This window comes from Phodopus roborovskii, unplaced genomic scaffold (genome assembly GCF_943737965.1).
Source record: "Phodopus roborovskii unplaced genomic scaffold, PHOROB, whole genome shotgun sequence".
In the NCBI taxonomy this organism is placed as follows: domain Eukaryota; kingdom Metazoa; phylum Chordata; class Mammalia; order Rodentia; family Cricetidae; genus Phodopus; species Phodopus roborovskii.
In genome coordinates, this window is record NW_026126558.1 from 17,435,935 (window position 1) to 17,538,111 (window position 102,177).

General features: G+C 44.7%; 4 protein-coding genes across 4 annotated transcripts in view; all 4 read left to right on the top strand.

Annotated features, from left to right (window-relative positions):
• The first annotated feature begins 4,068 nt into the window (after positions 1–4,068).
• Fa2h (fatty acid 2-hydroxylase) lies at positions 4,069–57,085 on the top strand. The gene is made up of 7 exons (XM_051201764.1): positions 4,069–4,494; positions 35,414–35,506; positions 46,062–46,204; positions 47,098–47,204; positions 53,271–53,443; positions 54,433–54,685; positions 55,712–57,085. The coding sequence occupies exons 1-7, from the start codon at positions 4,084–4,086 to the stop codon at positions 55,789–55,791; spliced, it is 1,260 nt and encodes a 419-aa protein (XP_051057721.1). The 5' UTR covers positions 4,069–4,083; the 3' UTR covers positions 55,792–57,085.
• A 3,167-nt stretch (positions 57,086–60,252) lies between these two features.
• On the top strand, positions 60,253–60,661 carry LOC127234684 (histone H2A.V). Its single transcript, XM_051201775.1, has one exon. It carries the CDS (start codon positions 60,271–60,273, stop codon positions 60,655–60,657), a length of 387 nt encoding a protein of 128 aa, XP_051057732.1. The 5' UTR covers positions 60,253–60,270; the 3' UTR covers positions 60,658–60,661.
• Positions 60,662–63,218: 2,557 nt separating this feature from the next.
• Mlkl (mixed lineage kinase domain like pseudokinase) lies at positions 63,219–86,000 on the top strand. The gene is made up of 11 exons (XM_051201763.1): positions 63,219–63,529; positions 68,037–68,469; positions 72,809–72,882; positions 74,885–75,065; positions 75,483–75,580; positions 77,591–77,726; positions 78,188–78,269; positions 82,522–82,673; positions 83,411–83,460; positions 83,744–83,884; positions 85,511–86,000. The coding sequence occupies exons 2-11, from the start codon at positions 68,039–68,041 to the stop codon at positions 85,564–85,566; spliced, it is 1,401 nt and encodes a 466-aa protein (XP_051057720.1). The 5' UTR covers positions 63,219–63,529; positions 68,037–68,038; the 3' UTR covers positions 85,567–86,000.
• Positions 86,001–93,472: 7,472 nt separating this feature from the next.
• Rfwd3 (ring finger and WD repeat domain 3) overlaps positions 93,473–102,177 on the top strand; it is a 27,152-nt gene continuing 18,447 nt past the window's right edge. Inside the window, exons 1-4 of the mRNA XM_051201757.1 lie at positions 93,473–93,533; positions 94,937–95,435; positions 99,401–99,579; positions 101,892–101,959. Of these exons, the coding sequence (XP_051057714.1) occupies positions 94,939–95,435; positions 99,401–99,579; positions 101,892–101,959 (744 nt within the window). The 5' untranslated portion in view covers positions 93,473–93,533; positions 94,937–94,938. The remainder of the gene's footprint in view (positions 93,534–94,936; positions 95,436–99,400; positions 99,580–101,891; positions 101,960–102,177) is intronic.

A 102,177-nucleotide genomic window follows, 5' to 3' on the forward strand; every position in this document is an offset into this window, starting at 1 on the left:
TGTGGAAAAATAAAGTAGAATTGTATTATAACACAAAGAATAAATTGAACACTGAATGTATAAGTATGTGAAGGAGAATATATAAATTTAATATATGTAAAAATACCACATAGTTTATGTAGATATTGAGCTATCAAGGTTCTGCTATCAAGGAGGTAGGGATTTTCATACAGTATAGTTACTTAGAAGCTAATTCATTATCTTGTAAATTTAACCATTGTATATCCTAGGACACAGTAACTTATAACTCTAAATAAATAACCTATAGAAATTTTTACACATATGTACAAGAATGCTTATAATAAAACAAAAAGAAAGAGCTAGGTATGGTGGCACACACCTTTAATCTCAGCACTCAGGAAGCAGAGGCCATCAGATTTCTGTGAGTTCCAGGTTAACCTAGTCTGCAATGCAAGTTCCAGATCAGTCAGGACTACACAGTGAGACCCTGAAATGAGAGAGAGGGGTGGGGGGGGGGGAATGTGCTTCCTATGCAGAGGCCAAGGAAAATGGATGTTCATACAGTGAAATAATGACACTGTGGTGAACTCAGCAACATGAATGAACCTCAATACACTATCAACTGAAATATACAACGCTACACAACAACACATAAACGTCATGTGCTTTTCACAGAACACAAAACCAATTTAATTCAAGCAATATATTTTGTAGGCACACACCGATCGTTAAAAGATAAAGAGGCTAGGGAGATGACACAGAAGGTAGAATGCTTGTCTTACAAGTTTGAATCTCTAGAATGTGTGCAAAGCTGGGCAACGTAACAGGTCTGACTCTGTAATCATAGTGTTTCTATGATGAGATTAGTGGCAAAGATTATTTTAATTAAAAATAAAAAATACAGGCCTGGAGAGATAGATGGCTGAGAAGTTAAGAGTGCTTGCTGCTCTTCTAGAGGACCTGAATTTGATTCTCAGCATCTCATTAGGTGGCTCACACCCCTGTAACTCATTACCATGGATCCAATGTTCTTTTCTGGCCATTGTGGGCACCCCTCATGCATACGCATATACTCACATGAATGCCTTCGAGCTCCCGTGGGCTCAAACACACACACACGTAAAACAAATTTATAAAATAAAAAATAAAAGGTGAAGGTACAATGGGAGTATAGCTTATTGGTAGAATGCTTACTTAGCATGTACTTTAGTTCAACCTCCAATACAGGAAAAAAACAGAAACACAACAGAACTCAGGGGTGGGGGCTAACAATTGGTAATCAGGAGGCAGAATGTAGATGGTTTGGAGTACAAAAGTAGGTTCAAGTTTCTGCCTTAGTTAATATGCTGTTTGTTTTTAAATTTACATATATTTTTGTTTGCATACAAGATATTTTTAGATACTACATAGTTTAAAATAACAAGGCCAGGAGTGGTGGCACACAACTTTGATCCCAGCACTTGTGAAGCAGAGACAGCTGGATACCTGTGAGTTTGAGGCTAGCCTGGTTTACATAATGAGTTCCTGGCCAGCCAGAATTATATAATGAGACCCTGTCTCAAAATAAATAAATACAATAAACTAGCTGTTAGCATGCCATACCCACTGTTCTTGTTCCTGGAGATTATTTCATCCATTAGACTTGAGTCTGCCTAATTCTATCTAATGGCTACATATTTTGCTACCATTCTTCCCTCACAATATATATGTGGGCTAGTTCTACTCTATAAATAATGTTGTAATTACTGCTATTATTTCTGCATCTTGACACAGTATATCTCCAAGATCACATTTGAGACATGAAATTACTATGGCAAAAAAAAAAAAAAAAAATGTGAGTGTTACAATTCTGAATGGGTGGCTAACTTGTTTGTTCAGCTTCAGACAATGAGTGTTTAAGGCAGTAGTGAGAAACAGTAACATAACGGGTTTTCCCACAGATGGGATCAGCAGACACACCTGAGGAGCCTATTCTTGGCTGCTTTTTCCATGCCAAGTATTTGAAACACAGTAGGTGTGAGAATGCGGTGAGGGTGACCATTTAGGTTTCATTGCCCAGGTCTGATGGCTAGCTGTGTTTTTAGCAGACCTATAGTCACCATGGAACTTTTACCTACCCCTGGAGGGTGAGACCAGCTAGCTTGGCCACATATGCTTCTATTGTTGTGGTAATAAGCAGAGGCAACCTAGAAAAATGTTTTCTGGAAGGGCGACAAAAGTCAGCTAGATGGGGCAACCTAAGAATCGGGAGTCTGATTACAAATCGAGATCCATAGCTGAGAAAGTAAAGGTGTGTGTGACTCTCATTGTTATTAACACTGTTCTGATATCACACCCAATCCATAGGCTTTGCCTCCAAGGCCCCCATTTTTCTTTATATAAAAGAGAATCCCTCCAGGATTCTCTCCCAGGGGTCAGTAGTAAGATGAGTGAGGGGCCAAAATTTAAGAGCCTACCAAAAAATTCAAGGTAACTTCAAATTTCAAGATAAATGTTTTAAAGAGTTTTAAAAATTATGTGTTGCTGCTGGGCAGTGATGATACACGCCTTTAATCCCACCCCCCCCCCATGCAGAGGCGGGTGGATCTCTGTGAGTTCCAGGCCAGCCTGGTCTACAAAGCTATACAGAGAAACCGTCTCAAAAAGAAATTTAAAAAATTATGTGTTGCAGGGTGGTGCACACCTTTGATCTTAGTACACAGGAGGCAGAGGCAGGCAGATCTACATGAATTTAAGGCCAACATGGTCTAAAAAACAAGCTCTAATACAGTGAGACCCTGTCTCAAAAACAAAACAAACAAACATCAGCCAAAATGTGTGTGTTCCCATGGAGGCCAGAGAGGGTACAGGATCCCTTGGTACTGGAGTTAGTTATAGGTGGTTTTGAGCTGTCTGACAGTGGTGCTGGGAACTGAACTCTGGTCCTTTGGAAGAGCAGTGGAAGGTCTTAGCCACTATCTTCTAGCCCCAGAATAAATTGTTTTACCTTCTTGAAAATATTACAAGCTTTATGTTCCAATCACCAGATGGTGTCTTACCCAGAAATTAAGAATAAAGTTATCAGTCAGAATAAACTCACAAAAGAGATGAAGTAGGCACAAACCCATCAATTACCAGGCAAGCCAGCAATCCACTTCTACCTCAAGAGATCTCCAAAGCCCCAGCCCTTCCCAAACAAGAGGAAAATAAGGAGGCTGGGAAGGGCACTGAATCAGCTACATCTTTATTACAAGATTTCAATGTGATAGAGATATGCTGATAGCTGGATAGATATATAATAAATTCACAAGTTAATAAAGTAAATAGTAATTCCTAAGGTAAGCACTTTAATAGTTTTTGACAATTCAGAACTAATATGAAATGTCCATAATGAACAAAGTAGAAAACATTTAAATAAAAAATACAAAATAGCTGTGCACCTTCCCAATCCTGTTCTACTAATTATGACTTTTAGTTCAATAAAAACGGATTTACAATGGTTGAGCTGTCTCAATGGTTAAGAGCACTGGACCAGCGTTCCCTTACCAGCACACACATGGCTGCTCCCAAGAGTAACTCCAGTTCCAGAGGATAGACACCCTCTTCTGGCCTCTATAGGCATTACATGCACACGGAGGATGTAAATGCACACACTCACACATAAAATAAATCCTTTTAAAAAGCCATCTGTTGACTCACCCAGATCAGCCAGTAAAGGTTTTTTTAATTTTTATTTTAAATTGTAGTAAAAATGTATATAATATAAACTTACAACACCTTAACAAAAATTATTCAAGCATTTAGACGTGCATTCACATGGTACAACGATATAAATTCTTTTAAATACTACGCTATTATATACTGTGGCTGAGTTTGGGGTAACTTTAAATTTTTTATTCCCCGGCCCTAGATTAGACCTCTGCCCTGTTGCATTTTGTCTTTGACGCCTCTTGAAATCTGCAGAGCATATTCCCCTTCAATCCGCTGGCATCCACCCACAGCCTGACACACCTGGTGGGCACGCCCTTTACCTGCCCGGGGCCACCTGGCGCCTGCGCTTCTCGCCCAGCGCTCCGGGCTCGGGTCCCTGCGGGCCAATGGGGAGGCGGCGCCGGGCACCAGCCGCGTCCCACCGAGTGGCCAATGAGAGCACGGCATGCAAATGAGCAGGTGCGGTGGCGGCCGGCCCGTTGCGGCGGCCCCGGCTCCCGAGATGTTAGAGTCGCGCTGGGCGGCCGCGGAGCAGACTGCTGGGCTCCGAGATCCGAGCTCCGCTCTCCCGCCATGGCCCCCGCTCCGCCCCCCGCCGCCTCCTTCTCGCCCGCCGAGGTCCAGCGGCGCCTGGCGGCCGGCGCCTGCTGGGTCCGCCGCGGGGCCAGCCTCTACGACCTCACCGGCTTCGTGCGGCACCATCCGGGGGGCGAGCAGCTGCTGCGGGCGCGGGCTGGCCAGGACATCAGTGCCGACCTGGATGGACCACCTCACAGACACTCGGACAACGCCCGCCGCTGGCTGGAGCAGTACTACGTGGGCGAACTGCGAGTGGACCCTCAGGTACCAGCCGGCCCGGGGCACACCCCGCTCCCTGCTTCCGACCCCTCCCCCAGCCCTCCGCTCCGGAGAGCCCAGATCACCTGCCCTCTTGGAGAACGCAAGGTGACAGCTGCTGCCCTCCCCTCCCTCTGCTTCCCTAGTTTCTCTCCAAGCAACAGGTCATTGCCCCCTTTCCTATCGCCAGGAGCCAGCCTTTCCTCTTTCCAGCGTTAGCCCCTGACCTGGCTGCAACCTCCTTCCAACATGTCCCTTCTGCAGCCCCTGTCCCTTGACAACTGGGATTCCCAGACAACTTGGATTGTTGTTTCTGCCCCAGCCCCCCCACACCCCCTTTCTTTCTTCTCTTCTTCTTCATCGGGCTTTCTTGTCTCCTTTCTAGTTTCAATAATAGGTTCCTAGGCTCACGTGTCCTCATTCCCCAGCCCACCACTCTCTTGCTTCAAGGAGGCACGGATGAATCTAAAGTTCTACTCAGCTAACCCCCCAGGGCTCTCTCTGGTGGGTGGGTGGAGGACCTGGACAGCATTCTGTAGATTATATCCTCAAGCCCCTGGTTTTATTTCTATCCTAAACAGTGTTGTGGGCGTGAAAAAGTGAAATAAAGTGCACAAGCCAGCTTGCTAAGGAAAAGAGTTTGATACTTCTAACCCAGGCTGTGCTAACCTGTGTACTGTTGTGTGGTGGCTTGGATTCTTACCTTCAACCCACCTCATTTTAGGATGTGAAAACAAGAGGTTCTGTGAGGTTCTATAAATGTCAAACAACTAGGAAGTACAAAAATCAAGTGTTTCTTACTCCAGAATCAAAGTTGTTTCCATCCCAAGCACCCAAGGGCTGGGAACATAGTCCCTATCTACAGAAAAAAGTCTTGGTAGACTCAGGTTGGAGCCAAGCAAATGCCTTGTTCCTTAATCTGGCATAGGACTGGTGACAAGTGATTGTCCCTTGCTGCTTACTCTTGCTTTCAAGTGTGGTTAGATCTTTGTGTGAAAGGACAGGTCATTCACTGTTCAGGACATTTCTCTTGCCATCTTATCTAATCTCTATCTTTTATTCAGTCACTTGGTTCGTCAGTGGGTTGATAACACTGTGCTAGACACCCCCAACAGACATTAAAACAAACATGGTTCCCATTTTCATGGAGCAAACATGCTAATGGTAAAAGGAGGGACCATACCACGCTCATGATAATTATTTAAATACATCTCATTAATATTTATAATAGTTACATTTTGAGTCTGGGTTGGAGAACAGGTTCAGTAAGAAGTACCTTAAGAAAGTGACATTTTACCAAGAGCTAACTGAAAGCTTAGCTAGACAAAGTGGTAGGAAGAACATTCCATACAGAGGGACGATATGTATGGGGGGGGGAAGAGTGTGACACAGTCAAGAGAGAGCAGTAGAATCAAGGTGACTAAGGGCTATCAGGCAAAGGAAAGAGATGGGAGCCGAAAGTCACTGGGGCTTGATCACATGTGCCTCAAAGGCTGTGGTCCAGAGCTTGACTTGGAGAGCCATGGAAAGCCAGGGAACTTAGTCTGGGAGTGGCATAGAAAGGCTTACATCTTTGGAAGAGTGTCCTGACTCCAGTGACAAGGAATGGAGGGAACGACAGAGGATGTAAGAAGACCAGCTCAACCACCATGACTAGAAGGGAAAGGAGATTTATCTGAGAGATTTCACAAAATGTCCAGAGTTGGCAATCAGGAAGCTGATGCTTAGTATTAGGTCTTGCTGAAGGAACAGAAAGCTTAGCCAAAAATACAAGAAAATTGAGTACAGAAATTGGCAAGGGGTTGGGATCAGAACACTAGAGACTGGCAGGTCTGTGATAGCTCATGGGTGGGCCCTGTATTGTAACTGTTCTTCAGACAGGAGCTGCAGGGTGTGGCCTCTACTCAGTGCAATTCTGAATGTCACTCCTTCCAGATGCCCTGGATGGCCAACCACCTGTTACCCCAAGAGCCCCAGAGTATGGTCTTGTTGCAAATACCCAGGTTTCTGGGCCCCAACCTGAGGATGTATAGAAAACTAAAATCTGACAGTCAACCTTCCAACCCAGATTTAATCAGCAGCCACATTCACCTTACATTCCAGTTTCCTGTTACTCTGTTGGCAGAGCTCAAATGTAAGGACTAGTACTAGGTTCCCCTTATTTTAGCTTATGTCTTTTTGTGGGTTTTGTTTGTTTGTTTCATTTTGTTTTGTGAGATATCTTGCTATTTTAGGTCAGGCTGTCCTTAGTTAGACTTGGTCCCTGTGCCTGGGTCTCACAAGTGATGGAGCTACTGGCATGCTTTACTATATCAAGCAAAGTTCTCTTTAAACTGAGGGAGAAAGGTAATCAGGGGTGGGGTGTCGATTCAGATGACTAGATAAATCCTTCTAACAACTTCCACCATGTTACCTTCTCCACTTCCCTCCTCTCCTGCTGCCTCAGGGGTGCTGATATCTCTGGAGGTAAGAGCCCCTTCCTGTTGTGTGAGGAGCAGAAAGGAACTGCTATGAACTAACTTTGTTGTCCCCTTCTCCTAGGAGCCCTTCATTAAGTACTCTATATCTTCTTCATGGAGAAGGCTCACCCCACTTATTTCCCCTGTTCCCCACTTTGCCACACCCCCCATGTATGCACGCACGAACGTGTGTGCGCGCGCACACACACACAAAGACACACACACAGAACAAGTCAGACTTGTTTGAGCTAACACACTGTGGGTAGGGGAGATGAGCTGCTCACCTTGAACAAGTGAAAGAGCCTTGGCTGGTGGGGGAAGCTGGCCCTCTCACTATCCCTGGCTGCCAGAGGCCAGTTGGATCAAGCTACCTAGCATAAGTATTGACAGCAGATGCTCTCTCATCTGCGGCCGTGAAGCCCAGTTTTTGAGTTGTGATGACCACTTCAGAAAATGAAGCCGGGCTGGTGAGATGGCTCAGTGGGTAAGGGTGCTTGCTGCCAAGAGTTGGATCCCTGGAATCCATAGAGTGGAGGGAGAGAACTGACTCCTACCAGCTGTCCTCTGACCTACTCCTGTGGACTCTGAACATGCACATGCAAACAATAAAATAAATAAGTAAATAATTTAAAGAGAGAAATCATCAAGGAAGGAATTTTGTGTTTAAACCTACTTCCAAGCCCATAAATGTTATGTTCCCTAGACTTTGGTCACTCATGAGTCACCATCACAGCTCTTTACAAACTGACATACCATTTGAGTTACAATATTTGATATTCATCTCTATATAGACTCATTTTTTATTTTAGCATTTACTGACCCTAAGTAATAAGACCAATGAAGTCACAGACTTTTTTTTTTGACACCATGCCTCAAATTCACAGAGATCTACTTTCCTCTGACTCCCAGTTCTGGGATTAAAGGTGTACTCTACTACATCCAGCCTTATATATACTTTAAAATAAATATGCATTTTTTGTGGGAGGGGAAACAGGTGTGATGTAGCCTAGACTAGCCTCAAATTCACTATGTAGCAGAGGGTGACCTTGAAGTTCGGATCTTCCTGCCTCTATCACCCGAGTGCTAAAATTAAAGGCATGTGCTACATGCTTGCTCAGTTTATGTGATGCTGGGGACCAACCTGGGCATGCTAGGCAAACAGTCCATCAGCTGAACTACATTCCCAGCCCCAAACTTAAAGAAGAAAAATTGTCTCTTGTATCTCTTAAAACCATCATGGGTACTGCTTAGACCACACTACAGGAAACACTGAAGTAAGGCTTCTTAAACCTGGGGTTCTGTGGGTCATCTGGAACTAGCGAAAGAGGTGAAATTGTATATGGGAAAATGTATGTGTTTCTGGTGAGAGTTCTAGTTTTCATCACAGCCCAACCCAGGTCCTCAAATCTGCCACCAAAAGGATAGTAACTGTCAGAAAGAGACTGTGTTTTTGTTATTGTTGTTGTTTGTTTGTTTTGCTTTCTCATGTTGTTGCACAGACTTGGACAGTCCTTGTTCAGGGGCCAGTGAGATATGAGCCATCTGCCTGAGAATACCCCAAGCAAGGTAAAGCTTAACTTTCCAGACTGTAGCGCTGAAGTAGCATAATGTCTGGGGGACTTGGAGACCCAGATCCTAACCACATAGGATGCATATCTGAGTGGCTAAGAAGCCCACAGCTTCTGCCACCTCTGGTTCTGCTAGGCTTTGTATTGTATGCTCAGGGCTTGAGTGATTAAATAGGAAGGGAATCTAAATGCAGGAAGCCTTAAGGTCCCCTCCCTTCTGAAAAGCCTTGGGATATCTCCAGCACAGCTCTACTTAGAGGTCTGAACTGAAGCCTTAGGGAGCTGGGAACCCACCTCCACTTGCATTGTGGGGTGGAGATGAGAAGTCAGTTAGCTGACTTCCATTGCCAAGGACTTCACACAAGGGCCTGCCTGGCCCATTAAAGAACATTGTCCTTTTCCAACCATTCTGGCCTGCTGTAACACCAGTAAGTCTTACATGGAGGATGAAACCAGGGCCAGCAAGCAGCACATCTGCAGACCTGGCCACCAATCCACACACAGATCCCCAGTGCTCCCTGTATCACTCCAGATTGACTTTGAGAACAAGAATTGAGCAAGAAAATCAGCAATAGGAAGGACTATTGGGGATCCCAGAAGCCATAAGAGATATCACCTCTGGAAATATTGCCAGGAAATACCCCAAATTGATGCCCAGATGGCACCTGTCCTTCTTTGTAATCTTGCTGTTTGATATGCTCCCCACCACCCTACACACATGTAGGTTTTTTTTACTTAGACAAATAACAGGTACTCCATCTCTCTAAAACCCACCTTACTACCTTTCTACAGATTCTTGTGAGCCTCTCTCCCCTAAAGCTGGCAGCTGGTTCTCACCTTGGCCTGGCAGCCGCCTTGTGATTGACCTCTGCTGTTGCTTCACTACTCTTTCTCCCCACTTGGATACCTGATCCTTTTGGCTTTCTGCCCAAATTCATTTTCTATTGCTACTGTAACAAAATGCCACAGGCAGAGATTTAAAGTGACACCAATGTATCTGCTTACCATTCTGGAGGTCAGAAGTCGGATGTGAGTAGGAAGGGCAACATTCTTTCTAGAGCTTCCATAGCTACCTTTTCTTGCTTGCTTGTTTGCTTTCTTCGTTTGTTTCTTCATTTGTTCCTTCCTTTCTTTCTTTTTGCTTTTTGCTTTTTCAAGACAGGGTTTCTCTGTGTAGCTTTGAAGCCAGGCTGGCCTCAAATTCACAGAGATTCACCTGCCTCTGCCTCTGGAGTGCTGTGATTAAAGGTGTGTGCCACCACTGCCTGGCTGTCTTGCCTTTTCAGTCTTCCCAGGGGAAGCCTGTGTCCCTTGAGTGACCACTAGCCAATGTCTCATTACTCTAGCCTCAGTTCCTAGCATCACATCTCTGCCTCTGACCTGTCTGTTTCAATCTGCCTATTATAAATGCTTTTAGGGTTATTTTGGGTACACCCAGATAATCCTGGATAATCTCTCCAATTCAAAATCCTTAACTTACGTCTGCAAAGTCCTTTTGACAAGTAAAGTAACATACAGGCTTCAGGTATTGGGACATGGACCCTGGGAAGAAAGTGCATCATTCTTCCTACAGTGCCACCTGTATCCCTGATTCCCACATCTTAGTCTCTCCGTTGTTGCATTCTCTTGCTTTTCATCTGCCAGAAGGAAGGAAATGGCTTAGGACAACCCAGGTCTTCAAAGCCAGTGTATTTCAGTGACTTTTCTTCTCCACTCCATAATGGAAGTGGAGGTAGGTTCCCAGCTCTCCATGGTTTCAGCTCAGCTGTGCTGTGCTGGAGCTGTTCCAGGACTTTACAACAGGGAGGGAACCTGTTGTGAAAACCCCTCTATTGCTATGACTCAGAGGAAGATGTAGGATCTTCCAGCACAGTCAATGAGCTCTTGTCTCCTCCCAGCCAGCAGCGCCTCCCAGAGGCAGCTCCTGTCCTAACCTCTGTCTCTACCAGATGCTTTTTTTTTTTTTTTTTTTTTTTTTTTTTAATAAAAGCTATCATGCTCTCTCTCTTCCTTCCTTCAGTATTCTCTTGGGTACTCAGTGTTCCCATCTCTAGCCACAGTTAATCTCTGTAGCTTGCCCTGACCTAGAGGATCTACAGGCAAGTTGAAGGGGAAAATGGTGACCAACTGACAAAAGAAAACTAGGACATATGACAGGTGACAAGCTGGTCCTCGGGAATCTCTTTAGTTTCCTTTCTAGTCAATCTCTCCTCTACTTTGTCCAGAGTCCCATCATGCTCATTATTGCAGTACTGTCCTGGGAAGGCCACCACAGTGTCCGACATTGTCTGTGACACTTCCAAATGAGAGCTTGGTTAGGTTGTGTCAGTCCTTATTAGATCCCCATGGCTCCATCTCAAAGGTTTTGTCTTGCATAGATTCTCTTATCTCTTTCTCTACAACATCCTTTTTCTTTCCGTCAAATCTTCGTAGCATTTTACCACACCCTATTTCATAGCCTTTACAACATATACTTCTCTCAAGGTATCATCACTGCCTACCTTATCTTGTCTTTTGTCTTGTCTATGAAACTACAAACTCTCTGAGGCTTGGACTTATGTGCCTCACCTGGGTTTCACTAGGACACCTTGGCACACTGGTTCTTGCCAACAGGAACTAAGAGATAATTTGAACAAGCCGATGAATGGGATGTTTGGAAAACCAGGCTGTGTGAATAATTTAAAAGATAATAATTCAAAAATTAAAATGTATGAAAAGTATCTCCTGTTTCTTTATTAGCTAAATGGGTTGTAGGAGTTGGTAGGGAGGGAAGAGGGTTGTAAGTCACTTATTTCTACCTTTGCCCTCCATTTGTTTCAGCCAGAATGACTGGAGCTTATTCCCCACCCAGACACTGCTGTTCACTTCTCCTCAGGCTTCTTGCAAGTGATAAGAGTGAAGTTGACCATAGGAAATAGGAATAGAGCCAATGTGCTACACATCTGTAATCCAGGTGCTTGGGAGACTAACACAGGGGGATGGAGAATTCAAGGCCAGCACTAGCTATATAGATTGAGCCCATCTCAAAGGAAAAACAACAACAATCATCAAGCATCTGGATGTAGTGGTATTCAGGAACATTGCCACAAGTTCAAGACAAGAAGAAGCAATTAGGATACCATCTTGCTCTTAGGGTGTAACTGGCTCCCTAGTGGCCTTTTTTTTTTTTTTTTTTCCCTCCGGAGACAGGGTTTCTCTGGCTTTGGAAGCTGTCCTGAAACTAGCTCTTGTAGACCAGGCTGGCCTCGAACTTACAGGGATCCACCTGCCTCTGCCTCCGGAGTGCTGGGACTAAAGGCATGAGCCACCAATGTCCGGCTTCACCAGTGGCTCTTAATGCCTGCATGACATGCATAGGCATGACATAGGTTGCTAGTTATCTAGGGCAAATTTCTCTAGAGCATGCAGTCTTTAGGCTCTGTGTGTGTGTGTGTGTGTGTGTGTGTGTGTGTGTGTGTGTGTGTGTGTTTCTGTGTGTTTGTCTCTCCCTCCCCTTTCTCAGATTTATTTGTATCTTATATGAATGTTTTGTCTGAATGTATGTATGTATGTACACCTACAGAGGTCAGGAGAAGGTGTCAAATGCCCTGGGATTGGATTTATAGACAGTTGTGAGCTGCCATGTGGATAGTAGGAATTGATTCCAAGTCTTCTGGGAAAGCAGCCACCTGGAGCCACCTCTCCAGCCCTCAGGTAGTGGCGCTCTGTCTTCTCTAGCTGCTGCCCATCCAAGGTGGCCAGACAACTCTATTACTCTCACTACTTATTCCTCTATACATTAAAAAAACACTCCATCAATAATAAAAGGGGGCGTGGACAACAATCCCAATGCTCAATGCACTTGAAAAGCTTATGGCTAAAAAATATGAAGCCTAGACCTAGTGTTTTATATTGAGAAGCATTTCCTCAATGCATAACTACAGGAATACTATTATTTCCTATTTTGATAATATATTTCATGATGTTTAAGTAGTAGTATCAGATAAGCCAATCTTGGATTTGCTTTGATATATTTGAACTATGGCCTTAACCCCCTGTTATGGGAAAGCTAGTAGCCAGAAATTAAATTGTTACAAATACACGTGGTTATGTAGAACCTGGCAATTGGCAACACATCTGGTTGATTATTGCCCAAGGAAATTGTCATAATTTCATCTTGCACATGAAGAGGAGGTAGGATTCTGTTGTTCATATCCTTCTCTGCATGGTAGTATTCCTTAGCATTGCTTAGTGTTGCATAATACTGGAAAGGAAATCATAGTTTTGGGGGAGATTTCTCTTTCTCTTTTTTTTCTTTTTTCTTTTTTCTTTTTTTTTTTTTTTTTTTTTTTTGGTTTTTGAGACAGGGTTTCTCTGTAGCTTTAGAGCCTATCCTGGAACTCACTCTGTAGACCAGGCTGGTCTCAAACTCATGGAGATCTGCCTGTCTCTGCCTCCCAAGTGCTGGGATTAAAGACATGTACCACCACCACTGTCTGACTGGGTAGATTTCTTTAGAAATCTGGTTTGAGCTTATGAATTCAAGTAATACAACCCTCCTGATTGTTCTCTGGTAGTCTTTACTCATATGTAATAATAAAAATATAGGGCTGGGATGTGGCTCAGTTTTTAGTCTACTTGCCTAGCATGTATAAGGGCCTAGGTTTGATTCCTAGCACCCCACAAACTGGGCCTGGTGGTACATGACTATAACCCCAGCCAGCACTGCAGCTGGGGAGTTAGAGGAAGGAGGACACAACACATACTTAGGGAATTTGAGGCTAGCTTCAAACATGAACTACATGAGACCCTGCCTCAAAAAGAAAGAAAGAAAGAAACAGGGAAGGAAGGGAGGGAGGAAAAAAGGAAGTCTATGCACTAGGTTATCATTTACTCATGAACATCAAACAAAAGACTCTTTTGGGGTACTTTGTTGTGTTTTTGGGGTCCCATGTACCTGAGCCTCTCCTTGAACTCCTTACCTCCTGCATTTGCCTCCCAAATGCTGACATTACAGGTGTACATTATCATACAAGGTTTCAGCATTACTGTTCTTTGAGACATAGTCTTGCCTTGTAGCCCAAAGTGAGCTGAGGCTCACAGCCTCCTGCTTCAGCCTCTTGAAGGCTAGAATTACAAGCATGTGTACCATACCTGATTATTAAATTATTGAAACTCATTACAATAAATGTGGCTTCTACAATCAATAATGCCCCAAGCCAGGGTGAATGCCATATCAGCCTGGCCTCTCAGATGCTCTCTTTTGACCCTGGCAAGCCCTTGGGAGTGCCAGGTTTAACCACCTTGATGACACAGGGTGCCGTTAAAAACAAACAAACAAAAAAGCCTCAGCTGGTTCCTGGTTCAAAATTGAAGAGACTTTGCGGTCAAGGATAAAAGGTCAGGGTGCCTTAAATGAAGACCAGTATTTCTCAGGCAGTAGGATGAGGGGATGGGAACTGGCTATCTCTTAGAAAAGGAAAAAGACTCTGGAACCAACATAGGCAATTTCTCAGAAATGCAATAGTAAGCAATGGATTATTATCCATTTCTAGACTCCATTCTGAGTGCTTCCCAGCAGGATTAGCTCTTGTGTCACTCTAACAAGCTTATGTGAGGACCGGGGGCCTCTCCTAATCCCTTGATGAACAAGTTAGTGTCTTGGGGTGGGTGGGGGGTGTCTCAGCTTTTAATTGACTCTCTTCCAATATTAATAGGACCTGGCTCAGGTCCTTATTTACACTTGAGTTGTGAGTTCTCTCATCTTTGGTGATGCAAGAAACGCCCTCTGTTTTGACACTGAGTTTTCAACCTCATTTTGTGACATCACATATAGTCCTGTGATAGCAATCTCCAACTATGAGAGATGGGACACTTTACCCTTGCCCTGGGAAAAGCTGGAGAAGGAGATGGATGGTCGGTGACTGAACAGGGTCTGTGATAGTGTTGATCATCAGTTTGTGAGCAGGGACTGTGATAGTGTTGATTGTCAGTTTGACAGGATCTGAACTCAGCCAGGGGTGAGCCTCTGAGAACACCTATGACCGACTGTTTAGATTAGGCTAGCTTCTGAACTTTACTATAATGGATTATCTTGATTAGACTGACTGAGATGAGGTGCTCCACCCTAAAGGAGAGCCATGCTGTTCTCTGGGCTTAGAGCCAAGGCTGCATAGAAAGAAGGAAGCTGCCTGACAATGGGATTTGATCAGACTCTAATCCTTACTGGGTACACTGAGGCCAGCTACTTCAACTCCTTCACCTTCCTGCTGTGATGGACCATACCCTCAAACTGAGCCAGAACAAAGCCTTCCCATCTTTACATTGCTTTTGTCTGGATATTTTAGCACAGCAATAGAAAGAGTAACTAATACAGAAGCTAAATTTCTATGTCTGGTAGTTAAGATGTTAAGATGGTTTTGCTGTACTTTGTGACTGATGTCTTTAGGAACTTAGATAGAACACCTGCATGGCAATAATTCTTACAACTATTGGTAAGGTGGCTTAGTTTTTTTTTTTTTTTAAAAGCAATTTGTATTTCAAAATATATTTATTATAGATGACTTTTACTTGAATTCCTTTTTAAGAGAGTGTGTGTGTGTGTCTGTGTGTGTATGTCTGTGTGTCTGTTTGTCTGTCCACACAGGTTGATATGCACAAAATGTTTACAGGAGACCTTAGGCCAGATGAGGGCTTCAGATCCCCTGAAACTAGAGTTACAGGTGATTGTGAGTCATGATGTGGGTCCTGGAAACTGAACCCTGGTCCTCTGCAGTGCTCTTAACCACTGAGTCATCTCCTCAGTCTCCCTCCCTCCCTCTTTTCCTCCCTCCCTCCCTTCCTGTCTTCTTTCTTCAAAACAGGGTTTCTCTGTGTAGTCCCAGCTATTCTAGAACCTGCTCTGTAGACCTTGAACTCAAGATCTGCCTGCCTCTGCCTCCCGAGTGCTGGGACTAAGGGTGTGCAACACCATGCCAAGCTCTAATTTCTGTTTGAACCCTTAAAGTAGGTAGAGTAGATTGTTTAGCTCAGAGAGCTTTCTGGATGGTATTCCCATTAACTCATTGGGGACAACTGTGCATGACAGTAAACTAATGGGGAACAGATGATTTTTTTTCTGGAGTAAGCTGGGGTGTTTTAGGGTCGCTCTTAACCTCCTACCTGGACTTCTCAGCTTTCAGAAGATGGTCGGTTATGTTTGCTTTCTGACCTCTACCTTGTGTGTTAGAGAGACCTCCAGCGCAGAGCAGGTGCACCTTCCCCTGACATATGCCCCACTCCTTTATGCTCTGTACTGACTAACCAGCAGGTCGGACACTCCAGTCTCCATAGGATGAGGGGTTGGAAGTCACACTGTAAGATGGAGTAATATGTTGGCTTAAAAGGTGCATCTGGAGTCCCAGGGACTTGAGGACCCTTGCTTGCTCCATCTCTACTCTGGATTCTGTGACTTAAATACTTTTAGTTTAACCAGGCTGGCAAAGTTTGGTCTTTTTATTCTTTTCCTTTCTTCTCTTCTTTCTGACATGGAGTGACATGTAGCCCAGGCTAACTTCAAAGTCACGTAGCTGATGCTCTAGTCTTGAGCTCTTGATCTTCCTGCCTCCATCCCCCAAGTACTAGAATTGCAAGCATCTATGACCACTCCTGGTGGTAGCACTTTCTTTTGGGCACTAAGGACTGTGAAACATCCCCAAACTATGGGAGATCTGAAATAATAATCATTTATGTCCCCCAGAATGCTAAGTCAGCGACTCTCAACCTGTGAGACATGATCCTTTCAGGGGTCACATATCAGATACCCTGCATATGAAGTATTTACATTATGATTCATAACAGTAGCAAAATTACAGTTTTGAAATAGCAATGAAATAATTTTATGGTTGGGGGGGTCACACCAACATGAGAGGCAGCATTTAAGGGCCGCAGCATTAGCAAGGTTGGGAACCAGTGTGCTAAGGGGCCTGATGTCCTGGCAGTGCATGCAGTCAGTGTTCTGGAAGGTCCCTGGTGTCTGGCCTAAGCTACAATAGAGGAGGACATCTGGGGGATTGGACTGTTCTGGCCTCTATTAAATGTGGAAGGAGGCCTCAGGGCTGCGGAGGGCTCCTCTCTGCTTTGTCACATGTCTCAGGTGGACTGTTCAGGGTCAGATGACTTTGCAGGGCCTGCCTCCTCTTCCTCCCAGATACTTACCATGGGGACCAAACATGCAGTCATCACCCGTTTCTGGAAGACCTGGAGGGAATGCTTGGGTAATGGCTTCTCCACTCCAGGACCTGAGAGCCATGGGGTAAAGTGGAGTGGTCTGGTCAGGATCCCACTGTTCTGCCATACTCTGAGCTGTGATCATGGCAGGCCGGTGTGGAGGGGATCAGAGAGTGCTCTCCTCCTCTGGGGTTACCTCTGGAATGCCAACAGAGGGAGTTCCCAAGCCTCTCCTGTCTTAGTTTCCCTTGTCTGTATGCTCTGGGCGACATCCCTTAAATCTGTGCTGATGACACACTGGAGCTCAAGCAGACTTAAGAGCAAAGCCATTAGCAGGAGGGGACAAGAGGAGATGGAACTTTTTGCTTCTTCCAACATGCCTGAACTCACCCCAGTGAGATATTCAATATGCATCTTCAGTTGGAGCTAATCCCAGTCAAGTGACCTGGGAGTCCCTCTCAGTTAGACTAGATCTGTTAGTATCAAGTGGTGGCTGGTTTGACCTGGGAAGAGGGGAAGAGACATGTGTCATGCATGTAGAACATGGAGTATATTATATGCCTTAGAGAGTAAAGACTGATGGAAACAAATCAGGTCTGGGAATGTGGCTCAGTCATAGAGTGCTTGCCTAGCATGCACAAGGCCCTAGGTTCTGTCCCCAGTACTGAGTAAATAAGGTGGCTCAGCACTCAGAAGCAGGGAAATTGGAAGTTCAAGTTCATCCTCAGTGACACAGTAAGTTTGAAGCCTGCCAGAGCTACATGAGATCTAGTTCATAACAAAAAGAAGGGGGGCGGGGGAGAAGGAAGAAGGGACTGTGGAGGGAGGGAGAGAGGAAAAGAGAGAAAAGAAAGTTCTGGCTTCCCCGTTCCACCTTTTCTGAATGCCTTTTCATGCCAGGATATAGATATAAAAGAGAACCTGTCAAGTACAGGGAATAGGTAAAACAAATACGAACTTACATTCAAAGGCAGGCAGCCTTAGAAATGGCAGCATTTGCTATGGCCTTGAGCCTTACATGTAGCCAATGCTTGTGAGCTTTGAGAAGGTTCCCCTGGATAGTCCTAGGTGCAGGATATTAGACCTTCTGAAATGAATGGGAAAGAGCATGGTCCCTGAATACAAGTCTATCATATCCCAAACCAAATGTGGGTTCACATTTCAATAGATAGTAATCAAAACCCACTAAAGACATTTCATTAAGTAGAAGGTTCTCAAAGGTTTAGAAGCATTCAGTTTGCTCAAAGGTGAGATAGTACCTATCTTTCTTTTTTCTTTTTCTTTCTTTCTCCCTTGTTTGTTTGTTTTCTGAGACAGGGTTTCTTTGTGTAGTTTTGGAGCCTGTCTTGGCACTCCCTCTGTAGACCAGGCTGGCCTCGAACTCACATAGAGCCACCTGCCCCTGCCTTCCTAGTGCTGGGATTAAAGGTGTGTGCCACCACTGCTTGGCGAGATCATACCTTTTAAAAATTAAAACTGCATACTATTTAATTTTTAATTCATTTTTTGTTTTATATGTTCGGGTGTTTTGTCTGTATGTATGCCTGGTACTCATAGAGGTCAGAAGAGAGCATCAGAGAGCCTGGGCTTAGAGTTATAGATAGTTGTGACCTTCCATGTGGGTGCTTAGAATTAAACCTGGGTCCTCTGGAAGAGAAGCCAGTGCTTTTAACCACTGAGTCAACTCTCCCTACACTTACTTCTTTATGCGTGCATACAAGCCTACATGTGTGTGTGCGTGCGCGCACATGAACCACCATATGTATATGGAGAACAACTGTGACAGTCAGTATTCTCCTTTCATTATTCAGATCCAGGGAAATAAACTCAGGTTTTCAGACTTGGTGGCAAGTGTGTCTACCTCCTAAGCCATCTCACCAGCCCTCAAACCTGTTTTTCTCCTCCTCCTCTTCCTCCTCTTTTATGGTTTTTCCTTGAGACAGAGTCTCTCTATATCTCCTCAAAATTGCATTTGTTTGTTTGCTTGCTCTTTGAGACAAGGTTTCTCTGTGTAGCCCTGGCTGTCCTGAACTAACTCTGTAGGCCAGGCTACTCTCAAACTCAGAAATCCTCCTGCCTCTGCTTTCTGAGTGCTGGCAATAAAGGTGTATGCTACCACTTCCTGGCTTAAATTTACTCTAAAAAATATTACAATAATTACATATTAATATACTTACAAGTCTTAAACAGTGGAAAGGAATATGCAGAAGAAATGAATGTCTCTTTTACCCTCAGCCTCTTATGTGGCCCCCTGAAACACTTTGGACATGTACATATGTGTAGTCTCCTCTATTCCTCACAACAAGGGTTCATGCAGTACACATGGCTCAGGAAGCTGCTGCATTCTTTACCTGGTGACGTGTTCTGTACCTTTTCCACATAGCAGTATGGGAACATTTATCTGTTTACTTCATCTTTAATAGCTGTTCCTGTTGATATTTTCCCCCAAAACAGGCATGCATGCACAATAGTTCTCAAATGCTTGTAAATAAATTTGTAGCATTAACATAATAATGTACATTTTGTATTTTGATAGATGTTGCCAAATTCCCATCATAAATGACTATACTAATTTTTCTTTCTTTTTTTTAACTACTTCTGGAATCATCTTATTGTTTTCCTTTTGAAACAGGCTCTCTCTCACTATGTAGCCCAGGCTGGCATCAAAATCATAAGAATTCTTGACAGGAGCTTGAAAGATGGCTCAGTCACTAAAGGCTAGGCTCACAACCAAAAATATGAGAAAAAAAAAGTTTATCAATTTGGTTCTCCTCAGAAAGAACTCTTCCTTTAAGATTTTACACATTTTTTAAAAAGTAGCACCTATTATTAAGCTATGCTTAATGGATTGTTATTGTTCTTGTTATTGTAAGAGTCAAATTTTTTAATTGTTCTTGTTATTGTAAGAGTCAAACTTTTTAATTGATCATCCCAATAGATTTATGTTTTAATATTTGCCCTACTGGATCTTAAAAGTTCATATTTATCACATACCAATAATTTACATATATGTTTAATACTACCTGGGAGCTCAATTTTGTACCAAGGAAATCAAAGTACTGGAAATATAGGGCAGTGGTAGACTGATTACAAAGGCCCTGGGTTTGACCCCCAGCACTTCAAAAAGTGAACAACAACAAAACACTTATCAGTGTGTGTTAGCACACACCCATAGCCCTAGCATTAGGAAGATTGAGACAGGAAGGCTGTGCTTTTCAGGACTAGCCCAGTCTAGATAGTAAGACTACATCTTTTAAAAAAAAGTAACCCATTTTATCTTCTTTCCATTCCTATGAAGCAGAAATGGGGTGGAACAGGGGGTTGGTGGGGAGCAGGGAGGGAGGGGAGTGAACTGGGATTGACATGTAAAACAAGCATATTTCTAATTTAAATTTAAAAAAACAAGACATTTCTCAGTGAAATGTCTTGTATTTAAAAAAAAAAAAAAAAGTGCTAACGTCTAGAAGCTGGAGCCCTAAGCCTAAGCCCTGTGATCAAAGAGCAAAATCAAGGAGGAAGCCAGTTTATGAAAACATAAGCAGACAGTGGACCCTAGCCTTCAAGTTCATGCTGGGGGTTGCAGAGTCCAGAGTGGGAGTTTGGCGAGGTCAGAAGTGGGGGTTGGGTAAGTATTTTTGGAATGGCCATGAAATTCTGGGGAATGCAGAAAAGGGGAGAGTTGAGGAAGGAAAATGTAGCAGCAGCTTTGCCCTTGAACTCAGCATCAGAGCAGGTCCCACGCACTGCCTGGCTCTGTGTCAGCAGCCTGGGGCTAGAGGCACTGCCTACAGGTCAGGATGTACATGTGGATGCCCAGAGGCTGAGAGAGCTGAGAAGCTGTTGCATTTAGTAGCTTATCTTTCAGATGTGCTTCTTGGGGGCATGAGAGGCAGCTCAGTGTTCAGGGTGCACCCAGCCCTTGCAGAGGAGGGTTTGAATTCCATACCCAGAACTCCCATTGAGTAGCTCACAGTTGCCTGTAACTCCAGATACCGGAGGATCTGACATCTCTGGCCTCCATGGGCACCTGCACTCATGTGCACATACACACATAATTTTAAAAAATAAAAAATAAATCTTAAAAATAATGGACTCCTGGTGTAAAGGAAATGGTCTGTATCTTGATTAGGGCATTGCCTTCACCCTTAAGGTCTGTGTATCAGAGCCAATATGATGGCTCAGCAAGTAAAAGCACTTGCCACACAAGCCTGACAATGGGAATTCCACACCAGAGAAGCATGCTAGAATACAGATGTGGTGGAGCATATCTACAGTCCCAGCATTCCTACATTGAGATGGGTAGCTTTGTGATTACAAGAATTAGATGTTGGTATGCACAAGCTTTAAATAAAAATTTTAAATAGTTTTTCCTCCCTCCTTCTCCTATGCCCTGCCAACTCCTTCTCAAATTCATGGCCACTTTTTCTTTTTTATTATTCACACATGTGCACACACATGAATAAATACAAGTACAGTCTACTGAGTCCCTTTAGTATTGCTTGTATTCATATTTTTAGGGCTGACCACTTGGTATTGGATAACTAGTTAGGGAACTCATCTCTGGGGAAGATTAAATCACCCTTTCTCTGCAGTTGGTTATTGCTTGTAGTCAGTTATCTAGAGATGGGGTCTATAAGATTCCTCCTATCTAAATTGCAATGCCAACCTGTACAGGGATTATTCAGGCACCATGTTGTTGAGATTTCATGAGTGAGGCTATATAAGTTTTTTAAAGAGCAAATAGAGAATTGGGAATGGAACTCGGTTAGTAGAGTGCTTGCCCAGCATGCTCAAAGCCCTGGGTTCAATCCCAGGCACCATTTAAATGAGTCAGAATCATGGTACTGCCCACCTGTAATCCACGTGCTTGGGGATGATGGGGAGGCAGGCTTTGCTAGAGCCATCACCAAACAAAGATACCAGAATATGAATGATGAGATCTGGTAGAAGAGATGAGATGCTGGTGATATGATTCAGCTGTGTTGCATGTTTTTTTTTCCCCAAATAGGGAAATGTTGGAAGAAATACGTAAGTGTTTGTGGCCTTAAAGGAGGAGTAGGGAAGTAAAATAAAACAGCACAGCCATGTTTGCATGCAGCAAAGGGTCATACTTTTGGTGATGTCGGGTTAGTTTCTTCCCCATATGTTTACATCACAAAGCACCACTCTAGGTGCCTGAAAACAACAGAAATGTATTCTCATAGTCCCTTGTGACCTCTGACATAAAGATATAAACAGGATTGGTTCCTTCTGGAGGCCCCACATGTAAAACCCAGCTTCTGCAAGGGCCACCATTTTGGCGATCTTGGCTTAAAAACCTAGCAATGATTGGCTCCATCTTCACAGGGTCTTTCTTGTGTGTTTTGTGTGTGTGTGTGTGTGTCCAAGTTTCACTGTTCTGATGAAGATGCCATTTGTACTGAAGTGAAGGCCCATCCAGAGTTAATGTGACCTCACATTAGTTGGCATTTCAAAGACCTAGCTTCCAAACAGTCCTATTAACAGGGTGAATATGAATTTGGGGGAATGGAACATGATTCCTCCAAGCTATAAAATATCACCTGAGTGCATAAACATGCATCTCAGGAATGCCTTAGGATGAGGAGAATATAAGAATTTTGCTTGATTCTATTCTCCAAACCTAAAAAGTCAGATTCTCTGGAGGCATGTGTTTGTAGCAGGTACCCCGTGTAACTCCAGAGCACCGCCTTTGTAACCACTGTCCTAGAAGGTCAAGGGTTGGAGCTGGAGAAAGGGCAAGTACTGGGCTTGACTGGGGCTGTGTCTCACTCAGGTTTATCAAAGATCCAGCAAAAAGAAGCTTGGCATAGGAAGTTAGTTAGCGAGTTACTCAAGTACCCCCACTTTTGTCCCCTGGGACAGAGCCTTGGACTGAAGCTCAAAGAAGGTGCCATCATCCTGACTCTGCATCTTAAAGGCTTGAGTCTGAACAAGTCACTTCACTTTGCAGAGCTGTGGTTTCCTTGCTCTCTGTCTCCCTTCATGGGACTGTGTGAGGCTGCAATGAGGTCTGGAAAACAGAATGTGTGGGTAAACTGTAGCCAAGATTCTGAGTCCCTGCTACTAAGAAGCAGGTAGATTTCTGCCAGGTGGAAGCCAGTAGATGGTATTAAAGCGAGTTTCTGAGTGCCAGAACTCCTGCTTGCTAGAGGAGCCAGAGAATTAGTGATACCCTGGTTGCACAAAGTCGCCCTTCCCCGTGGCGTGGCCAGGGTTGGTAGGGTTTTCTCTGACCTGCTCGTCTCATGTTGTCTGTACCTGGACATCAGACACTTGTCCTTGTCAGCTATGGAAGGCTCCAAAGGCAGGGCTGGCCAAGGCTTCCGCTGGTCCCAGGGACTCTAGGGTTGCCTTCTCCACTCTTTTTTTTTTTTCTTTAAAACCACGGACATTCTGGTGTTTGTTGCTCAGGATAAAAAGACCACTGTGGGGGCTGGAGAGATGGCTCAGAGGTTAAGAGTGCTTGGCTGCTTGCTCTTCCAGAGGTTCTGCGTTCAGTTCCCAGCAACCACATGGTGACTCAACCATCTGTAATGAGATCTGGTGCCCTCTTCTGGCCTGAAGGGGTACATGCATACAGAACACTGTATAAATAAATACATCTAAAAAAAGAAAGAAAAAGAAAAGACCACTGGGTTCTCTACCTAGCTATAGGAAGGGACAGATACAACAGTTTTCAGGTGGTGTGGTAAGTGCTCTAACAAAATAAAAATATTCTGCATACACAACAGAATAAGAATCCATAACATCTCTTCAACTAGGGGTGTGACAGAGTGGCAGCCCAAGCAGGTAGAGGTAGTCATAAAGGGCCTCTCTAAAGAGTCGATGTTTGGGGACAGGAAGGGCAAAGGGCCTGAGGTATGAACAAGAGGGACTGTCATGAGTAAGGGCAAGTGTGGAGGAGGGGGAAGTGGACTTCATTAGATAAACAGTTTGACCTATCATGTGATAGATTGAAGGGAGTTGGAGAGTTAGAGGCCATCAATGGTACCCGGGCCGGGAAGCCTGGACTGACCTAGCTATGACAATGCGGAGAGTATGGGATTGTCTTGGTCTCAGAACCACTAGAACTAACTGGTGACTTAAATATTGAAATGGAAAGATGGCAGAGGTTGGGGTGGTTCCAGTGGTTTTGACCTGAGTGAGTAGGCGGCTTTATCTATGGAGACAATACTGCGTTTGGGTGGGGCAGTTTATGTTCACTGGGGCCATACTAGGTTTAAGATGCCAATGAAGCTTTCCAAATAGTAATTGAACACATGAAATTGGAGCTTGCTCTCAGTATGGTAGCCACTAACCATACATGGCTATTTGTTGTCTAATTTATGTCAACTTAACACAAGCTAGAGTCATTTGGGAAGAGGGAATCTCAACTGAGAAAGTGCCTCCAAAAGATTTACCTGTAAGCAAGTTTGTAGGGCATTTTCTTAATTAGTAATTGATGTGGGAGTGCCAGCTCACTGTGGGCAGTGCCATTCCTGGAGTGGTGGTCCTGGGATAATAGGAAAGTAGGCTGATCAAGCCAACAGGGGTAAGTCAGTAAGCAGTCCCCCTCCATCTGCCTGTGCATCAACTCCTGCCTGCAGGTTCCTGCCCTGTTAGAGTGCCTGCCCTGACTCCCCTCAGTGAGGGACTGTGATGTGGAAGTGTAAGCTGAAATAAACCCGTTCCTCCCCAGGTTGTTTTGGTCATGGTGTTTTGTCATACCAATAAAAATCCTAAGACACTATTTGGAATAAAATTTAACAAGGTAACTCCTCTCAAGGTACGTTTTGTTTTGTTTTGGTTTTGATCTTCAGACATGATCTCACTATGTAGCCCTGGCTAGTTGGAAACTCACTCTGTAGACCAGGCTGGCCTCTTAACTCACAGAGCTACCTGCCCCTGGCTCCCAAGTGCTGGGATTAATGTGTGCTGTCCATATGCACATGTGAGTGGTGTCATCCACAGCACATGGCAACCTACCAGTGGCTACAACAGTCTGGTGAGTAGACAAACCCTGCCATGACTATGGAGAGGGTGGTCATGGCCCTCCTTTGGGGGTCCAATGGCTCATCAGTTGTCAGATGTGATCATCAAGGTACACAAAAGATTGGCCAGCCAGAAGCCAGAAGGATCTGGCTTCTGATTTGGACACAGGGAGACAGAGAGCAGCTTCTTAGAAGGAGAAGTAAGCAGGCCCTGCCCTCATTGCTATTAAAGTTTCCTGCTCTCTAGACAGTCAACTCCCAGGAGGTGGCTCCTGGGGAGCCCTTGAGGGAGTGCCTGTCAATACAAAGCCTTCCCAGCAAAGAAGGTTCTTTCTATGGCTCCAGAAGGCCCTGGCACCAGCATCTTTCTCCCTGGGGCCTGCCCCTTGCTCCCAGCCCTGGGCAGTGTGCTACCAGGTGTGCGGAGCCACCACCTCCTCTGTGCCTGCAGCGGGTGGAGGCAGCTGGACACAGGGCCAGGGGCGCCAGTCTCATTTCACAGAAAGGGTTTTCAAGCACAACCCAGGCTGAGGGATAAAAGGACATCTGTCCATCCCTTGGTGCCCAGCCCCGGCTTTCTCAAACAACATTCCTTTATGCAGTCCCCCCTCCCTCTGCAGCCCCCGCCTGTCATACACTGCCTCCTTTCAGATGGCCTGTATGCTGGATTTGTTTGTTTGCGCTGCAGCACGCAGGCTTTCTGTTGTTCTGCACTGTTCTCTCCCCGTGCACCCTCCAAGCACACCCTCTCTAGGGAAGGCAGGGCCAGGACTAGAGGAGTGCTGGGGGCTGAGACAGGGACCCTGGCTAGGGGTTTGGAGACATCCCAATGCATCCCTCCCAGAGCAGAATCCTCCCAGAGACTAATCATCTGAGAGACTTTGCATTGCTTACCTGATCCTCAGTTTCCCCCTCCATAGAACCTCCTGCCAGTCCCTCAGGGAGATGTATGTTGAGACCACTGAGATGCTGGCTCTCCTTGGAGATGTCATGGCTGTCCCAGGAGCTTTGCAGCAGGGGAGGAGGTAGGAGGTACAAAGAACAGGGTTAGTGTTAAAGAGAGCAGTGGTGTGTGACCACCCTCACCCCCAAGCACCCCCTGCCTGTGATGACAACACTTCTAAATGGAGAAAACTGGGGAGTGACTTCTCAGGCCTTAAAGAAAGGGGAGCAGGTTACTTCTGAGCCAGGAAGGGAAACAGTCAGATGTCTCTTCTAAGAGCTATGCATGAGTTACCACTGTGGGCCAGGGAGAAAGGCTGTGTTGATCAGGAGACTGCTTTCCAACATTTTAGCATAGGGTCACCTTTGCTGTCTCCTTCAGTGTGGCTTTATCTCCTAGTGAATTCCCTCTAACTCTGTGGCCTTGTCTGGATTCCAAGAGACACTGAGGAAGACTTTAATGACTTTCCACTAGATTCCATGACAAATTACTATATAGTAGGTGCTTTAGACAACAGGAATATATCATCTCAGAGTGCCAGAAGACTACTGCCAAGGTGCCAGAGGATTCTGGCTTTATCTCTGTTACTGTGATTAAACGCTCCAACCTAAGCAATTTGAGGAGAAAAGGTTTTATTTCATCTTCCAGGCATAGTCCATTATTGAGGGAACTCAGGGTGGGAACTCAAATAGGAATCCATGGAGAAATGCTACTTGCTGGCTCATGTTAGCTTTTTTGTTTGTTTGTTTTTTGGGACAGGGTTTCTCTGTGTAGCTTTGTAGACCAGGCTGGCCTCCAATTCACAGAAATCCATTTGCCTCTGCCTCCCAAATGCTGGGATTAAAGTCCTGCACCACCACAGCCTGGCCTAGTTGGCTTTTTTATACAGCCCAGGACTACCTACCTAGGGAATGATATTGCCTACTGTGGGCTAGGCCCTCCTGCACTAACCAACAAGACAGTCCCACACAGGCATGCCCACAGACCAGTATGACTTAGGCAGTCCCTCAGTTCAGGCTTTCCTCTCAGGTGATTCTAGGCTGTGTCAGAGATAACAATTAAAGCCGTTCCTTCTGAGTGTGGTTAGAGGCTGCATTCCAGGTATCACCACAGCTTCTGGTAGATCTCTGTCAGAATGGTTTTCCTTGTCTTCCTGACACATCTTCCCTGTCTGTGCCTTCATTTTCACATAGCATTTCTCCTTAGAGTACCCCTTGCTCTGAAGTTTCCCCCATTCTGGCACATACTCTAATTCCCCCCCCCCCATTTCCATCTTAATTCTGTATTTACAAATAAGATCCGATTCTGAAGTGCTGGGGGTTAGTGAGTGGGGAAGGGTGTTTCTCCGAGGAAGTGAGGCCCTGAAGGTGACATGCTTGGTGTATGGCCAGAGACAAGGGAAAGAACACACGTAAAAATGAACATTTACCACCACGTCACCCCCTGGCTTCTCTTGAAGTTGATCCTTGTCATTGTGTATTGGAGGGAGGAGGAAGTTCAGGGTCTCCCTTCATGTACCTTAAGACCTTGGCTCTTCAAGTGTCAGCCTATCACCCAACCCACCCAGGAGCTAGGTACAGGGTTCCCTGCAGGCTTGTTCCCTGTGGGTGCAGCCCAGCCCCCCCAATAGTCTTCATTCTGGGAATTTGGGGAAGAACAAAATCCTTATTCTTGCCTATTCCTGCCCCTCCTTCTCAATGAATAGGGTACCCACATTTAGCAGCTCGCCAAGAGTTTTCCAACAGCCACACCAAGGGCTGTGTGTATATTCATGTATGTCAGTTTGAACCACAAACTGAAAGTCCAGGGCTGGAGCTAGAATTCGGTAGAACGTTTTCCAAGCATGCATAAGAAGTGGGAGAGAGAAAAAAAATTCTAGAAGTTTCATATAAAAATCTAGTTTCCTGGATCATCTTAGAAATCACAGTGTGATGAAACTGGCCCCCATCTCCCATAACCTCCACCTATGTCAGAGCTGGCCCCTCATCACAGGACATGGTCCTCTGTTTCTCTGTAGTGTCTGCATTCACATTATTCTCCCTGAGCTCAAGATGATGTGACGTCAGGCATGAAGCAGTACCACCCTTACCGCCTGCCTTCCTTTTCTGTGCCATTGCTTATAGCAAAAGGTATCTCGTGCCTTTGTCTGAGAGCAATGTTTAATCTTCGGTATCAGCTTGAAGGGATTTAGACTCACCAAGGAAATACACTTCTGGGGGGAGGGGGTATTTCCAGAAAGTTTAACCCTGAATGTTGTTGTCACTGAATGAAAAGGAGGAAGTGAGCTGAGCTCCAGCATCCATCTCTGTCTGCTTCCTGACTGTGGGCACAGTGACCAGCTACCTCAGGTTCCTGCCACCAAACCTTCCCCACCACAAGGTACCACATCCTCACCCCAGGAGCCAAAGTAACCAGTTCCTTTCGTCTGGCATGTTAGCAAAGCACTGAGGAAAGACACTCATCCACTGAGTTGCTTCTTGGCAGCCCTGGTTAGAAGGAAAATCCATGCACACATGTCTCAGTTTGTGGAAGCAAAGGCTGTTTCTGCATTGAATTTGTCTCTGAGCAAAAGGAGTCTGGGCCATGAGCCACCCCCTCTCTAATTGGTACTGTCACCTACTTAGCTTCTGAAGACCGGAACAGGGAGTTAGGTTGCCTGGGACCTTCAGGGGCTGCCAGGGAACACCTGCCATGTGTGTATTTGGGTCTGGTAGGGCTGAACTTGATGTGAGGGAGCTGGCTTGGGACTGTGGCCACAAGAGCAAGTGGCACCCCACAACCAGCCATTGATTGGCACTGAGCTGGGAGAAGCTGTGCCACGTGCTGCCGGCCAGGGCCTCTCTTCCGTGTGGCTGCAGACTGTGGCTGGAAAGGTGTAACGAAGTCAGAATGCCTACCTCACTCTCCACAGAACACTGCCAGGCAGGCACAGCACTCTTAGCCAGGAAGGTACAGTGCCAGCCTATGCCACTGGCAGGTTGCATCTGTGGCTTCTTCTAGTTGTCATTCTCTTTCCAAGGAAGTGCAGCCTGTGCTCACCTATGAACCCTCCTCATGTCTTCACACCAAAACAGACCACTCGTCTGCCCGTACATGACTGGATCCTCTCATTGAGCAATTATTTGCGTGCTACTCTGGGGCCTGTGCCTCAGAATGAGCAAGGCCAGCAGGGCCCCCACCTTGAGGCGCTCCCATTCTAACTTGAGAGGCAATCAACATGCAAATAAGATAGAAAGAATGTGAGATGTTTCCAGTCCTGAGCACCTGTGGTCTTCCCACAGCAGAGAATTTGGGAGCAACCCAAATATACAGGACTGTCTCGTGTCCCCTAAGTGGATCCTATGAGAAAGTGGTCACTTGCCAGGTATGGTGGCAATGCCTGTAACCTCAGCAGCCGGGAGGCTGAGGCAGAAAGATGTGACTTCATAGCAAGATCCTGTCTCAGGGTCCTCTTCTCCTAAAAAAGAAAGCTGTCCCATGACATAGGTGGAAAGGACACCTGCTATTGTCACTCTCGTTACTACATATGTTAATCATTCTGTGAGAGCCACTAAGTGTAACTACAAAATTGTTCACCTTCCTCCCCAAATACTGAACGTTATCCAACCTGAAGGCATCAACCAGAACAGTTCTCTTGGCTTTGGGATTCTTTCTTGGTTTATGAAGGTTCCTTTGGCATCCTTCCAGGATCAAGGAAATCTTTTAAATGCATTGTGGAAGTTTCCAAAAATAAAAATGTTTAAAGACTTTAAAAGTTAGGGCTGTCCCCTACTTCCCTGGGGCGACCTTTGCACACTTCTGATTCATGGGTGGTGTTTGCGTGTGGAATGCAAGGGTGTGCCCAACCCGACTACAGAATAAACGCTGGCCTGGAAAACAAGAGCTACACGTGTGCTGTGTGTGACAGTGCTGCTGATGGGCCTCAGTCCCGGGAGCCCCTGCGACTGGGACCAGGGGACCCTCATCTATAGAGGGTCTTCTCTCCACATGCAGAGAATGTTTTCTAGACCTTCTGGGATCTCATAGCTAGTCTTGAGAAAATTACTCATGAAAGACATGCTGGGGGAACTTGTCCGATCCAAAATATTCCTCTGCAAGTGATATCAATGTGTGCCTGGCCCTTGCTCTCCTTGGAGTTCCTTCCTATGTTGGATGCCTATTAAGTCTTATGATACTGACTAGGGCCTCTGCCAGAGAACGGTATTGTCCCATAAGTCCACCCAGGAAGTACTTTGTTCATGAGGTCACTCCAGGAATTGTGCATGGCAATGCTGCCCAGTGGCTACCAGGCCTCCCTGAGATCTGATTAGGCTGGGGCAGCAGAAGAGAAAGACAGGAGGAGATCACACCTATCCCTCCCTCTTTGCCCCTCTTCTCCGTCGTGGTCAGTGTGCCCCCACGTCAGCCCTCACTCTGGGCTTGGTCCATGACTCGGAAGGAGCCACTGGCTACTCCACACTGGGATGGTAGCTGGTGAGTCACACTGTCTCCTGGCTGTTAGAAGGGGCGGGTCCCAGAGCAGCTGCCCCTTGCTTCTCTCGCTTAAAACAGAATTTTCCGGACTGAACAAAAAAGGTTTAACGGTTCAGTTTCCATTTGTAGCCATCATCTCTCTGTACAGCTGGACTTTCAATAATTTTCCAAGTAGAGCCTTAAAGTGGGTTCAAAGTGAACGCATGCTCTATTTCCTGTGATAGCTTCTGTCTAGAGCCCCGCAGCGACACATTTGAACAGCGGGAACAAGGATGAACAATGAATGCTCACGAAGTGAGGCTTTACGTTGGAATTTTCTTGCACTTATTTTTTAAAAAGAACCTTTTGTTTCCAGTGTTAATATAAAGTTGTCACCCGCCCCCTTTTTAAGAAGAACTGCTCTTTGTGCGGGGAAACCTGCATTTCCTATGTTTTTGCTTTTGAAGTGTTGCCGATAGTCATCTTTGAAAATACTTTTGTTTGTGGGGAAAACACTGGTATTTCATATGAATCTTAGCTCTGCTCAGACAATCTATGTCAATAGAGTTTTTATCATTGTAATCACCCTGTATGTGGACACTGCCTGCCCTGGCCAGCCTACAGCAGCACTCCAGCATCATGTGTTCAGGGCCATGGGGACACCACTTTCTCAAAGAGCTATCTCTATTCCTCACTGAACAACAGTGTCATGATACTCCACTTATTTGACATCTCCAAGAACATAAGCCCTTATCCATACCCAGAACCTGGTCCCTTCGTGTGGCAGGAAGTCTCAAGAGGCTTTGGCTATCTTGTAAAGAATGAGCCCCCTGAGGCCATGGGGGTATAACATTCAGTTTCTGCAAGAGTACAGCTAGAGAAACAGGAAGCAGCAACCCAAAGGTCCCTGATATAAGCCACTGAACAAATGATAATCACTCAAATATTGGAAAACAAGCAGAGGCAAGAAATGATGCCAAGAGAGAACTCAGATGGCAAGGGGAGAAGAGCGTGGTGGGGAAGAGAGGATGCTGGAGTCCCATTACTGGTTCTATTCCTCATTAGGCAGAAGGCTATAGGAATAATATTGCCTACTTCATGCAGCATTATTGCTAGGGAGGTTAAAGGGCCAAACATACAGTAAGCATTCATGGGATATTAACCAGTCTCCTAGACAGGGTGACATTTGAGAAGGATAATGTAAGGCATATTAGGAAATGGGAAGTCATCCTTTTGATTTGAGGGAGAATGGAGTTAACCCAAGGGCATTAACAGAAAAGGAGATTGGAATTATAATAGAAAGCATTATAGGAAGAGAAGCCACCAAAAAGATAAACTGTGGAGGACAATGCTTGCACTCATCTCAGGAGAGCAACGATGTGGAGGAGATCCTGAAGGGGAACAACTGGATGGAGGGCATGGCTATACTTACAGACCTCTGGCTCCGGGAGGGGAGGTGCTGGGGGGGGCATGGCTATACTTACAGACCTCTGGCTCCGGGAGGGGAGGTGCTGGGAGGCATGGCTATACTTACAGACCTCTGGCTCCGGAAGGGGAGGACCAAGGGTCCCTGTCCCCATTATCTATTCCTCAGCTGTCGTGTTTCCCACTACCTCCTGCTCCTTCTCTGGTCACCGCACTGCACTTCCCTGTCCTCACCACACAGCATGGCAGGTTCACACCTCCTTTGTATTTGTTACTTTTCTCTTTGCTGTGATAAAATATCGGACAAAAAAGCAACTCAAAAGAGGAAGAGATTATTTATGTTAAAAGTTTAAGGAGACATGGTTCATTATGCCAGGGAAGGCGTAGGTGGCAGTTAGAGGCAGCTCGTCATCTTGTGTTCGCCATCAGGAAGCAAAGAGAGATGACTACTCCCCGTCTGCTTTTCATCCAGCCTGGCATCCTAGCTCATAGTCCCATACCACCCGTATTCTGAGTGTGTTTTTCCCCTTTAACCAAACCCAGGTGTGTCCAACCTATAGCCTGTGGTCCAAATGTGTTCCAAGATATTTAGCCTAGAATGCTTTCTGATGATGACAAGATTGTGTTGCAATGTCAGAAAGTCAGACATCCTGCCTGGTAAGCTTTTCTGGAAACCCTCTAATAGACAGTCCCAGAGATGTGTTCCCATGATAAGACTAAATCCAGACAAGCTGACAGTGAAGATTAACCTATATAATCTCCTCACTATACACACCCTGCAACCCCACTAGACCATATACACTCGCTAACGCCATGCCAACAGCTGTCGCCAAGAAAAGCTTCAGGGTTCAATAAACTGAAGGAGTGAGCTGAAAGAGTGGTGGCCAAAAGACTTTCTGTTTGGTCAGAAATAAGGTTTGTGAGAAGGGGGTACATGTTCTGTTTGGTCCTGCATGTGGCCCACCACATATTCCTTGGGAGAGAAATACGGACTGGAAAGCATGCTTAGAGAACCTGTTGCATCACAGGAGGGACTGGGGGGAAAGCTGATGGATGGCATGAGGTGGGAACATCGGCTCTCTTCAGATGTTTATAGGCCTGTCAGGTGACAGAAGGAATTGTGCAGCCCCAGATGGGAGGAGCCAAGGGTGATTTCCAGGATCTGGAGGCAGCCAGCCAAATATAAGAGAACGTGTGCCAAAGACTGGAAGCATGCGTCGGAGTCAGATAGTGGAATGCTTTGTGCTTTCCTTCTGTTTGCAGGAGCGTCAGGTGGGCGCCCCAATCAGTTCTGTATATGATGCTCCGAACGTCTGAAGAGTGTGGCGTAGACGAAAACATTAAGTGACAATATGTGTGAAAACCCCTTCCCAGCTAAGACCATCTTTTGGTCTTGTTAAGTTACAAAGATGGCATTAGAGTGGATAGGGCTACAGTGCAGAGAAGGCGTAAAACACCCTGAGAAAGAGTTGTATTAGTCAGGGTTCTTCAGAGGAACACAACTTGTAGAATGCATCTCCCTCTCTCACGCATACATACAAATTATATATATATATATATATATATATATATATATATATATATATATTCCAGATTAAAAGTGGATCTCCCCACTTCAAAAGAGCTGAATTCAAGGTTTACCTTCCCACCTCAAAGATCCAGATTAGAAGTGGGTCTTCTCACTTCAACTGATTTAATTAGAGGGGAAAAAAAATTCCTCACAGGTGTGCCCATTCATTTGCTTTTTAGTTTATTCCAGATGTAGTCAAGTTGACAACCAAGAATAGCCATCACATGGAGTAACCAGAAAAAAGTAGACATCTTGATAGCACAGTGACTAAAGCCCTCAGGAATATTTTGAAATTAAAACAGAACTCTTAGGCCATGCATGGTAGCTCACACCTGTAATCCCAGTGCTTAGCAGACCGATGGAGGAGAGACACCAACAGTTTTAGGTCAGCCTGGGCTGCCATGGAAGTACCAGGCCAGCCAGAGTTAGAATGAGACCCTGAAGAAAGAAACAAAAAACTTGAAAGGGAAAAGAAAGATAATTGCTGATAGAGAAGGAAGAAAGCCACTTTTATGTGGGATATTTAAGGAGTTTCCATTTAGAATGTGCTATAAAATCCCTCCTCCTGATCCTCAAGAGAACATAAAATGCTTTGTTTAAAAAGATTAAAATAAAATAAGTTCAGCTAGGTGGCAGTGATACACACCTTTAATCCCAGCATTTGGGAAGCTGAGGCAGGTAGATCTCTGAGTTCAAGGCCAGCCTGGTCTACAGCGTGAGTTCCAGGACAGCTAGGGCTACACAGAGAGACCCTGTCTCAAAAAAATAAAATCATAAGGGGACAGAGAGATCAGTGGTTAAGACTGCACACTTCTCTATCAGAGGCCCTGGGTTTGGTTCCCAGAACCCACAGTAGACAGCTCATAACCGCCTGTAACTCCAGCCCCCGGGGATCTGATGCTCTCTCCTGGCCTCTACAGGCACTTCCCTCATGTGCACATACCCACACCCATACACATAATTAAAAAAAAAAACTTTTAAAAGTTCAGGTATGGAAGCTGTGTGTAATGGTACATAGCTATAATCCCAGCCTAAGAGAGGCTGAGATAGGAGGATGGTAAGTTTGAGAACAGCCTGCTCTACAAAACAAGACTCTGTGTCAAATATATATATATATATATACATACATACATACATATATGGTGTATGTATATATGATATATGTGTGTGGTATGTATATCATATATGTATACATGATACATATCTATAATCAGGTATTAGTCTGATAATCCAAAGATGCACAATGGTAGAAATACAAAAGCCCACTTCTAGATTTCTGGTTTGTCTAGGTTTTCCCTAGAAAATGCCAACATGGTCACCATCACTATCAAGTTCTCTTAGGCTTCTTTGAAAAGAAAAATGTAAGCATGGTATCAAACCCCAATGCTGCTGAGCACAGTGGTGCATCCCCGTAATTCCAGTCCTCGGGAGGCTGACACCGGGGATGGGGAGTTTGAGGTCAGTCTGGGCTGTGTGGTGAGTTAAAGGAAAATCTGGGCTACATACTCTGTCTGAGGAAAAGCAAAAAGAAACCCCAGCTGGCTGCTGAAAATTCCTAAACCTCTTGCTAACATCTGGCTACCCAGGGCCACTAGAATCGTGGTTGTTGGGGGACACAGGGACTTGGGAAGCTCCCACTGGCAAGGTCTGCCCCTGCCTTTCCTACAGGGAAGCGTGAGTTTTACTTCCGTATAAACCTGCTTTCTCTGGCCCCAACCCCACGTGACGTCAAAGCGAGCTGAAGCTGTGTGATTTTCCCAGTGCATTCCATTGCCTTCTGACTTTACCTCTTTGCTAGTTTAAATTAACCTTGGGCCCACTTGGGCACACCTCAGCTAGTTCTGTCCCACATGTGACCACTGACTGGCTGGGGTTGCTGGAGGACCAGTCTCCCTGGCTCCCAGCTGCCTTTCTTTCCTGTGATCACGTGGACCAGTCTGTGACCCACACAGTCTGGTGAGTTACCCAAGCAAGGAGAAAGGAAGGGAGGGCCATCGCTGGGAGTGGCACGGTGAGTCCCATCAGTGACTTGGGTCGCCTGATACTTGCTGAGCCTGGCAGCTATCCCTAGCCACTCTCATTTCCTTATGGTTTGCTTACTCTTTCAGATCCCTCTGCAGCTTTTGTTTTTGTTTTGTAAGGGAGAAGCACAAAGGATAATGACACCCACACCAGTGTCTCTAATTGCAAAAGTACTTGTTGTCCTTGACTGCCACCCACCCCAGCCCCACCCATGGGGTTTCCCCCATTCTTAGTTCTCTTGCTAGGGGCAATTAGGGCTCCATTCTCTCCCTTTACCCTATAAGTAATTTTGTGTCTTCTCTTCCCAGGACCCCACAGAGAATGGTGCTGTAGCCTCTGCAGACACTCAGAAGACAGACCCTGCTATGGAGCCACAATTCAAAGTGGTGGACTGGGACAAGGTAGCTGACATGGGACATTGGGGGTTATTGGGGTCTTAGGGGGTGGGGAGGTGTGTGAATCCATGATGTGTGTCCAGGGAAGATGGAGAAGAGACACAGGTACCCACAATGCTCAAGTGTGACCTGGGGCAGCAAACCTAGCTGTAGGCACTGGGGGCTGAGGAAGGCTTGCCTGCGGGAAGCTGGGGTAAATGGTGTGTGAGATCTCTGCAAGAAACCCACCCTACATAAGCTGGAATACAACAAGCCTCCCATCAGGAACCCTGCCATTAGGAAGGGAACAATGACAAGGTTGACATACCCACTCTGACCAGTGTACATGAAAAATCTGCTTCTGGCACCTATGACCACTCAGAAAAAGTCCCTTGTGGATAAAGAACCCACAAGTCCCCTGTGGCCAAGGCTATGTAGCAGATAGGGCTGAGGAAAGCTGGAGCTGAGCACAGAGTCTTACAGCCAACTTCTTTAGTCTAGAGACCATGCATCCTGTTGATGTAAGGTGAGCCCTGGAAGAGTGGACCAGTGTTGCCTAGAGCGTCTTGGGTGAGAACCAAGCTCGGGTGTTATTTCCCTCTGTTTAGGGCCACAGTACTGTTCCCACATTGTTATCTCTTGGAATACATGAGTGTGTCCTCTGCCTGCAATGGACACAAGAGGCATGGGAACAATAGGACAGCCATCCCTTTCTCCTCAAAGTAGTTATGACAACATGAAGAGATTCAGGAAGCATTCCAGGAAACACAGGGGACCAACCAGAGGACAAGGGACATGGATCAGAGGAGCTTCCCGGAGCTGGTTGTTGGTTAGACCCCAATGACCAGGACTCCCAAGGCTATGACCCCAGGACTTGGGGAGAATCTCTGTCTATGGGACTGCCTCTGGAGAGCTCCTAGCTCATGACAAAAACAAGTAGTGCATCCAGCTTGAAAAGTCAGGAGATTATTCCATGCCCCTGTCCCCTCTAGAGAGCCATGGGTCCAGCAGGAAAATAGGTCAGCAAGAGGAAAGCCTTTCATCAGCTTGTTATGACCTCCTTTCTGGCTCCATTCCTGGATGGGCCATCATTACTCACCATTAGCACAGGGCTTGGGCAATGAATGCCCAAGGTAGACAAGAGGGGAAGGATACTCGGTAACTCAGTAAAATAGCAGGCTTCTCTAGTAATTTGGGGCATTTGGGATTGCTCTGCATATGGCAGAACAAATGAGGAGCCTGCCACTTGAGTGAGTCAAGGCCTCCAGGAGCTACAGTCGAGACTTTGCCCTGGAACTGGAGGAGCTTTGATGAGGATGAGGGCAAGACCAGGAATAAGCCGGTGTGTCCTCACTCGGGGGCATGAGTAGCAGTGGCAGGTACTACAGGCACCAGTGAGATTGGCTTGGGCTTGAGTCTTGGGAAGAACATATTGTAAAGAGCTCACTGGAGCTTCATCAATGCGGCAGCCTACACAATATCTCAGGAACAAACAGCTATGCTTTATGACAAATTGGGGACCACACACACACACACACACACACACACACACACACACACACACACACACACCGGACACGCACACACACACCAGACACACACACACACACACACACACACACACACACACACACTCCTCCTTCTTCCTGTGTTCCTGAGCTGAGAGAGAGGGACTAAGAGTGTCTAAGGGTGTCCTCCAGATGCTGTCCCACCCCCATCAGCTCCCTAGGTAGGGTAAATAGTACTCTCTCCTTCCCTCTTCTCCTCTCTCTTCTCCTTCTCTGCTTTATCCTCCCCCTCCCGTCTCTTCTTTTCATATTCTCTCTTCTCTTCCCAAAAGAGCCCTTCTGCTCCCTCCTCCGCACCTGACCATGCCCCAGCTGTTTGGGTAGGAAGGGACTAGGAGAGCTACAGGCTGTTTCTAATCAAGTCAGGGTAGGTCGGTTTTGAGAAGCTGTGGAAAAATACCAACAAGGTGGTGGTGGCTTTGTCTCCCCTAGAGGGTCTTCGGGCCAGGAGTGAGTTTGCAAAGGTTAAGACACCTTAGCTTTGTACTCAAGGTGAGACCTCTAGGTGCTGCCAAGGACAGGATCCATGAGCTGCAGAGCCTAGCTTCCCTGGCCCTAGAAGCCAGGGAACCAAGTGGGTCAGGCTGGAAAGAGTGAGGAGAAACTAAGCTGATCATGCTGGGCTGGGGTAGAGGGATCTGAAGACAGCAGAAATGAACAAAAGTTGAGAAACTCTGGTGCCCCGCCCTATAAGAAGGTGAGGTCCATCTGACTTTCAGGCTCTGTGTGGAATTTTACCAGAATGGTCTAGATTACTCCCTTGAGCCTCTCTGCTGAGTGTATAAGAGGGGAGAAAAAAAAAACTAGATTGTAACTCCTCCCTCCCATGCTGAAATCTTTGTTTTCTAGAGCACAGCTGGCCTGCACAGTTGCCAGTCACCCTTGGCTTCTGGGCACACCTTCTCCCTTCAGCCTGCTTCATCTTTAGGCTACTGTGTTCTTTTCAGAGCCCTTCCTTGTTAGCCCTCTGTACCTGATCTGTTTCAGAGGGCAGAGGATGGATGCCAGGCTCCCAGGAAACAGTTAGAGCAGATGGGGCTTAAGGGGTTTGCTGAAGCTTCTCCCCCAAACACCCATAGACAACAAATGAACATCAACTTAGCACAGCCTTGACTTGTTTCTTTTTGTTGTTGTTTTCTTTATTTTTGAGACACACTCTCACTATGTAGCCCTGGCTGGCCTGGAACTTTCTGCATAGGCCATGCTAACCTCAAACTCAGAGATCCATCTGCCCCTGCTTCTGCCTCCCTGAGTACTGTGATCATATGTGTGTGCCATCGTACCTGACTAAATTACAGTTTACTATTGAATTTGTACTTGAGCTGTAATGAATGTAATGAAGAAATTCATGAATCATCCATGATCTAACTGGATCCTGTTAACAGTGTCAGGGGCCAGCCAAGCATGGTAGTGCACACCTTTGATCCCAGCACTTGAGAGGCAGAGGTGGGTGGATCTCTGTGAGTTCAAGGCCAGCCTGGTCTACAGAGTGAGTTCTAGGACAGCCAGGGCTATACAGAGAAACCCTGTCACCAAAACAAACAAACAGAAAAAATTGCCTGGCTGACCATACCTAATGAGCCCTTTTCTCTGTACTCCCATGTATCTTGAAATCTTTCCACCTCTCATCTGGCCCAAAGTGAGTCTCCCTGAGCCCTATGACTGGGAGAGGAGATGACAGAAAGGAAGGACGAAACCAGACAGGTTCTGGAGGTATCTCCAAAGTGGCGACATCTTCTTCATCCTGCCTCAAGTTAAACCAGATCCCAGTATAATCAGCTTTCTTCACCTTGGAGAGGCTGTTGGTGGGTGTAGTCTTTTCCATCAAGAGACAGGTAGAAAACCATCCAGCCAGGTGTGTCACCAATCAAAATGCATTGGTACAGCCAGGGAGATGGCTATGTCATTAACGTGCTTGCCATACAAGCATGAAGACCCAGGTTCAGTTCCCAGAACCTCCATATATATACCTGTAATCTTAGCACTGGACAGAGGTAAATAGGACAATCCCTGGGACTTGTTGGCCAGCCAGCCTAGCCAAATAGTGAGCTCCAAATTCAGTGAGAGACTGTCTCTAAATAAGTAAATAAAGTGAAGACACATAAAATCTACTTCTGGATTCCACATGTATGCACATAGGTGCATTTGTACTTACACACATGTACATGCAGAGACACATGCAAGCACACAGGGACATCTATATCTATACAGCAAATGTAGTGGTCGGTTCCCCCGAGTTCCTTCCCTGACCTCAAAACCACACACATAACCTGACTATTGGGAGCTCTGGGGGTCTGTGGAGCTGGCAACATGTTGATTTTGGTCAGATGAGCTTTACTCTTCAGAGGTTCTAACATAACATAAGTCAACAAGGACTTGAGTCAAAACAAAGGTACCCTGACAAACCCATACCCAGGGAATGAAAAAACTCCAGGCTGTGAGTTCCAGCTTGATTCGCCTCTGTTACTCTGCCCCTTCCCCAGACTTCATGTCCCCTGAGTGCAAAGATGCAGAGTACCAGAGAAGTCAGGTGACCCTGAGCTACCTCAGTGATCTTGAGTTTGTCCCACTTCCTCTGAGCAGGAGAGGTCTGCATCAATCCTGGCAGGACTCCAACCAGTTAGCTGGATGCTCCAGCTAACACTAGGCAGGGCTGCAGAATCCCCTTAGCTATGTGCTGGGGAATTCACAGCCACAGGACCCTGATTCCACGGACTGATGCTCTGGGTCTCCAGGCCTAACTCTAGCATCTGTTGCAGAGCAGCAAATCTTCAGTGTTCTCACCTGTGATATGAGGTTATCACAGTCCTCAGTCTCATGATTAAGGCTTATGAAGATAATTAGTATGGGACCGGAGCCCAGGATGGCTTATCATTAGGGTATAGAAAAGATAGCCAGAGGGCTCCTAGAGAGCTTTTTGTCCCTCACTGCTTACCTCCTGCCCTGCTCTACCTCCCTGGCTCAGAAAGCTGTCCTGGAGCAGATGCTCTAGGGTTCAGGTGGACATTTCTTTAAACAGTCGCTTGAGCTCATGGCCGTCAGAAACTACTGGCACTCAGCAGTTGCCACCTCCTGCTCTTGCTCCCCTGGGGAAAAGCAGATCTGAGCACTTGCTGCTGGCTTGAGGCAGCCCCAGAAGAGTGTCCTGTGCCACCTGGTTCCTGTGCTGCCCAAGAGGAAGGGGATCTAGGAAACAAGAAGGAGAGCAGAGGCAGCCCCTCCTTACACAGGCATCAGGCCCTCTGCCCACTCTCTGGGCAGCAGGCTGCCCTTTCCTCCTTCTGTATGCTGCTGCCAGCTGCATTCCTGGCATAGCCAGGAGCAGCCTCCCCCTCCTGGCTGGGCAGGGGCAGAGCTGTGTTGGGGGAAGGGCATGGGGTTCACAAGATGCTTGGCCTAGACATTCACTGATTTCTTCTGCATCCTGGGCCCAGCCTGTTGCTCAGGTCTATGAACCACCAATGAAGGCCCTGAGTCCAGCATCCTATCCACTCCAGAGTAGTTTCTGAGCATATTTTCCTCTTCATCCACACAGCCCTGCACTGAACACTGACCTTGCCTGTTCTGAGCATCAGGTCCCACAGGTTCCCAGATGCCTGGGAGCTGGAGGCACGATCTATGTCCTGTTTTCCTCTCCTTTCCCCCACCAACCTCATACAGTGGTGCGGGACCTTTACGTTGCCTTCCCCCTGTGCCCTGAGCTTTAGTCAGCACAGAGTGGGAGGACAGGACCAGGGACCAGCTCGGAGGAAGAAAGCTGCTTGCATGGGAGGGCCAAAGAAGTGTCTGCTTGGTAAAGAATGAACGAGCTCCTTTCTACCTCATTAGATCCCACCTAGGCATTCAGCCATCATCATCCCTTTCCAAAGTTGGCTTTCTGTACCTTCCATGTTGGAAATAATAGCAAGTGAGAAACTGTTCGTACCTAGTGAAGATGCTAACCAGGACTAGAAAAAAAGACAGTATGCATTAGCAGTGAAATCAGGCCTAGTGCCGGGTGAAGGTCCTAGCTCTTGAGAAATTGTTTTGAGGGTGCTACAAACTAGGGAAAGGAGCCTGACATGGTAGCACATGCCTGTAATTCTATCACTTGCTAAACAGAGGCAGGAGAATTATCTCAAGTTTGAGAACAGCCCAGTCTACATATTGAGATCCAGACCATCCAGAGATATATAGCATATTAAGACCCTGCCTCAGAATTCACCACCAGGAGCCCGTGAGATGGCTCAGCCACTAAAGGCATTTGCTGCCAAGCCTGACAACCTGAAATTAATTTCCAGGACACACATGGTGAAGGGAGAGAACGAACTCTAGAGACTGACCTCTGCTAGAATACTGTGACACCCTTCCATAAGAGCGCGTGTGCGCACGCGCGCGCGCGCGCGCGCACACACACACACACACACACACACACACACACACACACAAAGTTATTTATAAAAACACCAAACCAAACCAAAAACTTATGGGAGGAGATAAGGAGATTCCCACTCTAGAATCAACAAACCAACTCCAGCTTCTGGACTTCAATATATTTATTCCAAACACAGGGAGAAAGTCAATGTATGGACATCTCACTTTAATCCCCCCCCCCAGAATAGTAGGTCAGAGACCCTATGCTAAAATTATTGATGTTGGCCCTTGCTGATAAGAAGAATTTTTGCAGGGGTAGAGACAAGGCTTTTAGCTCCCAGAGTCAAGTGACTCTCCTTGGATATCAAGGAGGACTACCTCAGGAAGATACAGTGTGGGGTAAAAAAATAGGCAGATGCCAGGCAGTGAGTGGTGCTGCACATCTTTAATCCCAGCACTTGGGAGGCAGAGGCAGGAAGATTTCTGAGTTTGAGGCCAGCCTGGTCTACAGAGTGAGTTCCAGGACAACCAAGGCTACACACACACACACACACACACACACACAGAGTCTCAAAAACAAAAAGACAACAAAAAATCAGCAGATCACTGGCAGCCTTGGCACTGACTGTAAACAGCAGCCTACTATGTATAGAGAGCATCAGGGCCTGCTGGTCTACCTAGACAGTGGATGAAATCATGTGTACAGGTCAAATGGGCAACAGGACATCAAGGGAAGACCACATTGTTGAGGAGCTATGTTTTATAAACACCTTTTCAGCAATCTAGTCCCAGCCTTCCTTTTGTGTCTGCTATGTCCTTGTGGTTTGCCTACACATTGCTTCCTGTGTCTCCACTGAATTAAAGTTATAATACTATGTTACTTTCTTCTTGCTGTGCAAAATAAGGGCAAAACAGATCAACATAAAAATTTACCTAAACCTTTGCTAGGTAGAGAGAGGAGGCCCACCTGGCCACACATCTGAATAATAACTATAAGTGGTTTTCTTTTTATTGCATGTATTTATTGGGGGAATACATGAGCCACAGCATTTGTGTGGAGGTCAGAAGACAGCTTGCAGGAGTCAGTGGTCTCCTTCTACCATGTCAATCCCAGGGTTTGAACTCAGGTCATTAGTGCCTTAATCCATGGAGCCATCTCACTGACCTCAAATGATTGTTTTCTTAAAATATCCAAGTCCAAATTAAATGTACAAATGCAACTTAGGCATATGAATACCATGTGTAACAACATGGGAACAGGGAACACAGAAGATCCAGATGGTGATAAAAATAAAAGGTGCAAGTATCGTCCACAGAGCAACAACTAGAATGAAAAACTCAGAGACATCACTAAAAACCCGTGGAGGCGTTAATGTAAAATGTTTTAAAATACTTAATTCAGGAAGGATAAGACAGCTGATCAGGTAATGGCTCCTGCCAACAAAACTGGCAATCTAAGTTCACTGCCTGGGACTCCAATGGTGAAAGGAGAGAACTGTTTCCCAACTTGTCCTCTGACCTCCACACATCCTCTGTGGCATGCATTCGCCCACACGCATACATGTGCTGCATACAACATAAGTAAATAAAAGGTTTGAGATTTCCTAAAATTAAAATAGAAAATGTGGCAAATAAGAAAGGATAGAGGGGACAGTAAATGGCAAGAAAGAATAAACATAAACAAATTTGGGGTGGAGAGATGAGTCAGTGGGCAAGGTGCTTGCCACATAAAGATTAGAACCTAAGGACTTCAGAGCAAAAATTCCCCATAGTGGATGGGCAATTCAACAAGAAGATATGACAGGGAGACCTTGAGAGATTACCAGACTCAGTATCACATCTATAAATGACAACAATTATAGTACCCATTCAGTTGGGAATGTTGAGAAATGAGTGAATGGTTTAAGCCGTGTAGAGTTTTTACAGTCATGGTTGACATATTACATGTGCTCTGTGAGTGTTGAGATTGGGGCAAAGCTTCAAACTCCTATGTGACCTTGCATCGCCCCTTCTAGGGTGAGGCTGTACAGGCCGCTTCATGATAAGGTGTAAACATGGTGTACCAGAAGGTATAAAGTATGCCTCTGTGCATACTCGGAGACCCAGGACAGAGATGTGGAAGCCATGAGACTGCCTGCATCACTGGACCAAGGCATGAGGTCAAGGAAACTAGAGTCAGGAAGGGTGCGGCCACCAAGTGGGGTTTGGACCTCTTTCCCTGGTCACAAACTCAAGAATAATGACTGGTGGCCTTACCTGACTACTCCAGAACACCTACACCCGTTTCCCACAGTTATGAGGAAAACAGTAGAGAGGCTCCAGAGAGGCTGGGAACACATGGAGGCCAGTTCCTGGGAGAGCTGAGCCAGCTTTGGCAAAGAGGGTGTGAGGAATGAGCAGGTTTCTAGAATCATCGCAGGGTCTCTCTCCCAGGCTTTGCTCGTTCTTCCTCTCCTTCCCTTACCTGCCACTGCCACCCTTCCTCTGTAGTGGCTGCCTCTCTTTGTGAGGACTGATCCCTTGTATTGGAGACCCTCCCTCTGATTTTGGATTGTTGGACTACCAGCTTCACTTACAAGAAACCGAGCAACTAGGAGAGGTATAGATGCTTGCTCAGGGTCATACAACTGGTTAGCAGCAAGGACAGGGTTTCAGTATGGGCCCTGGCTTTAAGTTCACTGTAATTTACTGTTTGGAATCCAGATTGATCATATTCAATACACACTAAATCACCAGGGATCTTTGAGTGCTTCTTTTTGCCTACAGGTAAAGCCTCTGAACTCTGGTTCTGTATTCCTATGAGTAAAAACTTTGGGAACATTGTTTTTACTATATGTCCATGTTAATCTATAAATATTTTATATGTTGTACTCTTATAGTCTGTGAATCAGAATGAAGTCAGATATGATTTAAATCTCTGTGTGTGTGTGTGTGTGTGTGTGTGTATGTGTGTTTGTGTGTGACAGATACAAATGGGGTCTCTGAGGGCAAGAGAGATGGCTCACTACCCAGTCTTGTTTCTCTGCATTTACAATGGGCAGTTCATAGCCACGTGTAACTCCAGTTCCAGTGCCTTTTTCTGACCTCCATGGTCAGCAGGCATGTGCACTCGCGCATGCACGTGTGCACATACACACGCACATGCACACGAGAGCGTGCACACAAATGGATGCATATGCATGTGCACATATGTATATACATACAGACAAACACAAATACACATAAAAATAAAATAAATCTTTAAATTTAAAAAGTAAATGGGGTCCCTGACTTTTTCCCGGGGGTGAGCCTGCTAGTGCTGCTGAGGTTTGTGTAATGCCTGTCTAGGAACAGCTGGCCTGATAGATGAAATAGGATTCCTGGACCTGAACAGAGTGTCCTACTAAGCCCTCCACAGATTTCTTTCTGCAATCCGCAGAGCAGTGTCAAGAAACTGCTCTGTAACATGGGCCACACTTGTTTTCAACTCCACATCTATACCCACATCCCCTGTTGTTACCCTCCTCACCTAGACAAATCTTCTGTGTTGGTGAGCAAACCCAGAGCATGTTTAAAGTCTTGCTTACTTACCCTAGATCTGAGCATTTGTGACAGTCCTCTTGCCTCTGAATTGTGACATCCTTGAATCAGCACTACACCTTAATGCTTAGTATGCTTCATCCTGCTGAATACCTTCCACTGATATTGTTGTTATCTGCTTTGTAGCAGAGGGTAATGGGTTTCAGAAAGTTAAAATAATTTCTCCAAAGTCATGCAGTGGGTGGTAGAGTCAGGATTCAAACCCAGAACTGACTCCAGAGTCTCTACTCTGAGCACTAAGCTGTGTGAAACAGAAGTACTGTCTTACACACACACTGTTGTTGTTGCTTTCCAGCACCTAGCACACCTATATGTGTGCCCCACTTTGAAGTATTTTTGGTGAGGTTTTCTTTTTCTTTTCTTTTTGTTTTTTTGAGACAGGGTTTCTCTGTAGCTTTGGAGGCTGTCCTGGAGCTTACTCTGTAGACCAGGCTGGCCTCAAACTCACAGAGATCCACCTGCCTCTGTCTCCCGAGTGCTGGGATTAAAGGTGTGAGCCTCCACTGCCTGGCTTATGATGAAATGTTAAGCAAATGGTTGAGTGAATAGCTATTTGAATGAATGAATGGATGGATGGGTGAGTTAATTATCTAGGCCAACCTCAAGAAGAAAGTCTGCAGTGAAGGAAAAGGGACCTCCACTCATGTCAGCCCCTGGTGATGCTGAGTATATTGGTGCTTGTATGTATAGAGTCCAGCATGGACTCTTAGACATTGTCACCAGGTTTTGACCTCTCTAGCTCTCGGTTTGGCTGTACTCTGTGCTGTCTAGGCAACTCCAGACTCAACCAACTAACAGCTCCAGTGGGAAGAACAGGTATTTGGTGGTTCTTGGTCCAAGCAAGCTTGGGCAGTGGGCCTGACTTGGACCCCACTTCCAGGGGCTGGAAGGGGCAATATAGTTAAGTCTGGCTTCCACTCCCCAAAACCGCTGTGTGTGTGTGTGTGTGTGTGTGTGTGTGTGTGTGTGTGTGTGTCTGCGCACACCATGGGAGCAGAGATGGTGCTAGGGAACAGGAACCGAGCGATGTGGAAATGGGTATCAGTAATGTGACTATCGAGGGTTCAATCTGTCTCTTGCAGGACCTGGTGGACTGGCAAAAGCCTCTGCTGTGGCAGGTGGGCCACTTGGGAGAGAAATACGATGAGTGGGTTCACCAGCCAGTGGCCAGGCCCATCCGCCTCTTCCACTCTGACCTCATCGAGGCTTTCTCCAAGACTGTCTGGTGAGTGCCGTGTGGGCTCTATGATGGGCCTCTCTGCTGGTAACACCAGTCAGACATAGAAGGGGAGGGAACAGTTCAGTTCCTCCTTAAAATAAAGGGAATACTGTAAATTCGCGGGGAGCATGGGGCAGGCTGTAGCTATAATCAATTCCTGCACATGGTTTCATCTACATCTGGGTGACACCCTACCATGTGCCTGTGCCTGCTCTTTTCCAGACTCCTGTGTAGGGTTAGAAGCCTTTAATGCACGTGTCACAATTTGTCCTGTAATTAATTCCCCTGTCACAAGAGGACAGTGTCTATATAGCTGTCCAGAGTCAGTAACCATGGCACCCCATAATTCTTTTCTGCCCATGACTATTCTCAAGAGACAGGGACAGGCTAGGTGATGGTGTCCGCACCTTTAATCCCAGCCCTGGGGAGGCAGAGGCAGAGGCAGAGAGGCAGAGGCAAGTGGATCTCTGTGAGTTTGAAGCCAGCCTGGTCTACAGAGCGAGTTCCAGAATAGCCAGGAACAGAGAAACACTGTCTCAGAAAAAAAAAAAAAAAAAAAAAAAAAAAAAAACAGAGAGAGAGAGAAAAGGAGGGAAGGAGGGAGGGAGAGAGAAGGAGGGAGAGAGGGAGGGAGGAGGAGGGAGTGGGAGAGGGATGCAGAGAGACGAAGAGACAGAGAGACACACAGAGATGGAGGGAGGGGAGGGGAGATAGACTCGCAGCTTCTCTCTTCTTTCCCCTGCTCCTTACACCATTGTGCCTTTGGCCAAGGCTGTTCACACACTTTCTGCATGTGCTTTGGTATCGCCTTGTTCCCTCTGTAGTTAAAATGAGAAGGTGGGCCCTACTGTCCCTTCCCTTCCATGCAAATCTCTCTCTCACCCTGGGCTCTCCTGCAGGTATAGTGTCCCCATCATCTGGGTGCCCCTGGTGCTGTACCTCAGCTGGTCCTACTACCGAACCCTCAGTCAGGACAACATCCGGCTCTTCGCATCATTCACAACAGGTAACGGCAACAAACTGGCTTCTTTCTGACTCGTCCCTGTGGGTCTCAAGGGCAGGAAACAGTGTTCTCCATAGTCTTGAGGTTCTATGAGTATAGGAAATCCCATCATAAGCCAGGCAGTGGTGGCTCACACCTTTAATCCCAGCACTCGGGAGACAGAGGCAGGTGGATCTCTGTGAGTTTGAGGCCAGCCTGGTCTACAGAGTAAGCTCCAGGACAGCCTCCAAAGCTACAGAGAAACCCTGTCTCAAAAAAACCAAAAGAAAAGAAAAAGAAAACCACACCAAAAATACTTCAAAGTGGGGCTTAGCATAGAAAAAACAATTGTCCTCCCCAACCCCATGAATACAAAGTGAGCAATAAATGAACAGAAACTAAACAAAATCTTATCACCAAATGTCACAGCAACAAAAAAAAAGCAGAAGAAGGGACCTTCTCACTGAGATTAAGAACAGAGAATGTGCTAGGTGTGGCACTCCCCTCCCCCTGGGAGGTAGAGACAGGAAGATCATTACAAATTGGGTCTATCCTTATATACATTAGCAGGTCCAAGGCAGCCAGAGCCGCACAGTAAGGCTCTATCTCAATTCAAATAACAGAGAATGTACAACCTAGAATTCCTCATTGAGAGACTAAATGGAGACCAGGCATGGTGGTGTACACGTGTAATCCTGTCACTTCAAGAACAAAGACAAGGGAATTACTTACTGTAAAGATGAAGGCCAGCCTCATCTACCATAGCTTGTTCAAGACTAGCCAAGGCTAACTGGGCTAACCAGGTCTACATAATAAGTCTCTATCTCAAAAGGCGATAGATGGATGGATGGATGGATGGAATCACTATGTCAGGTGTGCAGATGAGTCTTATGTTCACACCACAGGTTGGAGGAGAACTTGTGAGAAAGATATGCAAGCACCACAGATAGTCTTCAAAGCTAAGGATCACATGACAGAAGTTGACCCTGGCAGTGACACCTGATTCCGCTCTACTTAGTGTGCAGCATATGCCAGACCACGTACTCTCCCAGGACTCCATGTACTTTCTCAGCAGCCCCATAGGAAAGGCACTTGCTTTCCCCTCTTAGGGTAGAGAAAACAGTTAATATAGAAGGTATACATGTGTCAAAACATCACATAGTACATGGTTACATGTGTGCAATGTTATCTTCCAGGTGTTTTGTTTGTTTGTTTTTGGGATGCGGGACTGGGAGACAACAAGCATGAGTACCTGAGTTTGATCCCAGCATCTATATAAACATCCAGGCTTGGTGGTGAGCACTTGTGATCTCCCAGCTCTGAAGACAGAGACAGATGGGTCCCCAGGCATCACTGGCCAGCCATTCTAACTTAATTGGCCAGCCTCAAGTTCCAGCAAGAGAACCTGTCTCACAGAACAAAGTGGATGGCTCTTGAGGAGAAACAACACCCAAGATTGTCCTCTGGAGTGTACATGCATGCATACATACCTGCAGACAGCTGTGCATTCACACACACACACACACACACACACACACACACACACACACACACACACAAACACACCAAGTAAAGCCTGGGAAAGGCAAACTACTCATCCAAGGTCATATGGCCAAGGATGTGGACACTAACTGCCCCCAGCTTACAGTCAGGGAACAGGAGACAGAGAATATGACATGGGCTATTATCCAAAGAACATGCAGAACTAAGTTTCTCAGAATGGCCACTCTGCTATCTTGGCCCACTGACTCTGCTTGCTTTACTCTCCAGGAACATGCCCCTTCTCTTGCCCAGGTAATCTACCTGGCACCTTAGGGTATTGTCTGGGGGTATTGCTTCCCTCGCCAGATCAGTTTGTTCCTGACATGCATCAGACAGTTTCCTTCTCCACACACAGGCTTTTCTTCCTTCTACAGCCTCTGAGGACAGCAACTCAAGGGCCTTCCACAGAACTGGGACCCTCAGTTTATCTGCCTCACTCAAGGTGGGGTGGGGGATGAGCATGCTGTGGAAAGTGCCCCCTCAGCCCAGCCCAGAGCCCAGAGGGTTACCGTGCAAGTCCCACCAACCACAGTTACCCTTTTCGGCCCACGCTGAATAGCTCAGGCACAGCACCGGGCTTGTTGCTCAGAGGCCTGTTCACTGAATCGCCCACTGTCTGCCCAGCACTCCCCTAACAATTACCAACAGTAGCAGGGCCGCCAGGGCTGGAGGCCAGAGGGGGAAGGGGACTCTAAGCTTTGGCCCAGGTCCCTCTGCTGGATTCCTCCAGAGATACCACTCAGTACCAGCTCTGGCCGGATGGGCAGACTGGATGATGCTGGGGTGAGGAGGCGGGTGGAAACTTGACCTATAGGAGAGGGCTATTCTCCATGGCAGTGACAGTGATTTGAGGGCTCCACAGCACCTCAGGCCTCTGCAGACAGCTAAAATGTGCCTGCGTGATAAAGGTCCAGTGTGGCAGGCTGGTAAGCCTGTGGCCACAATGCCAGATGAGAGACACATTGCCTCATGCATTCCTCACCCTGCAGATCACCATGCAAGGCACAAGTCACAGGCAGAGCGGGTGAGAACTCACAAGACAAGGCCAAGCGACACTCACTGGGGTCGCACTGCAGCCGCTGAACAAATTCTGCCCTGGAACAAATAAAGGCCTCAGAGCCAGAGTGCCAGAAAGTAGTGCAGCCCAAGGGAGACAGCAGCTTTCGGGAAGGAATGGAGCATAAGGGATCAAATTGTAGCTGCATCTCATGTTCGCTCCCAGGTGAAGGATAATTCCAAGGCACCTAGAAATTCACTTGGAGCCATTTGTCAAGATGAGATATGGCCTGACTCTGGCCAAAAACCTAGTGGTCACTTCTGCTTCCCACCTGCCCAGGATGTCTCCCTTTCACAGCACTCCCTCTCCCCGTGGCCATTGGTCCTGGGCCTGCCTACAGTGTACCGATCATCTGAGCCCTTTGGAGGCACCTCTCAAAGCTGCCTCCCTAAGCCTGGTCCACACAGAGGGTGACACAGGTCAAATTTAATCCAAGCACAAACATCCAGTTTTCTCCACCATTTCTCTCCTGATAAGTTCCTGTGAGCCTGCTGTGTTAAGCACTCGACACATAAAGAAGACTTTACTCATAAAGAAACTCATCTGCCAGCTGGGGGCAAAGTATGCAATGATACCACACAGGACCTAGTGCTTCAGGGTGATACTAAAGGACATAGCAAGGTTCACTAGCCAGCCAGAAGAGGATGAAGACAAATGTCAGAGCCTTGTGGACTGGATCCCCAGGGACAAGAAAAACAGGGACTCCAGGGACAAGAGCATCCGTAAATTTCTATGTGTAGAGCCAGGCAGTGGTGGCGCATGCCTTTAATCCCAGAACTTGGGCGGCAGGGGCAGGCAGATCTCAGTGAATTTGAGGCCAGCCTGGTCTACAAAGTGAGTTCCAGGACACCAGGACTGTTACACAGAGAAACCTGTCTCAAAAAAAAAAAAAAAAAAAAAAAAAGCATGTGCAGGAGAAGATGGCTCAGCACACATAAGGAGCATCTAGTGGTTTGATTTGGCCCCTGTGCAGGTGACATGTCTGGAAGATCAAGACTTGAGGGACATGGAATGTTGTGTTTGGGGGGGACTTGACTTTGTTTAAAGGCCCTGAGGTATCACATTAACAAGGAATAGAAGCAGGAGTGGAGGCCTGATACTGTCCTGGAGGCTAATAGGCAGTAAGGTAGTGGGATTCAAATCAGTGACCTGGGGTTGGAGAGATGGTGCAGCAGTAAAGAGTATATACTGCTTTTGCAGAAGACTTGAGTTCAACTCCCAGCACCGGTGCCAGGCAGCTGATGACCTTTCTGTAATTCCAGCTCCAGGAAATCAGACACCTCTAGTCTTCTAAACACACACACACACACACACACACACACACACACACACACACACACACACACACACACATCTAGAAAGAAAAATGGTGAATTGAGATGGATGGAAAGATAAACAAATGGATTTAAGTTACAGATTGGGCATGGTGGCACAAGAGGCTTTCAAGAAAAACAAGTATATATTCTTCCTCACATGCCATTGCTTTAGCCATGTGCCTATGGGGAGGATATCTTAATAATAAGTAAGCAAACAAACAAATGCAAATGGAGATGAGATTCATATATTATAAAACCAACCATTTTAACTTGAATAGCACAGTGGCCTTTAGTACAGATGCCTTCTGTATCCAGTTCCAAGCCCTCCCATCATCTCAGAAGGAAACTCAGCCCAGAGAAGCAGTTGCTCCCATTCTCCATCCTCCTCCATCCTCCTCCCCACAGTGACCTCCACTCTGCTTTCTGTGTCCGCAAATGTGCTAGTTCTGAACTTTCATGTAAATGGAATCAGGCACTCAGTGGCCCTCTCCTCTGGCTTCTTTCACTTTGCCAAAGAGATCTGAAGTGGGTGGAAGTGACAGGTCGTGGTAACTAAGGCAGATAGCATGTGGGCATCCACAGAGGGGAAACCCCAATGAGTGGCCTGGAGGGGCGGGGCCCAAAGAAAAAGGAAGGTAATTCGCTTCTTTTGGGAAGGGTTAGCTCAGGGGTCCTTTGTACGCCATGTGGCGGGCGATACATGGTGGCAAGTGGCCGGCCAAAGGTGAAGGTACAGATCTGGGGGTTGCCAACCTGTGGTTAAAATCAGTTGTCAAGCAGAGTTTGCAGAGACAGAGGCACAGCTTCTGCAGCAGAGCCTCAGAAGGGACATCCAGTCCCATCTCTTGAGTAATGCTGGGCACACAACTCAGAATCTGCTGAAAACCATTGAGCTATATATCCTTATGTAGATAATGTATTGCTACAATTATATATAGAGAGAGGGGGGTAGGGGGTGAAGGGTACTCTCATTGTGTAGCCCAAACTGGTTTTGAGCTAAGGATCCTTTTGCCTCAGCCTCCCAGTTACTGGAATTGCAGGCATGCACCACTATATGCTCAGTTTAAGAATTACGTCTTGATAAGGCTATTAAGAAAAAAGAAAGTATATCTAAACCAGTAGCTTGTGAAGAAGGGGATGTGTAAGTTTTTCTTATTACTGTGACAAAATGCCTGACAAAAGCAACTTGAAGGAAGGGTTTGGTTTGGCTTGCAGTTTGAACCTAGTCCATCAGGGCTGGGAAGCCTGGGTGGCAGAGCTTGAATCAGCTGGCTATAGCAGACCCACAGTCGGGGAGCCGTGAGAAAAGAGTGATTCTGCTCAGCTCACTTCTGCCTCTTTATTTAAGTCCAGGACCCCAGTCCAGGAGACGCTGTGACCTACTTCAGAATAGCTCTTCCCTGTTCAGTTTAAATGTTTCTGGAAAGACCCTCACAGAAACACACAGAGATGTGTTTCCATGGAGATGTTAAATCCAGTCAAGTTGACGATGAAAATTAATCACCACAAAGGGTAAAGCCAAGAAGATGAGATGGAAATGCAAAAAAACTAGACAGGAGCAGAAGGGACTAGAGGTGAAGTCTCCTAGAGATTAAAAATGAAAGCAGGAAGAACTGCAAGGTGTCAACAAAGGGCTGGATCTCGAGGACTTGACCTTGAAGACACCTGCACAGCCCTCCCACCTCCATCCAGGATGGTCATTTTCCTCAGATACCATGATTTCAAGTCTGTTGACATTTCTGCTTTTAGGTTTTCCTGTCCTCCCTGCCCATCCACTCCCATCCACATGGTCCCCAATTGTTCATTCCTTCTATCAGTGACTGCTGGCTCTTTCAAGATGGTCTCCTTCCCCTGCCCCATGCCAGTGTGTCACCCTTCTAAGAAGAGATCCAGCTCTCAGACAGAGCTGTGCCCCCTACAGTCCCCATTAGGACTAACTACTGGCTCTCTGACCAGTAGCCTCGTCACTCTAGTAAAGAACCTTTCCTAAGCCCACAACAGATCCTCACAGCCTCCTTCCCACTTTACCACAGGGCTTTCAGTGTGGCCTACCTGTAGCTAGTAGGCAGAGGGCAACAACACCCAAATCAGCCTGGTTGAGGCAAAGACTCTAGCACCACCAGCGAGTGTGCATGGCATTCACCAACCCCAAGCATCTCTCTGTTTCTGCTGCAGATTATTCAGTGGCGGTGCCCAAGTCCATGTTTGCAGGCCTCTTTGTTTTAGGCATGCTCTTCTGGACCCTTGTGGAGTACCTCATCCACCGTTTTCTGTTCCATATGAAGCCCCCCAGCGACAGCCATTACCTCATTATGCTGCACTTTGTCATGCATGGCCAACACCACAAGGTGAGCAGTGTGGGTCCCGCTCCAGGCCCCAGCACATGCAGCCAACTCCATGAAGCCTTGCAGCTATTGCCAGCTCCCAGGAGTCTTCCTGAGAATCCAGCTCTGGGCTTGGAGTGATGGACACCAAGGATGTTTGAGACTTCTCAGAGGGGTGACTGGGTTGGACATTCTAATCTGAGCCAGGTAGGGACAATGTGAGAATGATATGTACATACTCTGGTGTCACGCACACATCATAATTATTAACAGTAGATTCCTTGCATCACCCAAATTCATCGTCATCTTTAATGCTTACAACTTGTTCATTCAACTAGTAATGGTCTCTGAATACTCCAGGTATTGTCCTAGATTTCAGCGAACAAAACAGGCAAAAATCCTTGCCCCGTAAAGGTATCTTCTGAAGACAGTGCTCCTGTGCTCCTATTCCACAGTGGAAACTGAAGCTTGGGGAGACTAAAGAACTGAGTAGCCCTCTCTCTTCCTTTGAGGGTCAAGAGCCAAAGGCTTAGGCTCTGATTCTCTGGCTCACTGTAAACCTTCTTCAAAAAAAGCTTCCAATTGAGAAATTAGGAGGGAAGCATCATATTTGACTTTTAGGATCCTCTCACCAGAGAATGTATTAACCCAGGTTTTTGATGTGTGGCTCCCCCATAAACATCAATGCTCAGTCTCCAGAAAGCCCCTCTATCAAAGGGGCTCCTGTCTAGTAGCTAATAAGTTACAGAACTTAAATGGTCTCAGGAGCATGGTGTGTCTTTGGACAGTTTGTCAGGTTCCATCCTGGCTAGGAAATAAGGAGAAGGACACTTTCTCTGGGTTTTTCAGCTATGAAGACACCGAGCCTTTCCAGGACAGGTCGCTACCCCCTCATTGGAACATCTGGCTGCTCCACTGCATGAATAATGTCTTCACTTTGACATACTGTGACCACAAATAGGCTACCGGCCTTTGTTTGCCTGCCTCTGATACCCACACTTCTCTGTCCCCAGGCACCCTTTGATGGCTCCCGCCTGGTCTTCCCCCCAGTGCCAGCCTCTTTGGTGATTGCCTTCTTCTATGTGTTCCTGCGGCTCATCCTGCCTGAGGCCGTGGCAGGCATCATCTTTGCAGGGGGTCTCCTGGGCTATGTCCTCTATGACATGACCCATTACTACCTGCACTTTGGCTCACCGCACAAGGGCTCATACCTGTACAACATGAAGGCCCACCATGTCAAGCATCACTTCGAATACCAGAAATCAGGTAAGGCTGGGCCTGCCAGCCTTTATTTTTTTGTTTTTTGATTTATTTGGCACATTCAGCACCAACTAAAAGCCAGGCTCTATTCAGGGAATGCCATATACAAAGTGCTCAGACAGTGATAATTGTCATAAAGAAAATAAAGTAAGAAAACATTGGGCTAGGTGTGGTAGTGTACCCTTTTAAACTCAGCACTCTGGAGACTGAAGCAAGTAGGTCTCTATGAGTTTGAGTTTGAGGCCAGCCTGTTCTACATAGGGAGTTCCAGGCTAGCCAAAGCTATATCATAAGATTGCCTCAAAAAAAATAAAAAATAAAAAATAGAATAAAGAACGTTTCATGATATATTTAACCAGCATAACCAGAGTATTACCATCTTAACTTGTAATTAACATAAAAAATTAATGAGCTGTCTTAAATCCCCTTTTACTGTCAATTTTGTACTGAGAGAACATCTTAATTCATATGCTAAATTTTTATCACAAATAAAATCTGTAGTTAAAAAGACAGATTCACAGATATAATTTGCTCCAAATATACTTGAGTTATCCAGTAACTGAGTCAAATATATGTTCTCATATCAAAACTTAATTTGAATTGAATGAAATGAGAAGTCAGTTCCTCTGAAGTTCTAGCCACGTTCCCAGCACTCAGCAGCCAAGTGACTACCATGCTGGCAGGTAGAGCTCTAGATAAGGTGATTCAAGGAACAAGTCACTGCAGCTGTCATTGGAGCTGAGACCCAAATGAAAAGCAGACAGGGGCTGATGTCTGGGGCATGGGCATATTCCAGGAGCAGCACCCTGAGGCAGGAATGAACTTAACCCAGCAAGGACGAGGGGGAAGCTGAAGGAGGGCACTATGGGGGACACAGTGGGGCCAGGCTCACCCAGGAGTTTGGGGTGAGACCCAGGTAGTTGGCCCTTGGGAAGACCACGAGCGGGACAGATGTTGAAATCTTCCCTAGCTCTATTCTTTCTGTTCTTCTGTCCACCCCTCATCTTCTACCCTGTTTGTCTCCCTCTGCAGGGTTTGGCATCAGCACTAAATTGTGGGATTACTTTTTCCACACCCTCATACCAGAGGAATCCCACCCGAAGATGCAGTGACAACCCCTAGACCCTCTCTTCTACCCTCAGTCTAGCTCTGGCCCCTGCACCCTGTCCTACCCCCGCCTCCATCCAGACCCTGCTGAGATCAGGTTTGCCAGGCAGGATGGGCTCTGTCTAGCCCTGGGGCTTGGTGGAGATCTTAAGGCAGGACTTCCCTTCTGGCTTACTGTGTGAGGACAGCATCCTCTTGACAGCCAAGTGGCCCTTGGGGACTGGCTCATTCTCAGAAAATTAGACCTCCCCATTGGCACTCCTGCCTAAGCTTCAGCCCTCAGTACTGATTCAGGGTCCAGACAATGGTCCCAAGGGGCATGACGGAAACTGACCCCACCTGTGCCTTAGAATCCTGGGTCCCTGGGAGCTCCCACATGCAGTAAAGGGACCAGTGTCACAGCAGAAGCATGGTGTGCAGGCCTGTGACCACATCTTACTCTCCTGCCCTTTTTTGAAAGAGTTTGATGGTTCAGAAGTGAATGAAGGGCTATCCCAAGAAGAGACAGCACGATGCCTCTCACAGGCCACTCCAAGACCCCAGCTTAGCCACTCTGGACCCTGCCAACCACAGATAGCAGCTGTGCTACCAGCTGCCTCCGTGGAAGTAATCTGGCACTTGTCTACCTGGGTAGAAAGTCTGAGGCTGGCTGGCATCCTTTGCAATGCTGCCAAGAGCTCTGACCCTTGTCTTTGAGAATTACCAGCTGCTTTCTCCATCTCTCCTCTGCCCCCAAAACCACAAAACTGCCCCTCAAAGGGGGCTGAAGAGGTCTCTGCATCGGTAAGAGTCCCACCCCAGCCTTAGCCATTCTTGGCTCTCCACCTATACAGGTGGATGCCTGCCCCAACTCAGGACCCTCCCAGCAGTGCCTCCTGAAGCCAAGAAGGGGCTTTCATGTGGTGCCTTATCACTTTCCCCTCCCTGAGATCGTTCTTCCTTGTAACCAGAGCCCTCACTGCTTCTGAAGTCTTATTTATAAATTACATAAATATTCTTAATCTGACCCCAAATGAAGTAGCTGGTCAGATGGCCCTTTCTAATCCTATATGTTGAGCTTATGTAAGAAAAAAAAATCATCTTGCCTTCCTTTTTGTTCCTTTCTTACCCACAAGCCATTACTACTTGAAACTAGTCAAAAGACTAAAGAGAAGCAGTGTGACTGGTCCTGTGATTTGTACTGTTTACGGTGAAGCTATCTAGAGATTTTGAGATAAATATACAAACTGTGGTTGTGAAATAAAGATGTAAATAAATTGTATATTTTGAAAAATAAAACATTGAGAAGAAACCAACAAAGACCCATTGGCATTTGTGTATGGTGACTGGACCCCATCATGACTGGGAAGGAGGAATGATCTAGAAGGAAGATGTTATTAATTACACTGAGCAGGCTGTATAAAGTTGCTGGAGAATGGAATAATAAAAAGTTGACTGGAAGGCCAGGTATTGTAGCACACATCTTCAACCCTAGCAGAGGCAGAAGCAGGCAGATATCTGGGTTTGAGGCCAGCCTGGTCTAGAGAGTAAGTTCCAGGATAGCCAGGGCTACAGAGCAAGTTCCAAGACAGCTAGGGCTGCACAGACCTTTTCTCAAAAACAAACAACAAAAAAAGCTGACTGATTCTTACCCTCTTTCTTGGATTTTCTTCTTTTATTACATTTATTAGTTTTGTATACATATGTGCCTGCATACCACGATGAGCATGTGGAGGTCAGAGGACAATTTGCAGGAGTCAGTTTTCTCTTTCTACCATCTGGGTCCTGTTCTGGGGCATCCACCAGAGAGGACTACTTAGCCAGCAGCTACACTGGGTGTTCAGGATCCCAGGGTAGCCCCAAACCTTTCTCTGGGTGAAGCATAAAAACACACATTCTGGATTGACACAGGCCAGTTAGCAAGAACAGTTAGCTAAAAGAACTACAGAAGTCAATGGATTAGGTTGGTGCTGTCTACATACTGGATTTTATGGCCTGAATGGTACTTCCATCATGGAGTCAGTTGTGCTCAGATCTGATCCCAGGATCAAACTCAGGTCATTGGGCTTGATGACAAGTCCTTTACCTGTTTCCCCTGCTCACCTGCCTTCATTTTTGGTCTTATATTTATGGTTGTGAGCCTAGCCTTTAACGGCTGAGCTATTCCTCCAGCCCCGTTTTTGGTCTTATTACTGATTTTAAATCCTCCACAGCTAGCATCTCTGCTTCTTGCCTGCATTCTAAAGGGATTACTCTCACAATCCACCTTGATATACCACTAGGGAGAGGATTTTGAAATTGTTTTCTTTATTTTTGAGAGTTTCATACATGTATACAACTAAGCATGATCACATCTACCTCCATCCCCTCCAACTTTCCCCATATCCCCCCCCCATATGCTCCCTCCGAACCTCATGTCTTATTTTTAATAACCCATGGGCTGGTTATTTTTTCTTCTTCTTTTTGTCAACTTGACACAGGTCAGGATCATCTGGGAAGGGGAAATAATCAACCGAGATAATGCCTCCATCAGATTGGCCTGTAGGCATGTCTGTGGGGTGTTTTGTTGATAAATGATGGATGGAGGCAGTGCTACCCCTGGGAAGGAGGGGCTGGGTTGTATAAGAAAGCAAGCTGAGCAGGCTAGTAAGTTTCTCCATAGCTTCTCCTTCAGTTCCTGCCTCCAGATTCCTCCTTTGAGTTCCTGCTGGCTTCCCTTCATGACAGACTATGTTTAAAATGTGTGATCCAAATAAACCATTTCCTCCCCTAGTTATCTTTGGTCACCCTATGTTCTCACAACAACAGAAGGCAAAATAAAACAACCAATTAAGTCCAGTTAGTGATGCCCATATATGCATGGGTGTGGGACCATCCGTAAGGTCATGGGTAACCTACCAGATGGTCACATCCTCAAAACAACAACAACAAAAACTCACTCCCTCAGCAACTATCCACTGTCCATAGTTCTCCAGTATAAGCTGGAAGCTGCAATTCTCTACTTCATCTATGCTGAGATTTTGGCTGGATTGATCTTATGTAGATCTTGTGTTGTGAGATCATGATTTCAATAGACACATAATGTCCAAAAGACAACAAACATTTCATATCACTCCTCCTCATCCTCTGGTTGTTATATTCTTTATGCCTCCTCTTCTGTGATGTCCCCTGAGCCTTAGTGATGGGGAAGTTAATAGAGATGTCTTGTTTAGGACTGAGCACTCAGTCTCTTTGAGATAGGGTTCCTCTGTGTAGTCCTGGCTGCCCTGGAACATTCTCTGTAGACCAGGCTGGCTCTGAACTTGGAGATCTGCCTGCCTCTGCTTCCCAGGTACTGGGACTAAAGGCCTAGGCCACCACTGCATGACTGCACTCTGTCTCTTAGTCTCAGCACTGTGACCAGTTGGGAACATTCCTCCAATGGGCTGCTGTCCATGGCACAAAGAAGCTTCTCTGACCAAGGTTGAGAGCAGCCCATGTCTACAAATATAAACATGAACATTTAGAAGGCAATTGGATGGCACAATCTATTATCAAAGTAACAATAGCAGATTCTACCCTAGGGCCTGTGACCTCCCCAGCTTTGACCAGGATTATAGTAGCAGGTATGAAATTCCCTCGGGTGAAACAGGCCTCAAGTCAAATCAGTTAGTTACTCTGTAACAATTATGCCACTGCTGCACCAATAGGCATATCATTCCTGGCAGGTCGGTGTTACAGCACATAGTGCCCAGCTCTGGACAAGACCATTGATATCTTTTCTCCTCAGCAACCTTCCGTCACTATGGCAACCAGCCTTCAGGGAGGAAGTTTACTGTTAGTTTAGGACTGGTCTGTTCTGCAGCCAAACTGTGTGGTTTCTCCAGCAATAGGGTCTTACCATGTAGTTATGGTGGGTAGCCAACAGCAATAGCATTTAAACAGTTTGTCCAACCCCATCAGAAAAAAAAATCTTGCTCAAAAGAACTATTTAAATTCTGATCAGTGGGGGGGGGACAACAAAAACCACAGGTTTACTATTAATGATCTAGAAATTTCCCTCTCCTAATTGTCTATCAGACACCTAGAGCTTTGCCAGGGATGAACCCAAGGTTACCTTGTTTCTGTGTGCGTGGTGTTTGCACTCCCCAGACCTACTTACTGTCTTTGGGTGTTTCCTGGATGGCTGGAGGAGCTGCCCCTTTAATTCTGTTCTGTTGCCTTCTTACTTTAGCTCTTGGCTATGATTTCTGCCTTTGAGCTCTGTAAGCTTTCTCCTTGTACCCAGAACACTAACCAACTTGTAGCCACGCCCAATATAAGTCAGCCTTGTCTCCACCAGATATCTCTGCCTAGTAACATTTGCTTTTTGCCTCTTCTTCTGGTTCCTGGTCTCTGCTGCCCTCTGGTGACAACGTGTAGCCATACCTCATTATGAGAGTCCTCAAGAGTTCCTGTTTGGAAACCACAGGTGTAATTAATTTTAAAAATAGCACTTTCAGATTGAGCGTCGCGCGGCCAAGACAATGGCTGGAGGCAAAGCTGGGAAAGACAGTGGGAAGGCCAAGGCTAAGGCAGTGTCCCGCTCACAGAGAGCTGGGCCACAGTTTCCTGTGGGCCTAATCCACAGACACTTGAAGACTCGCACCACAAGCCATGGACGGGTGGGTGCCACTGCTGCTGTGTACAGTGCGGCAATTCTGGAGTACCTCACAGCTGAGGTGCTGGAGTTGGCAGGTAATGCTTCCAAGGATCTCAAAGTAAAGCGCATCACTCCACATCACTTGCAGCTTGCAATCCGAGGTGATGAGGAGTTGGATTCACTTATCAAAGCTACCATAGCCGGGGGCGGTGTGATCCCACACATCCACAAATCTCTCATTGGAAAGAAGGGACTGCAGAAAACAGCTTAGGAACCTGCTCACCCATACTGTCTGTCTGTACCTGGGACAGAGGATGCCAGTGGGATGGTGTGGAATTTTTAAAAACAGTTCATTATGGAAAAACATAGACAATTGCTGTAGACAAGAGAAAAGAAACATTTGTATGTTTTTAGACTCATGAAGTTTTTAATAAAGTTCCTTCCCCTGTGGTCATGGTCATGTGTTGATTGGCCAGGTTCTTCCCTTGTGTTTTATACAAAAACAGAATTGATAAAACATTTTTTACAAAAAAAAAAAAAAAATAGCACTTTCAGCCAGGCAGTGGCGGTGCATGCCTTTAATCCCAGCACTCTCGAGGCAGAGGCAAGCACATCTAACTCTGTGAGTTCATGGTCAGCCTGGTCTACAAGAGTTCCAGGACAGGTTCCAAAGCCACAGAGAAACTCTGTCTGGAAAAAAGAAAAGAAAAAGAAAAAAAAATTCTAGCACTTTCCCATCTTGTTCTCTTGACTGATATATGGGTTGCCACAGTGGCTGGAGTTTTCTTCACAGGTAATAGGCCTGCCAGGCTTAACTTTAAGAAGCATAGGGAATACCTGCCAGGCTTATCTACCTGAAGACAAGATGCCAGAATGTTTACTCATTAGTCACCCCATCTGTTTGACTTCTGGTTATGTTATACACAAATACAAAACAAAATCTTTAAAATCAAAAAACTTAATGAAATTAAAATTTTATACAATACAGCAAGAACAACTACCATAAGGAAGGTATCTTAGTTGGAGTTTCTATTGTTGTTATGAAATACCGTGACCAAAGCAACTTGGAGAGGAAAGGGTTTATTTGGCTTACACTTCCAGGTAACAGTTCATCACTGAAGGAAGTCAGGGCAGGAACTCAAACAGGGCTGGATCCTGGAGGCAGGAGCTGATTCAGAGGCCATGGAGAAATGCTGCTTACTGGATTATTCCTCGTGGTTTGCTCAGCCTGCTTTTTTATAGGACCCAGGACCATCAGCCCAGGGGTTGCACCACCCCATCAATGCCTTCCCCATCAATCACTAATTGAGAAAATGCTTTACAGCCAGATCTTATGAAAGCATTTTCTCAGCTGAGGTTCCCTCCCTTCAGATAACTCTAGTTTGTGCCAAGTTGTTATAAAACTAGCCAACACAGAAGGGTTGAAAGAAACGATATGTCGAAGAAATTGACACTCAGAGACGTGGAACTCTAGGATTTGAGATGTGCTGACTTCTTCTGCTTGCTCTTCCAATCTGAGTGCTGTGTTCCATCCTACTCAGCACCTGTGAAGGCTGAGCTGTGATAGCATCAGTGTGTTCCTTTGCTTATTTTGCCCTGATCTCCAAAAACAGGAGAAGGAGCCAGTCGATGGGTGGGGGAGTAAAGCCAGGTGTTTGCTTTGCAATTTCTTTCAATGATGATTTGTAGTTTTCGGTGTCCTCATGCTTGCATTGGAAACACTGTACCACAAAGCCCTGAATAAAAAGTGTACATCTATAACTCCAGCTCTGGGGATGGAGTAGGCATGGCCCATGGGCTCACTGGCCATCCAGTCCAATTGAAATAGTGAGCTCCAGGCTCAGTGAGAGTTCCTGTACCAAAAAAATAAATAAGTAGGGATTGGAGAGATGATGGCTCCGCAGTTAAGAGCACTTGTTGCTCTTCCAGAGGACCCGGGTTCGGCTCATAACCATCTGTAACTCCAGTTCAGGGGATCTGATGCCTTGTGCTGACCTTCGTAGACATTCACATGGTACACATACATACATGCAGGCAACACACACAATAAATCTAAAAACATTTTTAAGTGAACGAATGGCATTTCTTATACTAACTATCTGGGGATATAACTGACTTTAATAAAACTCAACTTCAACCACAACAAAGTTTTGAGATGACCTTGAAGAAAAAGAGAAATGACCTCCCCCTACGCCTCCCACACTCTTACCCTCCTGCTTCTACTCCCCGTCCCCTCCCCCAGGGTTATCCTGCACAAAGCACATTTAAGAACCTCCTCCATACTTATAGGGGTTATTCCCATTTTTATTTATTTACTGTGTTTGGTTGCGTGTGCAAATGCATGCGTGTGTGTGTGTGTGTGTGTGTGTGTGTGTGTGTGTGTCCACAATTGCATGCCAGGGCCTGCGCACATGCCGAGGTCAGAGGACAACTTGAAGGAGTGAGTTCTCTCCTTCCACCTTGACTGAGGTCCTCAGGCTCACTGTTTCACTTTATTTTTTATTTTACTGGACTTCCAGTCCATCCCATACAATGGTTATCAGAGCTCCCTGTAACCTTAATTCTTTCAGTCCCTAAATTCGAGGCTCCAAGCAGAGGGCCTGGGAGTTTTCTGAGTTGCAATTTAATGGATCTGGGGAAAGAACCAGAGCCCCGAGTAGGAGCTTCAAACGGGAGCTGTCCAGAAAGAGGGTGTCAGAAGCTGGCATATCGCCAGCAGAAGTCTCGCAGGAACCTGGGGGGAGGAGTGTCAACCAAGCACCGACTTCCGGAGGAGGACGCCTACTTAAAACAGCTGTCCAACAGGTTGGCCGGGCTCCTGTTGGAGGGGCATGGTTGCATCTGCCGGGCTTTGACTTTAGGCGGGAACAGCGGCCTGGGTGGAGTCCCTCGTGGACACCGGGAGCGCAGAGGCTGCACGGGAGAGGCTCCGGAGACCCGGGACCTGCTCCGGCCGGGTGTGCATTCTCAGCTGGGCAGAAGATTGCGGTCCGGGAGCAGGGAGGCACGATCCTACTGCAATTGCACCTTAAGACAATCACACCCCTCACCACCCAGCCGCGACCACAAGGGTGAGCCGGGAATCGCCGCTAGAGGAAGCGGAGAACCAAGGAATCACAGATTGGACTTCCTGGAACTCAGTGGTGAGTTGGTTTCGATTCTCTGGCTCTATTGGAGGGGCTGTCTGTCTGCTAAGATCTCTGCGGACCTCCTGCCAAAGCAGGACAGAAATGGAGAAATGGGGTTTGAGGAGGGGCAAAGGGTGGGGACGCGGCACAGGTGCTGAAGGCTTAAGAGTAGGAGGGTAGGCAGTAAGACAATCTATTTCCAGGACAGATGATTCGGGGTTTTGTTTGCTTTTTCTTTTTTCTTTTTCTTTTGTTTTTTTCTGAGACAGGCTTTCTCTGTATAGTTCTGGCTATCCTGGAACTTGCTTTGTAGACCAGGTGGCCTCGAACACTCAGAGAAATCTGCCTGCCTCAGCCTCTCGAGTGCTAATAAAGGCATGCACTACCACCACAGCTCGACTGGATTCCAGTTCTTAAATATGAATGCCCACTTCCTTTTCTAGGGCCCATTTCATGCAAGGGTGAAGTAGTCTGGTGTAATGTTTGTAAAGGGGTGTGTGATTTTTTTTTTTTTTTTTTAGACTATTAACTTATTTATTGAGACAGTGTGTGGCTATGGCTGGCCTGGAACTCACTGTATGGTCCAGGCTGGCCTTGAATTCCTAAAGACATCTGTCTGTGCCTCCTAAGTACTAAATTTAAGTTGTGTATCCCAAACCCAGATATGTCTGATATTTTTAATGAGGAAAGCAGACTTAGAGAAAATTAATAGTGTTGCTACTACTTCCAGATTTTTACCTTTACTCTCATATATCCACGAAAGAATCGTGAGACATGCTCAGCATCTGGGAATAGCTGGGCCCCTAGATCTATTGATTTTCATTATGAGTATCCTAACAGGCTGGAGTGATGGCTCAGACGTCAAAGAGTGCTCTGATGTTAATGTCTTTGCCTAGCGCCTGGTTCAGTGGAATCCTGTGGACAAGGAAAACAAAACCGTGATTGCCACATACTTAGTTTCAGTTTGACAGCTTGGTTTCATTTGTTAACTCTTGTTTTAAAGGCAGATGGGGCTTCCAGGGAATTTTTTTCTCAGCATGGTTATCTGATCTGTGAATGGGTTTATTACTTTCGTGTGTGTGTGTGTGTGTGTGTGTGTGTGTGTGTGTGTGTGTGTGTGGTGGCTTTGGGGCTCAGAGCTCCTGGAGCCTGAGTTGTCAGTAGTTGTGAGCTGAGCAGCATGGATGCTGGGAAGCATCTCGGGTCCTCTGCAAGAGCAGCAAGTGTTCCTAACTATTGAGCTATCTCATCTAGTTCCCAAGAGAACTCTTTTCTGTTGTTTTAAATTTTGCCAAGGTAATTCTTAACCTGTTTTGCTGGATCATTGAGAAGATTGCTATGATTTCAAGTATTTTCTGAGAGCTGGAGACATGGCTCAGTAGTTAAGAACACTGGCTGCTATCCCAGAACCTAGGTTTGATTCCCAGCATGCACATGGTAGCCAACAACCTTCTGTAACTCCACTTCCAGAGGATCTGATACCCAAAGGCACTGCATGAATGTGGTACACAAACATACATGCAGGCAAAACATCCATATACATAAAATAAAAATAATTGAACTTTGTAAAGATTTTTATTTTTGTTTATATTTTATGTGCACTGGTATTTTCTTTGCAAGTATGTTTGTGTGAGGGTATCAGATGACCTGGAACTGGAGGTACAGACAGTTGTGAGCTGCCATGTGAGTGCTGGGAATTGAACTCAGGACCTCTAGAAAAGCAGCCAGTGCTCTTAACCACTGAGCCATTCTCCAACCCAAAATAGACAAGTCTTTAAAACAACATTTAAACAAGTCTTTAAAACCATGCATAGTGGTGCATGCCTTTAATTGCAGCATTTAGGAAGCAAAGGCATGAGGATCTCTGTGAGTTGGAGGCTAGCCTGATCTACTTGCTGAATTCCAGGAATACATAGAGAAAACCTGCCTTAACAACAAAAACATAAAATGCTTTGGAATCTGTTTCCAGGCTTTGAACTCATTTGAACCGTGTCTTCATCAATTGCAGATGAGGATGGAACTATGTTTCTAAAGCATTTAGCAGGTTGTAAGTGAAAAGATTTGTTGCTGTGGGAATTCTCATTCATTCTGGACTCTAGCTGCCTTTGGTTCAAGTAGAGCATGATTCAAAACTGGCTTCAACAAGAAGGGAGGATGAGTGGCTGGAGAGATGACTCAGAAGCTAAGAGCACTGCCTACTCTTCCAGAGGACCCAGGTTCAATTCCCAGCATCTACATGGCAGCTCACAACCATCTATAAATCTAATCCCAAAGACCTGACGGTGCCCTCTTCTGGCCATCACAGTTACTGCATGCACATGGTACACATACAGGCAAGATACTCTTACACATAAAATAAAAATAAAGATTAGAAAAGGTAGAAGAAGGAAGGTTGAAACCTGTAGATGGAGGTGACATAGATTTCAGGATCAGTTTAAACTAGTGGCTCAATTTGTCATCAACCCAGAATCTTCTGTTTTTCTATCATTCTTATGTGAGCTTCTTTACAATCTGTAGGATAAGGCTCTGTGGCTTTTTACTTGTGTGCATAGAAAGAGAGAGGGAGACAGGTTGAGCCAAAACTTTTGGCTTCCTGGGCTCTCTCTGAGGAGGCAGGCACTTACTCAGCAAACATTCTCTCCACCCAGCTTGGCCCAGGTGCCCAGTTGGTTTTTTGTTTGTTTTTGTTTTTTTTAAGATTTATTTTATTTTCAGTGTATGAGTGTTATGCATGTCTATGCAACGCAGCAAAAGACAGGGAAAAAATGAGACTGACAGAAGATCCCATACTATAATCCAGGCTGGCCTCAAACTCACAGAAATCCTCCTGCCTCAGCCTCCCAGAGTTGATTTTCATTGCAATCAGGAGTGGCAGCATTCCTTTGGCAGACACGTTTTATTTGATCTTGGTTATGTTTGACTGCACACTTTTAGAAAATGTGTGTATGTGTGTGAAGTGAGCATGTGTATGCATGCGGTGTGGGGTACATAAGTGTGGAAGCCAGAGGTCAAGGTCAGATGTCTTCCTGACCACTTCTCACTTTATTTTCCACATTTGTTTGTTGCGGGTTTGTGCATATGTGTGTGTGTCTGCACATGTGAAGGTCAGAGGACAATGTGAGGGAGCAGGCCTCCCAGAGCCAGAGTTACAGATGTGATGTGCACCACCACACCCAGAACTTTACACTGGCGTTGGGGATCCAAACTCAGGCCTTCAGCTTGTTCAGCAAGCACTTTATGGACTGAAAGGAAATGCTCTTGGGCTTGCTTGCAAGATTTACAGTCAAGAGCTCTGACATCAAAGTCCAGATGCCTGGCTGTTCATGAGAATCCCAGAGATCCTTTATCCTTGCAGAACAGCAGGTGTCAACTTGCTGAGTAACCTCTGCATGTTTACAGACTGAGCTGGCGTGATTTCTTTACTCGTGAGCCCAAGGGCCAGTTAGTGCCTTTTTCCTACAGGATGTGAAAGACTGTACTCTCCCATTGGTTAAAAACAGTGAGGTCCCAGGATAATAAAGCACAAGCGTGGTGGGGTCAAGGCCATTCTGAGATACGTAGCAAAAGCCTGTCTCAAGACAAAATGAAAATGGAGAAGTGAAAGATGAACTAAAAGGCCACATCACAGAAACTAAGAAGAAGCTTTTCAGGCCTTTTTTTTTTTTTTTTTAGATTTATCATATTATTTCTTATGTGTGAATATTCTGTGTATATGTATGTATGTATGCATGCATGCATGCCTGTGCATCATGTGTGTGCCTGGTGCCTGCAGAGGTCAGAAGAGGACATAGAATCTTCTCTATGAGAGCAGTACTTAGCCACTGAGCCATCTCCCAGCCCCAGGAGCTTCTCTTCAAGCTGTGCTGAGGATCACTCACACTCAGAGCCTCAGCCTATGCTGACCAAACACTGGAATTTTCGGAGACAGGAGGTAGCTGGGACTGGCCTTGAACTCATGATCCTTCTGCCTCAGACTCCTGGGTACTAGGATTTCAGCACCACTCGTTTTAGTTGCCTGCTTGGCTCCCGGAGATATTATTAATACCTCAAAAGGACATCTGTGTAAGGATAGGCTATATAATATGACCAAAATATAATGGCTTCCATGCGACTGAGACTGCATCTTCCATCACAATTCATAGCAGAAATCCTGGCAACAATGGCAGCTTTCCTCCAAGAAATTATTCAGGAACCCAGAATCTTTTCTTTAGAGTATCAGTATCCCTGACACCTTATTTGCAAACCTGTCTCATCCTAAAGTAGCACAGATCCCATCCACTCAAAACCCATAGTTAGATGCTAATCACGTGGCCTCACCGAGTTGTAAGTGGCTGAAGATATAGTACAAACTGACTAATACTTCCCAATCCATTACAGGGACAGAAAAAAACAGGTAAGCTATCTCTACCTTACATGATGGAGGGATCTCCTTTCGGCACTGAGATCATAGATACTTTTGACCCTCAATTAGCTGAGTAATAAATACACTGGGGATTTCAACCGATCTATGGGTCTCTTCCAGGTATGGATACATTGGGAAAGATCATCGCCTTAGGCCAGCTCATCTATACAAAGTGTGAAGAGATGAAATACTGCCGGAAACAGTGCCATCGTCTAGGGGAACGCGTACAAGGTCTGCTACAGCCTCTCAAGAGTCTCCAGGAACAAGGAGCCAACAACCTGCCAGATGACATAACTGCTGCTCTGGGCCGATTTGAGGCTGTCCTGGAGGAGGCGAGGCACCAGATAGAAAAATTCAGCGATAAGTCCAATTTTTGGAAGTTTGTGACTTCGAGCAATGACAAGATAATCTTCCTTGAAGTGAATGAGAGGCTGAGAGATGTCTGGGAGGAGCTCTTGCTGGTGCTCCAGGTTGATCAATGGAACTCTGCTCCACATGTCAGCCAAAGAGCATCCTGGCTGCAGGAAGATCAGCAGGATGCAAAGGAGGATAGGTGAGTATTCCAAAGGCTGAGAAGGAATAATCTGGGCTTGGGGGATAAAGTGGAGGAACAGATGGGACCAAGGAGCATCTTGGCCTCACTTTGATTTCCCAAAGGAGAGGAATGATGGAGGAATTTGAACAGTTGTGCATACTTGTGACTTAGAAATCCTGCTGTATGATAGAGGCTGATATAATCTGGTGAAGCTCTTATGGAGGAGAGGACACGATGTTTCCTGCTTGTGAGTCTCCTTTGTTTCTCCATTCACTCTTTGATGTAATATCTGGAATCCAAATTCATATCTTACAGCCTTAGTTTCTATGGGACTCTCGCTTAAAGTGAAGATTGTCCAGTAAAAAGAATTAAATAAAGCAAACTAAGAGAACGTGTATTGGGTACAGCATGTACAACACTGTTCTAAACCTTAGGGATACAGCACAGAACAAAATAGACAAAATCTCTGACATCATGGAATGTAAAATCTGCTGATAGAAAGCTAAATTTCTCTAAAGCCCATGAAAGCCACAAGGGAGAGTAATGATACAATTCAGAAAGAACAGACAAGACAAGACAGACATATGAATGGACACCTTGACCAAGGAGAAGGAGCTGTCCATACAGAAATGATATTGTTCTTGTGGTAGAATTGCAGGAAGGAGACCCTAACTGAACTACTGTGTTTCAAGCCTCTGGTTGTGAGACATCCATTAAAACAAGCCATCTAGCAAAGCTCACCATGAAGAGACAGAGGCACACAGTTTGCCCTCTATGTTGCTAGAGCCAATAATTCAACCTACCTGAGAATCAGAAAGGAAGCAGGAACGAGTTAGGAGGCTACATTAGAGGGTAGATGAGTTAACAATAGCTTGAACTAGAATGGCCCTCCTTGAACATCACAGAGGTCTAGGTTCTAAAGAAGTGAGCCTTGGGCTAGGCTGGAGGTAGAGGGTAAGCATTGAGCCTAGGCCTGTTGAAAAAGTTTCTGTCCCACCTGGTTCCATAGATATTTAACCCCAAATAAACACGCAGAGTCTTATATTAATCATAAACTGTTTGGCTGATGGCTCAAGCCTCTTATTGACTACCTCTCTCTTAATTATTAACCCATAACTATTAGTCTATGTATTTCTACATGGCCTTATCTTACCAGAGAACATTCCAGCATGTTACTCTTTTATCAGCTAAATGGCATCTCTTTTGAGGCTTCCCTCTCATTCCTCTTCCCAGAATTTTCCTGGTTCCATAGCCCTGCCTATACTTCCTGCCTGGCAACTGGCCAATTAGTATTTTATTCATCAACTAATAAGATAAACATATATACAGAAGGGCATCTCCCATCATAAGCCACCAGGAGAGGGAAGATAAGGGAAACATGAAAGCAAATATGACCTTCTTAGATTTATGATGACCCAGTGATATGAACCCTAAACGTGGTTAGCTGAAAGATAAGTTTATAGGAAAGGAAACTGATACAAGATTAACTTTTTGTCAGGCTGATTGCCAAAGATAATCATCTGAGACCTAGGAAAGTGAGGAGGGTTTTAAGCAATAGCATCATGTGATTTAGCCTGGCCTAGCCAGTGTGCCAAGGGGCGTGGAGGCATGAACTAGGGAAGACTATAAAAGTATCCTAGAGCAGCAAGGGTGGAAGAGGGCTTATCAACTGTCTGAGAGGGAGATGCTGGGGGAATGGCCTGAATTCTTTGATAGAGAAAGCACAGAAGGGTCTGTAAACCCAATAGTAAGAGTCAGGTAGAGAGAAAGGGAGCAAGGAGGTGTGCTGGGTAGTGTCAAGTTGACACAATCTCCAGTCACCTGGGAAGAGGAACCCTTAAGTGAGAAAATGCTCTATCAATTGGCCTGTAGGCAATTCTGTGAAGAATTGTTTTCATTAATGACTGAGGACCCTATCCATTGTGGGCAATGCCACCCCTGGGTTGGTGGTCCTGGGCTGTACAAGAAAGCAAGTGGAGCGAGTCATGGAAGGCACGCCAGTCGGTAAGCTGCGTTCCTTCACAGTCTTTGCTGCAGTTCCTGCCTCCAGGCTCCTGCCTTGAGCCCCTTGCCCTGGCTTCCCTTTGAGAGACTGTAGTAGGTAACTAATAAATAGAGAAACTCTTTCCTCCTCAAGTCACCTCTGGTCATGGTGTTTGTCACAAAAACAGTGAGCAAACTAGGACAAAAGAACACATGGACACACTTTTTAGATGCTTGAGCTCAGAGAAGTAACTGGCCTATTGCTTTGATATGGGGGGGGTGGTGATCCATGCCCGGTCAAGTCAGCAGGAGACATCTAAGCAAATGAGGGTTTTAAGCAAATGAGTTCTTTTTTGTAATAAGAGAAACTAAGATAGCTGTAATCCAATTATCACCCACCATCAAACAGAAAGAGAATCAGGGATCAGGGAGGATGGGTGTTATGGTAGAACAGAGAGGTTGACTTGGCTGGAGGGCAGGATTGGCTTCCAACTTTTCTAATCATCAGAAAATATTGGCCCACCTCTTCATGGTGGCAGGAACCATGTGGAAGTCATTACCTGGAAGACAGGACTGACTTCCTGCCCTGCCTTTTAGGTTTCTGTATGGGCGATACAGTCACATGCTACCACATTCAAAAGATTTTTAAAAGGTCCAGCATAGCTGGGTATAGAAGTGTATGCCTTTAATCTCAGTACTTGAGAGGCAGAGGCAGGGGGAATCTCTGTGAGTTCAAGACCATTCTGGTTTACATAATTAGTCTCAGGACAGACAGAGCTACATAGTGAGACCCTTTCCAGAATGGGGAAGGGGTAGGGAGGTTCAACATAATCTCCCCATTATCCTTGATCTCAAGAGACCTCTTTTACATCTCAGACATACTCTCACTTTGTACCATCTTTTCTTGGCCCTCTGGAGATTTACATGTACATTTTCTGATTCTTCTTCTTCTCAGTGGATAATCTTGAATATTCTTCCAAATAAATTTCCATAGACTTCTCTAGTATTTCTTGGTATGTATGGACCAAATATATTGAACATGTAAATTGAATCCAATAGTTTACTGTTAAAATTTCATAATGAGCATCTTTGTGTGATAGTCCCAGTAGTGGAATTGCCTGGCTAATCAATGGGTTAAAGGCAATGAACGTTTTCCATTTTGATAGAGATTGCTAGATTGCCCTCTACAGAGGCTATAACAACAAAACATTGTCTTCTAGGTTTTGTTTGCTTGTTTGTTTGTTTTGGGTATTTTTGTTTGTTTGTTTTGTTGGTTTTGTTGTTTGTTTGGTTGGTTGGTTGGTTGGTTTTGTTTTGTTTTTTCCATTAGGAACTGAGCATCTCAAATCCTCAGAGCTCCTCAGCCCTAGGCAAACTGAGATGGTGAGAATTTATGCAGAATATAAATTAATTGTGATGTAAATGAAAAGGCACTGACCTGGATAAGAGAGATGGCTCAGCACTTCCTGGTCTTCCAGAGGACCCAAGTTTGGTTCTCAGAACTGATGTTAGGCAGTTCACAGCTGCCTGTAACTCTGATTCTAGCAGATCAAACAAACCTCTTCTGACCTACTCAGACATGCACGGCATGCATTCACATGGGCACATGTGCACTTACGCATAAATAAAAATAATAATGAATCTTCAAGCACTAGCAGTCCAGTGTTTTATAGAAATAAGTTTATTTCTCACCGAAGCAAAGTACATGGGGCCCTCCAAGATGGCTCCTCCGTGGGATACTTTGAGCAGTCCAGCACTTCCTTGTTGTTGCAAGTTTCCCACTCCCAAAGTGGCCAGGCTGGGACCTTGAACAGAATCAATAAAATACTTCACTGAAAAATTTCCTGACAGAAGCAGCTTGAGAGAGGAAAGACTTACCTGGGTTCATAAGTTCAAAGTGTTTTCTAGCATCATAGCAGGAAAGGCATGAAGTAGTTCTCTGGCAGTGGAAATATGTAGCCAAGGCTCCTCATATCATGGCAGACTTGAGGTAGAAAAATCAGGCCAGGCCCAGTGACCCACTGCTGCCAACCACATTCAACCTTCTGAGGGCTCCACTGCCTTCAAAACAGTGCCACTCGCTAGGGACTAAATGCTCAAATCATGAGCCTATGGGGACAGTCCAGATTGAAACCACATCTCTTTCACTTACTTCCCTGACCAAGTAGGTCCACACAGCTAAACTTGAGGGCATTTCCTATGTGTTTGAAAATAGAAAGATAAATATGAACAGTACTATTTCCTATCAATGACTATTTAGAGTTTACAAAATCTGTCACCTTGGTGGTCTTAATTAGCATTTTGGTTTTGATGCAAATAAAATTTGTGTTTAGCACTTGTATTTTTAAGCACGTGTTGCCCTTTTTTCCTGCAGAAATGAGCCTATTCTAGCAATCTTGATGAAGCTATGTACTGACGTGGAAGAAATGAAGGAAACTCTGAAGCAACGTAAGTTGCCCTATTCCCTGTTGCAATGAATGCTCCCGAATTAGAAGCTGTCTGTTTGTTAAGAACTCCAGCCTCTCCACGCCTGGCCTGCTCCACTTTCTCTGCTAGATAGTACTGGAAGCAGCTCACAGGTTTGGGGATGTGGCCACAGTTAATCCAGGCTTCTGTCTGTGAAAGAGCATTTGAAAGTGGCTTCTTGATGAGCATGAAACCATAGCATTTGTCAGAATACTAAAACAGGCCAGGCCTGGCGTCCCATGCCTTTAATCCCAGCACTCCCGAGTTAGAGGCATCTCTGACTTCAAGGTGAGTCTGCTCTACAGAGTGAGTTCCAGAACAGCCAAGGCTACACAGGGAAACCCTGTTTCAAAACACAAAGTAAAAATAATTTTATAAAAGGATACTAAAGTAAGTCTAATAATAAATTATTTCCTCCACGAATAACATCTATACCCATCAAGTTTCTGTTACAGTAACATACTCAGAAGCTCATACCTTAGAGGTAAAGGAGAGATTACAGAGGGACAGTACAAACATGTTATATGGCATATCTTGTGGGATTGTATGTTCTGTGTGTGAAGGTGTGTGTGTGTGTGTGTGTGTGTGTGTGTGTCCATGTGTACAGATGCTCATGGAATCCAGAGGTCAAGTATTATTCCTCCAGAGCCATCTAATTTGTTTTTGAGACAGAGTTTCTCTCACAGAGATCTGGGGCTCATCAATTAGCCTAAACTTTCTGGCCACCAAACCCCAGGGATTCACTTATCTCCACCTCCCTAGTATTGGGGTTGCAAGTGCATATACCACCATGCCCATCTTTTAAATGGATTCTAGAGATCTGACTCAGTTTCTCACACTTATGTGGCAACACTTTACCGTCTGAATTAGCTCCCCTGCCTTTGTGGGAAGGATTTCTATTACCTTAGATGGAGAGGGAAAAAACAGACTGTCTTAATTTCTCTTGCTGTGACAAGACATCAGGACCAAAAGCAAGTCGGGGGCAGGGTTATTCCAAATTACTACTCTCAGGTCACACACTCCTTCACTAAGGAAAAAGTCAAGACAGGAATTCAAAACGGAACCTAGAGGTGAAACTGAAGCAGGCAGAAGTAATGGAGGGTGGCTGCTTACTGGCTTGCTCAGCCTGCTTCCTGATAACACCCAGGACCACCAGTCAGGAGTGGCACTGCCCACAATGAGCTGGACCTCCCACACCAATCATTAATCAAGAAAATGTACCATGAGCAAATCTGGTGCAGGCATCTTCTCAACTGAGGCTCCTTTTTCCAAAATGACTGTAGCTTGTGTCAAGTTGGCATAAAATTAGCTGGCACTCAGACCAAAGAATGATTTTGTTCAAGTCCACCTTGGTGAGCCAAAGTATCACCATTACTTTCAGAAGCATGAATGAGAAGTTACTTGTGGGACTATAGTGGTCTTGAGCACTTGAATGACCCAAAAGCCTCCCACAATAGCTTGAGAAAGAACTTAGGAAAGCTGGATCACTGGTCTCCTACTCAAGAGTCTCCTCTCAACCAGCAACGGTTACATGCAGACTTCTGTGAGTCCCGTATGATTCTTGAGCTTCCTCAGCTTTGTAAGTTTCCTATGAGCTTCATGAGAAAGAAAATGCAGCAATCCAGGAGGAAACAGCCACACAACTGACAGCATTATTGTTGCTGAACTTGAGCTGTGTCTCTATTTGAGCTGAAATCACTCAACATGATGCTAGGCACGTAGTGCCAAGCTGTGTGGTAACAGAAGTAAGGAGAACTCTGAGATGAGAGAGGCTGGCATTCAAACTGGAAAGACAGGCAAGATTGGAAAAGGAGACTAGGGACATGGTTCAATGGTAGAACCCTCTACCCTGTGTTGAATCCGCCGAAAGCTGCAGCCAGGACCAGTTTTGGTTCATGGTGAAGCCTCCCCTCACATCACGAAGAGGCCACCTCCCTTACAACACCTTCTTAACACACTGACTTTTTATCTCCTTCTGTCTCAGGCTCACTAACACCCACACAGGAGATCCCACAGGAGCAAATCAAGGAGATTAAGAAGGAGCATCTTCTCAGATCTCCATGGACCTTACTGAAGAAAAATAACCTCAGCACACTTTATAGAGGAGAGTACCACAGATCTCCAGTTTGCATCAAAGTATTCAACAAACCCCAAAACAGCAGTGGGTAAGCTACAGTGTGTGATTCTTATATGAATCAAACCTTATTCTCTGCAGTTTCTCAAGGAGAAAGGTACATTTTCTCCATTATTAAATGGGGGAAATTCAGGCTCTACAAGGTTAAGTGGCACCTACCACAGTTTTTTTTTTTAGGATATTCACTAAAGTAAAATATGACTAGTAATAAAAACTTGCCATTTTAGTTTGCCATATAAGTCACAAAAATACAATTCTATCAAATACCAGAAAGAAATGAACAAATCCTATTATTCTTGTCACAGATGCTGCATCTGAGAAATTAGGTTTGTAGCCAAGCCCATCGATGACTCTGCGACTCCGATGGTGTCTCAAGCCCCTACTATATTATATATTCTTTGAGGGACCTTCAGAGTCCAAATGCTAATTTCTCCTTTTACTCTCCTAGAATAGTGAGGCACACTTTCAATAACGAGATCCAAACCATGACGAAATTTGATTCCCCCAATGTCTTGCGTATATTTGGGATTTGCATTGATGAAGCAGGTAAGGAGGCTTCTGGGATTAGTCAAGCTTTTGGCTGCCTAGAAGATGCTGTCTGTATTTTAATGTGTTACTTTTTTTTTGACCTTTGAAGAGAAGTTAATTATAGATTCATAGGTGAGTGCTTAAGAGGTTAGAAAGAAGCCAGGTGGTGGTGGTGCGTTCCTTTAGTCCCAGCACTCAGGAGGCAGAGGCAGGCGGATCTCTGTGAGTTCAAGTCCAGGCTGGTCTACCGAGCTAGTTCCAGGACAGCCTCCAAAGCCACAGAGAAACCCTGTCTCGAAAAAAAAAAAAAACAAAAAAAGAGGTTAGAGAGTTGTGCTGTTCAAGTTAGGCATGGAGGTCAGCCACATGGTGGAAAACAAACAGCCACAGAGGGAGGAGAACTTTAGAGACAGTAGGAAAGCTCAAGTACCAGAGGAAGTGTATGTACTTCAGCTCTGGTCAGCATCCTGAAGAAAGACAAAAGAGAAGAAAAAAGTGACAATGAGTCAGGCCTTAGAAAGGCAGGCAGGCCCTGCAGAGCCTCGTGGTGGCCCTGTGTTACATTCTTAAAGTCAGTTCATAGGGTATAGTGGTGAGGGCCTAAGAGTTAGACTCCCTGATAGGCAGACAGACAGGAAGAGGGGCCGTGGCTAACTAAAAGATGACAAAGTTCTAAGATGTTGAGCTCCTTCCTCACTCTCCTGACCTGAGACAAAAGCCTAAAACAGACTTGGCAGGCTTTTTTTTTTTTTTTTTTTTTTTCTTTTTTTCTCCTACTAGTAGGACACAGGCGCGCTCGCTCTACACCTCCCCAAAACCTGGTTTACACAACAGTTGTGGGTCGGTCCTCCTGTCTTTGTTCATTGACCAACCCCAAATTAGGAGAGGGAGGCCCTTCAAAGACATTAAAAACCCAGCCCTGTAGAAGAGACTGGATTTTCAGACTCCCAAATCCAATCTCTGATTAACTGGGAGAAGGTCTTTCTATATGCTTGCTCTGTGTGTGTGTGTGGGGAGGATGTGCATGAGTGTGCGCACACACACACACACACACACACACACACACATGCTTCCTCACTTCTAACAAAAGCATTCCCTTACTGATTCTGTCTACCCTATTTGAGATTTTCACTCAAGACTTTTCCTGCCCTTTAGTTCTCTAACTGAGAAAACAAACCCCATCAACACCCCTCAATGGTAACAGTGGGGTTATTACCAATGTTCATTATTTTCTGTGTTTCAAGATAGAAGTTTCCATCTTTGAACTAATGCAGCTGTGCCTCCCACTGCCTATCCATTGAGAATCCAAGGGTTGCTTATTGAGATGCTAGCCTGAGTCAAGGGTATATTTTGTTTTCTTTCTTTCTTTTCTTTTCATTTCTTTTTTGTTTTGTTTTTATTGTTTTTAGACAAGGTTTAATTAAACAGCACTGGCTAGCCTGGGACTTGCACTGTTGACCATGCTGGCCTTGAACTCACAGAGATCTGTCTGCCCCTGGCTCCCAAGTGCTGTGGTCAATACAGCCCCATATTTTTGATGTGACTTTAATTGCTTCTTATCTGTCAGCTAAAACCAAGTGTTAATGTGGCTACATTTTTTCTCACAGTATGGACTTCCCTGCTGTTCATTTTTTGCTGTTGTTGTCTAGAAAGAGGACAGCAACATCCCCTGTTCTAGAAATTATTTCACAGCCTGAGTCCAACCTAATCTGTGTGTATATGGAAGGGACTTGTTGAAGAGAATTCAGGCTAGAAGTCAAGGTCCCAGGTCAGATTCCAGAATTGAAAGAAATAACACACTCAAGGTGAATAAGTCACCTCAGCCATCACATAAGAGAATAAGTGTCACTAAAGTTTCCTTCAGCTTGAGATTTTGTATTTTAAAATTGGGTTGGTCTTAGGCTGGGGGAGAAATGAGGCTCACTTCAAAATGAATGTATCTCCATAGGAAGAAGCTGAGAGGGGATTTGTGGCTGTGGGAGTCCTGATGGGGGCAGGATCTTCATGGTATCTGCTTCTTTTCCATAGTGAAGCCCCCCCAATTCTCCATTGTCATGGAGTACTGTGAACATGGAACCCTGAGGGAGCTGCTGGATAAAGAAAAGAACCTCACATTGAGTGAGCGCATCTTCCTAGTCCTGGGAGCAGCCAAAGGCTTGTACAGGTACCAGAGGGGTTAAACTGGCTCCACAAAGACCTGGAGGAGTCTAGCCAGGTGGTGGTGGTGTACACCTTTAATCCCAGCATTTGGAAGGCAGAGGCAGACAGGCAGATCTCTGTGAGTTTGAGACCAGCCTGGTCTACAAAGTGAGTTCCAAGACAGCCAGGGCTACACAGAGAAATCTTGTCTCAGAAAAAAAATAAAATCTTGAGGAGCCTGTCCACATGACTGATGATCTCAGAGATGATGGGAGAACTGGCCAGAAGCCCCGAACAGTTTCCCTTCTTTCCACTGTAACACTGCTGACTCTGACTCTGGTTCTAGGCAGGTGCATTTTTCTAGTTTGTCCGCAGGTAGTCAGTCAGCCACCCACATGAAAGGCAAAGTACTAGCTAGCCTCATTATCCCATTAAACACTGTTTATGCCAAGATCATTAATACACCTTATCCTTGGTTGTCATCAGGCTGCACCACGCAGAAATGCCTCAACTGCACAGAAACATCAGGAGCTCCAGCTTCCTGGTAGCTGGAGGCTACCACGTAAAGGTGAGCACATACTCTGAGGTTCCTTGGGTTGGTCCGTGCTTTGCAGTGGTTTGCTGCTATTGCAGAAAGGCTGTGCCTTCTTTCTTCTCTCCTAGATCTTAGAATTGAATGAACCTCTTCTGAAGTACAGCTTTCTGGGTACCCACCCAGAACAGACTCCATCATATCTCCCACTATGTTGTGCCTGCCTTCCTCCCACCCCCAGAGAAGGACTAAGCTAAGAGCCATTTTTATTAGATGCTTACACACCACTTCTACATCGCTGCAATACCTGCCAGGGGATCTGCTTATGTTTAACTAGCCATTCAGATTGTCATGGGCCACACTTGTCATTTGAGGTCACTTATAAGGATCTCACAGGGAGCACCCCATACTTGCAGCATCAACCCCTTCTCTCCTGTGGGAATCCTCACATTCATCCAGGAGATACTGGCTTTGTTCCTACCAGTTGCTAAAGAAAGAGGTTCCCATTAAGTGGGCATGGGGCCATCCAGATTTACAAGAGTCAATATGTCTTATAACTCTACAGATATATCTTCCAATGACCCTGCAAGGGATGAGCTGGTTCCCATGTATAATGGTTGCTATAAAGTATAGCATGCCTATTAGGTACTTATGGTCCTCTAGCCCTACCCCAAAGCAATTTGTATACCAGCAATCATTTTTATAATTAAGTTACTAAGAAGCCTAGGTTGATGGTCTACCTGTAACAGAGCTGAAGGTTAGCTGAAAATCCACCATAACTTGTTTTATTTGCTCAGAGGAAGAAAGGGGTTGTTAACTCATTGTCAGAAACCATAAAATCATAAAAGAATGTTTTATTTGTCATCCATAGATACTTTTCTCTTTAAAAAAATTTTTTAGGAGCTGGAGAGATGGTTCAATGATTAAGAACACTAGCTGATCTTCCAGAAGACCTGAGTTTAATTCCCAGTAACCACATGATGGCTCACAACCATCTTTAATGAGACCTGGTGCCCTCTTCTGGCCTGCAGGGAGACATGCAGACAGAACACTGTATACATAATAAATAAATAAATAGTTTTTTTTTTTTTAAATCTATACACATAAAAATAAATAAAAGTTTAAAAAAAATTTAAAGCTGGGTGGTGGTGGTGCACGCCCTTAATCCCAGCACTCAGGAGGCAGAAGCAGGTGATCTCTGTGAGTTCAAGGCTACCCTGCTCTACTGAGCTGGTTCTAGGACAGCCTCCAAAGCTACAGAGAAACCCTGTTTTGGAAAACCAAAACCAAAATAATAATAATAAGTAATTTTTAATGATGGAAACAAAAATACAACTAAAACTGAAGCTTCTGGAAGAACCATATGATCTTGCCCATCTTATATCATTCCTCAGACTTGACTCCCATCTGGACTTGAGTTTTAGATCTGGGTCCCAGAAAGCATCCCCGTTGCTGACCCTTTTGTCCAAATGATATCTACAGAGTACCTTTGTGGGCACAAGGTGATTGCCATCATAAACTTTCACAAAAGACTTAATCTGACCTCTTGGTGGCTTTCTTCTTACCCATAGCTACTGTCACTTTGCCAGAGCTGGCTGTCAATTTCACCCACCAGAACATGGCTATGTGGTGGGGGGGAACAGAGGGCCGGTGTGCCAGCCAGAATGAGTACCACTTTGACGAGTTTTCTGAGTTTGCCCATGGTTTCTATTGCTGTGAAGAGATACCATCACCACAGTAATGCTATAAAGGGAAACATTTAATTAGGTGGTTTGCAGTTCTGAGGTTTAGTCCATATTCATCATGGGACATGGTGGCATGCAGGAAGACATGATGCTGGAGAGGTAACTGAGAGTTCTACATCTTGCCAGCAACAGGAAATGAACTGAGGCATTGGGTGTGGTTTGAGCATCTATGAGACCTCAAAGCCTGTCTCCACAGTGACATGCTTTCTCCAACAAGACCACACCTTCTAATAGTGCCACTCCCTTTGGGGGCCATTTTCTTTTCAAATCATCACACCCTTTCAACAGCAACCAACACTCTTCCAGCAGACAGATGCACAGAAACTGTTCTTTCTGCCAGCCCCACGTAGACAGAGCCTTTCTGCCTTTCAGATGCCTTCCTCAACTAAGTGTCTGCTGTTTTGTTTTTTAAGACAGAGTCTCACTATGTAGCCCCAGCTATCCTGGAGCCTACTATGTAAACCAGGCTGGTCTTGAACTCACAGAGGTCCACCTGCCACTGCCTCCTGAGTACTAGAATTAAAGGTGTGAGGAATCACAGCTTGTGTCATCTATATGTCTCAACTTCTTCATGACCTCACCCTTAGATTGGGTACTTGGGTGACTTTGTTAGTCTATTCTCCTTCTGCATATTGATGACAAAGATAACCCACATCATGTAAAATCCAAGAACAGGCCCCGACTGGTGGGAAGACAGCCATGGGCCCACCTGGCACCTCGTGGTGCCGGGCATGTGGACCTTTCTATGATAAGGAAATAAATGATGGGGAAATGGGAGAGATAAAGAAGCAGAACAGTTCATGCACTGTAGGAAAATGCAAAAAGGAAGAAAGGAAGATGTTGTAGGTCTGCTTGCCACCCAGGGCTATGGTGATGTCCTGGCTGGCTGCTGCCAAGGGCCATGTCTGGGTCCCTGGTCCTACAGTAGTTAGGGTCTGTGCTGATGCCCATGGCTCCTGATGCTGTCCAATGCCATGCTGATTCTAATGAGCTAGGCAGCCTCCTGATGCCAAGGACCATGTTGGGGTTCATGGTTCTTCTGCAGCTGGGGTCTCTGCTGATGCCTGGGTCCTATAATGCCACCAAAGATTACAAAGAAACCCAGGTTGGAGCCTCAATCTGAGACTTTGGTGGTGTCTAGCAGCCACAAGGCTGCCAGAGCCATTGTCACCTGAGTGGCCATCCTTCTGCCCAGAGCCAGGATGTCCAGGCCCAAGCTGCTGCTGAAAGCTATGTCTAGGTCTGTGGCCCAGCTGCAGCTGGGGTCTGTGGCCTGTGTCACCTCAGGAGGCCTTAGGAACCATGTGAGATGAAATCAGAGGGCCATGCTGAGCCAGCCCTGGGAAAGCTGACCTTGCCTCTTGCTGGACACTACAGCTAGAGAGCTGGACCCTGCCTCAGGAAAGATAGCCCCACACCTCACCACAGATGAGGGTGAACCGACTGTGAGGGCATGCATGTAAGGAGCTGACTCCACCCCCACCCCCAGGCAGATAGCTCCAGTGGCCCAGATTGACCAGCTTGGCTACCACTCAGGCCCACAGCCTGGGCTGACCCATCCTAGCATCTATCCCATCTAGAACCTACTGAAGCTCATGGAGGGCCTGGTCCTGTGATTCTCCAAGACTTGAAGTGGCTATAGGATATCCTAGAGGAGTTTTGATGATGATCCAGTAAAGAGGAAGTATCAGAAACTAGAGGCCGTGAACCAGACTGGTGACGCATTGTGATGAACATTTGCCAGTACAGCTGATGGGACAAAGGGGTATACCATATGACACACCGAAGCCTCCAAAGCCATCAGGGCGAATACAGAGGTGTGAGAAAGGCAGGAAAGAAGAAGCAGCTAGGTGATGGTGGCAGCGGCGATGCATGCCTTTGATCCCAGCACTCAGAGGCAGAGGCAGATGGATTTGAGTTCCAGGACAGCCTCCCAAGCTACACACAGAGAAACCCTGTCTCAAAAAACAAATAAAAAATAAAGGCTACACAGAGAATCCCTGTCAAAAAAAAAAAAAAAAAAAAAAAAAGTAAGAAAGAAAGAAAAGAAAAACAATCCCCATTGCCCAAAAAAATCCAAGGAACAAGGTGACTACGATGCACGGATAGACGGAACATAGGAGTTTCCTCATGTCACTTTTGCATCTGCTCCTGGGGAAAATCAAACCATGTTGTAGCCCTGTGTCCCGTCCCCAGCCCCACAGATTGGAGCTGAGTCTTTCGCCATGAAAGCCCTATATCAGTATTGGTAGCAGTAGTGATAAGTAAATTTAGCCAGTAAACTTACCAAACCATACAGAGGCCTCATAGCCATTGTTTCAGATAGTCTTCCCTACCACCATCCCCATTCTATTGAGAAGAGCTGTCATCTTGTTTCTCTTGATTGGCACAATATGACAAATTGAACCTGCAATGTCAAGCGTAGTCTGAAGGCACCACTGGAAATACATCCCAAGGGAAAGGCCACCCCAACTCTATCTTCTACCCCTCCATCCCGGATCTTGCTGTTTCAGCATCTACCTCTAACTCATGTTTCTGTCTAGCTTGCAGGATTTGAATTAAGTGAGACACAGGCTTCCATCAGTCAGGAGGCAAAAACCACTAAATCAAAGAGAATCCGTTCAACAGCGTATTTCTCCCCTCAGAGACTGAAAAATGTGTATCATGAACTTAAAAGAGAAGATGAAATATATAGGTATGTGCATGTTCTTGTACAGATTCTACCTCAGGCAGAAAGGACAGGACAGTCCCGGGTGAACTCCTCCTCTGAGGACCATCTTAATTCTATTGGAGTGAAGGTTCTAGCTTTGATCTAGCACAGGGTGTGCTGGGGTATTGCCTGCAGTCGGTTGGAGTTTTCTGAAATGACTGAAGGGGCATGGAAAAAGAAATGTGTTACAGGCTTAGTGTCTTGGTTTTATCTTTACATTTTTTTTTAAAAAGATTTATTTATTTATTATTTTATGTGTATGAGTGTTACACCTGTATATATATATACCATATGCATATGCAGCACCCACAGAGGCAAAAAAAAACAAAACAAAACAAAACAAAACAAAACAAAACCGGCATCTGATCCCCTGGAACTGGAATTACAGATAGCCTGAATTGCCATATGGGTGCTAGGAACAGAACCCAGGTCAGCAAGTGCTCTTAGCCACTGCCATCTGTGGGCCCATTCTTTCCTTTTTTTTTTTTTTTTTTTTTTTTTTTTTTATTTTTTAATCTGTCTGTGTGTGTGTGTCTGTGGTGTGTGTGGAAGGGTGGCTTGCACATGTCATGGCACATATATGAAGTCCAGAGAACTACCTTTTGGGTGGTTTTTCTCCTTCCACCTCTGTGGTTTCTGGAGATCAAATTCAACAAGCACGGTTCAGCAAGTTCCTTTGCACACTGAGTCAGCCGCCTGACAAGCCCTTGGTTTTCTTTTAGCTTTGGAATTGTGCTCTGGGAAATTGCCACTGGAAAGATCCCGTTTGAAGGTAAAGAACTTGAAGGCTGGCTCTGCTGGGGTTGTAGTTGGGTCCTCTTCTGAGAGACCAGAAATCCCTCATTAGTGCTGCCCTTGCTACTCACTCCTCTGATGCAGGGATTACCTGAACTGGTTAGTGGAGTCATTCATTAGAAGCTCTTTTGCTTCCTTTTCTGTATTTTATTTTTTTCCTCCATGTTTGAAGTCCCTCATTCTAATCCTAACTATCAATATCCAAAGAGAAGTATGTGAGTGGAATTTCTACGCTTCCCATCCTATCCTTTCCATGGCAGGCTGTGATTCCAAGAAGATCTACGAGCTGGTAGCCGAGGGCCGGATGCAAGAGCCAGTAGGTGAAGATTGCTCCAAGCTATTGCGGGAGATCATTGATGAGTGTCGGGCCTATGAGCCCTCCCAACGGCCCTCTGTGGATGGTAGGATTCTTTCTGGCATAAAGAATGCAAACCACATATTTATTTCACAAATGTGAAGCTTCCTTTATTTTTTATTTTATTTATTTTTTATGCTCCAATAAAATAGTTCACACCCACAGATAATTCTGCCCTTTGGGTGACATTTAATAATGTCTGAAAACATTTTTGGTTGGTTGGGAGGCAGGGTATGCATTCTTGGCATCCAATGGAAAGAGGCTGGAGTGCTATTTGATTCACAGGACAGGGCTAGAGGTGTAGCTTAGTGGTACTGTGCTTGCCTCGCATATTGGAGCCCTGGGTTCACAGCCCCCCAGCACCACAAGCACTAAAGCTTAACGTGGAGCTTTCCAATGCTTAAGGCATCCCTCCACAACTAAGAAAGATGCAGCCCAGATGTCAACGATATAGGGCTTCAGAGACTGGAAGCAGGTTTTCTCCAGCCTATTCTTTCTTTATCCATTCATGTCTGCTTCCCTCCCTCCCTCCCTTCCTTCCTTCAACTCTTCCTTTTTTTCAGCATCCTTGGGATTATTTCTTTACTTAGATTTTTTTTTTTTTTTTTTTTTTTTTTTTTTAGATAGGATATCATTATGCCTCTCTGGCTATCCTGGAACTCACTATGTAAACCAAGCTGGCCTTGGCCTTGAACTCACAGAGATCCACCTGCCTCTGTCTCCCAAGTGCTAGAATTAAAGATGTAGTGGCTAGTTTACTTATTTGTGTGTATGTGTATGATATGTCCCAAAGAGGGCATCAGCTGTCCTCTATCCACCACCTGTAGAGGGCTGAACTGGAGCAAGGCTTTCCCTGAGAGCCTGATGTATGGAGAAGAAAGACAGTCCTTCTGTAAAACCAGGAATGTGCTTGATAGAGTGGGTATGGCCTGTGACCTGGGCTTTGGGAGACTGAGGTTTCAGATTCTAAGAACCCAACTCTTCTTGCTGTATGGGGCATTGATTATCAGTCCCAAGCTGCTATGTGCTTGGTCTATAATGGTCTTGTGATATCCCTTGTGTAATGTTGTTTGGTTGGCATCTTGTTGACTTTGTCCATTGTATGATAGTTTCTGCTGACTCTGTCCTATGTCTCCCCTGGAAATAACATATAAGATGCTGAAGTACTTAGTAAGCTTACTTACTTAGTATAAGACATAGCTTAAGCAAGACCTCCCATTCCCAAACTTTCGTATTGTCTCTATCGTCTATTCTCTTTATCATCTGATCTCCTGGTCCTCTCTCTCAGGACCCTGTCATTGAAGAATGACCTGCTGGTCCAGGTCATCTATTTTTTTCTTTTTGAGGCAGGGCCTATTCTTGAACCTAGGGGTTTGAATTTCTCAGCTAGCCTGGAAGCAATCAAGCCCCAGCCAATCCTTTTTGTCTGTGATCCCCCCTCAGATTTGGAGTTACAAGTGTGCTAGGATTATAGGAGTGCACTACCATGTCTCATTTGGAATTTGGGTTTTCATAGATGACATTTTAGAGGCATGTGTGCAAATGGTACCAGCCAGACCCAACAAACACAGTTTCTGTTTCCATGTATTGTGTACTGTAGACATGTATTTGTGTTTCTGGTTTGGCTGTCAGTAACCTGCTCTTGTCTCGCTTTCTGTTCATTCTTTCATAGGAATCTTAGAGAGACTGTCTACAATTAACAGAGTTGTGTATTCAAACCTAACCTGAAGATTCCCTGGACAAGAAGCTGGAAGAGGAACAAACTGGACATTTGTCTTTCATATATGTTAGTATCAAGTGTTGCTAGGTACAAAATTCTTTTTTTTTTTTAAATGGGGTTTCACCATGTAGCCCCCAGCTAGCTTGGAACTTGATATACAGAACAGACTAGGCACGAACTCAAAGAAATCTTCCAGTTTTACCTCCTGAATGCTTGGAATATGGACATGGTCTACCACACCTGGCAAAGTTCTTATTTGTTACAAATAGAAAACAATTCCATGGGGCTGGAGAGACTGCTCAATGGTTAGGAGCACTGGCTGCTCTTCCAGCACCCACATGGCAGCTCATAACTGTCTGTAGCTCCTGTTCCAGAGAATCTGATACCATATATATATATATATATATATATATATATATATATATTCAAGCAAAACACCAATGCACATAAAATAAAAATAAATAAATGATTACTAAAAAGTTTAGAAAGAAAACAATTCCTGCCCAAAGTAGTGGTGCATGCCTTTAATCCCAGCACTTGGGAAGCAGAGGCAGGTGGATTTCTGTTTGAGGGGTCTACATAGCAAGTTCTAGAACTACATAGAGAGGCTTATTCAAAAAACAAACAAACAAACAAAATTCCAGCCATAAAGGCTGATGGGAGATGCCATTCTGTATATATGTTTCTCTTATTGGTTAATGAATAAAGCACTATTGGCAAACAGGAAGGCAAGAGAGGCAAGACTAGGAGACAAGGAGGATTCAGGGAGAGGTAGGAGGAGATTCAAGATGTAGAGACTTGAGAGAGCAGAGGTCCAGGCCCTCTCTCCTGTAAGATAAGACCACATGGAAATACTTAGATTAATAGAAATGGGTTAATATTTAAGACAGAGCTAGCCAATAAGAAATGCTAGTAACTGGCCAGCAGCTTTATATTTGGAGCTGGCATGGCTCTGGGACCAGGCTGGTGGGAAAACTGCTCATAACAAAAGGCCTCCCAATGGTTCCAAAAATTTATTTCCAATACTCAAGTCTGATTATTTGCAAAAGTTGGCAAATGGTTCTGTGTCCATACCTCTTTTCATGATTTGATGGCTCCTATCAAGAAAGGCATTTGAATATGAGCTGGCTAATTACTTGATTATATAACAGAATTAGAAGAAGTAACTGGGGGCCACTTCCAAGTCTGGACTTCAAGAGGCTTTAAAATGTTCACTCTCTCTCTTGAAAGAGTACCCATCCATGAGCAAGGGTGGTATGCATGCTGGAAGTTGAGGAACTACAGAGAGTAGATGCAAATGTTCCCATCTGAGTTTGTGCTAAGCCAGTCAGTCTGGCAATTGACCCAGCTGCATGTGTAAGCACAGTTAAGACCAAAGAACTACCCAGCTGAGCCTACCTCACTGCCAATTTACAAAAACATGTATTCCTGTATTAAACCACTAAGTTTGGGGGTGTTTGTTGCATAATAGTAGTACTAGTAAATGCTGCCCGGGCCTTTCCTTTGCCCACCGAACTAAGTACAAAACTTGGATGCCCATGGTCTGACATTCTACGTTAGGTCCCAGAGATCGTCAAATTGCTGTGATCTAGGGACTGGTGGTGTTGTTCAGTTGGAAGAGAGCTTTTACAAAGCCCTATGTTTGATACCCAAAAATGCACTTAGTGTGAAGTAGGTAGAGGCAGAAAGATTAAAATTTCAGTCATCCTTGGGTGGTTGTAGTTCACGCCTTTGGTCCCAGCACTCAGGAGGCAGATCTCTGTGAGTTTGAGACCAAACTGATCTACACAGTTCCAAGAATAGGCTCCAAAACTACACAGAGAAACTTCATCTTGAAAATCACAAAAACAAACAAAAAATGCTTAATCATCTTCAGCTACATAGTAAGTTTGAGGTTATCCTGGGCTACATGAGAGCATATCTCAAAAAAAAAATGGTGATTATATATTGAACTCACGTTTATTTACTTGCCACTAGAAATGTGACCTGAGAACAAGTTATGGTTGTAAGGAAAAGGGTAATTTGGAAATCTAGCAAACCAAAGAAGATGCGAGTCTCTCAACAGCAAAGGTATTTTTAGGAGACCAGAGTGTGAGGAAAGGCTTTTTATGAAGGTAGAGGATCCAGAGGCATGCTGGGCATGAAAAAAAAGAGAGAGAGAATTAGAGAGTTCTAGATACATCTTAGTGGTTGTTTTAGTTTAGTTGCCTTAAAGAGAAAAAGAAAGATTAGATACATTTACACAGGATCATCTTTGTATTATAATTCCAAGCCGTCCATCTCTACAGTGCAAAACTGAGCAGACATCTGACCTGAAGGTTAAGGTAGCAAACAAGACAGGATATACTATGACCATAGAGTTGCCAAACCTTATCATCATGTCCAAATCTCCCATCTGACATCTGAAGACACGAGAGTCAATGCTTGCATTAAAGCTGCCTTCAGGTCCCTGAGAAGTAACCTCAGCAGCCATTATCATAACCCAACAGGTCAGAGGTGTTATCTACAGAGGGCTGCTGGGAAACTAATAAAATATTACTCAGCTCTATGACTTCCAAAATTAGTCATTTTTCCAGTGAACTATAAACAATGAAAAGTTACACTTGAGTTTTCCCTCAGTTCTGCTGCCTCTGGATACTTTCATTCTCCATAACTTACACTAAATAACATAACTTAGAGCACATTTGGGTCTTTTTCTATTAGTAAACAATGTAGAAGAATTTATAAGAATAGGTTGTTGTCTTAGTTACTATTCTACTGCTGTGAAGAGACACCATGGTCAAGGCAACTCTTATAAAAGAAAGCATTTAATTGAGGGCTTGCTTATACTTTCAGAGTTTAGTTCATTATCATCATGACAGAGAGCATGGTGGCAGGCAGGCAGGCATGGTGCTGGAGCAGTAGTTATGAGCTACATTTTGATTTTTAGGCTGAGAGAGAGACTGAGACTGTGGGCTTGACATACTCTCTTGAAGCCTCAAAGCCCACTACCAATGACACACTTCTTCCAATAAGGCCACACCTAATCCTTCTAATTCTTTAAATAGTGCCACTCCCTGGTGACTAAGCATTCAAATATATGAATATGTGGGGCTACTCTTCTTCAAACTACCACATTCCGCTCCCTGGTCCCCATAAGCTCGTAACCATATCATAATGTAAAATCTGTTTAGTCCAACTTCAAAAGTTACTCATAGTTATTCACAGTCTCATCACTGTTTACAAGTCAGAAGTTCAAAGTCTCTTCTGAGATTCATGGCAATCTCTTAACTGTTACCCTCTGTAGAATCAAAATCAAAAAAGCAGATCACATACTCCCAACATACAAAGACACAGAATATACATACATTTATGTGAGAACAAGGTAAACTGGAGAGGATGGAGTTAATTCCATCCTCAGAAAAAGCCACCTTGAGAAATTCCCTGCTTGGCAAAAGGCCAAGAAACCATAAACAGTTCCAAGGAGCACCCAAACTGTGCCCATCCTAGTCAAAATGACCCCATTGGGTGATCAGGCAATGACTAATTTTGGTAAATAACATCTTCTCACTACAACTGTCCTTGTGGGCAACTGTTAGTAACAGTTTTGAAATTCCCCTAGCCCCCATGTTAATGAATCCAAAGGTCACCTACTCTTATCCAATCCTGAATAGCCAAGGCACATACCACCCAGCTTCTGGGTTTTTTCCTTTATAAACCCTTTGCAATTGAGGCCAGGCACCTTTTCCTGCAGCTGCTGTGCCAGTTTGCTGGACAGGATCCCTGCTGAGGCTTGTAAATTAAACCTTGTGTGTTTGCATCAATGAGTCGGCTCCTTGGTGGTCTTTTTGTGGTCTCACAAATTTGGCATAACATTACCATTCCAAAAGAGAGGAGAGAGAGCATAGTGAGGAAATACTGGGCCAAAGCAAGACAGAAAACCAACTGAGCAAATTCCAAATTCTGCATCTCCATGTCAAAATGTTTTTCAGATCGCCAACTTCTTTCAGCTTTGTTGACTGCAACACACTTTTTTCTGTTGGGCTGGCTCCACACTGTCTTGTTAGTTTATTTCAGTAAAAAGACACCACGACCATTGAAACCCTCATAAAGAAAACATTTAATTGGGATGGCTCACTTACAGTTTCAGAGGTTCAATCCATTGTCATTATGATGGGAAGCATGGTGACATGCAGGCAGATGTGGTGCTGGAGCTGAGAGTGCTTACACCTTGCAGGCAACAGGAAGTCAACTGATAGTCACACTGAGGGAAGCTTGAGCAAAAGAGACTTCAAAGCCTACCGTCATAGTGACATACTTCCTCCAACAAGGCTTAAAGTTAGAATTCAACAAAAAACACTAATTGCAGAAAGCCTACAAACGCATGGAAATTAAACAATGATCAACTGAATCATCACTGGGTCAAGGAAGAAATAAATAAAGACTTCCTAGAATTCAACGAAAATGAAAACACAACATACCCAAACTTATGGGACACTATGAAAGCAGTATGAAGAGGAACGTTCATAGTACTAAGTGCTACACAAAGAATATGGGAAAATTTCGCACTATTGACTTAACAGTACAACTGAAAGCTCTAGAACAAAAAGAAGGAAACTCACCCAGGAGAAGTAGATGACAGGAAATAATCAAACTGAGGGCTGAAATCAATAAAATAGAAACAAAAAGGGAAATACAAAGAATGAAACAAAAAGTTGGTTCTTTGAGAAAATCAACAAGATAGATAAACCTTTATCCAAACTAACCAAAATGTAAAATGAAAAATAACTTTTTAATAAAAAAAGAAACACCTTGATCATGGCAATTCTTATAAAGGAAAATGTTTAATGGGCTGGCTTAAAGTTTCAGAGGTTTAGTCCATTACCATCATGGTAGGACACAGAAGCATGCAACAGACATGGTGCTGGAGCTGAGAGTCCTACATCTTGATCAGTAGACAAGAAGTGGTCTGAGACACTGGGATTAAGCATATATGAGACCTCAAAGCCTACCTCCACAGTGATACACTTCCTGAAACAAATCCATCCTATTCCAACAAAGTCATAACTTCTAATAGTGCCACTCCCTATGACCTTATGGGGACCAATTATATTCAAACTACCACAACCACTAAATAATCTCTCTAGTCCCAGTCCTTTTTGCTTTTTAGGACAGGTTCTTTGTCTGTAGTCCAGACTGGCCTGAAACTCACTATGTAGCCAAGTATGTTCAAACTTACAGTGATCCCACCGCTTCAGTCACCTGAATCCTGGGATGTTAGGTGTGAGCTAACACAACCAGCGAGGATTTAAATTCCTTACCAAGATTATTATGATCTGCCCATGGCAATTTATAAGCAAACCTCCCTGAACTAGAATTTTCCCATTATTTCTCCCATCATCTCCTGCCTTTGAGAGTCCCAAATTCCTTCCTTTGTTGATTCATTTCTCCATAGGTGCATTGTTCTCTTGTTAACAATGCTGTATTTGAAGGAATTCTAGGCCATCACTTCTCAATTTTTATTTTATTTTTAAGACAGAGTCTTACTTTATAACTCAGACCAGCCTGAATCTCAAAGTCTTCCCCTAACAGCCTCCTGAGTGCTGGGGTGCAGGGGGAGCCACCACAAGCAGCTAATCCACTGTTTGAGATGCTATCCACTGAGCTTCTCCCACATGTTGGACACTGGCAAGATGGAACACTTTGTTCTTCTGCAGCTCATCTTTTGATCCAGGGGTTTATTCCAACTGTGAGCTTACAAAGGTACTGGAAGTATTACATTTCCTTGCCCAAAGGCAAGTGTAAATCACGACTGGAGATCCTATCAAAACATTTACAATGTTTATGTTTCACTGAGAAGCCTTTTACATTGTCTAAATTTCTTTTACCATGTGATATAGTACTAATGTATTATTATTATTATATATTTTATTATTCAAGTACTGATCTTGAACCCAGGGCCTCACAGATGCTAAACAAATGCTATACCACTGTGGCATACTTACTAATTTCTTAATTAAAAAATTTCCAGTATTTGATGATGTACTTATATATACAGATACACACACATACACACAATGGTATTTCAAGACAGAGTTTCTCTATAGCTTTGGAGCCTGTCCTGGAACTCACTCTGTAGACCAGGCTGGCCTTGAACTCACAGAGATCCACCTGCCTCTGCCTCCCACTGCACTGCTTGGTTTTTGTTTTTTGAGACAGGGTTTCTCTGGAACTCACTCTATAGACCAAGCTGGCCTCAAACGCAGAGATCCTCCAACCTCTGGATTTAAGGCATGTGTTACCACTGGCCAGCCAATGCCCAGATGAAAAGTAATTCAGTGACAGAGAACTAGAGAGATGGCTTAGTGGTTAAGAGCATTGGCTGCTCTTCCAGAGGACCTGGCTTCAATTCACAGCACCTACATGGCGGTTCACAACTGTCTGTAACTCTTGTTCCAGAGGATCTGACACCTTCACACAGGCATATATGCAAGCAAAACACCAGTACGCATGAAATGCAGATAAATAAATAAAATTGGTGCTGGTGTAGAGAATAAAAATATTAAATATTATCTTTGTATTATATTGTCCTCTACTATCAGTTCTACTAAAAATTGGTAGCTGAATAAAAATATGGCAATGTACAGTCTGTGTCTGAAGTTTTGTTTTTAAAAACCCATAAGTGGAGAGATGACTCAGTGGTTAATAGCACTGGCTGATCTTCCAAGAGGTCCTGAGTTCAATTCCCAGCAACCACATGATGGCTCACAACCATCTGTAATGAGATCTGTTGCCTCTTCTGGCCTGCAAGCATACATGCAGGCAAAACACTGTATATACAATAAATACATTAAAAAAAAAAAAAAAAAAAAGAGCACTGGCTGCTCTTAAAAAAAAAAAAAACTTTAAGTAAGATTTCTTCTTTCAGAGACATGATTGAAAAATCTTATGTGACAATTTAGACTTCCTAGGCAATTTATTGGAGTAGTTTTAAATTTAAGAAATTGTGCAAAACCTTTTTTTTTTTTTTTTTTTTTTTTTGACCATTGAAGACAAGCTGCTCAATCCTGTAAGAAAATACACATGAACCGAGACTCCAGAATTCTGGGGACAATATTTTGATATTGATATCATTGATAAATTACAATATTCGTTAACATAGCCTAGAGAGAGGCAGAGGAAATCACTTTTAAGTTTCACTTTCATTAGAAAAACGGATGGAGAACTCTCTTCCTCTGGTCTTCTTCCTGCTAGGCTGTTCAAATGCAGAACGGTTTAAAAAGAAAAAGAAATAGAAAAAAAAAAAAAAAGACAATAACCCTTTAGGGGCTGGGGGCGAGATGACGGACATGGATTTCTACCAATTGTACGAGGCTTCCTCGCATGAAGTTCTGGCCAAGTAAGTATCAAGAGCTGGCCAATAAGAGCGCCACTATTTCAACTAGCAGCGACCAATGGAAGAAGAGAGGGGATTGGGCGTCGCCTTTGGTGGCTGACCAATAGGAGTTCGATGAGTCGCTGCTCGAGCGCGGAGTACAGAAGTGTTGTTTGGCGGGATTGCACGCTGACTTTTGCTCGGTAACGACCGTACAAGTCGCGGTCGGTCGGCCCGGGCGTCGGAACTGGCCTCTGCAGTTTGAGGTGAGACAGGTGCCTGCTTTCCCTCCGGTCCCTGGATGCGGATTGTCTTCCCTCGGCTTGTGCCTGGTCGCGGGGCCTAGTCAGATTGGCTGTTGGCGGGTTGGGAACTCAGCGGTCTCTTTCCTCCGGAGCTCTTCGAACCTTCTTCCTTGCATCCCGAGGAACTTGGGGATCGGGGGCAAGAAAGGTGGAAACGATGGGATCTCCGGAAGGAGCTGAAGCGGGGTTCGGTTGCTCCGGTTGCAGGCCTCAGACGGAGTAGGTCTCCAGGTGCCCTCCCATACTCATTGGCCCTTGTTTCACGCTTTTTAGCAGTACTGAAATTTTACCACGATCCCTCCAGTGTAGCTGTGACGTAAGTGTTTTCATTATCTCTTTTCTGCGGAGGAGCATGCTCGAACAGACAGTTTAGGTTTTCCAGGTACTAAAAGGGGCAGCCTGGATCTGAACCCAGGTCTAACCGAGTCTCCACGGCCTCCCGACGCCCTGTTTATTGGGGGCCGTCTTCCTTCCCTCCCCACCTTGTGGTTTCGAAACTTCCTTGTAAGGTGGCAGATGTGAAGTTCACGTTTTGAGGGCCGCTGGCATTTCGGTTTTGTAAAGTGCTGAGGGTAAAGAAGAAGCGGCAGGGACCGTGGGTTTGTTTTAGACAAAATCCTGGGTTCGTGTCCAGGATTTGGGGAAAGGTGGTTTATTGCTTTCTACTAGTGCGATTGAGGAACGAATTTATTTGTAAACTTCAAATGGCCTCCTGTATGAAATAGTGTTCAGAGTGGACAGTTGTGTGTCCCTACATTCTGCCTTTATTGATCCGATCCTGCCTTTTGTTTACATAAGAAGTAATGACTCCACTGTGCATCTATAAGGAACTTAGGTATTTCCCTCTGGAGCCCAGACTGTTCTCAAATTTGAGGTAGTCCTCCTGCTCTGCCTCTCTTAAGGATGGAGTTAGTGTTTTGAGACACTAAGCAGTGGCCTTTTGATTCTTGTGAGGATGTCGTTAAACCTTAGAACCACATTAAAAGTGTTACTTTACGTGTTTTTTGAGGAGTAAAGTTTTTTTTTTTCAAGCTTATCTCCTTTTTTGCATAAAAAGGTAAAGTTGCTAGGTTCTTTTATAGAAGTCTGTTGGAGTTTTAGTAATATTACTTATTAAAATAAGGTTTTGCTAAGTAGCAATTTTATCTTGCAAATGTAAAAATATCTTCATTTGCTTGGCTGAGAATAGGTGGTAGAGCAGTATGCTTAGTGTGTGCAAGGCCCTGTATTCAGTCCTCCGTCACCACATTCTGTCTATCCTTTGTTGCTTTTGACACTATGAAAGGTTAACATTACCTGTTATATACAGCATTGTTTTGTTTTGATAAAAGCCTATATGTAAGTTGAGACAAAATCGCAGGGTTTCTGTGAGATTACTTTTGGATACAATAGTTAAGCCTCCTTATAGGTCTTTTTATTTTGGGACATACTATGATTATAGGGAAATGGTTGTAAATGGTTTGGTTTGATTTGGTCTGGTCTTGTTTTGTAACCCAGGCTGGCCTTGAATTCATGGTGATCATCTAGGCTCCAGGATTGGTTGCCAAAACATTTCTTCATTAACCTTTAAGATTTTTTTTAAACCCTCTGTTTTGCTAAGAAATAAACAGAAATTCTAAAAGGCTGGTTATATCAACTATATAATATGTTCTCTTGTCTTTTTTTTTTTTTAACCTATTTTACTAATATGCTTTATAAACACTCTGTCCCTATCCCTAGTGATGGCTCATGAAGCAATGGATTGTGATCTTCAAGTACCATTAGATGGTACTACAGATCAGGCTCCTTCAACTGAAGTTACTAGCCAAGTGGCACCTCTCCAGCCTGTCCTTGCTGAAGTGGTCAATAGCCAAGGAGGACAGCCTGAGCCTGCTGAAGTGGGCAGCAGCCAAAGCGGACTGCACTCCCTACAGCCTGTGCCACCAGCATCCATTGAGTTGACAGAGGAAATACAGCTCTCAGAAGAAAATATGGAGACTGCCCATCCAGGAACTTCTGAGGAGCACAGACAGGGATCTGATGCTGACCAAACTGTCCGAGCTGCTACGGCTGTTTCAATGAACAACTTCATCAATGGGCTGCAGAGACTTCATAACATGCTGGAATTACTGAGACCTCCACCAGCAGACCATAGTGTGGGGCCAATGAGAACAAGGAGAAGAGCAGGATCTATTATGAGGGCAAGAACTGGAGGGTCTCAGAGGCCAAATGGTGCCAGGTAAAATATAAGTTAAATGATTGATGCCACTCTGAATTGTAAAACCAGATTCTGGTCACACCTCCAGTGCTACCAAAGTTAGCTTTTCAGAATCCCCACTTCATGATAGATCAGATAAAATTAGTGTTTGCCTTGTTTATTTCTTTTAGTATTGAGGGAATAGTTTCGGTGATGTGCGTTGAAAACCAGAGGCAAGTTTGTCAGCAACAGTATTTATTGAAGGTTGGCCTTTTTATTTTCTTTATTATGTACACAGTGTTCTGCCTGCGTGTATGCCTGCAGGCCAGAAGAGGGCACCAGATTTCATTATGGATGGTTGTATGTCACCATGCGGTTTCTGGGAATTGAACTCAGGACCTCTGGAAGAGCAGGTAGTGCTATTAACCTCTGAGGAGCCATCTCTGCAGCATCCCCATACCAACCTTTTATTTTTTAATTAAAATATTTTCACATATGTAGGGAGTGTGTACATGGGTATTGAGGCAGGATCTCAGTTGAACCTAGAACTCTCCCATGTGGTTATTTTAGCTAACTAGCTTTCTTTGGGAGTCTCTTGCCTCCATGGTCTTTCCCACATTTACAGATATTTGGGTATTTGAACTCCCAGTCCTTAAGCTTGAATGGAAGGTGATTTACCTGCTGAGCCATCTCCCCAACCATGGTGTGTTCCTCCCCCAATTAAAGATTTATTTATTTCTAAATTCTGGGCATTGTGGTACATGCCTTTAATCTCAACCCATGGCAAGCAGGTCTCTGTAAGCTTAAAGATAGCATACTCTACATAGACCCTGTCTTAAAAAAAAAAAAATTATAAGTGGTGGATTATAAAATAGATGTTGAAATATGTGTCAGCCAAGCCATTTGATAGATAGCTATGTAACTTTTTCTCCAAGTGAGTAAACCTAAAAAGTTCAAGGCTCTGCAGTTCACTAGATTCTCTAACATGATGTATACAATACTAAAACATTTTTCTCAGTTACTGTGTTTTAAGAAAATTCTACATTAAATTTGTATAGCTGAATTTTCCTAGAACTGGTTGCTTCAGACTTCTATATTTTTGTTTTTTTTTTTTTTTTTTGTTTTTTGAGACAGGGTTTCTCTGTAGCTTTGGACCCCATCCTGTAACTGGCTGTGTAGACCAAACTGGTCTCAAAGTCACAGAGATTCACCTGCCTCTGCCTCCCGAGTGCTGGGATTAAAGGTGTGCGCCGCCACCACCGCCCAGCTTTTTGTTTTGTTTTTCACATGTACTTTGTGTGTATGTATACGAGCACACTCCTGGCACAGCATGGATGTGGATGTTAGAAGACAATTTGCAGGAGTTGGTTCTGTCCTACTATAGTCCCCAGTTAATTAAACTCAAGGGATTGGCTTACTCAGCCATCTTCACCAGCATTGGATAAGGCTTTTTGTTGGTTGTTTTGGGCTCCCCGCCCCCCAATGAGATAAAGTCTTATTTTATAGCTTAGACTGGTCTGGTAACAGACTTCAACTTCCACTTCCTGAGTGTTGAAATTGTAGCCATGCTGGCTTCTGAATTTCTGAAATTGAGATGAATTTCTCAATATAATGTTTGCCATTGACCCACCTGATAGATTCCATGGGGCCAAAATGAGCAACTTCTGCCTTAGACCTAGCCAAGAGACCAATTTGAGGAAAAAATAGTGAGCCAATTTTCCCAGCAGACCCCCAAGCCAAGGTTACAAACTCCATCCTGCTTGATTTTCGCCGCCAAAGCTATTATAACTAATATGTAAAATTGAATTTTACCTTAGAGATAGTGATAATCAGAGTACCTGTTATCACAAAGCCAAGGAAGACTAGGACTACAAATAATTAAAAAAACCTTAATGTATTCTTTCACTCAAGAACAGAGTGAGAGGGCTGAAGAAATGGCTCTGCACTTGGCTACTGTTCCAGAGGACCAAGATTTGAGCCTTAGTATTTACATAGCAGCTAATAACCATTTGATAACCTCAGTTTCAAAGGATTTGATGTCCCTCTTCTGGCCTTTGTACTACATGCAGGTGGTACACAGACATAACATTCAGGCTAAATGGTAAAAAAAAAAAAAAAAAATTTTTTTTAAGAGACCAACCACTGTGGTGCATGCCTTTAATCCCAGCACTTTTTAGTCCCATAATGAGAATGGATATCTTATCTTAAAAAACAAAACAAAGCCAGGAGGTAGTAGCCCATACATTTAATCCCAGCACTCATGGACAGGCCTATTTCTGAATTTGAGGCCAGCATAGTCTACAGATGGAGCTCCAGGATAGCCAGGACTACTGAGAAACTCTCTCAAAACAAAACAAAACAAAAACCCAAAATAAAAAAAAAGAACCAAACTTAATTTAAAACAGGTATAAAAGGATTTCTTTAGTTTTAAGAAACCCCTAACTAAAGAGCTGTATCAGACTTTGTAGAGTTTATCTACTATGCACTAAGTCCTGAATTCGATTCTCAGCATCAATGTATATAAAGTGTATACCTTTAATCCCAACACTTGGGAAGTAGAACAGGAAGATCAAAAATTCAGTGTCATTGTTGGCTACATAGCAAGTTAGAAGCCAACTAGAGCTACTTGATACCTGGTCTATTAAAACAAACAACAACAAAAAATAACCCACTAAGTGTGGTGATGCTTGCCTTTAATACTAGCTCTTAGGAGGCAGAGGCAGAAAGACCTCTGTGAGTTCTAGGCCAGCCTATTTGAGGCTCCATTGTGAGACACAAAGAAAATGTTCATATGAAATTCTTTAGGATTGGAGTTAGAGATCCAGCTCCGGAACTCTGAACCCTGTGCTTACTAAGCACTTTACCAAAAAATAACAGAATAAGGACTATAGAAAATTTTCTTCTTAGAGTAGTAAAGGTGCGAGTAAAATATCAATCGTTTTCATAACTGAGAACCAAATTCCTGTAGTAATCTAGGGAGTGCTTAGTAAAGAAAAATTAGTGAACCTTGGTACATTTTGTAATGTTCCCTATTGTTATCCCTTTGTCTAGACCCATCGTAGCCTTGAAAATAGACTGTTCGGCAGCCACCATGGGGAGCTCAGTGCTGTTGGAATACAAGGTCTATTCGGAGAGAATCCTCATTATAAGATCTGTTTGGTGGTTGGTTTCCTAAAAAGACCCCATGATTCAATGGGGGGAAAAAGTATATTTAACCAGTATTTGCCTAATTTGTTATTTTTTATTTTTTAAAAATATTATATTTAGCCGGGCTTTGGTAGTGCATGCCTTTAATCCCAGCACTTGGGAGGCAGAGGCAGGTGGATGTCTGTGAGTTTGAGACCAGCCTGGTCTACAAGAGCTAGTTCCAAGACAGTGTCTAAAGCCACAGCGAAACCCTGTCTCAAAAAACAACACCAAAAAGAAAGAAAGGAAGGAAGGAAGAAAGACAGAAGAAATTACTTGTAAATTATGTGTCTATGTGGGGGTTCTGTGTGTAGGTATATGCATGAGAGTTCAGAGGCATTGGATCTAGAACTGGAGATACAGATAGTTGTGAGACTCTGTGTGGGTGCAGGGAACTGAACCAGGGTTCTCTGGAAGACCAATAAGTGCTCTTAATCATTGAGCTAGCTATCTTTCCAACCCAGTTCTCTTGTTACGTATGCAATCGTTTGCCTGTGAGTATGTATGTGTATGATGTGTGTGCCTGATGCCCATCAAAGTCGGCAGAGGCATCAGATCTCCTAAAACTGGAGTTACAGATAGTTGTAAGCTGCTATGTGGGTACTAGGAACCAAGCCCAGGCCGTTTGTAAGAGCAACAAATGTCGTTACTTGCTGAGCCATCTCTCCAGCCCTATAATAATGTTGGATTTCACTTAGCTTTCAAAGGAAGCATTTAATGGCCTTGAAATAGATTGACTAGGGATAGTCTTCACATCATCACAGATTAGTCTTGCAACGGTGGTCCATTGTACTGTAATTCTTTTGTCTCTATACACACAGGTTGAGAACGCCAGTGCATGCCTACTTTCAGGTAAGCAGGTCTCAGCCTTATGTACCGGCCACTGCTCCTGCTTCAGAGACTAGGAATCCAACATCGGGTACTGATTCTGACAGTGACAGCTCTGCAGAGAATGAAGAGGTTGTTGTACAGGCAGAAGAACCTGAAGCTCACAATCCAGGTCTGTATTTTATCTAGGTTTGTATTCTCAGAACTAAAATCCACATGGCATAGATAGCTTTCACTGGCTATGGTGACATTAAAAAAACTGGTTTGTCTCATAATTTTCTGTGATTTGTGTTCCAACAAATCAGCCCCTTTGTAATAACACTTTACATTCCCTTTCGCTTTTTTATACTGCAGTGATCCACCTGAGATGGTTACTAACTGCTACACCAATTAAGCCAGTTATTAGAACCTTTTAATAATGGCTAGACCAAGAGAAGGCTATTGCCTCCAAAATGTATCTTGGTGCCAAAGTGCATCATTTTTAAAGACAAACCATAAATACATCATTGTTAGAGGAGATTGAAGTGAGTAACCTTGTAATATCTTTTTCCAGAATTTAGCAGTATTTTCCAGATACAACATGACAGTTACTGATACATGCATCTCTAGTTCTATTAGTCTTGTTTTTGCTTGCATAAATATTTAATTATTTTGGCAAATAAATCTGGACCATGGTCAGGGTCATGGACAGTCCCAAAAGTATTGCCAAGGTGGATGTGGCTAGAAGGCTGAAAAATGATTGGGCAGACCCAAAATGGAGTCAGGACAAGATAGTGTTTCCTTAGTCACTTAAATATATCTGAGGAAGTAAATTGTATATTTAAAAGGTTTGTGTGCCTATGTTGTTGGCGCAAATGGTATGATACCATCATTTTGGAGGCAGCAATAGGACAATGTGAATGCAAGGTCAGCTTGGGCTGTATAATGATAAATATTTACATCTGAGTTGTGACATCTCAGGTCTTAGTATGTTATACTTTGCGTCAATATGATTTTGTTTAGCAGTTGGTGAACAGAGACCCTCTAAAGTAGGTGTCCTGTTTACATTTAAAACCCACTAATACCCAGATTGTGTTAAGTAACTTTTTCCTTTAAAAAAACTTTTTAGCTATTTTTCAAATTTTATTTTATGTTTATGAGTGTTTTGCCTGCACATATGTATGATATTTTCCATGCCTGAGCCCAAGGTGGTCAGAAGAGACATTGGATTCTTTGAAACTATAGTTATATCAATGGTTATGAGCCTCACCATGTGGCTGCTGGGACCTGAATCCTATTTCTCTGCAAGATCAGCAAGTGTTCTTAACTGCTGAGCTGTATCTCCAGACCCTATTTTTGTTTTGTTTTGTATTTGTTTGTTTGTTTGAAAACAGGATTTCTTTTTGTAAAAGTTCTGGCTATCCTGGAACTTGTTTTGTACTCCAACGAACGTAGCGTCGAACTCAGAGATCATCGCCTGCCTCTGCCTCCTGAGTGCTGGGATTAAGGGCATGCACCACCACCACCCAGCCATGATGTCTTATTTGTAGCATGTGTAGTTATTTTTACTGAATGTTCCTCATTGTCCTTTGGAATTGTTGTTAGGAATAATTTTGTGCCCAGTATTAGAAAAACTGATTTTTCAAATGTGGTGGTGGTGCATGTCTTTAATCCCATCACTCTGGAGGCAGAGGCAGGCGGATCTCTGAGTTCAAGGCAGCTTGATCTATAGAGGGAGTTCCAGGATAGCCAAGGCTACACAAAGGAAACCCTGTCTCAAAAGTTAAACAAATAAAAATATATAGTAAAAAAGATGAGAATCAACTGTAAAGAGTAACTCTGAAACTACTGTGGAATTTTTTAATATAAACTAGATTATTATTAGATGGTTTTGAGAAATTACTATTTTTAAGGTATATTAATAATGCAATTTATGTTAAAAAAAAAGTTTAGTGATATTGTAAAGGATTTTACAAATGTATTGACACCTAGGTTTGTCTGACATTCAAACATACATAAAATAATGGAATGGGGCTTAGAATTTGTGAGTTTTTTGTATTTAGACAAATTTTATTTTTATAAATGCATTGCTTACATATATGTGTACTAAATGTGTGCCTACTACCCAAGAGGATATCTGGTTCTCTCTGGGACTGAATTTAGGATGGCTGTGAACTTTTATGTGGATGCTGGGAATTTAAACCTGAGTGTTCTGCAAAAATAACCAGTGTTCTAAACCACTGAACCATCTCTCTAGCCCTGATTTGCTTTTTAAATTGAGTATTGGATGTTTGTAGATAATACTGTTTTGTCCACTTATGGAATATCCAAAATAAGTAAGTAGTAAAAATAAGTCACTGGTGTTAAATGGTAGAATTGACATCCTTTTGCAGGATACTACAAACAGATGGACAGCTGTAGTGAGGCTCTCTTGTTAGCTTTTCAAACCTAACTTCTGTCTTTTATATATTATCTATGCTACCATTTCTGGATACAACTTGGTAGAACAAGGAGTTAGCTCAACCGAACAAGAAGCTACATCTGTCACAGGCGGTGATGCAGTCCTTGAAGAGGTAATGTGAATGTTCTTCCTTTTTTTTCTCTCTTTCATTTGTCTTGATACAAGGTCTTACCAGAAGGTAGTCTGGCTTTTAACTCAGAATTCTCCATCCTCAGCCTACTAAGTGCTAACTAGGGTTTCAAGCATATGACACTACATCCTTTGAAATAAAAAGTTAAGATTTCCATTTTAAATGCGACTACAGGTTAAATTGGAAAGTTTTGCAGGCTT

What these genes read in the sequence shown, in the direction of transcription:
- Fa2h (XM_051201764.1), top strand. Translation starts at nt 4,084, where the DNA reads ATGAGAGCACGGCATGCAAATGAGCAGGTGCGGTGGCGGCCGGCCCGT. An exon ending in TGCATGGCCAACACCACAAG is followed by an intron (nt 53,444 to 54,432) that starts GTGAGCAGTGTG and finishes CTCTGTCCCCAG; the next exon opens with GCACCCTTTGATGGCTCCCG. An exon ending in CTTCGAATACCAGAAATCAG is followed by an intron (nt 54,686 to 55,711) that starts GTAAGGCTGGGC and finishes CTCCCTCTGCAG; the next exon opens with GGTTTGGCATCAGCACTAAA.
- LOC127234684 (XM_051201775.1), top strand. Translation starts at nt 60,271, where the DNA reads ATGGCTGGAGGCAAAGCTGGGAAAGACAGTGGGAAGGCCAAGGCTAAG.
- Mlkl (XM_051201763.1), top strand. Translation starts at nt 68,039, where the DNA reads ATGGATACATTGGGAAAGATCATCGCCTTAGGCCAGCTCATCTATACA. An exon ending in AAACCCCAAAACAGCAGTGG is followed by an intron (nt 75,066 to 75,482) that starts GTAAGCTACAGT and finishes TTACTCTCCTAG; the next exon opens with AATAGTGAGGCACACTTTCA. An exon ending in CCAACGGCCCTCTGTGGATG is followed by an intron (nt 83,885 to 85,510) that starts GTAGGATTCTTT and finishes ATTCTTTCATAG; the next exon opens with GAATCTTAGAGAGACTGTCT.